The following is a 144,179-nucleotide window of genomic DNA, read 5'->3' on the forward strand; positions in this document are numbered from 1 at the left end:
ATTCTTTGGCTTGGTCGTATGGCTCAGTTGTTAGGTCAAAGACCATCACTTCCTGCTCTGGCCACACCTTCTCAGGTAACATCACCTGTAGATAAAGGATAGATGAGTGGCCCCTTTGGCCACAAGAGGGAGACAGAAATGGGCTTGCACAACACAAAAGAAAAAGAAAAGAGATATCAGAAAAAACTCAAATGTGGGTTTTGGCTCCTACAAATCCGGCCCCTAATTGTTTTAGGATTAACATAAAACAAATACCAATTCTTTATAAGGAGCCAATAAATTAAACAATAAAGAAAGACATACTTTACATGTTCTGATTTGGTCACTAGGTCCCGTCTTCCAAGAGCAGGCACAGTTTAGTAATTGGCCTCTCTAGAACGCCAGTTTTTGTTTTGAGTTTCACTGACCGGACCAATCCTTCTGCATCAGGCTTTGTCTCAAGGATTCTTGCAAGAGGCCATGAAGATCTTGGGGAGGTAGGGTCAACAATCACCACAACATCTCCTGTCCTGAGGTTTTCTCTTTCTTTGGACCATTTTTCTCTTTTTTGCATCAGTGCCAAGTATTCGTGCGTCCATCGTTTCCAAAACAAGTCTGCCAGATACTGCACTTGTTTCCACCGGCGCCTGGTGTACAAGTCAGTACTAGAGAACTCACCGGGAGGGAGCACAGGCTGAGGGTTGATTAAGAGGATGTGATTTGGGGTAAGTGGCTCTAAGTCAAAAGGGTCAGAGGAGGCTGTTGTGATTGGGCGGTTGTTGAGGATAGCCTCGACCTCACAAAACAACGTCTGGAGACCTTCATCCGTCAGGGTTTGATGGTGTGTGAGGGCGTTCAGTACCCGTCTCACTGACCTGATCAGTCTCTCCCACACCCCACCATGGTGAGATGCTCCTGGGGGGTTGAAGGTCCAGCTTATGCCTCTCTTCAGCAGGGTACCTTGGATCTTCTTGTCATTGAGACTGGACAAAGCCTGTTTCATTTCTTTGTTAGCACCAACTAGATTGGTGCCGTTGTCTGACCAGATGTGCTGTACCTGGCCTCGTCTGCATACAAATCGTCTTATCGCATGGATGCAGGAATCCGTGTCGAGAGTGTATGCTATTTCAAGATGGATGGCTCTGCAAGACAAACAGGTGAATATCACACCGTATCTTTTCACTAAACTTCTGCCTCTCCTGGTTACTATTGGACCAAAATAATCCATACCAACATTGGTGAATGGGGGAAGGTTAGGCTTGGTTCTCTCATGTGGCAAATTTGCCATCTTTTGTTCAGCTGTTTTGGTTTCTAAGCGTCTGCAGGTCACACATTTTGTGATTACCTTTCTCGCCTCACTGTTTGCACTAAGAATCCAGTACTTTCGTCTCATTTGGCTGAGGATGTAGTTTCTGCCACAGTGTCCATACCTTTCATGTATATGTTTGAGTAGGAGACTGGAGATGTGAGACTGATTTGGTAGAATGATGGGATGCTTCATTGTGTCTGACATGGCTGCTCTGGACAATCGTCCTCCTACTCTGAGCAGCCCGTCTTTCAGGATAGGGTCTAGTCTGTAAAGTTTGCTCCGTTTTGGAACACAAGGGGACATTGTTGCCAACTTTTCCAATTCAACTGGGAATGCTTGTCTTTGAGTGAATGATAACACTGCTCTCTCAGCCCTTTCCATGTCATCTAGTGATATTATTTGACTACCTAGCTTTAATCTGAGGGCTTGCAACTGAGATGTTGTATTCTGTTGGCGAGAACGGGTGATTACAGCAGTGGCCAATTGTCGTCTTTTTGCAGCCAATGCCAGCTGACTATCTCCGAATTTCTGGTACCAGGCAATAGCTTTCATTAGCCTGCTCCAATCTGAGAAGTAAGAGAGAAGCTTGTTAGATGGATTTGATTGATCTTGAATGACTGCACTGCATACAATGGAACGCTTGACCTCTGGATCGTCGTGTGATAAAGGTTCTGAGTCAATGTTCATTGTGGGCCAGGTGTGATTCTGTTCCCAGAGAAATTGAGGACCTCTAAGCCAACGCTTATTGTCCAAGAATTTCTTTGCACTGAGCCCCCTGGAGGCATCATCCGCTGGGTTGTGTTTACTCTCAATGAACTTCCATTGCTGAATGTTGGTGTTCACTCTGATGAAGGCAACTCTGTTTGCAACAAAGGTGTGGAACCTGGCACTGTCGCTGCCTATGTACTTCAGTACAGCTTGACTGTCAACCCAAAACATGGAAGTTTGTAGGGGGAGATGTAATTCAGCTCTCAGTAGCCTGTCCACCTTAACAGACAATACTGCTGCTGCTAATTCTAGTCTTGGGATTGTGAGCTGCTTTAAGGGAGCAACCCTTGCCTTTCCCATCAGGAAACATACATGTATCCCTCCCTGTTTATTGGTCATCCTTAAATAACTCACCACCCCATACCCAAGCTCGCTGGCATCAGCAAAGTGGTGTAGTTGGATGCTTGCAGGTTTTCCAAAGCAGGGTGGTTTGATACAGCGTGGGACATTGAAGCCAGCTAGTTTTGGGAGATATTCAACCCAGTCAGTCCACTGTTTTGACTGACCTGGGGAAATTGGCTCATCCCATCCATAGCCCTGCTTACAGAGCTGTTGTAACAGTTGCTTGGCTGGGAGAGTGAGAGGTGCCAGGATACCCAGCGGGTCGTACACGGAACTCACCATTGACAGAATCCCTCTCCGTGTTTGTGGCTTCTGAGGAACTACAATGTTGAATCTGAAGTCATCACCTTCCACACTCCATTGTAGTCCAAGCGCCCGGTCCGCTGGTACTTGGTCTTTGACGAGATCCAAGGATCTGATGTCTTTTCCTCTTTCCTTTGTTTTTATGCTTGACAGCACAGTTCTGTTATTGCTCACCCATTTCGTAAGCTGGAATCCTCCTTTGCTGCATAGTTCCACCAGGTCTGTTGCTAACTGCACAGCATCCTGTACTGTGGGCAGAGAAGTCAAGCAGTCGTCAACATAAAAATTATGCATTATTGTGTTTGTCACCTGTGGTTTCATGTGGCGATTCTCCTCTGCCGTTCTTCGCAGGGCAAAGCTGGCACAGCTTGGGGAGGAAGTGGCCCCAAACAAGTGTACCAGCATGCGATGATCTACTGGGTCTTGTTCAATGTTCCCATCTCTCCACCACAAGAATCGCAGAAAATCTGTGTCTGACTTGGTTACCCTGACTTGATGGAACATAGATTTAATGTCTGCCATTAAAGCAATGGGCTCTTGTCTGAATCTGAGCAGAACACCAATTAGTGAATTGGTCAAATCGGGGCCTTGCAAAAGTTCTGAGTTTAGGGACCTACCCTGGTACACCGCACCACAATCAAACACCACCCTGAGTGTATTTTTCTTGGGGTGGTATACTCCATGATGCGGTATATACCAGGTTCGTCCTTTTATTCCTTCCAGCTCTTTCTTCGGGACCACTTCAGCATATCCTTGAGCTATGACATCGTTCAGGAATGTGGTGTACTCATCACGGAACACTTCATTTTTCTTTAGTTTCCTTTTCAGGCTTTGGAGGCGCTGTAGGGCAATGGGACGATTATTGGGCAGTTTGACATTATCGTCCTTAAAGGGTAAATCTAGTGTATAGTGGCCATCTATGAGTGACACAGAGTTGTTTGCAATATCAAGAAACCTTTTGTCCTCAATGGAGTGCTCACGCTTTTCGTCAACAGTCCTTTCATTAAATTCATGATTATATTGACTTATTAACAACTTCTCCAAATTTGCAACAGAGATCCTGTTTACTGCTGCAGATTGGTAATCATCATCAATAGAGGACTTGCCATGTCTTAAGGGCCCATTGACAACCCATCCCACTAGGGTCTTTATGGCATAGGGTCCCTCTCCCTGACTGTTTACTATGTCCCAGGGCTCTATTAACTTTGAAGCATTGGTTCCTAACAGCAATTCAATACTGCTGTCTATCACTGGAATGTTGACCTTTTCCAGGTATGGCCATCTAGAGAGATCTTGCTTTGTGGGGATATGTTCAGAGGTTACAGGCATCTCTTTTTGTGTGAACACATCAGGTAATGGAATGAAATTGTTTTCTTCAAGACCAGAAATTTCTAAGCCTGAAATCACATAAGTAGGCACAGATGTCTCGTGACTCATTGTTTGTAGCAATATGTTTGTTTTCCTTCCCTGAATATTCAGCCGTGTCATGAGTCTTTCGGTACAAAAAGTAGCTGTGCTACCTGGGTCAATGAATGCATACGCTGTTATGACCTTGTCCCCTCTACCTGCTTTTACCTTCACAGGGAGCACAGGGAGCACTGAGAGCACGTTACCGGCCCCTGTACCGGCCCCAATGTGCCCACACTCCTTAGGCTGCGCATCAGCAGGATGTACGTCTTCAGACGTGTCAGACCTTTGTTGTTGTTGTGGCTTTTGTTTTGTGTCAATGTGCAGGACACTTGGGTGCTGTTTGGAACATACTGTGCAGGTAAGTCTTTGTTTACAGTGTTTGCTGAGGTGACCTTGGTGTAGACAGCCAAAGCAGATCCCTTTTGTCTTTAAGAGGTCTATCTTCTCTCTGTGTCTCTTTTTCATGAGTGCATCACAGCAGTCCAGTGTATGATTAGAGCTACACATAGGGCAAGACCCTTGCATGGCATTAGCTTTGAAATTTGGGCTGGGTTGGGGGGAGGAGGCAGTGATAGTAGTGGCACCACTGACAAAAGTGGCACCGGTGGACTTGGACGGCTTAGAGGTATTGGGAAATTTACTTGTCGCCCTTGTAGGCCTATCCTGAATGTCTCCATACACTGGATCAGTAATCACTCTCAATTGCCTTTCAAGAAATGTGACAAGATCAGGGAATTGTGGTCTGTTGTTTTGCTTCTCCTGGAATTCACACACATAAGAGCGCCAGCGCTCTCTGAATTTATATGGGAGCTTCATGATTAAGACCCTCAGGTTGGAGGACAAGTTAATTTCCTGTGAATATTTCATTTCTAGCATTGCATTACAATAACTCCTCAAAAATAACACAAAGGCTTGTAGTGCCTGTGTGTCCTCAGTTTTAATGACAGGCCAGTCTAGTGCCTTTTTTAAGTAGGCAGAGCAAATCTTGAATTCGTCCCCATAGTGTTCCTGCAGCAAAGCCTTTGCCCTTTCATAGCCTGTGTTTGAGCTCATGTGAAGACAACTCCTCACAAGGTCTCGAGGGTACCCACTTGTGTACTGATCAAGAAAGTACAGCCTATCTGCACTATTGTCAGTTTTAAGCTCGATCATATGCTCAAAAGCCCTGATGAATGGCCTATACAGCAGAACATCTCCATTGAAGACTGGGACTTCTCTTTGAGGAAGTTTTGACTGTTGTTGTTGCTTTACAAGAATAGATGTTATGTCATTTTGACGCTGTAGAATATTTGCAAGTCCATTATCACCATCATGCCGTGGAGGCGCTATGGGTTGGTTAGATGTGCTTGTCGATTTGGAGAGGTTGCTCTTTCTTGACTCAAGAGGACTTGAGGTGGTCTTTCTACTCTCTAAACTCTCTCCCTCTCCTACCAAGACAGACTGAAAGTGAACCCCATCCTTTGGGCGAATGCTTGGGGTTTGTATTATTGAAAGAGCTTGGGCAACTTTATCTAATGACAGGAACTCACTCTCTTCTGTAGCACTTTTCATTGTCATTTCAGCAAGGTAAGCATTCATTAGATCTTTACCTTCACTCTGAAGTGTTTCCTCTGGTAGCTTCACATGCGTGCCTGTTGCTGGTGTGACTGTGATTGGACTCCTTGGCAGCTCCTCACTGGGTGGTTTCACTGTTGGACTGGACACCAAGACTCCTTGTTGTTGCTCAGCAGACTTGAGAACTGCCAGTTTGGATGTTGAGACGGCCAACTGTGTTCTCAGCTCAAGAGCATCACGTTTCTGCTTTAATGCTCGCATTTCTCTCTGTAGTGCACTCTCCCGTTCCTCCAATTCATGCATTTCCTTCAATGCTGCAGCCTTGGCCATGAGTCCAGCTCTCTCAGCTTCCGCAACTATTCTTGCTGATGCCACTGTAGATGTCCTGGACCCACGGGACCTTTGAGAGACTTGTGAAATGCTGTCCTTGGCCGTTACCTCTACTTCCTCCTCCTTCTCCTCTTCTGGTTCAGATTTGGCAGTCTTGGAGGCACCAGCGAGCCACTCATGCACAAGAGAAAGAAAATGATCAATTTCTGCCATTTTAGGTTCAAACCATTCACATTCATCTTTGCTAATTTCATCTTCACTCAGTTGCCCCTGATAACCTCTATGGACAGACTTAAACTCTGCAAGAAGTTGTGTGTACTTCTGAAGATTTTCTTTTACTTCCTCTATGTCAGTTACATCTTCCATTAGTTCAAGCATTATATTCTTCCTTTTAGTTAACTGACTAAGTTTTCCTTTTCTAACATTTTTCAATTTAGGTACATGTTCACCCTCTTCCGTGTCCTTTCCTGAGTTTGAGGCACTATCAGCTACTCCTTCCATCTCATTTGTTTCCATTTGATCAGCCATGTTTGTTTCAGTCCTTATTTCATCCAGTCATCCAAACAATATAGAAACACGTCTTCTTAAATGTAGTAGAGGGAGTACATACCATGCTCTCAAACATTCAGCAACTTGTGCTCCATAACTTCCATCCATATCTCTTTCCCATCCTGAATCCACAGGTTGTTTTTTCGAGTTGGCTCAGCTCACTGGATGGCATCCATGAGTTTGGAAGAGGTCTTTGACTTTTTGTAATGGCTATTTTGTGATCCTATTGTTTTCCTATTGATAACCACTGGTGGCCAGAGCAGGAAGTGATGGTCTTTGACTTTTTGTAATGGCTATTTTGTGATCCTATTGTTTTCCTATTGATAACCACTGGTGGCCAAGCTGGAGAGGTTGACTCAAACATCCAAGTAAATAGGGTCCAGATAAATGTTGTCCAAAAATATTGAGAGATTTAATGAAAGTAAAATATGATACAAAACTCTGAAGTTATATAAAGTCCATATAAAGCAGGATTGCTAAGATAAATAAAGATTCTTTGGCTTGGTCGTATGGCTCAGTTGTTAGGTCAAAGACCATCACCTCCAGCTTGGCCACCAGTGGTTATCAATAGGAAAACAATAGGATCACAAAATAGCCATTACACTTATATAATCAGAAAAGTAGGACCACAGGGACCCACACCATTCCCTTTACTGTACTTTTCCTCTCAGAATAAAGTATATGTATTTCTAGATCATCTCTACATCTGTACACACACATTTATTCAGTGCATAAAAATACTTATTTATGTTCCCAGATAAGAATAGATGACTTTAAGAATTAAAAAACACCAATAGCTCCATATCATTATAATTTGTACACATCAGAATAACAGGGATGTTCACTTTGAGTCATGGGGACAATTATACACCCATTAATATTATGCAAAATAAGTACAAACCTATTATATTTTATATATTCACAAACTCAATAGCATTTCAACAACCGTGTATGACATAAGATAGGTGGCAGCAAACACACACACCATTTAAAATAGGGATACAGTGCCGATTCTACTGTATATTACATTTTACATATTTTAAAAATCAATATACAGTAGAATTAACACTGTATCCGAATTTTAAATGGTGTGTGTGTTTGCTGCCACCTAGCTGTGTCATACACACTTGTTTTTACTGTTCTGTATAATGTGGTTTAAATGCTAGAATATAGCAGAAGCAAAATATATATAAATTAAAGTGTTTTATCTAATCTCTGATGCCTTGAAACAATTTTGTTTTCTCAGAATGGTCAGAACTGATCCTTTTTTTAGTCTATTAAAAGGGCATTTGATGAACTCACTGTTTTATTTCTGTTTCTCCACAGATAAACACTCTCTGTTATATCTCTACACCATGCAGTCTAAAACCTCTGATTCTCATCTCTACGACTGCACTGCTGTAACTCTGCTGAACTACAGACAGATAGATTTCTATAACAGTGCAGACGAATCCAGAACTGCTAAACAGAACTGGATGAAGAACATTCCAGAATCTGACTGGAAAACCAGCACTGAGAAACTGCTGTACGACAGACAACTGCTAAATAAACTCCGCGACATTCAGATGAATGAGTTCAGACACAACCAGTCAGGTGAGAAACACTGTTTTTGTTTTTACTTTATGTTGTCTTAAATATCTGAATACAGAGATTGTGTAAATCGATTGTTACAACCTACGTACTGGATTGCTCTTTACTATATTCACATTAATGAATACACACAGGGCCTGGTGCCGCATCCTCCTCCAGCTCTTTAGTGATTCTTTAGTGCTATAATTTTCAACCTCTTCAATCTCTTACAACCAGGACTTGTTTCTTCACTGTAAAAAAAAGCTCCGGCTTCTCCCCCAAACATCTCTTTGGTGTTAGGTAATGGAAGTTTAAACTGAAAAATAAAAAATATTTTTATAAAAACACATCGTCCTTATCTGTAAATTTGAATTCATTAATAAAATCAGTTTATCATACTGGTCCTACCTCTGATACTTGAAAAGTTTGGTTAGAATTCATTAAGAAGGGTGGCTGCCGAGATGGTGTGTCCATTAAAACACAGGAGGATGAACAGACTTCAACTGATGCAGTTTATTCACAGTGTCTTTCACAATGATGCAGAGCAGATATCAGATGCATGGATGGACAGTAGTTAATAAATGGTTGGATGAATGGACGGATGGACAAACGGACAAAAGGAGGAAGGTATTAGATGAATGGATGAAGGTAGTGGATGGATAAAAGAAGATATTTGATGGATGGTTTATCTACAAACACAAAAATAAGGATCAGTAAAACAATACAAACAGTGCAACAAAGGAACTATGCACCAAGTGAGCAAAACAAAGGAAACTATCAAAATTGGATATTGGATATAAAATGGAAAAAGTAAAAGATTAAAAACGTACACAAACACACATCCAAGTGAAGCACAGTCCTCAATCCAAAAGAGTACAAATCCTCAGACCGTGGCAAACAGAGAAAATAAAAATATCCGAAAGTGACTTTTTGAACTCTAGGCCCCATCTTATCCTGCTGCAATGGATTATGGTCTCTGTAGTTTTTACCTGCTCCCAGGGAATTTCCAACAGTACTCAATAAGTGAAACCCATCTGTTCTTCTGTTCTTCAGGTGTTCATGTTCTTCAGTGGAGGCACGGCTGTGAGGGTGAACAGAGTTCTGATGGATCTCTGACTGTATTAAAGCTCACCTTCCGCGAAAATCCGATTTTTCTTGTTTTTTGTGGAATACAGTAGGTCTCTCCGAGTTGAATGTGTACACCTGCACATTAAACTGTTTTGCAGCCCCCATTGTCTGCAGGAGCTAAGCAAAGAAATCCCCCCTCCCCCCCTCCGAAAAACGGGTGAATTTTGAATTATCTTTCTGCCTACGTAGGCAGAAACTCACAGACCAGCCCACCTTGGCTCGAGAAACTCCCAGAGGCGGAGCTGAAGCGACGCAACATCACCGCTCATCAGTTAGGAGGTGGGAGGCAGTGAGCGGCAGAGCGGTGGAGGGGCGTCGCAGTGCTCCTAGCCAATCAGAGGAGAGATATTTGCATGCTGTTTGCATGTATGAATATTCATGAGCAAAGCTGGAATCCGGTCATTTTGGACACACCCCTAAAACAGTCCATTAAAAAAGAGCTATACAGAGACACCTGAGCACTTTTTTTTTACAAAAACGGCTCACATGTCATTCATTCATACTAGAGACCACAACTAGACATTTTAAAATGAAAGAAAAAACGATGGAATGACACCTTTAAACAGTATTAATGAATTCGGTTATGATGGAGAAGATCTGATTCAGTTTAACTGCACCTCTAAAACCTGGATAACCCCGGAGGAGAAGAAGAACAGAGAGAGGGAGGAGAAGAAGAACAGAGAAAGAGAGGAGAAGAAGAACAGAGAGAGGGAGGAGAAGAACAGAGAGATGGAGGAGAAGAACAGAGAGATGGAGGAGGAGAAGAACAGAGAGAGGGAGGAGAAGAAGAACAGAGAAAGAGAGGAGAAGAAGAACAGAGAGAGGGAGGAGAAGAACAGAGAGATGGAGGAGAAGAAGAACAGAGAGAGGGAGGAGGAGAAGAACAGAGAGATGGAGGAGGAGAAGAACAGAGAGAGGGAGGAGGAGAAGAACAGAGAGAGGGAGGAGAAGTGGAGTAAAGCCTTTAATGCTGATAAGAAATCTGAGCAGTGTGAGGAGATACTGAAGATGTACTTAAAGTACAATATTACTGACATCACACCAAGTCACAGTGAGTATCTGGGTGGTAAAATAGCTCCACTATTCAGACTCTGAGACTGTGTATATGATTACACTTCATAATATCAATAATATGATTAAATCATTCAATTCAATTGAACAATGTCATTGTATTGATCCTGATCCTGAGTCGTATCAGTGTGATCACTATGGTGAGGTATTGTGTAAAGAGGTAGTATTACATCATGTAAACAAAGTGAACAGTGCAATTAATCAGCATAATAATAATAATAATAATAATAATAATAATAATAATAAGAAGAAGAAGAAGAAGAAGAAGTGTGTTTAAGTAAGAATTTAAACTACATGAATATTGGCTAAAACGCACACAGATTACTGTGATGTGCCGCACAGTTCTAATAAGAAAATACTGGCTGAAGCTCGATTTTTCTTGTTTTTTGTGGAATACAGTAGGTCTCTCCGAGTTGAATGTGTACACCTGCACATTAAACTGTTTTGCAGCCCCCATTGTCTGCAGGAGCTAAGCAAAGAAATCCCCCCTCCCCCCCTCCGAAAAACGGGTGAATTTTGAATTATCTTTCTGCCTACGTAGGCAGAAACTCACAGACCAGCCCACCTTGGCTCGAGAAACTCCCAGAGGCGGAGCTGAAGCGACGCAACATCACCGCTCATCAGTTAGGAGGTGGGAGGCAGTGAGCGGCAGAGCGGTGGAGGGGCGTCGCAGTGCTCCTAGCCAATCAGAGGAGAGATATTTGCATGCTGTTTGCATGTATGAATATTCATGAGCAAAGCTGGAATCCGGTCATTTTGGACACACCCCTAAAACAGTCCATTAAAAAAGAGCTATACAGAGACACCTGAGCACTTTTTTTTTACAAAAACGGCTCACATGTCATTCATTCATACTAGAGACCACAACTAGACATTTTAAAATGAAAGAAAAAACGATGGAATGACACCTTTAAACAGTATTAATGAATTCGGTTATGATGGAGAAGATCTGATTCAGTTTAACTGCACCTCTAAAACCTGGATAACCCCGGAGGAGAAGAAGAACAGAGAGAGGGAGGAGAAGAAGAACAGAGAAAGAGAGGAGAAGAAGAACAGAGAGAGGGAGGAGAAGAACAGAGAGATGGAGGAGAAGAACAGAGAGATGGAGGAGGAGAAGAACAGAGAGAGGGAGGAGAAGAAGAACAGAGAAAGAGAGGAGAAGAAGAACAGAGAGAGGGAGGAGAAGAACAGAGAGATGGAGGAGGAGAAGAACAGAGAGAGGGAGGAGAAGAAGAACAGAGAGAGGGAGGAGAAGAAGAACAGAGAGAGGGAGGAGAAGAAGAACAGAGAGAGGGAGGAGAAGAACAGAGAGAGGGAGGAGAAGAAGAACAGAGAGAGGGAGGAGAAGAAGAACAGAGAGAGGGAGGAGAAGAAGAACAGAGAGAGGGAGGAGGAGAAGAACAGAGAGAGGGAGGAGGAGAAGAACAGAGAGAGGGAGGAGGAGGAGAACAGAGAGAGGGAGGAGAAGAAGAACAGAGAGAGGGAGGAGAAGTGGAGTAAAGCCTTTAATGCTGATAAGAAATCTGAGCATTGTGAGGAGATACTGAAGATGTACTTAAAGTACAATATTACTGACATCACACCAAGTCACAGTGAGTATCTGGGTGGTAAAATAGCTCCACTATTCAGACTCTGAGACTGTGTATATGATTACACTTCATAATATCAATAATATGATTAAATCATTCAATTCAATTGAACAATGTCATTGTATTGATCCTGATCCTGAGTCGTATCAGTGTGATCACTATGGTGAGGTATTGTGTAAAGAGGTAGTATTACATCATGTAAACAAAGTGAACAGTGCAATTAATCAGCATAATAATAATAATAATAATAATAATAATAATAATAATAATAATAATAATAATAATAATAATAAGAAGAAGAAGAAGAAGAAGAAGAAGTGTGTTTAAGTAAGAATTTAAACTACATGAATATTGGCTAAAACGCACACAGATTACTGTGATGTGCCGCACAGTTCTAATAAGAAAATACTGGCTGAAGCTCTGCTGACAAGACCTGCAAGAGCTTCAACTCACCATGTTTCCTTATTATCTGATGATGATACATCCTGATAATTTACTTACAGTTACTACAGAAAATATAATATTTAATGCTACTTAAAAGTACACAATGAGTGAAGGAAAGCAAACGGACATAAAATATAATTTACTTTTATTCAGACATTAAAAAAATACTATAGTTTCTGCTAAAATCATGAACACATTACTGTATGAGTCCAGATCAGATCATAACATGCTATGAGCTGCCAGTCAGTCATGTTTATTCTGTGTTCTGAAAACTGAATTGTTTAAACTGTTTTCTGTCTTTAGCTCCACCTGCTGTTTTTATATTTGCAAAGAAATCAAAAAATGACTTGAAAAAGCTGACCCTGACCTGCCTGATCACGGGATTCTACAATAGAGACGTGAAGATGAGTCTGAGGAAGTTCACCACTGAAATTCCTGATCATCTGATCACATCTTCTGAAATCAGACCCAATCACAATGGAACCTACCAGCTGAGGAAGAGTGTGGAGATACAGGAAGATGATCCAGCAGATTTCAACTGTTACGTGAATCACAGCTCCCTCACAGAACCAGTGATTAAACAATGGGGTAAATATAATCATACATTATTGATATTTACTCTACTCAGCAGATTTTTCTATCTAGGGTTCAACTTACACAACATTAATAACATGGTGTAATTCAGGGGATAGCAATTAATTTTCGAGAAATTGAAACGGTTTTAAAGGGCAAGACTATTATACTTAACTTCGTTCTGCCCAATACTATATATACTGTAGGCCTATGCAGCATTTATAATAACCCTTTTTTATATAAAATAAAATAAATGAAACATTACGATGACACAATATAATGTGGTAGCTCATGTAATTATTAAATAAACATGTTTTTACTAGCTTACTTTAGTTTACTTTAGTTAACCATAAAGACACATTCTGTAGGAAAAGAGAGCGAGCCTGTAAAATAGCTGGAGCGGTCCAATTTCAAAACATCACAGAGAGTAGTCTGCTCCGCCCACCCCTCCCCAGACACGAGGCTACCTCGGGTTGCCAAGTTGGGCCAGGCTGAATCTACACAATCCAGTGAAAAGAGTGTTCATTAACTTCTATCCGCATATAGAGCTGGAGTTACTACTTTACAGGTCCTAGTAATATAACTACTGCTTAGCTTAGCAAAGCCAGTTTAGACTGGTAGATGAGACAGAGAGCAGAAAGGGACTCTTCTAAAACCTGTATATAACAGCGTTATATTGACTGTATGTTCCACGACAGACATATAAATAAACAGCTAAATAGTTAGATAGTTGCTAGGGATGGCTAAAAGTAACGTTTACCATTAAATCACTCAATATATAAACACATTCAGAGCTAAACTGAGTCACTACAGAGACTAACTATCGGTTTGTGGCGTATATTTTGGAGTAGTTACTCATCACTGCTGAGGTATTAATCAGATGTGACACGGCTGCTCCTTCGTTGTGACTGATTGCAGTTCAGGTTAGAATGTGTAGCATGACTGTGTTACCCAGTATATTCAGATCACTGTTGCTAACTTTGCTAAGCTAACTATATCTCTCAGATACCCTCTGCCTTTTAATCCCAGCTGCACACAGATGATATAAACAGATGTGAACACTCAGTTTTTTAAATTAATGTAAACATCAGTCCCTAGTAAGCACATCTAGTAGTGATGATAAATTACCTGAGTGAATTAGCTATAGCCACTTAGCTTAACATTACCTGTAGTCTTTTTGAGCTCTAAGTCTCCAACTTTAAAACTCACTGCCAATATTCACTCTTGTTATATTCCTTTTTTAGTCACTGAGGCTTGTTAAGCTGTGTAGCAGCTGAGGTTTAACTAAACCAGCTCTACTAGCTTCCATGCTGCAGCACCGATCGCTGTAGTGTAGTGTTACATGCTGGCAAGCTCGGGGGCGGAGTTAGTGTTGGGGAACGAGCAGCAGGAGGAGTCAGAGAACAAAACAAACACAAAACCCCGGACGGAGTGAAAACTTAAAATAGCCCTGCTGACAAGAGCTGCCAGTACTTTCACTCAACATGTTTCCTTATTATCTGATGATACATCCTGATCATTTTATCATTTACCACTGAAAATTAGTTACATATTGGTCCTTTAAAATCAGCGAGATGTTAAATGTCGAAGTTGACCCGTGACTTCAAGGCCTCGCCCACCTCAGCTCAGGACCGCCCACAGGCGGAGCTTACAGCTTCTGTTTACAGAGCTAGTTAGCGTTAGCTATCTTGAGTAAATAACTGTGAATTTAATCAGATCTCTGTATGATTCCACGTTTTACCAAGACCTTGGTCAATGCCCAGGTCTGGTGTAGTTGGACACGTCCAGGTAGCTGCACCGTTAAAATAGTGTGGAAGATTATAAAATAACAAGCTTAGCTTAAAATAATCATGATAGCCAATGTCTTAAGTCAGAGCTCACCTGATCTACTCTTAAAGAGAATGATGAGCAAGCGACACTCTGATTGGTTTATTTCACGTTACGCCCAAAATTAACCACACCCATGATTAATTAAGAGAATTAGTACATGACTTTTGTGCATTTCGAGTCATGCAAAGTGTAATTTGTACTTTTACTCATGCTTTGTGTTTCTGTTTGTTTGTGTTGTTTTAGTGGGAAGATGCACTGACTGCCCAGACAACGCCTATCAGAGTTTAATAATTGGAGTTGTGGTCTTATGGGGCTTGGCAGCAATTTATTTTCTGATCCTCGGTGTTCTGATGATGATAATAAAGCGTGAGTAGATCTGTTTTATTACACATCCTCTGTTTCCTCTTCAGTAGATTAGTACTGTTATAATCTGCTGTATCTTTTAGGAAGATGACCTTATACTCTACACAGTTCAGAGAAATCAGGAGAACAGTCAGCACGCTTAATTTAATTACCTTAAAATATATGTTCGTTATTTTTTCAGAAAATTAAATCATTTCTCACAGTTAAAGTGAAGTTTTGTTAAAAATATTGTATAATATGATCATGCACTGAAACAGACCAGAAATATAGCTGTAACATACCTGATATATACCTGAAACTTAACACAATTATACCTGAAATGTGCCTGAAATATACCTGAAACATACCTAAAATATACCTGAAATATTCCTGAAAAGTTTTTTTAAATGCATTTCTCCTTTCTTGGATTAGACGGTTGCAGACTCCACTAGTTGGGTTAGAAAAACATATGAATATATATACTACAAATATATGTAGTAGAGCAAAGTTTTTAACTCAAAATGAACTGAAATCGATTATATATTATTATATTATAAAGTGTTATTTTTGTATGTCTTTGTGTAAATACTGTAATATTTTGTGGGTTTAACAGGTTTTGGTAAATTACCTCTGTGGAACATTGGAGTTTCAGGTAGGTGGGATTACTATATTTGGATTACTACTGGAAGTTAATTATGAATTTCAGAAAAGTATTGGCTATTTTTTTGCCTATTATTTATTAATTAAATAATTTAAAGTTATTGTTAGGGGGGTTTGGGTTTGTGTGTGTGGGGGGGGGGCAGTTTATCACGTTAAATTCTAGACTTTTACTCATGCTGTGTTTTTTGTTTGTGTTGTTTTAGTTGGAAGAGGCACAGACAGCATCTACTTGGGTTTAATAATTGGAGTTTTGGTCTCAGGGGTTTTGGCAGTCCTGTTTTTTCTGATCCTCTGTATTCTGATGATAATACTAAAGAGTAAGTAGATCTGTTTTATTACACATCCTCTGTTTTCTCTTCAGTATATTAGTACTGTTATAATCCGCTGTATCTTTTAGGAAGATGACCGTGTGCTCTACACAGTTCGAAGAAATCTTATTTTTCAGAAAATGCTAAATCATTTCTAACACTTAAAGTAATATTTTGTACAAATATTGAATGAAATGATCATGCGTTGGCTCCTAACAGAACAATAATTAATTAGGATAATTGTTACACAGCTTTCGGTGTTCCGAACCACGTGCACTTTTCCCGTTGTTACGATAGCAAAAACTCTCCACCCGTTTTACCAAGCTCGGCATGCTGCTTTGTTTTACACTCGTTTTCAGGCACCACCCCTTTTCTACTCTTCTTCCCTTTCTTTTATAAGTTTTCCTGCTTTGATATCTACTGGTCTGGGGCTGGATCTGCCAATGGATCCAGCAAACCAAGTGGATCTCAAGCAGGTAAAGACTGCTCTACTAAATCCGGGAGCAGCTATTGGAAGGCATGAGCAGCAGATAGATTATTTCTTAGTTGGAGGGTCTGTCAAGTTAAATAAATCAAGTCCCCACACAACCAGTTCCTCTGCAGCCATACTGGCCCCTCGTGCAGAGCCAGAGAGTTATAGAGGCGAACCAGGGGGATGCAGGGGTTTCTGCAGTGTTCGCTCGCCTTTGAGAAGCAACCATCCCGCTTTCCATCAGAGCGTGCATTAGCGACATACATCATTTTTCTTCTTACCAGCAGGGTCTTAGCCTGGCCCACCTCTGAGTGGGAAAGCCACCCTGATGTAGCATCAGGGAAGGAGGTCGGTGGCGGATTTAAAGCATTGAGTTTCACACTCTCTCGGCTGAAAGTGGGTGGAATGTTAGTGCACTGGTCTCTGCCTTCCAACATGGGATTAGTGAGGAGCTCAAGGATGAGCTGGCCTACCGCGATCCATTAGACCTCAAGACCTCAGCCGGACCATGATCTCCAGCCCATGCAGTTGGAGCATGCATGCCCTCTATTGTGGCCAGCCTCCCCCAAACTCTCAGGAAACGCCAATGCCTATCAAAGGCAGGGGAACCTTTGACGGACATTTTAACCAGCCAGTGACTGCACCCATGTGCCTACTTCTCTCATTGCCTCACCCCGGCCAAGCGAAACTATGACGAGGGTGATTGTGTGTTGTTGGAGGTAAAACTCGCTAGAGTAGCTGTGCTCACTTTCTCTCTTTCCTTCCCCTCTCTCGAGTGTTGTCCCTGCTTTTATCTGCGGGAGAGCAGACAGACTATTTGCTCTCTATGATGTTTTCATTTTTCAGCGTTCTTTATTTTTTGTCTTCCCAGAGTTTGTTTTCCCATAAGCATGTGGCCACACCTCTGCTTCCTTGCCGTCCGAGTTACCCAAAGCAGCTCTTTTTAGTTCTCTTAGGAAGTGTTTTACGTTCCTCATCCCAGTCATAATGGAAACCAGTCGTCCCTGGTGTCCTTAGATTGTTTTCACTGCCTGTTTTTCCACACTCAGCATGCTGCTTGGTTTTCCCCCCGTTTTGGTCACCGCCCTTTTCTGCATTCCTTCCTCCAACACTGAAGAACTTCTCCACTGATCTTCAGTTCTATCTGAACAGCTGCTTTATTTAATCTTCTTCTTACTCTGCTGCACAGCTGTGTTAGTTCAGTTTATCACTTTCAATTCTACACTTTACACCACAGTTTTATCTACATCATATTATCACTTTTACTGGTGCTTTGTTTTTGTTTGTGTTCCTTTAGTTGGAAGTTGCACTGACTGCCCAAAAAACAGCTCTCTTGTATTAATTGTTGGAGTTGTGGTCTCAGGGTTGGTGGCGCTCCTGTGGCCTGTGATTTTCTATGTTCTGATCAGGAGAATGAAGTGTAAGCAAAGCTGTTTTCCTCTATACAGTGTTATAGAAACTACATCATTTCTCACAGTTAAAGTGATGTTTTGTAAAAAACTACTGTAAGAAAATGGCTTTGCACTGCCTCCTAGCAGTACAACCATGCAATGTCAGGTGACCATCGCCCACAGTGTAGGAGCCAGATAAGGGTTCATTTAGTTGTAGAATAATGCAGCTAAAAAGGTTAAAATATGGCGAGAATAATTCACATAAATAATTCAATAAAACAATAAGAATTAGTAATGATTGTATTTTCTAAAATGCAAAATTTAGTAATTTATAACTTTTAAAGAACATTTCTTTATTTTTGGCTTTTAACAATAATACATCATTTTCACTGCTTGCAAGTTAGTGGGCAGATTGTTGTTAAAGACATGGGAAGAAACAGAGTTTTTTAACCAAGTCATATCAAGTTTAAAAAAGACCCATTCTCACTCACATTTTCAAATACTATAAAATGATGCAAGATACGGAGTGTTGTAAATAATGCAACTAAATAGTGATACAGGTAAGACCAGCTGAATGCTGATTAAACTGCTGTAGATCTGTTACTACCAAACACAGCATCTCATCAGCAGTTTACACTGTGCTAATATTTAATGATAATCATCTAAGATCACCTAAACTCAAGGTAAAATGACAGCATAGAAATAACGTTTAAACAAAAAAAAATAAATAAAGAGATTTTAGTAATTTAAGTCTCAATTTAAAACTTATATAATATACAGTATAAGTTAAACAAATATATACAGTGCTGTGAAAGAGTATTTTCCCCTTAAATATCTCTGTTTTTGCTTTTTTATCATACTTACATTTTTCAGATTAACAAACAAACTTTAATATTAGATAAAAATAACTTAAGTACATATAAACAGCACTTTTTAAATAAAAAATGTATTAATGCCCCCTAAATCTAGTTACTTGGTTGAATAAGTGTAATCTATCTTTACTGATAACTAGCAATGAGTCTTTCACGTCTCTGTGGAGGAATTTTAGTTCACTCTTCTTTACAGAATTGTTTTAATTCAGACACATTCATGGCAACCAGGCCAGGCTTTACTGTTCTTCAGTTAATCTGAATAACAACTTATTATAAATATCTACAGTAGTGCTTGTGTGTGATTTTCATCACATCTTAAGTAAAATATAAATGTAATGAATTCTAAAACTGGTGATGAGTAATTATCTTTCACTCTTCTTCTCTTTTCTAGTGGACAACAAGGAACCACTTCCTCATTGTAAAGGTAAAATGTTTTTCCTTACATTCAGAATAGTTTAATCAATCTCCATATTTTAATGTTAAAAGTTTGATTAAACAAGTGCCACAATTTATGCATATACAAACGTATTGATTTTTTTAATCATAACTCCAGAAACTCCATCATAATTCCAGTTTTCATGGTTGAAATATTTTGCTTTATTTTTTATTAAATATTGAACAGTGCTGATGTATAGAAGTGTGTGTGTGTTTAGAACAGGATGAATGAGTGTAAATATAAAATGTATTGCTGTTATATTGTGTGGATTTGGCAGGTGCTAAAAGTGCAGGTGTATCAAGTCTAAACTACAGTGGTGATGCTGAAGCTTCTACAGGTAGGTAGCATTATATTTACAATGTAATGATGCCTTTTTTAAGCAATACACATATACATACAAATATACATACATACAACACAGAGAATACGGAAAAACACAAAAACAGTAAAGAAAAACACAAACAGTCAGCTCTCAATGTATTGTAAGAAAAGTGACCAGGCTTCCTCAAATATATATATATAGATTTTTTTAAAGATTTGTTTTGAGTTTCTCCAAGTTGCAGTGATCTGTAAGGAGATTAATCCAATGTTTCATTGAGATTTGAGTTCTATCTTTTTAAGTGTGTTTTATGCTAATAGGGTTGTTTTACCCCATGCGTGGTGTGACTTCTTACCTTCAAGTGACCAATTTTACCATTTTATTTAAAAAACGTTTTTAAAAAAGCAGCAACACTGAAAAAGGGTGTAACGGAGCAACAGCATGGCTTCACAGAAGAAGAGTCTGGGTTTGAATTGTTCTGTCTGCAGTCCAGAACTTTTAACTACCACTACTTACTATTTACTATTGTAAATGTTCTTTTTATGGCAATATATATCGCAATATTAAACAATGCAGGGTCCATAACTTCACTAGCCCCGCCCCCGCCCGCACACTGTCTTGCATCTGAACCAATCAAGAGCTGAATCAGCGCCGAGCACTCAAAACCCGAGGAAAACAGCAAAACAACAGTAATCTGCCCTTTAATCAGGCATTTAAATGGCTTTTTAAAAGGTAAATAAGAGTGTTTGTTTTTCTGGGATTAGAAGCGTGAATTCAGCTGTAACTATAAATAAAATATCTGCACTGCTAAACTGTGCTGGACTGAGGTGCACAGCTTTACGCATGTGCTCACGTTTACAAGCACGTGCCCAACCATGTGGATGATGGAGGCCATGCATGTGGTTACCTCGTGTTTAATCCCCCTCCCCCTCGCGCTTCTCAGGCAGCAGCAGCCTGTCACTCACACAGACACAGAGACAGCGCTGTGTATCTACTTCTTGTGTCAAGAATCAAACCACTGCAACATGACATGTTTGATTTAATTGCTTTATGTGACATCACTGACACATCATTGAAACATCGTGATTATGATGCTCAAACGATATATCGTGCAACCCTACTTTCAACAATAGGAAATCTGGAGAATATTGATACCTGATGATCAGACAAGACTCAGACAGCATTTACAGACCACTGATAAAAGAAGAGGAGATGCTACACAATGGTAGACATGACCCCATAACAACTTTTTTTTTAGATGTATTGCTGCGTTCACTCTAAACAAATTAATGTTTTTCATGAAATGGTAAAATGTATTTTGTGTTTTATATTCTACTGTAAATAAAATGTGCCCACGTGATTTAGAAACCTGTTTTTATTTAGATTTATTTAGAGTCCCAATTTTCTAAGAATGTATTAATAATCTGCTCTGAGCACAACCTGCACACTTGATGCTGTTCCCACAAAATTATTAAAACAGGTACTGCCAGATATAATTAAACCTCTGTTAATGATAGTAAACTCATCGCTCGCCCTGGGCCATGTACCCAAAGCCTTTAAAACAGCTGTAATTAAACCTCTGATCAAGAAACCAAATCTTGATCCTAGTGTACTGTCTAACTATAGACCTATTTCAAACTTACCCTTTATTTCTAAGATTTTAGAAAAAGCTGTAGCCCAACAACTTTGCTCTTACCTGCAAAGAAACCAGATCTATGAAAAATTTCAATCTGGATTTAGGCCTTATCATAGCACTGAGACAGCTTTAGTTAGAATAACAAACGATCTACTTATAGCCGCCGACCAAGGCTGTGTTTCCTTACTCGTACTTCTCGATCTGAGCGCAGCCTTTGATACAATAGATCATACTATCCTTTTAGAGAGACTAGAGAACATGGTCGGTGTAACTGGAACTGCCTTAGCATGGTTTAAATCATACTTAACCGATCGCTATCAGTTTGTGAGGATAAATGATATGTCTTCCAGTTATACCAAGGTAAGATATGGAATTCCACAAGGCTCTATATTAGGACCGTTATTATTTACATTATATATGCTCCCACTGGGCAAAGTTATTAGAAAACACAATGTGAATTTTCATTGTTATGCGGATGACACGCAGCTCTTCATATCAGCCAAACCTGATGACAGAGTGAGATTAAAGAAAATCGAGGATTGTGTAGAAGATGTAAAATCATGGATGTCGCACAACTTCCTACTATTAAATAGTGATAAAACAGAAGTTCTCCTATTAGGCCCCAAAGCTGCTAGAAATAAATTATCAGACTTAATGCTAAATCTGGCTGACTTCTCAGCCACCCCTGGTTCAGCAGCTAAAAACCTTGGAGTTATCATAGATTCAGATCTAGCATTCGATAAACACATATCTAATGTTACTAGAACAGCTTTTCTACACCTCCGTAATATTGCCAAGCTAAGAAATGCCCTATCACTGCATGACGCAGAAAAATTAGTACATGCCTTTATTACCTCAAGGCTAGATTATTGTAATGCGCTACTGTCTGGATGTTCCGGCAGTAACTTAAATAAACTTCAGCTAGTTCAAAATGCTGCAGCCAGGGTCCTTACTAAAACTAGAAAATTTGACCATATTAGTCCAGTACTATCAGCACTGCATTGGCTTCCAGTCAAATTCCGCATAGACTATAAAATTCTCCTGTTAACGTATAAAGCCCTACACGGGCTCGCTCCTGAGTATTTACAAGACCTCATCTCCTGTTATGAACCACCGCGATTACTCAGATCTCAGGGTGCTGGTTTATTAGTAGTGCCTAAAATTCAGAGGAGCTCTGCAGGAGGAAGAGCTTTCTCTTATAAAGCGCCTCAACTCTGGAATAATCTCCCCGAATATGTTCGGGACTCAGACACAGTCTCAATCTTTAAGTCTAGACTGAAAACGTACTTGTTTAGTTTAGCTTTTGGTAATTAATGTTTTTCCCTTTAGATAAGGCTGCAGATTCAGGGGTTCATGGACAGAGGAAATTGTGGTAAACTGAGATGCTGGTGCTGTTGTTCTCCCACTGCACACGGTCACTCAGGTTTGTGGACGGTGGAGTGGGTGGATGCTGGTGTTTCAGGGTGCCTCCATGTCTATGTTACCTTCTGGCTCTCTGCCTTTAGTTAGGCTGTTTTATTCAGTTCTGCCGGAGTCATTTGCCACACTCTGATAATGTTTTAATATTCTCAGTTTTGCATAAATCCAGTCAAAACTAATTCCATCTCTCTGCCTTCCTCCGAGTTACTGACTGCCCACCTGTCTGACCCGATACCGATGTTGGACCCTCAGGCTCTCGCGTCTCCTGTCCGGCCAGACTGATGGAAGTTTCTGAAGTCAGCTCTTCTCCACCACCACCACAGATCAGCTGCTCATCGACCATCTTACTCTCCACTACAGATTACATCCAAGCCATTAGTGGCGCTATTACACTCCTGAGTACATAAAACCTATATAGATGTATAAAAGACTTTTTAAATTTCTATTTAAAAGCCGTTTGACCAGTGGTAGGATGGTCCCCCCTTTAATGTGAGTCTTGGTCCTCCCAAGGTTTCTTCCTCCTCCTGCAGCTCTGAGGGAGTTTTTCCTTGCCTCCGCGCTCACTGGGGGTTCTGTATTCTGTATTTTCTATGTGTAATGTTTTGCCTGATTCTTTGTCCTGTAATCATGTTTCTGTAAAGCTGCTTTGTGCCAACACCAGTTGTAAAAAGCGCTATACAAATAAATTTGATTTGATTTGATTTGATTTGCTCTGCTGTGTTACAGATGATGAAGTTAGTAATGCTTCTGCAAATCCATCTGAAGATCCTGCTCCCAATAAACAGCCATCCAATGGATGAGATGCACTATTAAGCCATGCGGTACAAGCTGTGCTTAACCCTCCCAGCATCCCACACCACTACTGAAATACTGTACTTTTTAAAGCTGAAACTGGGCGGTAGTGGCTCAGTGTTGGAGCACTTTGTAATTAAAGACAGTGTTGTGGGTTTGATACCTAGGTTTACTAAGATGCCAGTTTTGAGCCTTACATTTTTTACATTGTAAATGTTCTTTTTATGGCGATTTATATCGCAATATTAAACAATGCAGGGTCCATGACTTCACTAGCCCCGCCCCCGCCCGCACACTGTCTCGCATCTGAACCAATCAAGAGCTGAATCAGTGCCGAGCACTCAAAACCCGAGGAAAACAGCAAAACAGTAATCTGCCCTTTAATCAGGCATTTAAATGGCTTTTTAAAAGGTAAATAAGAGCGTTTGTTTTTCTGGGATTAAAAGTGTGAATTCAGCTGTAACTGGAAATATCTGCACTGCTAAACTGAAATTTACTTAAGCACTGAGATTTCTGGTGTTGTTAATCAGAAACCTGCAGTTTTGAGTTTGAGTATGAAGGTCTCGTGCTGAGCTCTTCCATCCTGCCTTGCTGTGGAGCGACACACTGCCCCTGTAAACTGCTGGACTGATGATCTGAAGAGGATCTCATACAGTTACAGCCGGTTACCGTTAGTAATTATATATAGAACACTAACAGCTCAGCGAATTATGCACATAACGCACGTCTTACATTTTGAATTGTGTAAATTCTAATTTTTTTTTATAATAACATGCAAAAGCATAGATGGTCTATTTTATATTCTGGATTAAGAAAGCAGCCTATACTGCCAGTCTCCAGCAGAGGGTCTGGGCAGCAAAGTGGCAGAACTGGTTTGTCTAGGACAAAAGACTCCAATCCCCAGAATGCCCAGCTGTAATCAGCACTAACCAGGTTCAGCTATGTGATACAGTATAAATGACCCATTGAAACCTCAGTTCTCTGTCGCACCTTTGTAGAGGAGTGAGTGACCAGAAACAGTGAGTGACAAGACAAGAAAAAGAGAACAGTAAAGAAGAAAAGGGACAAAAAGAAAAAAAATGGCAAGCCCAACAAAGCAAAAGAGTCCAAGAAAGACAGAGTGATGTCATCAGAGCATGATGGGATAGGTCATGAGTAACTAACGTGCTCCAGTCGAGCAACAAACAATGCATTATTTACCTACAACGATTTTCCACGACTTGGCTTAAACTTTTATCACTCTGGCAAGCTAGAACATCTGTGTCGACAAGACAGACGATGGCTGCGTCTGTTTATCCAACTTTCAGGATTTTGCTAGAGATATTATCTACACCCACAGTGTGGGAATTTTTCCTTTTTATAGCAATTTTATATACTTCATCATTATCAGTTGCTATTGTCTAAAAGTGATATTATGTGGTTGACTAATGTTTGTAAAATATAAATAAATAATTCCAACAAGGACAAAAAATGATCATTGAATTAGTTGGCAAGGTTTTCCTTTACAGTGACATTTTCCATTTTTGTTTCTCTTGCTATTTAAATCAGGAAGCACACTACTCTATCAACCATGAAATCTTTGTCTTTTTTGTGACTGACATGATTTTATGCCACTTCTGATCCACTTTTCTATCGATTAGGCCTTGTGAAAAATTACTGAGATCAATATTTTGATATTTTGCATAGTGCTTTTACCATGTATTCTTAATTATAGACTTTATTCTTTCGATCTATTGCCCCCTCACACGTTTATCAGACCAGGAAAAAGCATCATGGGGAAAAAAAACAGAAAATCAAATGCACTAGCTTTAGTGTAGTTTGTAAAAGTCTGCAGGTTTAACACAATATTTATATATATATTTACAAATTTTAAAAATATACAACTATAAGACTTAGATCCAACTTTACACTGTAAAAATGAGGCAATAAAGATTATATAAAAATGTATATAATGCAGTGTGTGAATGTTGTATACGAATGGGTCATATAAGAACTGCTTTAAATCTGTAACATATAAAATCAAAATAGCTGGTCTGAAATAATATTAATGTAGTGTTTTAAGATGTTTATATGAATGGGCAGTTTATATAATAGTTTGAATCAATTTTATAATTTATTTCAAAATTATTACTACAAATGTGTTTTAGAAGTGACCAAATGTAATTGTAAGATATAGGACATTCATATTAAGAAATTACACTAAAGACAATTATCCTGTTCATACAACTAATTTGTATATCTATTCTAAATTACACCTGTATGCAAATTAAATGTGAATTAAACCATTTGATCATACTATTTTCTAATGCATCACGAATACATACATTACAAATCAAAACTATACACTATATAAACTATATATTCTCATATGGTCACCCTTCACAGGTATATAATGATGGAAACACAGAATTGCATTTCTTGTATAACATATGCTGTTTCTATATCTGATACAATAGACTAAAAAAAAGAAAGTAAAATCAGTAAAAAGTGTTTGTTTATTTATTTTGCCTGGCCACCTGACAGTAGCATATAAACACACCCTCTCCAGAAGTGACGCAGTGAGGGTATTAATCTCTACAGTGATTCAGTGAACCGAAGGAGTCGATTCTTTCAGCTGGCTGCAAACGACTCCTTTTTCAGTAGCGTATCCTTGTTTTTTCAATCATCAAAATCATTAATATTGAACTGTGGTAGTTTATATTGTGTTAAGAACTATTTATAATAAATATACATGACTGTCTACATCATAAGATTAGATAATTGATGGTAATGATCAGGGTGATAGAATACTGAACAATAGCTTGGTAAGATTATATTTTAATAATCAAAACCAATCTCTAATTTACCGCTTATAAATAAATATATATTTATTTATCCCCTGCTAAAAATATTTAAACTATATAAAGCTAGTTTTGGGTGGTAAAGGTGGTGAAAGAAGGCGGATTGATGGTTTAGATATTGTTAATCATGTTGGTTGACCAGTTTGGACTGGTCTGTTTATGGGAGAAGACCAATAATAACATGTATTGTATACATATATATGTACGCAGTGTTTATTCTTCATCCACTGAGTTTTTTTTCAACACAAGAATCGTTTGTTCAGATAAATGAGTCGGTTCACTGTCCACTTAAAAGAGCCGAATCATAGATTCGATTTTTTTTCTCATTTTTCCGGCTCTCGGAGTTCAGGGAACTTTTTCCGACTAGTATTATTTCTATTATAAATGGTTTATTTCTGTGTTTATAATAATGCGAGGAGATGATGATGAGATCTATCACAGCTCTTCTGCTGTTCAGCTTTCTCCTGATCGTGACTGGAGGTAAATTTTAATCTGTTTCAGAGTTTAATAAATACTTTCACTTTTACCGATTTTGTTTTTTAACGTACATGTAGATATTTAACAGAGTTACATACTGCAGTTATAGTCCTGATACAGAGCTTTACTGTGAGATTGTGTTCATTTAATACAACTTTTATTGAACTTTGAGTTTATTGAACTTGAATTAAAAAGGTTTAAGTCGGAAATGAAGAAAGCGAAAGTAATCTAGTCGGTCGGTGTCGAATTTCTTTAGCGGAAACTGCAGGTAAATACGTTTATATTTGGTAAAATTCTTGATGTACTCTATTGGAACTCTAATATAAAAACCTAGATCATAGATCTGAAGCGTCTAAATACCGAAACTCAGACAGCAAGAACAGAAATGCATTGCCGACACGTCGTGTAGTGGCATTTTGGATTGTGATGGATCGTTATAGCCAAAGGCGGCGTTGGATCGGGTTTAACAATGGGGGGTGGGGGGGTGGGGGGGGGGGGGGGTCACTATAGTCACTATATAGTGACTTAGAACAACATTTGCGGAATTACAGTTAATCACACTTAGCTGGGTAAAATTGAGAGAACGTTTTCTGTCATTGGGATCACAGAGATGAATATACACTATGAAGGCCTTCTGAAGGCCTAACGAGGAACTAAGCACACTGTTTTATTCACATTTACTCTGTTCTTTATCTATTTATCTATTTTTTAAAATTATTTATTCAATTCAAATCAATCATGAGTCAATTTTAAAATGTCGCCTCACACCCTGTAGCTCGACCTGCTTCTCCTGCTTTGTCTTCTATTTGACTTTCCTTATTGTTCTTTGGATAAAATTTAAATATATATTTTATATATGTACAGAGATGTGGGTTTGTTAGGTGATCAGTTATTACACTTAATATCTTAAATAAATAACAACAGAATTGGTTATTTATTTATTTATTTATTTATTTATTTATTTAATTATGTATTTATTTATTGGATCCTGCTCCTGCTTCAGTCCTGCTAAATGTGCTTTCAAATTCTTTTTTTTTAACAATTTCTGCTTTTTCTGCCTTAATAATATAATTTTAGGGGGGACATATCTACCCAAATCCACCCATTACAAGCAATATACATTAAAAGCAAGTAGAAGCATACTATATTCAAGATTCAAAGAGAGTATTGTCATGTGCACAGTAAGAAACAAGTTTCCACGTACAATGAAATTCTTTCTTTGCTCCTCGCCAAGTATACCACATAAAGATAAAAGTAGAAAATATAGTTATTATAGTTATATGTATATATACTTTCCTACAGTGGTGTTCAGTGGTGTTCAGAGAAAGAGTGGCAATAAGTGCATGAAAATAATTACATACTTTTTAATCAGTGCTGTACTTGTTAATCATTCATTAAAATTAATTAATTCTCATTTATCAACACATATTCAAATGTAAAAAAATTAACCAGACACAAGTTGCTCATATCAAAATATAAAATATAAAATGAATATTTGTGGTTTAACAGTCAGCTGATGGCACTGTCATTGTTTTATTTTTGTTTTTATATCATTATTATAGTCGTTTTTACCTGAAGAAGAACTAAACAGTGAATATTTATAAAGAATACACGAGCTAAAAACATCCAGTTAATCTTTATTGTCAAATAGAGCAGATAAAAGAGAAAGAAAGCAATATCACTAAATGTTCAACACAGCACTAATTTAAATGACTAAAAGTTCAAACTAACTACATGTGTAGAACAGTGTGATCCACAGAGCTTTTAAAGAGTGGAATTACTTACCTGACTTAAAATGGTGTAAAAATAATACAGCAAAATATACAGTTAAAAAAATGAAAAAAAAAAAAAATTAAGTCCTTAAAATAATATGTAAGATCACCAGTGGCGCTAAGATAAGATAAGATAAGATAAGACTTTATTGATCCCCCAAAGGGGAAATTGACTTGTTACAGCAGCAAGACAAAATCAATGTGCATAATCAGTAACTAAAAAAGTATACTTCTATTTAAATAAAAAGTAAAAGGGCAAATTGTGCAACAAAGGGCAACATAACAATAACTAACATAATTTAAAACACAATCAGAATACTAATATACATAAGAACCAGAGAAAATATAGAATTTTATATATTACTGTAGGCTATTATTGTACAGTCTCACTGCTGATGGGAGGAAGGACCTTCTGAAGCGTTCCTTCCTGCACTGTGGCAGCCGTAGCCTGCTGCTGAAGGAGCTGCTTAGAGAGCTCACTGTATCATAGAGAGGGTGAGATGTGTTGTTCAAAATGGATGTCAGTTTAGCCAACATCTTCCTCTCTCCCACCTTAGCAACAGAGTCCAGACTGCAGGACACTACTGAACTGGCCCTCCTGACCAACCTTTCCAGTTTACTCCTGTCTCGAGCTGTGCAGCCGCTCTCCCAGCAGACCACAGCGTAAAACACTGCAGAGGCCACCACAGTGTCATAAAAAGTCTTAAGCAGAGCCCTAGACACATTAAAGGACCTTAGACTCCTCAGAAGATGGAGTCGACTCTGGCCCTTCTTGTACAGGGCATTGGTGTGTGTGGACCAGTCCAGTTTATTATTAAGGTGAACTCCCAGGTACTTATACTCCTCCACGGTCTCAGTGTCCAAACCCAGGATGTTCACTGGTAATGTGGGTGTGGCCTTCCTACGGAAGTCAATCACCATCTCCTTTGTCTTGCTGGCATTTATGCGTAGATTGTTCCTTGTGCACCAGTCAACAAAGTCTGTGATGATCTCCCTGTACTCCAGATCGCTGCCCTCAGACACACAGCCAACAATGGCTGTGTCATCAGAGAACTTCTGGAGATGACAGCTGGCAGAGTTGTGTCTGAAGTCTGAGGTATAAAGAGCAAAGAGGAACAGAGAGAGGACAGTTCCTTGAGGAGCACCTGTACTGCAGACTACCACGTCTGACACACAGTCGCTTAGCCTCACATACTGTGGTCTGTTGGTCAGGTAGTCGATGGTCCAAGCAGTGAGAGAGCTGTCCACTCCGGCGTTCAGCAATTTCTCTCTCAGCAGTGTTGGCTGGATGGTGTTAAAAGCACTGGTTAAAGATGAATTGCAATACATCACAAAGTTGGTCCGCGCAATCCCTGAGCAATCTAGGGCAGATACCGTCAGGGCCAGCCACCTTATGAGCCTTGGTCTTCCTCAGCTCACACTTCACCTGTTCAGATGTAATGAGAAGAGCAGGAGTAATGAGACTTGCAGGAATGGAGGTGGGTGGTGCCGCCTTAGTAGGGAGGGGAGTAGTTTTAGGGAAAAGCACTGAAGATGTCACGACACAAGAGGGAGAAGTGTGATGCAGTAGGTCAGTATTCTGAGGTGAGAAAGAGACGGGTGCAGGAGAGGTGTCAAATCTGTTGAAAAACAGATTCAACTCATTTGCCCACTCCCTATCTCCTGACTTAGGCCCCCTCCCACTTTCCTTGCTGTGGCCAGAGATGGTCTTTAGGCCTCTCCACAGCTCTCTGGCATTGTTCTGTTGAAGGCGCTCCTCCAGCTTCCTCCTGTAGCAGTCCTTGCCCCTCCTAATTTCCACCCTAAGTTCCCTCTGAACCTTTTTTCAGTTCATCTCTGTCACCTGATTTAAAAGCTTGCTTCTTTTTGTTCAGCAGAGCTTTAAGATCGGGGGTAACCCAGGGCTTATTATTGGAAAAACACCGTACCCTCCTTGTTGGCACAGTGTTCTCTACACAGAAATTAATATATTCTGTAACACAGTCAGTGATATTGTCAATGTCCCCCTCATGAGAGCCACACAGCAGTTCCCAGTCTGTAGACTCGAAACAGTGATTTAGAGCCAGACTGGCCTCATCAGACCATTTCTTTACATATCTCACAGTAGGTGGTTGTTTATTCACCATGGGTATGTAGTCAGAATCAAGATAGACCAGGTTGTGATCAGAGCGGCCGAGCGGAGGGAGAGGGGTGGAACTGTATGCGTCCTTGATGTTTGGTTAAAATCTTCTTTTTTCCCTGTTTCTCCACAGAGAAATTATCGCTGAATTATTGCTACACCATGCAGTACACAAACTCTGAATCTAATCTCTACGACTGCACTGTTGTAACTCTGCTGAACGACACACAGATATACTTCTACAACAGTGCAGATCCTAATAAAACTCCTAAACCACACTGGCTGAAGATTTCAGAGACTGACTGGATTAAAAGCACTACGTGGTCGGACGGTGACAGACAATGGATGAACAAGGTCATCAATATACAGAGCAGTGTTAATAAATCAGGTAAGAAAACAGTGTTTACTTATTTATATTTTTGGAATTCACATCCTGTGATGCCGTTGCTTGTATTTAACAGAAAACGATTGTAAGAAAATAGTTTGACAGTTGTAGTTGGATTTGCAGAAAGGCTTAAACAGCTTGATGTAGATTGTTTAAAGGGTCAACAGGTAGGATTTTGTTGATTATTCATAATTTTTAACAGTGCAAAAATCCCTTTGGGGGGGGGGGGGTTACCTATCTAACTGGACATTAGACAAATGCACTTGTCAAATGACATTGCTTCCAGTAATCACTACAATATCAGTATTTATATTAGTGCTGGGAGGGGAAATTAAAACCAGTATGCATTTTTCTACATACTGCCATACCATTTGCACAAGTGAGATCTCATCCTTAGTTAAAAAAAAACTGATAGGTGCATATGTTCGCTGTCCAACAAAAAACACTTAATTCTTGTGGATTTTTGGTTTACTACATAATTTTAACAGACAAACTGTCCCTTACACTGTGCCAAAATTTCTTGATGAACGGACCAATAGAAACTCTTCAAAATGACCTGAAATAAACTCTTTTTACATTGAATTTCATTGAAAGTTTACAAGGTTTTTTCTCTCTCCTGTAAAGTTGCTATTTTGGAGATAAGTGTATTTCAATGGACAGCGCCGATTTGTTTTTTCTTGCATTGACGACTGCACTGCACTACAAACAGGACTTCCTAAAGCTACAATAAATAAACTCCAGCTGGGGCAAAATACAGCAGCAATAATATTAACACAAACTAAAAAACACGACCATATTACACCAATTTTAGCTGCCCTCCACTGGTTACCTGTTTCTTTTAGAATTAAGTTTAAGATTTTATTACTAGATTTTCATACATCTCTGAAATGCTGATTGAATATGTTCTTGAGTATGTGTCTTAAGATCATCAACTGATAAACTCCTCCAGATTCCCGGTATTAAAAAAAAAATAGTGGAGAAGCGTTTTTTCTGTTTTTATGCGCCAAAAATCTGGAACACATTACCAATAAATATTCATCAAGCACTCTCTGTTACTTGAGCTTTTTAAGAAAAAAAACATATCTTTTTTACATTAGCTTTTAATAAGACCTTATTTTTTATTTTTCTAGCGTTTATTTAGATCCTTCTTATTATTTATTTATTATTATAACTTTTATTATTTTATTTTATTTTGACTCTATTATTATCTTATTTTTTTCTAGCTTTTAATTAATTCGTATTTTTACCTGTCTGGTTTTGACTGTATTTTTATTCTATTATAATTTTCATTCATCTCTTTTTGAGTATTATATTTTATTAATGTTCATTTTAATTTTTTTTTATGTCTTGCTTTCTTGTGCACTATTTTTTACTCTCTTTCTCTGTGTAAAATGTTAAGCACTTTGAGCTGCGTTTTTATATATGAAAGGTGCTATATAAATAAAGTTAATTATTATTATACCACTAGAGACACTGTGGGGTGATGTGTAGAACAGCATCGCCAAAGAAGCACACTGTCACAGCTAGCCAGTTAGCATAACAAGCTTTTATAATAATGTTATTAGGAACAAGAAATTTATTAAGAATGTGCGTACAAATATGTTTTCAATAACAAAATAAAAGAACTGCTAAATAAAATCTTTCATAGGTGCTACCCGGTTAATGCTATTTTGTGTAGTTTTTTTAAATATAAGTGATGTGTGTGTTTTCTGTAAAGGAGCCATTGAATACTTATTTTTTATTGTGTGTTTTCTTGCTCTTTTTGGATTGCTTAAAGAGGAGGTTGATTTAAAACAATCCTCTCAAAGTTCAATATATATTGTATATTTTTAAAGACCCTTTATTTGACCACAAGGAGAGATTTATAGTAAAGATAATTATAATTTTAGGTAAATTCTATATACACAAAAATTCCCCTTATTCCATACGTTAGTTTATTCAGACTTATATATAATTATATGCACTAAATTGACTTCTTTTTAACAAACTAAAACTAAAAAAAGTCGTAAATGCATCGATCTTTTGAAGCTTTTAAATTTTATTTGAATCCTGCTTTTCTTTTTTTCTGTGTGTTTATTTAGGTTTGTTGTTTGTTTGTGATGTTGGTTGTATATGCTGCAAATCTGACCAATTATTGTTTCTATTTCATGCTGTTTGATTGTAGTATATTCTTAAACATTGAATATTTTAGTTTTTTTATAGTGTTTATGGATCTATGTTAAATATTTAGTTCTGTAAAGGAAATTGTGTTAAATTTTGCTGAAGTATCTCTTCCTAAGGTCTATTGTTTACATTCTTCAGCTGTTTTTCTGATAATAAAGTCTGATTTCTTCACATATTGTGTATATATTTTGTGGGACAAAGTAAACCCAATACTAATCAAAGCCTTAATATAAAGCATTCATGTTTTATATTATATGTACTATTAACAATAGAGTAACTCACAAACCTATACTAAAACCCAGTGTTGCAAAAAATAATAAGACAGTACAAATAATAATAATAAAAATCTGAATCTTGAAAAATAAAGTGATATGCATTTTCGTCATACCACCCAGCACTACACAGCAATAACAGTATTTTATATTATCTAAAATCTACATACTGTACAGTATTAGCGGACTGTAATATCCAGGAGTTGATTTTATTTAAGTGCCTTCTAGAACAAAGCGATTATTTTGTTTTTGTCAATTCTTCGTTTAAGCTCTGTCATTGTACTTAATGAAGATTTTTTTAATCTTTGATGGAATTATTATTATTATTATTTATTTAAGTAGGAACCCAGGAATAAGCTATTGGGGATCCAATAAATAAATAAATAAATAATTTTGGTTCTACAGCATCTGAACGATCCACTGTGCTCACGAATAACGCAACCTTATTTCTCTTCTTCTGTTTCAGTTGGTCATGTTCTTCAGTGGAACCTCAGCTGTGAGGGTGAAAGACATGCTCCCGTTTTTAGCAGTAATGAATTCGGTTTTGATGGTGAAAACTTGATTTATTTTAACTGCACTTCTAAAACGTGGTTAACACCAGAGAATAAGAAGAATCCAGAGATGGAGCAGCTATGGAATCAACAATATCGCCAACTTGCTGTTGAGAAATGTGTGCAGTGTGAGGAGATGCTGAAGATGTATTTAAATTACAATACTACTGACCTCACACCCAGTCACTGTGAGTATCTGGAGGCTTTTTGTTATGTGCAAATAATTATTATTATTTAAAATATCAATTACTATATGTCCCTAAATATATTTCCTCTTTACTATAATGCATTTGGTTAAACTCCACTTAAAACTGGGCCTAATGATGAGATACTTTTAGTTTTACATGTGGACGTGGGGTAGTAAAATTAAGTAAAATTCACACTGGAGAAAAATCTGAGCATACATCACAGATTGTCACCTCCAAAAAAACACACTATAAAAACAATTTTGCAACCACATAAAATTAGCAGGATCAATAAATGATATATATTTAAACTGATATTTAGGGTAATATTAGACGTCTCAGCATGTAGAGAGTATCATCCAAATAAATAGACTACTAAGAAGTACACTTTTAGTTTAATATAATTCAATATACTTCTAAAATACTTATTTCCAGATATATACTTTTGTACATTTTTATCAAAGTGTTAAAAACCACTGTTACAGTAGTTCACTTAAAGTACTTAATGTATCATACACCTTTTTAGTTCAATTAAATTACTACAACTAATTTTTAAAAATGAAAGTAATCATGTAACACGCTAAAAATTGTAGTACAGTATATTAAAATACGTTTTTATACCCAACAAAGTATACTAGATGTGTGCTACTTACAAACGACAGGAACAAGAAGTATATTTGTACTCATATATTTAACAACATCAATTCTTAGTACAGTGTTAATATATCTGGTGTATAATAAATAGTGATACTCATTATTAAATGTATTATAGTATTTTAGTGTAAGCATATTTAAAATATGGGGTTATATACATGAAGTAGTTTAAATGTTACTTAAGTATATTTAAAATAGATCCATTTTAGTACAGTTAAGTACACTTGGCACAATTTCAGTAAGACATTTATACTATTTTTATACTGTAATTAAAGTATTATAAGTACAAAAAAAAGTTGTTTCACTTTATCACTCTTTAAATATATTGATTAATAATAATGAGGCTACAAGATCATAGTGCACTATTGCATAATAATAATGCTTAGTATACTTTAATCTAATTTTTTCACTAGGGATAGTTCGTTTATTATTAAAATTTATATTTTATTATAAAAAACATGCAGGCATTAATGTATCAAAATGTGATGTAAAATGATCTATGTTATCTATGTTTTTATAGATATCTGAAATCTGACAGAGATTTAAATTGAATACTTGCTCCTTGTGTTTTCTGTCCTTAGCTCCTACTGTTTACATATTTCAAAATAAATCAGTAAGTGATTCGAGTGAACTGATCCTGACCTGCATGGCCACTGGATTCTACCCCAAAGACGTGAAGATGAGTCTGATGAAGTTCACCACTGAAATTCCTGATCATCTGATCACATCTTCTGGAGTCAGACCCAATCACAATGGAACCTACCAGCTGAGGAAGAGTGTGGAGATACTGGAAGATGAGAAAGACCAGTACGAGTGTTACGTGTCTCACAGCTCCCTTACAGAACCAAAAATTGAAAAATGGGGTAAATATATGTATACTTTACTAATATTTTAGTACATGCTCTTATTAAGATGTAAACTTACAAAACATTAGCATCACCATGCATAGTTTATAGTTATCAGATCACTTATCAGGTTTAAATTCAACGTCTTGAAAATCAGTACAATATGATGCAGTAAAATAAACAGTGGTAGAAAATATGTATTTAATTAAAATGTTACAAAAACTGTATATGCTTTATAGTATTTTAACCCTAAGCTGTGTACTTGGTGCAAACTTGCATGTTACGTGAACAGAATATTTTAGAATTTGAGTCACAATTTAAAATGTATTAAGATGTTTTACTGTACATTTCACATCCCTCAGACTCTCTGTACTGTTAGTAGATATTACACAATCACTACAGTTTGTCAGTAGTAGTATATATCAGTATATCATATTTTATAGAGAGTATTTGAGTTTAACTAATGCTTTACTTTGGTTTGTGTTCTCAGAAGATAAAGTCTCAGTGGGGTTCATTGTTGGAGTTGCAGTGGCTGTGGTGGCTGTGGTGATCCTATTTTGTGGTCTTGTGCTCTTCTGTGCTCTAAAAAACAGAAAAAAAAAACGTGAGTAGGTCTGATTTATTACACACCCTCTATCTCCTCTCATTGTTAGTTCTAAAGTATTGTAATCTGCCTTTTCTTTAAATAAAAATAAATAATAATAATTAATTAATAATTTCTTAACTGATTAAAAATTATATAATTGGATTAATCACAACATTTTTCTGTGAAATCACAATTAATCACAGAATAAGATTTAAGATTTTGATAGATTCAGATTCAAAAGGTCAGACGGTAGTGAAATTCAAAAAGGAACAAAAATGTATTCATTTACAGTGTATATATTTATCTGTCTCGGAAATTATTGTAATATTGTGTGCAATTCACACATAGGAGAAATAACCATCAATTAAATAAAACCAGCAGGGGAAAGTCTGAAACTACTAATGGTAGGTGGGATTGATTCCAACTTCATGATGAACATCTAAGAAATATTTTGAGAAGCAGTGCAGTGTTCAATAAACCTGTAAACACAGCCTCACTATAATCAGATCACAGATAACAAAGTAAGACAAGTTAGCCAGAAAACCAGAAAAATACACATAGTGACCTATAGATCCATCAATCACCATCATACACCATACATCATAGATTAATTGATGCTTAGAAGTGTAAATTAATTGTTAAAGGATAAATGAGTGTTAATATAAATTAGATTTTTTATACTGTAATATTGTTTTGGATTTAACAGGACGCAATATTTCTGGTGGACAAATCAGCAATGGTGGTGCTACAGGTAGGTCAGACTGTATTTAATGTTTCTGTGTCCTTTATTTAATAATAATCAAAGTAAAATACATATGTATATACAGTGTTGGGAGTAACGGCGTTAAAACTAATGGCGTTACTAACGCCGTTACTTTTTTTCAGTAACGAGTAATCTAACTAATTACTATGACTGTAACTATAACGCCGTTACCATTTCCGACACCCCGTTACTGCACGTTACTTTAGCCGCTCTATGAACTTTTTTTTTTTTTAACTTCGCTTTGCCCTGGTTAACCCCTCCTCTGTCCGGTGAACTTGAGCTTCTGGCCGCTGTGCCTGTGGTTTGGCGTGGTGAAGTGAGGCACAATTGTGACGATTTGCTGCTCTAATTAATTCAGTGATTGCCGTGGACAGGCCAAGTTCCGAATTAAGGACGTTAAGCTCTTTTTAGCTGCTCCGGTTTTTGTGGTGCTGCTGCTTTCTCTTTTAGAGCTCAGATTCTCTGCCCGAACCCGACCTGACCCGAGGACCGACCCGAAATCAGGCTCCTATTTTTATTTTATATAAAGCTCTGGTGTGATAATCACAATGTTGCTAAGTAACCAATTATTATTGTTCACTAAAGCGAACGAAATAGCGAAAATTGAAAGTGAAAAACATTTGTGTTAACTGAATCTAATAAAAACGGTAATTAAAAGGAAAAACATAACTATCTCGAACTGTATTTTGTGTTTATAAAACTAACTAAAACGAACTGAAATTACTGATAGAATACCCTCATTTTCGTGTTTAATTTATTTATAAGCGCTGTTGTACAGCGGAGTTGTACAGCGGGAGTTGTTGTGCCGAGCGCGCGGCACCTCGTGGTCCGTTAGTTCTTGTGTAAAGCGCTCGCGCTAGCAAGCCCACCCAAAAACTTACTGAGCAGAAAAAATAAAAACTAAATAAAATTTAACTATAATAAAAATGAAAAATATTTCGCTCATTCAATCAGCCCGAAAACAGCTAGTTTATGGGGCGGATCGGGTCGGGCTCATAATGACAGTTTATGGTTCGGGTTTGGTCGGGCTTGGGCAGAACGTGCACGGGCTCGGGCTGGGTCGGGTCAGATTTTTTGGGCCGATCTAACCTCTATTCTCTTTTAGTGAAGCTGTTATATTAATACCATTTTAACGGTCATTAGATTGTTGTTTTTGTCCATTATTTTGTTTTGTTTATATATACATATTTCCTTTGAGTGTGGCTTGGTTTGTTTAACTCCATCCCCAGACGCGTTTTTCCGCTTTTTTCAGTATTACAAGTTTTAGTAATTTTCTTTGGTTGTGTGGAGAATTTCGTTTGTTTTTTTTGAAATTCGTTAGATTATATTTTTGTCAACATTTTGGGTTCATTTTCGTTTGTTATTTTTTTTTTTTCTAATAATAATAGTAAATGCATAATTGATTTCCTTTTTTTGACGGGCGAATAATAAAAAGTAACGCATAGTTACTTTTACTGGTAACTAATTACTTTTATAGTGGAGTAACTCCGTTAGTAACTCAGTTACTTTTTTGGAGAAGTAACGAGTAACTATAACTAATTACTTTTTCAAAGTAACGTGCCCAACACTGTGTATATATGATTAACAGTTTGCAGAATATTTTAATGATAGCAGAGATACTGGTGTAATAAAGTCAGTAGTTATATCACCCACTGCCTGAGAGTTTTGGTGTATAGTTTTACTAGTATGTTTTTTTTGTGTTCTTTAATATGAAAGATGCAGTAAGGCCCAGGGCATGATGTTTAGAACAGAATGAATGTTAATAAAGGTTGGTGGATTACTGTAATATTGTCTGAATTTTACAGATAGGAGAAATTACGTTCAATACCATAAAACCAGCACGGAACAGGCTGAAGGATTTACTGGTAGGTGCGATTGTATTTCCAACTTTATGATGAGCTTAAAAACTCTGAGGTATTATAAATACCTACGGTATGGTTTGTGTGTGATTTTCATCACATCTGAAGAAAATCTTAAGTTTGATCTTACTGCAGTTATGTTCAATGTGTTTTGTGATTTAGAGACTGTAAACCTTTATACAAGTGTGTGTTGTTAAAAAACCTTGAAGAAGTATGTGTTTTTTAGAACAGATGAATTAAAGGAGAACTCTGATGTAAAATAGATGTTAGGTGTGGTAAAACATGATAACGAGTAATAACCTTTCTGAGATCCAGAAGTTTTTATTCTATTTGTCCAAACACCCTTCAGACCAGGTGATACTGGGCATAATTTACCCCTGCAGGTAAATCGCTTTTTTCATCATTATTCAGCTTAAAGTAGCTCCAAACCTCCTTGCTAGAATCTGGAGAGCCCTGACATTTAAAACGAGGCTTTAATTGTAACACCTTAGCCCATGTCTGTCATGTTTCTCCCACATTTGGTCTCTTGTGCTCCTGCCCCTCTGTTTCCCAGCCATGTGCTTCTGTTGTGTTTTGGTCCTGTCTCCGCCATAGCCCCACCCTGTCATTAGTTATTTGTAACCCCGCCCCCTCTTGATTGATCCTCAGGTGTTTCCAGTTTCCTGTTCCCTCCTCGTGTACATAAGCCCCTTTGTTTCAAGCCTTCTTTGTCTAGTCTTTTGTTAGTTTGTTTGCTGTCCGTGATCAGGTTTGTTTCATGTCTCTTGATGTTTGTTAGCTTCCTGTTTTCAAGTTTAGTGTTTTGTAGTTATGTATTCAGTGTAACTTTGGTTTATTTTGTTTGTTTGTTTGTTAATTTGTTTTAGTTTGTTAATTTAATAAATATTATTCTGCACTTACGTCCATCCCCTCACTTCTGTAACATAAGACTAGACCAAAATTATGAACGTAGCAGAATATATCCGCAGAGGTAGGGAGGATTTGGGAGAGGATTGCTGGACTTTTGTGGCACTCAAAGTACTTGAAGAGTACCTGCACAGTACCTCCCTTGTAGGTGATCCATCCTCCCCAGATCCAGCGCTGCCTGCGGCATCCGCCGCCTCTGCTTCAACGCTGCCCGCGGCTTCCGCCGCCTCTGCTTCAACGCTGCCCGCGGCTTCCGCCGCCTCTGCTTCAACGCTGCCCGCGGCTTCCGCCGCCTCTGCTTCAACGCTGCCCGCGGCTTCCGCCGCCTCTGCTTCAACGCTGCCCGCGGCTTCCGCCGCCTCTGCTTCAACGCTGCCCGCGGCTTCCGCCGCCTCTGCTTCAACGCTGCCCGCGGCTTCCGCCGCCTCTGCTTCAACGCTGCCCGTGGCTTCCACCGATTCTGCGCTGACCGCTGCACCCGCCGCGCCTGCCCAAGCTGCACCCGCCGCGCCTGCCCAAGCTGCACCCACCGCGCCTGCCCAAGCTGCACCCGCCGCGCCTGCCCAAGCTGCACCCGCCGCGCCGGCTCAAGCTGCACCCGCTATGCCTGCTCCAGCTCCAGCACCAGCAGCTCCCGCTGCTACAGCCTCAGCTCCAGCACCAGCAGCTCCCGCTGCCCCGGCTTTAGCTCCAGTACCAGCGATGCCCGCCGCCCCTGTTCCTGTGTCTGCAGTGCCTGCCGCCCATGTGGTACCCACTGTCTCTGACCCTGTGCCCGCGGCTCCGGCCACCTCTGACCCTGTGCCCGCGGCTCCGGCCGCCTCTGACCCTGTGCCCGCGGCTCCGGCCGCCTCTGACCCTGTGCCCGCGGCTCCGGCCGCCTCTGACCCTGTGCCCGCGGCTCCGGCCGCCTCTGAACCTGTGCCCGCGGCTCCGGCCGCCTCTGAACCTGTGCCCGCGGCTCCGGCCGCCTCTGACCCTGTGCCCGCGGCTCCGGCCGTCCCTGTGCCTGCTCCCAGAAATAAGCACACCCCCAGGTCGTGTGCTTCCAGACCTGCTCCAAGATCTCCTGCTTCAACCCCTCGAACTCTGCCCAGGCTGGTTCCGCAGACTTTGAACTTCACCAGTCCTGGGCTCCAGTCTATGTGTGTATTTGTACCCATGTCTCTCCCTGTCCTGGTCCCCGTGTCTGTGTTTGTTCCCGTTCCTGTCCCCAGTGGTTTTTCTATTCCCGTCCCTATCACCATATTCGTGTCAGTCCCAGTAAGTGTATTTGTCCCAGTTCCCCTGCCCAGTCTTGTCCAGTCCCAGTTCCCGGCCACTGTCCAGTCTGTGTTTCAACCCCCTGTCCAGTCTCCGTCCCTGTGTATGTCCAGCCCTCTGTCCAGTCTACTGTCCACTCCTCTGTCCAGTCTCAGCCCTTTGTCCAGTCTGTGTCCCCTGTCCAGTCTGTGTTTCAACCCCCTGTCCAGTCTCAGTCCCTGTCTAGTGTCCACTCCTCTGTCCAGTCTGTGTCCCCTGTCCAGTCTAAGCCCCGTGTCCAGTCTTTTGTCCAGTCCTTTGTCCAGTCCATGTCCCCTGTCCAGTCTCAGCCCCCTGTCCAGACCTTGTCACCTGTCCAGTCTCAGCCCCCTGTCCAGTCTTTTGTCCAGTCCTTGTCCCCTGTCCAGTCTCAGCCCCCTGTCCAGTCTTTTGTCCAGTCCTTGTCCCATCTTCAGTCTTTTGTCCAGTCCTTGTCCCCTGTCCAGTCTCAGCCCCTGTCCAGTCTTTTTTTCCATTCATAGTCCAGTCTCCTGTTTTGTCATGAGTTCCATCGTCTTGTCTTGTTCTCTGTTCCCTCTCCCGGCGCCTCTGGTAGTGGCGCCGCTGAGGGGGGGTGATGTAACACCTTAGCCCATGTCTGTGTTGCGTTTCTCCCTCATTTGGTCTCTTGTGCTCCTGCCCCTCTGTTTACCTGTCATGTTTCCCAGCCATGTGCTTCTGTTGTGTTTTGGTCCTGTCTCCGCCCTAGCCCCACCCTGTCATTAGTTATTTGTAACCCCGCCCCCTCTTGATTGATCCTCAGGTGTTTCCAGTTTCCTGTTCCCTCCTCATGTATATAAGCCCCTTTGTTTCAAGCCTTCTTTGTCTAGTCTTTTGTTAGTTTGTTTGCTGTCCGTGATCAGGTTTGTTTCATGTCTCTTGATGTTTGTTAGCTTCCTGTTTTCAAGTTTAGTGTTTTGTAGTTATGTATTCAGTTTAACTTTGGTTTATTTTGTTTGTTTGTTTGTTTGTTAATTTGTTTTAGTTTGTTAATTTAATAAATATTATTCTGCACTTACGTCCATCCCCTCACTTTTGTAACATTAATAACTTAAAAAGTGCCGAAGAAGCTCGATGGCGGCACCCAGAGATGTAGGTAATGCTACAGGTTGTAAACAGTGGTTTTAAATAAGCGTAATGTTCTTAATGTCTCGGTTTAAATGTCAGGGCTCTCCGGATTGGAGATACTTTGAGCTGGATAACAGTGTTAAATGCGATTTACCTGCAGAGGCAAAATATGCCCTGTATCACCCAGTCTGAAGGGTGTTTAGACAAACAAAATAAAATACTGGGCAAAATATTACATCTCTGAACGCTGTGGGAGAACGGAGTTGTGCTATTTCATTAAAGGTAAGAACTTTATATCATGTTTTACTACAACAAAACCTCATTTTACACCAGAGATCTCCTTTAACAGATTAATGTTATTTGGTGCATTACTGTAATATTGCGAGTATTTACCAGATGAGGGGACAGATGAAACATCATGTTTAACTGACAAAGTTTATGTTTCTACAGGTAAGTGGGAATGTGTGTGGGCATTAATTAGACATTATATACATAATTATACATAGTACTGTGTATCACACACCTGGAAGTGTGTTTGGTATTTCTGTGTGGTGTTTTTGTTTTTAAAGATGGAAGATAAAATGACTGCACTAACAGTGTTAATGTGTAGAAGTGTGTGATGTTTAGAACAGGATTAATAAGTGTTAATATAAGTCGGTGAATTACTGTATTATTGTGTGAAATTTACAGATGGGGGAAGAAATAGACCATCTCATCCAACCAGCAATGTACAGATTAATGATACTAACGGTAGGTGGGACTGAATTTATAACTTAATCATGAACTGAGGAATAAAAACTTATTATAAATATCTACAGTAGTGTTTGTGTGTGATTTTCATCACATCTAAAGTGAAATATAAATTTCTTGAGTTCTAAAACTGGGGATGAGTAATTATCTTCCACTCTTCTTCTTTTTTCCAGGACACATTACTAAACCACTTCTTCAACATGAAGGTAAAATGTTCTTCCTTACATCCAGAATAATTTACAGTGGCTTGCAAAAGTATTTATACCCTTTGAACATTTTTTAAAAACTATTTTGTCATCGTATATCCACAAACTTAAATGTAATGGATTTTAAGTGATAGATCAACACAAAGTAGCACATAGGGCTCTTTTTTAGCGATCTGTAGTGCACCAGTCTTTTGCGCATTGCATGGATTGATTAAGGGCGTGTTGGTGTGTCTTTGGTATTATGAGGGTGGAAAAAATATGTCTCGCACAGCTCCGAATGCGAAAAAAACGTGTACTAATTCTCTTAATTAATCATGGGTGTGTTTTGGGCGTAATGTGAAATAAACCAATCAGTGTGTCAGTTGTCATTCCCTTTAAGAGGCAGGTGAGCTCTGACTTTGGCGTGTTCGTATCTTAACATCGAGGCGCTTTTGTGCGTCTCCGTAGAGGAAACTGACCTGCAGGTTTATTCTGTGAAGATACACCAGCAGCTCATTCAAAGGAACAGTAATGTTTATTGGAGACTTTAATTAGTTATTTAATTAATTTCAATCATTTTCGTTCCACTTCACAACTATGTGATACTTTGTGTTGGTCCATCAATTGAAATCTCTATAAATTTAAATTTATTGAATTTATTCTCATTTCAATCTGTGGTTGTAACATAACAAAATATGAAAATGTTCAAGGGGTATCAATATTTTTGCAAGCCATTGTAAACAGTGTTAATATTTTTACTTTGAAGCTTTGATTGAAAAAGTGCCACAATTTATACATAAAAAGCATATCATTTATTTTTATCATAACTCCAGTTCTCATGGTTGAAATACAGTGGCGTAATAAAGTATTTGCCCCCTACAGATTTATTTATTTTGGCTTTTTTATATTTTTATATATTTTATATTTTTCATATTGATTTTTTCTGAATTAAATGCTGTAAAAAAGAGCAGAACTAAATTCCCCACAGAGATGTGAAAGATGGTTTTCTCTGTAAAACTTACAAAACTCCATTTATAATGGAGTAATCCAGATAAAATCCAGACCAATCACACGAATGTATTTAAACATTCGGTTCCTGTGGTTGAATAAAATCTGATCATCATTTAATCAGAAGAAAGGAGGGTCTTATTCCATCCTGTGAAAGATCTTCAAATACAGTATTAAAGATCTGTTCTGTTTCTGTTATTGTGGTGTTTTCTGTTCACATCCTGCTGCTCTGCTGTTTTACATATTAAAATATAATTTAATTATATTTCTGCCAATCCACCTAAAGGTCTTGCTACCCATCCTTCTAAAGGTCTTGCTGCCAGTCCACCTGAAAGTCCTGCTACCCATCCACGTAAAGGTCTTGCTGCCAGTCCACCTGAAAGTCCTGCTACCCATCCTTCTAAAGGTCTTGCTGCCAGTCCACCTGAAGGTCCTGCTACCAATGTACCTGAAGGTCCTACTGCCAGTCCACCTGAAAGTCCTGCTACCCATCCACCTGAAGGTCCTGCTACCAATGTACCTGAAGGTCCTACTGCCAGTCCACCTGAAAGTCCTGCTACCCATCCACCTGAAGGTCCTGCTACCCATCCTTCTAAAGGTCTTTCTGCTAGTCCACCTGATGGTCCTCCTACCCATCCTTCTAAAGGTCTTGCTGCCAGTTCACCTGAAGGTCCTGCTACCAATGTACCTGAAGGTCCTACTGCCAGTCCACCTGAAAGTCCTGCTACCCATCCACCTGAAGGTCCTGCTACCCATCCTTCTAAAGGTCTTGCTGCCAGTCCCCCTGAAGGTCCTACTGCCAGTCCGCCTGAAAGTCCTGCTACCCATCCACCTGAAGGTCCTGCTGCCAGTCCAACTGAAGGTGCTGCTATCAGTCAACCTCATGGTCCTGCTACCCATCCACCTGAAGGTTCTTCTGCCAGTCCACCTGAAAGTCCTGCTACCCATCCACCTGAAGGTCCTGCTACCAGTCCAACAGAAGGTCCTGCTTTCAGTCAACCTGATGGTCCTGCTACCCATCCACCTGAAGGTCCTGCTGCCAGTCCACCTGAAAGTTCTGTTACCAATTCGCCTAAAGATCCTCCTACCAATCCATCTAAAAAGTCCTGCTACCAATCCACCTGAAGGTCCTGTTACCAATCCATCTAAAAAGTCCTGCTACCAATCCACGTGAAGGTCCTGTTACCAATCCTTGGTGATGCAGAGAAGAGACATGTGACTCTCAGAATCTCTGTAGTTCTGGGACTGAGGCTGCTGGGAAATTGAGTCTTTTTGCTAAAAGGCTTCAGGAGCAGGCAGATTGACAGCGTCAGGCGTGACTCTAAGCTGCCAGTTTTGGGACTTGAGCACAGAAATTTCTGGTGTTGTGAATCAGAAATCTGGATTTATACAGACTGTTAAATTGTGTGTAAATTATGTAAATAGTATTTCATTTTTTTTAAATAATCACATGGAAAAGACTCTCATTCCCAGAATTCCCAGCTGATGAATGACCCGGAAAAAACTCAGTTCTCTGTCGCACCTTTGTAGAGGAGTGAGTGACCGGTAAAAGCTGGTGACAAGACAAGATAAATAGAACAGAAAAGTAAGTAAAACCAGGCAAAAAAGACCACAAAAGGGCTCTGAGTGGTCCAATGGACTAAGGTGCTGCCACTAAAACCAGGAGATTGCTCGAATCCAGCTTATGTAGCTTGCCATCAGCTACTAGAGACCTCAGAGAGCACATTTGGCCATGCTCTCTCTGGGTGGGTACAGTAGATGGTGCTCTTCTCTTTCCCCTCATCACTCCAAAGGGTGATGTGGATCAGCACAAGGCTGCGTCTGTGAGCTGATGTTTCCTCTGAGTGTTAGCGCTGTGATGCTACTCGGTAATGCTGCAACAGCAGCAGCTCAAAAAGAGGCAGAGTCTGACTTCATATGTATCAAAGTAGGCATGTGCTAGTCTTCACCCTCCTGGTGTCATGAGTGTGTTGGGTAATTGGTCGTGTAAATTTGAAGAAAATAAAAAAATAATATGATTAAAAAAGACAGACAAAGCACAAGAGTCAACCAAAGTCAAAGTTGTTTGACTTTGGTCAAACTGTTTATGTGCTGGTGTTCAGCTCCACGTTAAAGAACCTGTCTGTGAAAGCTCTGTTTTTTATTTTTTTCGTTACTTTTATCCTTTTTAGCCATTTTAAGGTGCCGTTTCAGTGCCCACTCACCCAGCTCTAGTGGTGCCTTGTATCAAACTGTCTCACAATCCCCTTGAGTGGGATTTCAACCTTGTGTGCATTTATTATATAAATTAATAAATTTATACATCTAAAAAACTATGCTTTTGAGTCCTCCTTTCCACAACACTGTAATAGGATGTTTCCTTAAGTTTTCTGGAATCAGTGTGAAAAAAGCTTAAATATACTACTCAAACTGTAATATAAATGCAGCATTGATGAGAAAAGACTTGTTGCAAGAGAGTTATATAAATTAGTATTAAAATGATATCCTTCAAGGTTGATTTTTTTGGTTAAATACTACTCTACTGTACTGTACACTCATTTATATCAGGCAAATGTTTAACCTTCGAAACACCACACTTGTCAACATAAAAGGAACAATAAGGATGATATTTTGTGAAAAATGATCAGGATTTGTGATCAGATGTTCAAGAATCATGCTAAAGTTAAAGCAGCGACAGCTCTTGTCAGCAGAGCTTCAGTCAGTATTTTCTTATTTGAATGGGGTTTAAGGCTACAAACCTGCCCATCACCATTCCCCAAGTCCCATTTCCTCACCCCAGGTTGCCAGGTATAGAACACCACAACTGGCAAATAGTTTGCTGCAGCCATTTAACAATTGTAGAATATTCATGAATTGGCACAATGTTACTTATCTAAAAGCATAGAAACTAGCTAACAACACAACTGGACACCTGTATTTACATTAAAGAACAATAATACTCTAATACAAACTGGAATAAAGTAATTGGCACACTGATACATCTTAACTACTGATAAATTATACATTTACTACCAATGTACATTCCGTATAATTTAAATTAGCAGTGAACACACTTAAAGATCGATGGATTTTTTTAAATGAATTTTTGTATACAATACAATACAGTCCAACAGCATAATATAGACACAATAATAGGTCGATTTCACAGCATATACAACCAACATCACAAACACATCAAAACAAAAACCCCAAACACACAACAAACCTAAACAAACTAAAAAAAGAAAAGTTGGATTTAAATAATAAAAAAAAGCTTCAGGACATTTTTTTTTTTGTCAAAAATATGTAAGTGTCTATACTAATATTAGTCTGAATAAACAAATGTTTGGAATAAGGATATCTTTTTAGCGAATTTTGTTATGTGTAATGTATAAATATAAAATATATATATATATATATATATATATATATATATATATATATATATATATATATATATATATATATATATATATATATATATATTGTGGTAGGCCCTGGGGTTAGGGGCGTGACCACTGTGACCCGGAAGGAGGAAGCACACAGAGAACACAGACACGGGGAGTAAATGAACTCAAAACGTACCTTTTATTTCGGCTTTGAACGCCCTCCACCACACCCAAAAACAACTTAAAACATAATTATGGCCCAAAGGGGCTCTAGAGTCTGTAGAATGAACTTTAGTCTTCTTTTTGAGGTCCGTGCAGCCTCAGCCCTCAGCTCCCCAGTCAAGAGTCCTCTTCTCAGTGAGCTGAGGCTGAGTTTTATACCTGTCCCAGCCGGCTGCTTAATCAGTCCTGAATGCACACCGGCTGGGACAGACATGGCTGTCAGTTCCGGCGTGGGGCGGACCCACGGTTCCCCCGCCTCCTCACGCCACAATATATATATATATATATAATGTACCTACAATTATAATTAAATTTACTTTACATCTTTCTTTGTGGTCAAATAAAGGGTCATGAAAAATATACTAAATATATTGGACTTGGAGGGGAATTTCCTTACACAACCTCCTCTTCAAGTTTAGAAAAAGATCATTGCAAACAGAGCAAGAAAATACACAATTAAAAAAAACAAATGTTCAATGGTCTCTTTACAGAAAACAACGGCAAAACATAAACGCAAAAACATATAGATCCCCTACAGCAACTGTCTGCTCCTACACTGCTTCCTATTGGTGTTGCAGGGGCCATAGCAACCTGTAGGTGGGGCTTCTTAAAGGGTTTGCTCGGGCCATAGCAACCTTCAAGCCCCTTCTTGTGGACATGTCAGAGCACGTCCCAGTAGCGGAGTCTTGTCCCAAATGGCCCTTTTAAGAGGATCTCTTTCTCCCAGAGTTATCTATCCCGGATAAATGGTTTATTTCTGTGTTTATAATAAAGCGAGAAGATGATGATGAGATCTATCACAGCTCTTCTGCTGTTCAGCTTTCTCCTGATCGTGACTGGAGTAAAATTTTAATCTGTTTCAGAGTTTAATAAACACTTTCATATACATATATATATATATAATGCAGCGTTAGAAAATCTCTTAACAGTGCAGATTTACCACTTAAAGATTCTAGGTGTGTCAGAAAATGTAATGAGTCTGAAATGAATCTGTTCGTATGGAACGACTGAGCGAAATCAGAGTTTAAAAACGTTTTAATAAATTTTACCCATTTTTTTTCTTATTTCATCAACACAACAATGATCTGGCTGTACTTACAGCATCAGCTCTCAAACTAATCAGATCACGGTAGCAGTAATGCTAGTGTCTGTACTACCTAAAACTCATTGTGAGCCTGGAATTATGATTATAATAAACTTTGATTATAAAGTCAAAGTTAATAAATGTTTAGTATTGTTTAGTATATATATATATTTAGGCCCCAAAGCTGCTAGAAATAAATGATCAGACTTAATGTTAAATCTGGATGACTTCTCCATCACCCCTGGTTCAGCAGCTAAAAACCTTGGAGTTATCATAGATTCAGATCTAGCATTCGATAAACACATATCTAATGTTACTAGAACAGCTTTTCTACACCTCTGAAATATTGCCAAGCTAAGAAATGCCCTATCACTGCATGATGCAGAACAATTAGTACATGCCTTTATTACCTCAAGGCTAGATTATTGTAATGCGCTACTGTCTGGATGTTCCGGCAGTAACTTAAATAAACTTCAGCTAGTTCAAAATGCTGCAGCCAGGGTCCTTACTAAAACTAGAAAATTAACTAAAACTAGAACATTTACTAAAACTAGAACATTCACTAAAACCAGAAAACTTACTAAAACTAGAACATTTACTAAAACTAAAAAAAATGTACTAAAACTAGAACATTTACTAAAACTAGAACATTTACTAAAACTAAAAAAACTGTACTAAAACTAGAACATTTACTAAAACTAGAACATTTACTAAAACTAGAACATTTACTAAAACTAGAGCATTAACTAAAACTAGAACATTTACTAAAACTAGAACATTTACTAAAACTGAAAAATTTACTAAAACTAGAACATTTACTAAAACTAGAACATTTACTAAAACTAAAGCATTTACTAAAACTAGAACATTTACTAAAACTAGAACATTCACTAAAACCAGAAAACTTACTAAAACTAGAACATTTACTAAAACTAAAAAAAATGTACTAAAACTAGAACATTTACTAAAACTAGAACATTTACTAAAACTAAAAAAACTGTACTAAAACTAGAACATTTACTAAAACTAGAACATTTACTAAAACTAGAACATTTACTAAAACTAGAGCATTAACTAAAACTAGAACATTTACTAAAACTAGAACATTTACTAAAACTGAAAAATTTACTAAAACTAGAACATTTACTAAAACTAGAACATTTACTAAAACTAAAGCATTTACTAAAACTAGAACATTTACTAAAACTAGAACATTTACTAAAACTAAAGCATTTACTAAAACTAGAACATTTACTAAAACTAGAACATTTACTAAAACTAAAGCATTTACTAAAACTACAACATTTACTAAAACTGAAAAATTTACTAAAACTAGAACATTTACTAAAACTGAAAAATTTACTAAAACTAGAACATTTACTAAAACTAGAACATTTACTAAAACTAGAACATTTACTAAAACTAGAACATTTACTAAAACTGAAAAATTTACTAAAACTAGAACATTTACTAAAACTAAAGCATTTACTAAAACCAGAAAATGTACTAAAACTAGAACATTTACTAAAACTAGAAACTTTACTGAAACTTGAAAATGTACTAAAACTAGAACATTTACTAAAACTAGAAACTTTACTGAAACTTGAAAATGTACTAAAACTAGAACATTTACTAAAACTAGAAACTTTACTGAAACTTGAAAATGTACTAAAACTAGAACATTTACTAAAACTAGAACATTTACTAAAACTAGAAAATGAGCATATTAGTCCAGTCCTATCAGCACTGTACTGGCTTCCAGTCAAATCCCGCATAGACTATAAAATTCTCCTGTTAACGTATAAAGCCCTACATTAAATTTTAATTTAAAAGCCGTTTGACCAGTGGTAGGATGGTCCCCCCTTTAATGTGAGTCTTGGTCCTCCCAAGGTTTCTTCCTCCTCCTGCAGCTCTGAGGGAGTTTTTCCTTGCCTCCGCGCTCACTGGGGGTTCTGTATTCTGTATTTTCTATGTTTAATGTTTTGCCTGATTCTTTGTCCTGTAATCATGTTTCTGTAAAGCTGCTTTGTGCCAACACCAGTTGTAAAAAGCGCTATACAAATAAATTTGATTTGATTTGAATTTGATTTAAGTTTAAACAGAACATTAATTTTATTTCCTCAACTCAGAACAACATCAAATGATTCACTGCTGCAGAAATTATTATTAAAAAAGCTTTTAAACTCCAGTTTTACAGCTTTTAAACATGATCTGTCTGTACCTTTATTCAGCATCAACTCACTACATGATCAGATTACAGTAGCAGAAATGCTAGCGTCTATAGTAAGTAAAACTCGTTTACTGTAGAAAAATAGAAATATACAGGTACGTTTTCTTTCATTTCTGAGTGAAATACTTTATTATACTTTCTAAAATTAAATAAATATTTTGGAAAAGTAGTTAGGTACTGTTTTAGCCGTTTTTAGCCGATTAGCTCCATTCACCGCCATTCATTTAGGACTCTTTAGCCGCAAGATTTAACACTATCAAAATTAATACCCTACCTAAATTATCTTATCTTTTTCTGGCATTACCTATTTTTTTAGGATTTTTAATCCTAAAAGTTTTTTTTTTTTTTAATTAGATACCCCATTTTTGGAATTCATTTTGAACAAAAGGCCCCCTCAATTACATAAATCATTATTACAACAAAAAAAACATTAGGCAGTATGGCACTTCCACATACGTGCACAGCAGTTCTGGACCTGTTACAATTCATTTCAAACTCCCCCAGAATGGCTACATTTGGAAACTGCCTCTTGTTATCCCTTTTCTTTGTATACAATTTTATATACCCCTTTAGACCACAAGGCTTCTAAAAATATTGTTGTTAAATCTTCAGTGTAAATTTGGAAACAGTTTAAAAACGTTTTTAATTTTTGAAATCTCCCCCTGTCTTGCCCACTTATCAAACCATGTTTTACTTCCATCAACTCTTGATAAAGGGTTCAACTATTGGGATAGAGCAGGAATTAAAACACTACATGATTTCTATGTTGAGGGCATTTTGTATCTTTTCAGTATTTAGCAGCAAAATTATCAATCCATAAAAATAACTTTTTTCTGTTACCTTCAGGTGCGTAGTTTTGCCAGCTCCATAAATCCTCAGTTTTCATCAGCCCCAAAACCTATGCCATTTGACGAGTTTCTAAAACCACTACCAACATTTAAGAAAATGATTTCTCAACTTTCTAACTTAATTAGTTCGGTTCAAGCTACATAATTGATGAATCTCAAAGAGCAATGGGAGAAGGATCTAGATATACTCTTGACTGAGGATGAGTGGCAACAAATATTGTACAGAATTGTTCATTTTGAAACATCGCTTTGATTTCGTAGCATTTGTTGGCAAGACAGTTAATTTTATTGAAGTGGAAACTTTCGGTTCCACCTATGTATTCTGAATGGATTAGGGATGTCCTTCGGTGTAGCACACTGGAACAAATTTGTTGCACTCTGAATGGTTCTCTTTCAAAATTTAAAAGATCATGGCAGCCTTTTTTTCACTTTTATGGAAAAACTTTTACTTTTACCAACACTGTCACTTTATACTGCACTGAGACACTTTATCTCACTTTTCACTTTCATTTCACTAATATCCAGTCAATCATCATACTGCTATAGCAATTTGCACTTTGTATTATTCTGTGTATCTTATTTATTTTATTATTGTGTTTTTTTATTCTATTTTATTTTGTCTTGTATGTATTTATTTTAATTGCTCTTTGGGTGTAAACTGGATCGTGAGAATGCAATTTTGTTCCACCACAAGTACCACATGTGATGTGACTGACAAAGTCTCTTTAAATCCTTGAATAATGGTAAAATATTTCTCCCAGTACTCAAAGTTTAGAATATTTTTCTTAGCCACAATTACAAAGACTGTATGCTGCGTGCTAAGCTATATATTTTTTTCCCTTCTCTCCCCCTACGTATTTATTCTTTCACTTATATAAAGATATAAACCTTGTTATGTCTAACGGTTAATTTGTTTATTTTTTGTTTATTCTTTTTTCTTTACAATTAACTTATTTACTTTTTGAACTGTATCTGTGTTTTATATTCTGTGAACCTGAGGAATGGAACTTATTGTAGTGTAATTATTCTGCTCCCCAATGTTCAATGTCAGTGCAAAACAGACAATAAAAAGAAAAATAAAGAAATAAAAAAGTATACAAATTCATCTATACATTTAATTACAGAGAGTTTAAAAATCATGTTAAAGTGAATGATGTGCAGCAAATATTTAATATAAATCACTGTACTATACATGAAGGAGTTTTTGAATAGGAGTTTTTGAGAATAAAAACACAATAAATACTGTGTATCACCACCCAACAGCTCTATCAGTGCTTAATATGTACACCAAGGGCAGTGCCTTTTATACCTTTTATATTCATATGTGTCAGATATCAAAACTGTATCTTATTGAACTAAATTAAGACATATCATGATATATTATTTGATATATTTTTGGCCATATCACCCAACCCTTATGAAAGAAAAAAGGGTTTCTGTTCATTCTGTTTAAATATAAATCTCTTTTGAACAAATGTACTTTGTCATGGATTTGAGGTGTGTAAAAGGGGATTTGTGAGCAGAGACATGCCGGCAGTAACATCTGTTAAATGCTCTTCTTGTTTGCAATACCTGAGTTAGTTTGTTAAATGTTGTCAGAACTTTTTTCCCCTTACCAAACACATGCTCTATTTTAGCTTAATTATATGTTAACCTGCTCTGTAAATTAAAACACTACTCATGGAAAGTTAAAAATGTAGCATTTATTTAGTTTTCACTTGGAAGCTGAGCTTTGTAAAGACTTACGTGTAGCAGCAATGTAGTCTGCTTTACAGTCATAAACGATCCGGTTCTAAGAGTCGGCTCTTTGAAATGAACGACGGAAGCCGCATGCTGAGAGTTTTTTGCAGCACGTGATTGGTGTGTGTATTCTGCGCGAGAGCGGAATGGGAAAGAGAGTGCTCTATTTTTGTTTGAGCGCTGGATAAGTTACAGTTATACAGTGTAAATCTTGTTCAGTTATAAAGTGTAATTATATATAAAGTGTAATTATCGGTTATCATTCTGTCAATTTTTTTTATTCATTTAATTTACATTTTTTATTTAAAGTTTCAAGATAAACTAGAGATTATACAATATGATGATACAATATCGTATCTGGGCGGATATTGACCTAATTTAACGAGTCGGGTGACGATCCACTTACCGATCCATATTCCAGTCCGAAGCTTCAGCTGGACAATAAACCCACTGTACATTTAACACAAAACACACCACTGATCCGGATTCCAGTTCCACAGTTTACCCTGAACCTCCAGCAGCTTCAGTCTGCGGCTGACTGAGTAACTGTTGTAGTCCAGACAGTCGAGAGGGACAAAGGGGTCCACGAGCACATAGTGGATTTTTTTTCGGCACCTGTTTTTTCTTAATCTTTGAAGTGTCTATTTTAAGGTTCTGACAGGTAACAGGATGAAATAATGTCCCATGACATTTATGTTTAACCCTTTAATGCATCTATGCTAATTCCCAACCGGAAAAAATTATGAAGTAAATGGAATAGCTCCTTGAGTTAACAACCTATACAGACAAATGAGCACACTTTTCCATACAATTCTGGGCCAAGAAATTCAATGGAATAGTCACATAGTTTCTGACACAATTTGACTCAATTTTGGGCCAAAATATTTAAAATTAGCTATTCTGGGCCAAGGAATTCAACACAGTGTTTATTTGTAATGTTTTGACACATTTTGACTCAATTCTGGGACAAAAAGTTAAAAAATGAGCAGAAAATGTTAAGGTCGTCTGTATGTTTTCACATTATACATTATATTCACATTATGAAAAGGTCTTAGATCCTGACAGGTACCATGAAGAAAAATATAATTAGCTGCAGAACTAATTGATGATAAAATCCAACAATGTTCTAAAAATAAAGTATTAGTATAGTGTGGTACTAATAATTTTAATCCTCATTATCACCATTGAAGAGATCATTAAAGTCTATCTTTTAAATTTCTGTCCCTTCCTCCTGATCATCTGTCCCCTCTCCAATCAATTCTTTCTCTTCTGCTCTTGCAAAAATGTCAACAAGAGAAGGAGGGAAGATGAAGCAAACTGACCAGACCGTCTCCAACACCCCCTCTTCCATTGTTTTTCTGGACATAAAATTATCTTCTGTTGGAGCTCATTGCTGACCTGCCACAATGTACCAAGCTTGCTGAAAGCCATCTGGAATCGTATGTTTTGCTGCAGCTTCTTCAATGGAGCTACTTTTCCCTTGCCCTTGAGAACACTGGTGCAGCATAGTATCCCAGAAGAGTGCTTCAGTTAATTTAGATCCCAGAGGTCCAGCTAGCTCAGAGACATTCACTAGCTCACTATGCAAGCCAGTTCCATGGTCAAGAAACATGGTAAGGTTAACACTGCTGACATGGTAAAGGTGGTTCAGTTTATTTTTAGTACATTGTTGGATTTTATCATCAATTAGTTCTGCAGCTAATTATATTTTTCTTCCTGGTACCTGTCAGGATCTAAGGCCTTTTCATAATGTGAATCTAATGTATAATGTGAAAACATACAGACGACCTTATTAACAAGAGGCCAGTGAAAGCTAATCATAAATTCTTAGAAGAAGATTCTTAAAAAAAAAAAAAAAAAGATATATATATATATGTATATATATATATGTATATATATATATATATATATATATATATATATATATATATATATATATATATATATATATATACATATATATATATATATATATATATATTTGATACTGATTCACCTTCTGATTGAAAAAAAGAGCATTCAGCATTTAATCTACCCCTGTCTTACATGTGATCTCACATAAACTGTGTATTGTAGCAACATCTGTCGCCTCTTCCAAAACAGGGCAGATCATAACAGAAAGAGAATCAACCCCTCAAATATCCCCTTTTTCTAATGCCAATCTTTGCTAAAGTTTGCAAAAAACATCACCTGGATGCTTGATTTCTTCTCGATTTGCGCATTGAGTGACACTTTGTTGTTATTTGGTGCGTTTTATTTCACTGTATAGAGTTGCAAATTTACAAAAAATATATACACATTTAGAGATTGGACCTATTTGTTTACTTGAGATGGGCCTTTATTTTTGTATTTCATAATTTATTTTGTACAAATAAAGCCATATAAATAATACATATTTCATATAATGTATATTTTTACACTAGTAATTCATCTACACATAATTTGGTAATAAACTGATTTAAGCAATCAAAAAAGAAGCCACATGGGAGCCGAAAGAGTCGGATCTTCTTAGTGAGCCGAGCCAGAAGAACCGATCGGTTTGAGTTACTTAGACTCGAGTCATGTGACCTCAGGTGTGCTTTCATCACAGGTCTTAACACAACAGCACAAATAGTTGTAGTCGACTTTGCAGAACAGTGTAATTTAATGTAATTATATCAGCGCGGGGAGGAGATGATGACTCCTGTTAAAGGATTAGTTTTATTTCTGATGATTGATTTTCTCCGGGCTGTGTTTGCAGGTGAGTTTAAGGATATTTGATCAGAGTATTGTTTGGAAAATTACTTTTATTTCAGCTCCATGGTAGGCATGTAGGTTATATTTAAGCAATAATTCTGCGATGAAGGTGAGGAGGAGGTGCTGTGATCAAGTGAAATCAGCTGATTAGGATCAGCTGGAGAGCATGGGGAGAGAGGGGATCGGTGGTTTTAAAAGGGGAGGGACGGGGAGATGGATGTGATCTGGAGCTGGGGGTTAATCTGGGGCTCCGGACGCAGGGGCAGGGGCGGTAGCTGGGGCGCTCACTGATGGATACGCTTTATAAACTAGGCGTCTACAGGCATTCCCCTCAGCGCTATTGCATGCCTGATAGCATTTTGTTAAAGCCGGTTTAAAATTTTGCTAGCTGCCCTTTTCAGCTGTTGCCAACCCACTATATATGTTTTGGGCTCTGCAAGTAAAAGAAGCAGTGACAAACTTAGGCTTAAGTATATCATTCCAGCAGTTCACCTCTGCTGCCAACTTAAACTGTACAGACAATTCAGACCAGTCACGTCTCGAACCTGTAAAGGTCTCTGGCACATACCTGTCACAAGTCTACCGTTTTGACCGTGCAACTACCGTATTTTACCCCTCTTTTTCTTGTCCCGTATATTTATAATTAAAAAACATTACTGCGCCTTTCCAAGCTGAAATGCCATGCACATCTCGCGAGAACTGCCACTTGCAGCAGCCTGGGGTGGCAGATCTCGCGAGATGTGCGGGAACAACGACTTTTTTAATAAGGAAACGTACAAATCAAGAAAGAGAACAAAAGTAAACATAAAATGTGAGAGCAATAACAATAACTCAGGGAAGCGTTCCAGTGTACGCTACCAGTACTTTACCAGCTAACGGAAAAAGAAATAAACAGAACAGACAATACTAACAGATAACAATACTAATTAAACAAGGAGACAATAATCGTCTTTTAGGCATGAAGAAAGCACAAGTTAAGGTTCACACCATTAGAAAAGCAAGGACTTTGATATTATAGAATGCATTTTTTAGTCTTTCTATTCAATCTCTTAAAGAGTTCTAGTGACTTGAGAAAAATGGCAAAATCCTGTATAAACAGAGTGAACGAGGGAATTATGGCTCTCCACTTACATGAGCGTATATGATATTTACCCAAAATGATAAAAAAAAAAGTTAACTAAATCTGAAATGTCTCTATTCAAGTTATCCATATGATAAATTATGTCATTATAAGTAAAATTAGGTATATCAGTCATTTTAATTGACAACCAATTACGGATGTCAGACCAAAATAGCTTACTATAATAACATTTATCAAACATTTATCAAATATTATCTCTCCAGAGCAAAAAGTACAGGGACCCGTTTGAATTTTAAATATTTTATATATAAGGTAATTTACAGGGTACACTGCTGTTACAATTTTATAGTGGTTTTTTTTAGCTTTCAGAATTACCACAGATAATGCAACAAACATGAAGAAAGCCTTTTCAGAGTTCCCTTGTGTCTGGCTCACTTGTTTCGGCCACAATTAAAATTTGGCCGTTAACAAAGTTTTGAAGATCCAAAGGGTGGAATCAGCTGTCAGAGCATGCAGACACTTGATTCAAGGTTTTTCTTGGAGTTGGAAGAAGAAAAGAGATTTCAAGAAAAAACAGGCAGATCTGGAACTCCCTGAGCATGCCCTAATTCATGATGTAACAACAAGATGGGGATCAACTTTTGAGATGATCTCCAGGTTCCTGGAGCAACAACAGGCTATCTGCGCAGTACTGGCAAATGAAAGGAGTACTTGGCATCTCATGCCAAAAGACAGTGACATAGCTGTACTTGAGAAGGTCAGCCAGCTTCTTCACCCCTTCTATGAGCTCACTGATGCTCTGGCCTCTGAGAAAAGGGTTACACTGTCCTCACTCTCACCAGTACTGGAGCACATCAGAAGTGAAATTCTCGCTGAGCAAGCTGAAGACAATGCACTCACCAAACAGATGAAGCAAGTAATGAGGGAAGACCTTGAAGTCAGATACACAGAGCGGCTAGAACGAGTGCTGAAAGTATCCTGCTTTGTTGATGCCCGGTTTAAGGGAAACTTCTCCAAAAACCTGGATGACACAGTTGAGGCCTGTGTTGAAGAAGCTGTAACCATTGCAACAGAAGTGTCTTCATGCCAAAAACAGCCTCAAGAGGAAAGGGAAGAAAATGAGGCAGGAGAGGGCAGCAGCAGCACCGCTACTGTTACTAAGAGAAAAGGGAAAGGTCTGTCTGCATTGCTACAAAAAATAAGTTCATCCAGGCAAAACAAGGCAACCTCAGGAAATCAAAACATCCATGAAAAGGTCATGTCTGAGGTCAAGATATACATGTCTCTTCCTACTATTGGCACTGATGCTGACCCTCTGGCTTGGTGGAAAATGCATGCCGAAGGAATGCCTTTTCTGGCAAATGTGGCAAGAAAATATCTTTGTATCCCTGCCACAAGCGTGCTATGTTCAGTGTTCTATCACCTGAGCGCTCAAGATTGAACCCTGAAAAACTTAACATGCTTACGTTTCTGCATCATAATCTGGCATAAATATTAAACACAAATGACTGCTGCACTAAAAGTCTGATCTCAGGAGAACTGTTCAAGAATTCTGCTGAACCTTTTTTTCACATTTATGTTTACAAAGAAGTATTTTTCTTTCTAAAGAGACATTGATTTTTATTTAAAGATTTAGGTTTCTGATTTTGCAGTATTTATATAAACAGGTGTACAGCTTATTTTTTTTAAAGGAGACATTTTGTATATAACAGTTCCAGGTTTCTACAATAAATAGTTAATTGAACAAAAACCTTTGTTGTAATTTCTTTAAGGGTCAGTGTATCTTTTAATAATATATGTAACAAACTGTGATACCGTGATAACCGTGATACCGCGGTATTTTCTGAGACGGTAATCATACCGTGAAAATCTCATACCGTTGCAACCCTATTGCAGGGTTGGAACTAACTGTGGTATATATTTTTTTCTTATAGGTTTTGATTTATTATAGGTAATAATGTGTATTAATATAAGTATTTTATTGCTTATATGCTTATATTAAGTAAATTAAATGTTTTGTGGTGATTTTAGTAGAATCTAAAACAGAGTTTGGTCTATAGTATAAATCGCTCCTGAAACAGAAGTAAACATTAAATAAGAATAAAATTAATGTGTTTGATCCGATCTCTGTTGAAAAAACGTTGATCTCCGATGTCAGAATTTTTTTCTTCACTTTAACAATATAGTTTTGTATTAATTGTTTGTATTAAACTTTACTTTTATACAATAAATACATTTATGATCCCTGAGTAGAGTTTTCTACAGTATGTTTACTTTTAGGCATTACTTATATATTTGATGTAATGCCTGAACAAGTCCAAAAGCATTTAAGAGAGAGAGAGAGTGATTTGTCATCACCAGTGCATTCTGAAGTGCTATTAAATTTATTTTAATTCCGAGTGGTCCAGCCGGCTAAGTGCCGTCAATATGATCAGGGGCCGTTTTTTACTTTTAATCCTGATTCAATTTTTCCACATAATAACATATTCAGACTGGATAGAACTGATTCAAGTATCACAGGATAAGGATTTCTAGATCTGGATTTTTTAAACCCATCTGGCCATCTGCTGGCAGTTTCTGTTGGTGGGAAAGAGATATATTTAATGAACCACTTTAAGAGTTTTTTATTTTAACACTTAATAATCACTAGGGGTGTCACGATTCTCTAAATCCTTGATTCGATTTTATTTCCGATTTTAGGGTCACGATTCGATTTCGATTTTCTTTTTTTTTTTTACAGCAGAGAGGCCTATGCTAGTTTTAGATTAGTCTATGGTCAGTCATTGGTTTGATTCATCAAATTTACAATATCTTATTTCAAAAGGTGGGCTTGATATAAGTGATGCAAAGTGATACAAGTGATCTGTAATACACCACATTAGGCACTAATGGTCAAATTTAAATAATTAAATAAGATATATATGTAATGCCATCTAGTGGCTTTTTTGGTAGCAGCAGTGTGCACTATTAAAACAGCAATGTGCAACATAAAATAAATAATAAAAAATACAGGAACAGTTATGCACAAAAAAATAGAACAATTAGAGCCTTAACAAACTGAACTCTATCCTACTATAACAGTTAAACATGAAAAATAAGACTCGGTCCCTGAGAATTACAAGTTTCTTTCTTTAACAAAAAGATGATGTTGCGTGCTTGCTTTGGCTCATTTAACCGTTCAATTGTCCCTCGTTCTGTCGCATGGGCCCAGTTAAAGCTCAACTCTGCATCTGTGTTCACTGTTGCAAAAGGTGCCATCCAGCATGGTAAGAGTGGGTAACCACTGTCACCAAATGTGATGGCACCACAAGGCTTTTTTGTCTAAAAAATTTCTTGAGAAAATTGCTCTCCTTAAGGATTTGTGCATCATGTACTGATCCTGGCCATCTCACAAAAAAATGTAATGATTAGGTCATCATCTCCTACAAGTTGAACATTAATGCTAAATTTAACATGAATTTAAAACTCCTTAAAAGCAAAATAAAAGTAAAGAAGCTGACTTTGTTATTTCAGATGAAGATTAAAGACCTCAAACTGACCTTTTGGCATTTCTTCTAAAATGTATTTTCAGTAAGTAAGTTTACTATTAGACCTTGCTGAACTGACTTTCTGTTAAACCCAAACAAATAAAATTTTGCACAATTGTTTCTTTTTTGCAAATATATTTAAATAAAGGTAATCAAACTGTTTTTTTTATATGGTAAAAATATGTTTTAAATGCTATAAAACATGTTTACCATGTCTAAGTGTGTTTTAAATCACATTTACAGAACACAGGTTTATTTTAAAGTAATATCTGTGCAAAGTGTGTCCCAAGATTTCTACTTAAAGTTTTGAAATACCGAGTTGAAACATTTAATCCTGCATGAAGGTTCGATTGGATTAGGAAATCCAGATCTTCAGGATGAAATAACCTATTTTTCAAGTGTAATCCAACTAGATTGATTTAATTCTGTCTGATACATTTTTAAAAAACTGGCCCCAGGAGATCACCGGTTGAATCAGGTTCATGTAGCTTGCTATTGGCCTTGCTCTCTCTGTGTGGGTAGAGTAGATGGTACTCTTTCTCCTCATCACTCCTAGGGTGATGTGGATCAGCACAAGGCTGTGTCTGTGAGCGGATGTATCAGAACCGTGTCGCTGTGTTTTCGCTGTTAGCGCTGTTAGTGTTAGCACTGTTGGCCTTGTAAATTGGGGAGAAAATGGGATAAAAATGATTTTAATCTCTTATAGTTTTCTCATAAAGCCACAGTAGTTCAGTATTTGTGTGAGAGAGGCAGTGCTTGGTTATCATCAAAAAACTTCATAGAATCATTGTTATTAATATCAGCAGGATAAAAGCTCTAGTCTGTTCTTGATTGTGGGTGAGTTTAGACACAGAACTGAAAAGGAATCTCAGGTCGTCTCTGTTTTTCTCAATAAGAGCTCAGATAATCTGAGATTTAGTTTTTTATTTTCAGACTTTGCTGTTATTAAGATGATATTTAATAAATCCACTGTTTTATTTCTGTTTCTCCACAGATAAACACTTTCTGTTATATCTCTACACCATGCAGTCTATAAACTCTAATGATCATCTCTACGACTGCACTGCTGTAACTCTGCTGAACTACACACAGATAGATTTCTACAACAGCAGCTCAGATAAACCCAGAACTGCTAAACAGAACTGGCTGAAGAACATTTCAGAATCTGACAGGATAATCAGCTCTGAGAAACTGCAGCACGACACACAACTGTTAAATATACTCATCGTCACGCAGATGAGTGAGTTTGGACACTCTCAGTCAGGTGAGTGTTTTTTTTTCTTAATTTTGTTTCTGTAATTTGAATGTTACCTGTATTGCTGTATTGCTCTTCATTTTTTGCTTTTTCAGTTTTGAACAACCAGTAATTGATATAGATGAATATAAACCTATAACCTCAATGTGTGCTGGTGCCGATATTATGTTATTTTAATGTATTATCCCCATATCAATAAAATAGAATTATCCTCTGATGGTGAACACAAGTTACTGCATCATAGACTTTACATCAGTAATTATTCTGGGTTCTACACATTAAGAAAAGAGATTAAGCTTATCAATGGACAAACAAGGTTTGATTGTCTCAGTTAATATGAATATACACTAAACTTTAGAATTAAATACTGTCTGCTTTGCTGTTTCCCTGTAATATATTGGCTTCTGTGTGCATAAGAAATGTAAATTTACGCATTTCCCTTCTATTAAATCTCGCTAACTAATGTTATTTTGTTCTCAACACATTCTACTATGTAATAAATAAAGATCTTCAACTGGAATAATTTTTTAATTGAGATTTAGGATGTGTTATTTTAGTTTTCCCTTTTTTGAGCATTGTATAATATATATATATAATATATATGTGTAAGTGTAGTATTGTATAAAGTAAGATGTGTTGGTACAATAATATTAATTAGTATAACATTATTAATAGACTAAAATATGGGGTAATGAATTGTGTAGTAAAAGTAAAAGTAAATTAGGGTGCCGAGTGGTCCAGCGGTCTAAAGCGCTGCCACTATGAGCGGGAGGTCGCAGGTTTGAACCCCCGCTCATGCAGCTTTACCATCAAGCTGCCGGCGCTCAGAGGGAGCACAATTGGCCCTGCTCCCTCCGGGTGGGTAGATGGCGCTCTCTCCCCACATCACTCCTAGGGTGATGTCTGCAGCACAGGGCGTCTGTGAGCTGATGTATCAGAACTGAGCCGCTGTGTTTTCCTCCAAGTGCGCTGTGATGCTGCGCGGTAATGCTGCATCAGCAAGAGGCGGAGTCTGACTTCACATGTATCAGAGGAAGCATGTGTTAGTCTTCACCCTCCTGGTGTGTTGGGACATTACTAGTGATAGGGGGAATCCTAATGAGTGGGTTGGGTAATTGGCCGTGTATTGGGGAGAAAATGGGAAATATTAAAAAATAAAATTATTAAAAAAAAAGTAAATTAGAGTTGTAATAAAAAAAACAATTAAAATACAATAGTATATGCAGTTTTAATTGAATAAAACAGTATAGTAAATACACAGTGAGTAGTGTTTATTAGTTTAAGTAGCACAATAATTTACCAGTATACTTTATATGAATCAGATACATTTAAACTCCTCATAGAGCAAATGCTCAAGTACAGCTATGCTTATAGTACTACTGTATTAGTCTGAATTAATGTCTTATGAACGGCGGATTAAAACTCGCAATACTAACAGGATAGGACACTGTCCCGAGACACAGCATGCCACTGCAGTAACTGGCCTGCCACTAGGGGGTGAATAGGACACTGTCCTGTGGCACTGTCACGTAAAACGTCACAGTACAGTATACTGAAGGCTGTAAGCCCCTCTCGGAAAACAGGGGTTTATACCGAGGTGTGAACCGAACCATGAATTTTCTGTACCATTACACCCCTATGTCCCTGGTACTGTAGGGCCATACTGTAGTGCATGGGACGCCGATCCCTATACACACTCCCAGCATCTTTAGTCCAACCTACATTATTATAAATGGTACTTCCTGCTACACCTGCGGTATACTTTTACAATGTGGAAAAAAAAAGATGTAACACATTTTTATGTTTTTGGCGTAATGGTGAATATATACTGAATATTTGAGTTGAATTGATGTTTGTGGTTTGACTGAGTGCTCTTTTTCACATGTATTCACATTCATTCCTTCCATTGATCTCACGAGAACTGTACTGGCTCACCTGTAGTTTACAAGTCATCCTTACCATCTCCATCATAATAATAATAATAATAATAATAATAATAATAATAATAACCCTCTGCCAGAACCTCACAAAACAACTATTAAAAAACAAACTGGATAAAACTGAAATAAGAGATACCAGAATACACAAACAACCTCCAACAGTAGAAAGCAGGATGTGGATGTGCAGTATAGATCTGAGCAGGATGATGTTTCAGGTCATCAAAGGAGAGGAGGTGAGAAAATATCTGTTGCAGGTCCAGCTTTTTTAGACTCTTTATAGAATGAAAATCGGGGTCATAACAGTTTCCTCTGGTTTATTCATCAACAATATAGAGTTGTATTATGAGCTCAGAGGACTGTTAGTCTAAAAAGTCAGCAGAGGTCACCGTGTCTTTCAGTGTTATTCTGTAACAGTTGTGATCCATAAATCATTGCCTATATTAAAAATACAAAATCAGTGCTCTGTTATTTATTTGGCATAGATGTTAAAAGATTAAATACTGATGATAAACATTAGATAAAACCCATCTGTTCTTCTGTTCTTCAGATGTTCATGTTCTTCAGTGGAGGCACGGCTGTGAGGGTGAACAGAGTTCTGATGGATCTCTGACTGTATTAAACAGTATTAATGAATTCGGTTATGATGGAGAAGATCTGATTCAGTTTAACTGCACCTCTAAAACCTGGATAATCCCGGAGGAGAAGAACAAAGAGAGGGAGGAGGAGAAGAACAGAGAGAGGGAGGAGGAGAAGAACAGAGAGAGGGAGGAGAAGAAGAACAGAGAGACGGAGGAGGAGGAGAACAGAGAGAAGGAGGAGAAGAAGAACAGAGAGAAGGAGGAGAAGTGGAGTAAAGCCTTTAATGCTGATAAGAAATGTCTGCAGTGTTTGGAGATGCTGAAGATGTACTTAAAGTACAAAACTGCTGACATCACACAGAGTCACAGTGAGTATCTGGGGGGTAATATGTTTGATATTAGTCAACACATTAGTTCCACAGGAAAACAAACAAGCTAATGTCACACCGTAGCTCGTGTCTGTCTTGTTTTTCCATTTTTTTAGTTCTTCCTGTCCTTGTCCTACTTCCCTTCTGTCTTGTTTTCCTCCTCATGTGCTCTACTAACACATGGCCCTGTGTTTCTGTCTTGTCTCCACCCTAGCCCCACCCAGTCATTAGTGTTTCTGTTTGTCTTTCTTGCCCCTCACTTTCTAATCCATTCCCAGTCTTCCAGTGTATGTATATATACAGTATTGTGCAAATTATTTGGCACCTGTGGGAATTTGAGTAAAGAAAAAGCTTCTTATCTGTGCAGTAAGTGTTTATTATCTCAGTAAAACACATTACAGCATTACAATAAATACAAACAGCAATTTTACACAAAGCAGAGCAGCTTCCACATCTCCTAAACTCTCCTCCTCGTCTGAGTTTAATAGAGTTTAATTTGTAGTTCTCATCATATTAATGAACACCTGGTTTGGTAAATTACTCCCCCCTGTGCTCTTTCCACCTCACACACACACACACACATCAGTGTTAACTCTGTCTCTTCTGCAGCAGCATGATCATTTCTCCTTTAACTATTGCGCCACATCAATGTCAAAAGTCGAGGGTGCAAAGATACAAGTCAAGGGCATCTCTATGGAGCTAAATTAGTGCCAAAACTACGCAAATAAAGAAAATGTATTCTGTAAATATGATACTACTTGCAAACAAACACAACACGTCTTACAAATACAAAACTCGACTCACTAACACACACACACATAATATATATATATATATATATATTAGTATGTATATTACTATGAATTATATAATATAACTCCTAAGTAGTATAACTAAGTTTGTTGAAAAAATGTGTTTTGGCAGACACGTTTAGTAATAGATTAATTCAAACTACATGAATGCAATATGAGTGTGGAAAGAAGCACCACATACACATATGATTTGAACAGATGCAATAAACTTAAATACTAAGTATGTTATATCCTGTGAGCCGAGCTGAAGAACACAGTGTAGAGATTCCAGATTTCTCCTGGATGCTCCTCAGACAGCATGTGTTTATTATTATGTTCAGTTCCGTCAGCAGCTCACCTGATTTACAACATTTACCAGTAATTTACCAAACCAGGTGTTGATTAATATGATGAAAACTAGAAATAACTCTATTAAACTCAGATTAAGAGGAGAGATTAGGAGATGTTTTAAGGAAAACAGGGCTGTAAAAGCTCTGCTTTTTGTACAATTGCTGTTTGTATTTATTGTATTTTTAGTGTTTTACTGAGCTAATAAACACTTACTGCACAGATAAAAAGCTTTTTCTTTACTGAAATTCCGACAGGTGCCTAAAACTTTTGCACAGTACTGTGTGTTTCGTTCAGAAATATGTTGTTTATAACAGAAATATTTTTGGCATAATAATATATTTAGAATAATATATGCTTTCCAATGAGCTTTGATATTGATGTGAATTCAATACCATATCAGCTTCTGGAGACGCCTGTTGCACAGGGGACCTCGACACTACTCCCTCTTCCTGTATTCTCCTCTCCGTGTATTCGCCTCTCACTGTTAGTGAGAGTGTTAATTGTGTTTAAATTAATTCTTGAGATTTGAGGTCTAATAGCTTTTTATATTTTTTGCCTATGCTTTGTGTATATATTTTTTGCAAATAAATGCTATTAATGACAATATGCTGAAATACTTTGTATTAATATCTATCTATCTGTATCAGGATCGCCAACATGGCGGAAGATGTTGGCTTCATTTTCATTAAATGAATGGGAACGGCGACACGGCCTTCATCTTTTTTTACAGTCTCTGGTTAAAAGTGTGCCAAAAGTCACGTGATTTACAAATAAGCTGTGCATGTTCATGAATCATGACACAGTAATGTTTGAAAATCATGTTTTACATGATTTTTATTGCCTTTTGCATTTGTAAAACGTGTTATTTTTGTTTTTTAAGAGCAATGTATTAGAAAACAGCCGTGTATTTATTTGAAGTTTACGTATATATTTACAACCATCAGGTTTTGTGTTTGTAAAACGCTGTGTGTTACATAGTCGAGTTTTGTATTTGTAAAACGTGTTGTGTTTGTTTGCAAGTAATATCATATTTACAGAATACGTTTTTTTTTATTTGCGTAGTTTTTTCACTAATTTAGCTCCATACATCTCTGTCTGCTTGGGTCAGTGCCTGGAGCGACCGGCTCGGGCAGACAGAGCCGGTCGCTCCAGGCACTAACCCAGGCGAGAGCCGGCCGAGCCAGAGAGCCGGTTGTTTGAATGTTAGCATAGCTAGCTAGCTAACTCTCCTGCTGTCCCTCTTTCTCTGCCCTCCTCTGGCTCGTGTCGGTAGGCAGTCTTGTGTTTTGTTTTATAGTCTTTGTTTTTGTGTCTTTGTGTTTAATAATTTTTGTTCTTTGTTTTGAAAATGTCTAATAAAACTGACTTGTTTTGCATCTTGCCTTAGAAGTGTTACAGCTAATCTCTAGTCAAGTGATTATAATTTGGTTACTGTGTGATTAATAATTATAATAATAATTAGATTGTGTTTGTTCTTACACTGTAAGCACATTATTGTATCAGAAGAGCTCAGCCCATTTAGCCCTGTTTATTCTGTTCTACTAAAAACTGATTTCTATAAATTGTTTTCTGCCTTTAGCTCCACCTGCTGTTTATATATTTGCAAAGAAATCAGTACGAGACTCGAGAAAGCTGATACTGACCTGCCTGATCACGGGATTCTACCCCAAACACGTGAAGATGAGTCTGAGGAAGTTCACCACTGAAATTCCTGATCATCTGATCACATCTTCTGGAATCAGACCCAATGATGATGGAACCTACCAGCTGAGGAAGAGTGTGAAGATCAGTGGTGATGATCCAGGAGATTATTACTGTTATGTGTCTCACAGCTCCCTCACAGAAGAAGTGATGAAGAAATGGGGTAATTATAACTGTGATTGGTGACACTTATTGCACACTGTAACCATTAATTCTATTTTATTAGATTTGTGGCAGTAGTTTCTCAGTACAAGTCAAGCACTGAGTTCACACTGGCATGCAACAATTCACTGGTGTTGCACCATATTTGGTGCTTGTGGGTGTGAACGTTTGTCGCTGTTGTGACTTATCAGCATCTCAGACCCCTGTGTCTGTGCCAAAGAATTTGTTCTACCAATCAGCATAGAATCGTGCTTTGCTGCTTCATAATAAATTTGCATAAAATTGAGAAAATCTCAAATCCATTGTGGCTTGCTGCTTGATGTCGTGTTGTAGAGACAAATCATACCCTCCCATAGAAAATGAATGGACGCTCTATCACCTACCAGCAGTTTTAATTGCGTTAACGAAAACTATGGCGAAAAATCTCGACCTATGTTTAATGACGAGCCAAAAGCTAAATAAAAATTAATACTTGAAAACAAAAACTATGATAAAATTTATTACGCTTTACATATATATAATAAAAAATTATATAATAAAAAATTAACAAAAATGTCAAAGGCTGACGAATTGGGAATTTATTTCTAATGATATTACTGAGCAGTGATTGGAACACAGTCGCTCCATAGAGCTTCCTTATAATCAGTCCTTATGTGCCGATTTCAGCACCCCGACCAGGAAAAGCACCCATAGTTATTTTTCTTCTTTTTATGAATCAACATAGCATTTTCTAAGTAAAATTAAGCCAAGAACATGATGTGTGCGGTGCTTTTTCTGGCGGGGGTGCTGAAGCACATAACCCTTGAGGCACTCACACTGAATCGCACACAGCGACTTACTGAACAAATATTATTTATAGGATAAGTTCAGTGAAAACTTAACTCTAAATATGAGGCATGCGTCTCTTCACAAGATATTTAGAAAGGTAAGCTTGTTTAGATTTCTGGATGCAGGTAACAGAGGTAACGCAGCTCCGTTAGGTAAGTTAGCTAGTGTCTCTGGTTTTAAATTTTATTGTGTAAAAGGGATCTGTGTAATCCATCATCATTAGCTAAGGTCTTTCAGTTGTATTAGACACAAACAAGAACAAAAAGCTTAGGCCACACCCATATAGTGCACTACCCCTCCCCCCACCCTCAAAACACATTTTTCTAAAAGCCATAATGACTATAATGTTAAAATATTAAAATGTAAATGTTAATAATATTATTTGGTACTAGGCTGTTCTCTAGTGTTTTAGCTGCATATATGCTGATTGTAGCGCTGTCCCTAACGATTATTTTTTAAACGATTATTCTAACGATTATTTTTTTCGATTAGTCGACTAATCTATTTATTGAGAAACATATTTAAATAACTATTATTTTACGTTTTAAAGCAAACGATAAATTACTATATTTATATATAACAACAACAACAACAACAACAACACAAGCCTACTAAACCAAACCCCACACTTATAATCACTTACATGTACAACACGTTGTTTAGATCTATTACGCTAAAAATGGATAAGCTCCCATACACCACAACCGTGTGTTGCACTGTTTTCTGTGACCGCTAGATTTTGTGACCACGGGCAAGTAGTTCTCAGCAGACCGGTGCACTGGCCGATTCGAAACGTGTTCGTTTCTAATGTTTACCCCGACTGGCCAAAACGGTTCAGTTTAGGGCTGAGGGTAAGGTGTAGGTATAGAAAGCTTCCGTTTTGCCAACGAACGCTCATAACCGTGAGCACTGGTCACAAAATTCCGACGGTGACAGAAAACGGTGTAACACCGCAGCGCCGACGGCTCTAGCTAAAATAACTTAAGGCAGCTAGCTTAGCTAAACACCTGAACTTATGAATAATGCTACTGTTTCTGGAAACTGCGAAATGCCATGCACAAATATAAACCAAAAATGTATAATTTCTGCCTGTGGCAGGTTTAAAACCTTTGGTAGACAGCCTTAAGTCTTTTTAAGGACACCCGCGGAGACCCTGATGTAAACGGTAGCTTACTGTGTGACTCTGTTGACATAGTGCTCCTGGATGTTTGCGCTTCAAGTGCTCCTGCATAGCAGTTGTGCTACTGTGATAGACCATCCCCATTTTGCACGTATGGCAGAGGACCACATTGTTGCCCTTTTGCATGAAATGCTCCCAAACTTTAGATGCCCGCTGGCGTTTTTTTGTAGCTGGAGATCGCTCTCCGGAGTCCATGCTCTCCACAGGCACCGGCATGTTTACGACGCGCCGACGCGCGTTATGCAAATCGATGTATTTTCGTAATCGATGACGTCGATTATGTCGACGCGTCGCCCCAGCCCTAGCTGATTGTAAATTAATGTATTTTAGTAGAATGTAAAAATATTAAAGAAGCTTAGTTGAACTGTATATATATATATATATATATATATATATATATATATATATATATATATATATATATATATATGTTGGGGGAACTGTTACAGAACCTGGTGGTCCTGAACCACATACTCCTGTATCTTTTTGCCCTGAATGGAGGACAGAGAATCCCAATGATTTTCTCCGCTGTCCTCACCACTCTCCTCATATTCTTTCAGTCAGAGGCGCAACAGCCACCACACCACACAGAGATGCAGCTCGTCAAAATGCTCTCTATGGTGCTTCTGTAGAATGTAATGAGGATGGGCGGGGGAAGGTGGGCTCTTTTTATCCTGCGCAGGAAGTGCAAACGCTGCTGGGCCCTCTTAACCAGTGACATGGTGTTTACAGACCAGGTGAGGTTGTCTGTGATGTGCACCCCTAGGAACTTTACGCTGCTGACCACCTCCACAGCCATGGTATTAATAAAGAGAGGAGTATGGCTGGGCTGGTTCTTCCTGAAGTCGATGATGATCTCCTTTGTTTTATCCACATTCAGGATCAAGTTGTTAGCACTGCACCAACCCACCAGCAGGTCGACTTCCTCTCTGTAGGCTAGGTCATTGTCATGCTTGATGAGTCCCACCACTGTAGTGTTGTCTGCGAACTTCACAATGTCATTAGTGGCAGACCTAGGGACGCAGTCATGAGTCATCAAAGTGAACAGCAGGGGACTTCTGTGTGTTGATTCTCCTTAGAGTTCTCCGTACATCAGCGATGTCAATGAAGAGTACTTCCTCTTCCTGATTGGGAACAGGCTTCACTGCAGGGGTGTTATTTAGTGCCTTAAATCGCCCAAATAATTGTTTAGTCTGTTTAAGTCTGTTTAAGTCTTTTTAATACCAAATGTGTGAAAATATCATGACAAAATTAATATTAGTATCATAAATCATAATATTTCATAATATTCAAGTCATAATACTTTCACACATATTTGGAAAAACAGTATTTGCAATTTAATTTATTTTTATTTTTGGCAGGATTTACAAAATTTAGGATTTATGAAATATATATTTACGTCTGTATAGTGCCACCCACTGCATGTGTTGTGTTATGCTTGTTTAAGTACATCAGCAGATGAATCAGGATCAGTAAATCAGTAGCTCTGTTCTACTGTGTGTTTCTGCAGAAATATAACTCTGTGATTGATGTTGAGATCTGTTCTCTTTACAGAAAACCCCAATAACAGCTCTGAACCAGGACTGAATGAAAGAGTAGCTGGAGTTGTGATCTTCATGATTTTACTGGGCATGGTCCTCATAGTTCTTATAAAGAAGGTGATCATTGGTGAGTGTAAGTGCGGCTGTACAGATTCTGTTTAAAGAAGAAAGAGTTAATATTAAAAACTGATCACCCCTCACACCACTGACTACACCCTCAGTCTCTTCAAACATAAACTCCAATACAGAAAATATATTTATTTTCTAATGACATCTAAAATAAAATCATGTAACACATGATAATATATATAAGCAGTATAAAAGTAAGATATTTGCAGGAGATTGTGTTTAAACCATGTATTATGTTAGTCGTGTGTACAGCAGAGCTGGGGAAGAAAGCTGCGCTCACTTCTTCTGCTGAGACTCAATAAACATCATTTAAACAGCTCTAATCAACACATATACACCAGAAACACATAAATCTGTAGAACAGTGGAGCATTCTGGAAATGCAGAACTTTCTCTAATTTAATATAAAATACTGTTTTCATCTGTTTTCAGGATAAATCCTCTATATATTGTAAACATTACGTTATATATAGACCACGTTTTTTTTTCATATGAGAGGGCGCGATTTTTGTGGCCTCGATTCGTTGAAAAGCTTTATCTGTATTTTAGCATCTAAATAAAGAAATGTTTTGTATGTTTTTATGATTTCAGGTGATAAAAACATTCCATTGCTGCCCGTTTCTCCTAATGGACAGGCGAATAGTGAGTATAAGTAATCTAATGCAAACATACCAATTTCTTCATCATTGTCAACCAGTGATCTACTGCTCTACATTTGACTGCTGCTGTATGAGGTAGATGTGAAGTAGATCTGAGAGTAGATATGTATAATTAAGAGATCTGAGAGTTAAATATGAGGTAGATGTTTGTAATTAAGAGATTTCAAGAGAGTTGAATACCAGCTTTTTGGTCTCTAACGTTTTTGTTAAATTTTTATTCAATGACAAAAAAGTGTAATGAATTAAGTCATAAGTCTTGTTTTTAAGTATTATCTTTTATTTGGTTCTTGTCTCATTTTTGTCATAAAAAAGGGTTGTCAACGAATATTTTCATCATAGTTTTTGTTAATAAAATTAACACTGTTTCTGTAAAGACACTGAGTGTGTGCACCTGTGTGTGCTCCTGCTCCAGCTGATGGCACATTTTCTATTTCCAAGTTTACTTGAGCAGGATTGAAAATTCTAATTTAAAAAACATCAAAACTACCCTGAGATATAAAACAGTAAAACGGCTCTAATCTGTTTACCATGAACAAATGAGACATTTTATTATTTCATGAAAAACATCAACTCATTTAGAACTTGATGCAGCAACACAACTCAAAATCAGTTGGGTCGGGAAAACAGCATGACTCAGTTCAGATCTTCCACCAATAGAAAACATTTGGTGAATCATGAAACAAAAACTTCAGTAAAGAAGATTCAGGACTGTTTATCAGCTTGAATCCTTCATCAGATAAGAACTGGAGAACATTCCTCTCCAAAACTCCAGCACTTTTAAACAGAGCTTGTGAATATATCTACACTGATGGGCGTGGTGTTCTGGAAATGAGGTGTTCAGGTACATTTCTGGAGTTTTACTTGTTTATCTTGGTAACAGAAAACACAGGAGCTCCACTGACTGAATACAACCTAGACAGACGCCAACAGTCAGATGTTCATCGCTATCTCGGTAACACAGGCGCTGTGCCGAGCCGAGCATACACCCCCACTTATTACACACACATGAACACACAGCAGCACAAACCCAACTTTTACATCAACAATAAACAGAATAGTAAATAAAATAGCATTGCTGTTCCCGTAAATGAGCTGCTGGAGCTCCTTCACAGCGTCAACCAGCAGCTCAGTTTCCTCTGCTGAGAAGAGTTTGTTGGACACGTCCAGGTAGCTGCACCCTTACAATAGCAATCCACCAAAGTCAGAGCTCACCTGACTCTTAAAGGGAATGATGAGCAAGAGACACTCTGATTGGTTTATTTCACGTTACGCCCAGAATTAACCACAACCATGATTAATTAAAGACAATTAGTACATGCATATAAGTTATTTAAATGTATTTATTATTTTTATTCTATTATTTATTTATTTTATTTGTATTTCAGGTGGTGCAGGATGTCAGCCAGTCAACAACGCTGTTCCTCAGAATTTCAATGCGCCGGGTCAGTGTAATTGTGGTTTTCTAATTTTAATTTAAATATTGTGTGTCATAATAGAGTTTGTAAGGTTATAAAAAGCACTGCATGTAGGTCACCAATTGAGAAGATCAGGCTCATGAAAAAACACCAGAATAATAGTAATCATAATAATGACGTTTAAAATAAAAACATGTAACACATGATATATATATATATAAGCAGTATAAAAGTAAAATATTTGCACACAGGAGCTCAACTGACTGATTTAAACCCTGACAGCAGTCAACATTCAGACGTTTATTGCTATCTCGGTAACACAGGCGCGCCAAGTCAAGCATACATCCCCACTTATTACACACACATGAACACACAGCAGCACAAACCCAACTTTTACATCAACAATAAACAGAATAGTAAATAAAATAACATTGCTGTTCCCGTAAATGAGCTGCTGGAGCTCCTTCACAGCGTCAACCAGCAGCTCAGTTTCCTCTGCTGAGAAGAGTTTGTTGAACACGTCCAGGTAGCTGCACCATTACAATAGCAATCCACCAAAGTCAGAGCTCACCTGATCTACTCTTAAAGAGAATGATGAGCAAGAGACACTCTGATTGGTTTATTTCACACTACACCAAAATCAACCACACCCTTGATTAATTAAGATAATAGACCACTGAAGTCGTGTTGTCATTTTGTAGTCGGCGTCATGTTGTTTATGCCCATATTTGGGTTCCTTTGGGGTTCCGTGTCTAAGCGGTTCAAGTCAATACAGGATTTGAATGGGCTTTTCAAAAACTGGCCTCTGTCACATTCTGTGGTAAATAAATCTGTTCAGAGCCCTGTATGTTTTATTCTGTGTACATTTACCTCCTAAATATCACTGGATCCTCTAAATTTCGAGATCATTTAAGGGGAGTAATCAGAAAAATGCTAACTTTAAGCTAATGTTTAACTGATGTCACAGCACAGCGGCTGGAAATGACTCCGGACTGGATTTTGCACAACACCAGTGAACTCCCATCAGAAAGCATTTGGGATTATTATGCTTCTTCACAGAGAATCATTAAAGCATTTAAACAGGTGAAAACTATTTCAGTAATGTTGAGCAGTGTGATGTTGAGCAGTGTGATGTTGAGCAGTGTGATGTTGAGCAGTGTGATGTTGAGCAGTGTGATGAGATGCTGTGTGATGTTGAGCAGTGTGATGTTGAGCAGTGTGATGTTGAGCAGTGTGATGAGATGCTGTGTGATGTTGAGCAGTGTGATGTTGAGCAGTGTGATGTTGAGCAGTGTGATGTTGAGCAGTGTGATGTTGAGCAGTGTGATGAGATGCTGTGTGATGTTGAGCAGTGTGATGTTGAGCAGTGTAATGTTGAGCAGTGTGATGTTGAGCAGTGTGATGTTGAGCAGTGTGATGAGATGCTGTGTGATGTTGAGCAGTGTGATGTTGAGCAGTGTGATGTTGAGCAGTGTGATGAGATGCTGTGTGATGTTGAGCAGTGTGATGTTGAGCAGTGTGATGTTGAGCAGTGTGATGTTGAGCAGTGTGATGTTGAGCAGTGTAATGTTGAGCAGTGTGATGAGATGCTGTGTGATGTTGAGCAGTGTGATGTTGAGCAGTGTGATGTTGAGCAGTGTGGTGTTGAGCAGTGTGGTGTTGAGCAGTGTGGTGTTGAGCAGTGTGGTGTTGAGCAGTGTAGTGTTGAGCAGTGTGGTGTTGAGCAGTGTGATGTTGAGCAGTGTGATGTTGAGCAGTGTGGTGTTGAGCAGTGTAGTGTCGAGCAGTGTGATGTCGAGCAGTGTGATGTCGAGCAGTGTGATGTCGAGCAGTGTAGTGTTGAGCAGTGTGATGTTGAGCAGTGTGGTGTTGAGCAGTGTACTGTCGAGCAGTGTGATGTCGAGCAGTGTGATGTTGAGCAGTGTGATGTTGAGCAGTGTAGTGTTGAGCAGTGTGATGTCGAGCAGTGTGATGTCGAGCAGTGTAGTGTTGAGCAGTGTAATGTTGAGCAGTGTAGTGTTGAGCAGTGTAGTGTTGGGCAGTGTGGTGTTGAGCAGTGTGATGTTGAGCAGTGTGGTGTTCAGCAGTGTAGTCTGTGTTAAGAGCTTTAAAGGCAGATAATAAGAGAAAGTCTCTCTCAGTTCAGGATCAGCGCTTCCCTGCAGGTTTAGTATTTAATTACAGTCATTAGTTTATACTAATTACAACACCTGACCCAAATCATCAACTAACATCTAACTAATCAACTAATCAACTAACTACCTGCCCTCACTGAGGCGACAACCAACCAGAAACACCCATTTATTTCACTGCATGATAAAGAGGGTAAATGTTAAATCGTGGTACAGCTGGTTCTGGAGTATCACTGTTCTGTTTTAGTGATTTTATGCTGTTTCACTCTCAGCTCTCCTCAGTAAGCGCAGTTAGTTCATTATTAGGCTCAGCTGTGTGTAAAATGCTCCTAATTTACGGCTGGAGTTCTCTGGAGTTGCGCCGAAAACAGTCACCTGCTGATCTCTGCAGCGGCACCGGGAGTTCAGTTCACTGCACTGTAGCATTAGCTTAAAGTTAGCATTTTTCTTATTACGACTCTTAAACAATCTTGTGATTCAGAGGATTCAGTGATGTTCAGGAGTAAAATGTACACAGAATAAAACATACAGAGATCTGAACAGATTTATTAACCACAGAATGTGACAGAGACGGGTTTTTAAAACCCCCATTAATTTTTCTCATAGGGAAAAACGCTTAGACACGGAAGCCGTACGAGCACTACAGAATGACGCACGACTTTAGTGGTCTATTAGTACAGGCCTCTTGCTTTCATTTTGAACCCTGCAAAGTGTACTTTTCCTGTAGCAAAAACACAATGACATGCTCCGTTAGCCTGATTTAAACTGTGTCCGTTATCTTCCAGCCTTTCTAACACTGTGTAGGAGTGAATGTCCTGGGCCCAGTCTCCTATAAGCATCATCATTATGTTGAGAAGCTTTTGGGAAACCTGGTCTTGTTTTGTAATTGTTATTCTGACATGTTTTAATCATTTTCTACTCATCTGCTCTTTTATAGATGATACCATCCCTAATGAGAGAGAGACCTGTCTCTGATCCTGCTGCCAATCATCCTGCAAATTTATCAAACTAGATGAATTTAAAGGGGACATGAAACATTTGAAAAGTTTTCTAAGGGATTAAATATAATGGAATTTATTTGGGGGAATTTTTTATATAAAATGTTTACACACTAAATTATAATATATTTATGTTTGTTACGTTTGAGCTAGGGTGCAGCACTGGTGACGTCACGAGGTTGGTTGGTTTAAGATCCCAGGCATATAGCTAGAGGAAAAGAGCTTATTGTTTGTGGAGATTATGGATGAAGACGAAGCTGAACTAGGCTAACATGGAGCATTTGCTCAGAGATCTTTCCTGTATAAACCTGAGCAGGACTTTTCAGATGCTTTTCTGAGAGCGAGGGGTTTTGGGAGTGTTTATTCTCTCTCTACGTGGAGCCGTGCAGAAACCCTGCAGCGCGACCACAGCAGGTACTACCATCCAGTTAACTAGCTTGTTTTTATACATTTAGCTATTTAACATGTAAAGTCCAGAGTTCATTAAGACTGAATGAAACGTACATGATTTAAGTGGATATTGAAACACCCAGGCACTGTTTTGTTGATAAACCGTTCAGTTTAGAAGTTTACTGGGTTAAGGCTTACTGGGTACTTAGGAATTAGATGTTCTTTCGGGGGATCAATCGCGCAATCTGTTTTTCTGTGGCCATGGGTGGATGGGGTGTACGATGGCAACGCGCCACGCTGTAACATAACAGGGGTGGGACTCCCAAAAGCTTTGTAATTCTAAGAACTTCGTTAACTCGTACTTAAGATTGATTGTTAATTAAAGAGTGTTTCCCCAAACCCTTACATAACTAAAGTACTACATAAACTCGCTCGCAGATTAACGAGTAACCCGACCCAGTTCTTATTCTAAAATAACTACTTTTAGTTGATTCTGCTTGTTTCAGCACCTTAAACACCAGAGATAACAATTCTGTTATTATTTCCGTGATTGATTCTATGCTGTGTAATGTTACAGTAATGACATCAGTTATCTGTATGTAGTCTAATTGGGCACTTATGAACTAACCAATCCAAGTCACGCATAAATCATTAAAATCCAGATTAATATATATATATATATATATATTTTTTTCATTTGTGTTGTGTATTTAAGAGTATGTTATCAATGCCTAATTACATGTTTAAAAATATCAATTTCAACATATTTCTACTTTTTTGTGCATAATAGTGAATATATACTGTTATTATTATTATTTTATATATATATTGTTAACATGTTAATCCAATGTTTGTGTTTTGATTGCGTTGTTTTGAGGGAGGAGCCAACAAAGACGTTCTTTGAATTTGTTTATTAATTTTTGCTTTGAGAAGCTGTTTGGGAAACTCTCTCAGAGCTGACTTATTCGTTATTTGCTGAGATTAATCGTTTTCAGGAAACCCACCCTTACGCTGTTATCCCTCATAAAATGCCCATCTAATCACAGCAGGTCTTTGTATTAAGAGACGTTTACACATCACTAATGACCGTGAGTGCTTTTTTAACCTGAAACTGGGCTCTGGTGCTTCAGTTAAGCTAAAATTGTTGTGCCTTTGAGGAAAAGCTCTTAACCCTCTCTGCCCAAACTCCTCCTCCGCTTGCCAAAAAACCCTCTGAGCCCTGATGTCCATTGTTTGTAAAATGTGTATATATGTATATTGATATATTTTCTTAGTAATTGTATATAATAAATGTTTTTTAAGATGTGTTGTGCAAATGTCAATATTTAATATTTCCCATTACGATACACATCAATCAGTTTATCTTCATTTTCACTCTGCAATACATTGAGGGTAACCCTCATTTTAAATGCAGCCGAGCATTTAAACTTAGACACTGGAAAATAAATGTCAAATAAGGAACTTCAGAAATAATACAATAACAATTAAATGGTAAAAACATTAGAAAAACAAACACAAACAATATAAGATTTAATTAAAAATAAATAAAATAATTCTGAATAAAAAGATAAGTGTACAGGATAGCACATTAAGCAAAACAAAATAAAGAGATAAATAAATAATTAGAATAATAAAAGATAAACACAAATAAAAATAACAGGGGACTAAAAAAGGAAGTAGCTTAAAATAACACTAAGATTATTAAGAAAGTAAATGATAGAAATATAATAAAAAGAAATTAAGAAATAAAATAAATAAAAGTATGAATTAAATGAAATAAATAAAAATGTAAAAGGCCAAAAATAAAATAAAATAAACAAAAGGACAAAATAAATAAAAGTATGAAATAAATAAATTAAATAAAAATCCCAAAAGGTAAAACAGAAAATAAAATAAAATAATGAAATAAATAAATAAAAATCCCGAAAGGTATGTGTGGAGGGTTATTTGTGACATACTACATAAATAAATGAATAAATATATTCTTGCTTAAAACGTTCAATAAATATTTAAAATGAGATTTATTTAATTAAGTTATTGATTTAATTATTTAAATATGAAAACGATGCACAAATTATTTAATGTAGTTATTTTTTCATTAATTGGTTGTGACATTTATATTTAATTAATTGTTTAACTTAAATAAAATAATTGAATTAAGAATTTAATTATTTATTTAATTATATCATGTGCGCAGGTGCACTAAGAAATAATTAAATCTGTCAACATCAGCCATCAAACTCAGTGGGCGGGGCTAACTGCAGCTGTAACGCGCGTTCACTCTTTTCTGACTGCGGTAAAACCAGCCTCCACAGATCCCGCATACACTAAAGATTACAGCAATACATTTCAAAATAAAAGCCCCCTCTTCTCAATATCAAGTCATTCTGCTGTGGTGTGGTATTAAAAGGAATCCACATGTTATCACAGATCATTTTCACTTAGTTCTGATAGTAGACCCCGTGTAGGTGTCACTCACTTAATAATAATTATCATTGTGATGTGTAATTTCAAAATAAAGGCCCTTTACATTATAACAATTATTTAACTCTTGGTTAAGACCTGTATTATAATCTCTCTGTTATCACAGATCAACTTCACTTAGTTCTTATAAACCCCTTGTGGGTTTCATTTACATGATATTATTATGTGTACATTTAAAATAAATTACAACAAAAATACTTCTTTACTCTGGGTTTAAACTGTTACTAAAATGAATACACACGTTATCACATATCTTTTTCACTTAGTCCTGACAGTACACCACTTGTTTGTGTCACTCACTTAATAATAGGAAAAAATGTGTGTAATTTTAAAATAAAGGCCTTTTTAAAATTATAACAATTATTATATACCATTATGCCTTGTTATAACCAGGGGGCACTGTGAGATTATATATTATCATGAGGAATTGACAGAAGTTGAGAGATAAATAATAAAAGTTTAAAATTTAAATTGTCTTTATTTTATAAAAATAGACATCATAATGCCCTGTTCTTAAGTGAGATATAGTGTTATATAGTGCTTTCGAGCATCTATAATCTCTCTATTATCACTTACTGTGCAATCTAACCAATCAGTCTGAAACGATCGGAGTTAGCCCCGCCCACTGAGTTTGATGGTTGATGTTGACAGATTTAATTATTTCACAGTGCACCGGCATGCATGAAATAATTAAATAAATATTTAATTTAATTACTTAATTACACAATTAATTAAATATTTAATTAAATTCGTTTTCATATTTGAAAAATAAAATTAATAATTTAATTAAATAAATCTCATTTTAAATATTTACCGTTAATATTAATTTTTCTTTATTCATTTATTTATAGAATATTGTCACAAATAACCCTCCATAATAACCCTCCATAGCTGCTGCTTAGTTCAGTAAAATTCTCAGAACCTGACTTAGCCAGTGTGCAGAAAAAAATACAGCTCTGTGAGCTGATGTATCAGAACCGAGTCGCTGAGCTTTTCTCCGAGTGTTAGCGCTGTGATGCTACTCGGTAATGCTACAGCATCAGCAGCAGTTCAAAAAGAGGTTGAGTCTGACTTCACATGTGTCGGAGGAGGCGTGTGCTAGTCTTCACACTCCTGGTGGGGGGTCCTAATTAAGGCAGAAAAAAAAGAAATGTAGAAATAAAATTATATTTAAAAAGCTTTATAATGAGGAAGTTGAAGCTTTAAAATTATGAAACATGAGACATTATTCTGTGTTGAGAAAATGAGCTAAATATTTTAGTATAAAATTATTTAAATGTAATAAACTATGATTTTGATCAATTTCTCCATATGAACCCTTTTATTCTGGACTTATTCTGGAGCGCCCTCTAGTGGTGTAATAATGAACCCTGAACACAGTGCATTCTGGGTATTCCCCTTACAAACCTACAGCTCCAGCAGAGTCCCAGGCTGCTCTGGGTCTGAGGGAAGAAGAGATGCAGAAATGTGTAATTTAATGTAATTTTATCAGCGCGAGGAGGAGATGATGACTCCTCTTACAGGATTTATTTTATTTCTGCTGATTTATTTTCTCTGGGCTGTGTTTGCAGGTGAGTTTAAGCATAATCATTAATCAGGGTTTTGTTTGTTTTGTAGATTATATATTTATTTTTATATGATTTTAATATTTTTTTTTTATTATAGGTAATAATTTGTATTAATGCGAGTAATATAAAACAGAATGATGATGAAACAATAACGTTATATGGCCTAGTGAAAATCCTCCTGCGACGCTGATGACTCTGAGTGCGCGTCTAAACCGTGTTTACGGTAGCCGCATGCGCACGCGCTTCTACTGCAGAGACTGTAAATAGAACATAAACTATTTGTTTTGCAGCTTAATAAACATAATTTACCAGTTTTAATCAACACATGTACACCAGAAACACACAAATACCCATCTGTAGAACAGTGTAACATTTTATAAATGTTTGGAGTGCTCTAAAATAAACAAATCAAATGGTTATCTAATGAAGTCTGGAATAACACTTCCAATTCCAAATTCATTATGTATATTTCCAGTTATAATATTATAAGATAATATCACACCACTAAATTCTTAAAGACCTGTTTTGTGACATTACTGTATCATTTTGGAGTAAATGGATACCAAACCTAGGAGAAATTGTCTGTTTGGTTTTGTATAAAACAGATTTTGGAGTCCCATAAAATCAGTAAATTATACTGTTATAAAGACCATATACTATGTCATTAATAGTATAAGTATCAAGTCATATTACTGTATCATTTTGAAGTAGTTGGATACCAAACTTAGGAGAAGTGGCCATTTGGTTTTACATAAAAGAGATTTAGGAGTCCTATAAAACCAAAAATTCAACTGTTATCCAATGACTCCACGAAATCCTTGAAGAACATATACCATGGCATTAATAATATAAGTATCAAGTCATATTCCTGTAACATTTTGGACTAATTGGATACCAAACTTAAGAAAAATGTCATTTTTTTTTGCTTAAACTAGATTTTGGAGTCCTGTAAAACCAGAAAATCGAAGATTTCTCAAATACTACCACAAAATCTTTAAAGAACATTAATAATATAAGTATCAAGTGTCAAATGGGATACCAAACTTGAGTCCTATGCATAAAACAGAGTCCTATAATATTGAAAAATCAAAAATTTATCAAATACCACCACAAAATCATTAAAGAGCACATTCCATCCTGTTAATAATTTAAGTATTAAGTGATAGTACTGTATCATTTTGTCTGTTGAGTTGTGCATAAACCACATTTCAGAGTCCTATAAAACCAGCAAATCAAATTCTTATCCAATGACACCATGAAATCCTTAAAGAACACATTCCATACTAATAATGATATATGCAACAAAATATTTTACTGTATCAATTTGAATTTTATCAATGGATACCAAACTTAAGAAATATCGATGAACCCACTGTTTTATTTCTGTTTCTCCACAGATAAACACTCTCTGTTATATCTCTACACCATGCAGTCCAAAACCTCTACTATCTACGACTGCACTGCTGTAACTCTGCTGAATGACAGACAGATAGATTTCTACAACAGCAGCTCAGATAAACCCAGAACTGCTAAACAGAACTGGCTGAAGATCATTTCAGAATCTGACTGGATAATCAGCACTGAGAAACTGCAGTACGACACACAGCTGTTAAATATGCTCATCGTCACGCAGATCAATGAGTTCAGAAACTCTCACTCAGGTGAAAAACTCGGTTTTTACCTTATTTTGTCTTAAATATCTAAATTCAACTGTTCTGCCCAACTTCTTGTTAGAGTACTTTTGCGTCAGTGTATCTTATTAAAAAAAGGTGTTGAAGTTTTCCTGAAACTCTTCCTCAGCCTCCATTGTCTGCAGCATCTAGTAAAAGAAAATATTCAGAAAAACGAGTCGATCAAGAAAAGCATCGTGTCTACATCAACCCGTAAATTAGTATTCATGGCCCCGCCCACCTCGGTTCGGTCCTCTGTGTGTAACTATAGGTTTAAATAGGATCTCCAGGGAATTTTGCGTTTTACAGAGACTCTAAGACTAGGTCAGTATAGGCTGAACTGCACTTAGCAGGACATTATTACACATGTTGTAAAGTAACATATAACATTGTAAAAACTGTAATTAGTGTAAAAATGTCTTTATTTTAAAACATTTCTAACTGTTGTCCGACTCACTGCCTCCTGGTGTCGCAGTGCTGTTAGCCAATCAGAAGCGATATGTTTGCATGTATGAATATTCAAAAGAAAGCGCAGAAATCCTATCTTTTCTCCCCGCCCCCACTCCTCCACCAGACTAAAGCAGTGTTATAAAGGATCACCGGAGCACTTTTTTCACAAAATACAGCTCATATGGTATTCATTTATACTAGAGACACAACTAGACATTAATTTTTATTAAACAAATAAAAACAATGGAATGAGACTTTTAAAGGAGTCATATCTGTTCATCAGCTTAAAGCAATGTTATTCTAAATATCAATTAGAGGTCACTGTGTCTTTCAGTGTTATGCTGTTACTGCTGTGATCCATAAATAACAGCACACGTGTGGATTAATAGGATTAATAGGACTTTAAAACATTTTCATTCGTTTTTTTGCTTGAAAAACATACATACAAGTTGTATAAAAATGTTGCTCTAAATTAAAAAGGTTAAATACTGATTAGTCTGTGTCTAAAAATCTGTAAGTGAATTCTGACTGAATGTGTTCTTCTGTTTAAGACCGTCATGTTCTTCAGTGGAGGCACGGCTGTGAGGGTGAACAGAGTTCTGATGGATCTCTGACTGTATTAAACAGTATTAATGAATTTGGTTATGATGGAGAAGATCTGATTCAGTTTAACTGCACCTCTAAAACCTGGATAACCCCGGAGGAGAAGAAGAACAGAGAGAGGGAGGAGGAGAAGAACAGAGAGATGGAGGAGAAGAAGAACAGAGAGATGGAGGAGGAGAAGAACAGAGAGAGGGAGGAGAAGAAGAACAGAGAGTGGGAGGAGAAGAACAGAGAGAGGGAGGAGAAGAACAGAGAGAGGGAGGAGAAGAAGCACAGAGAGACGGAGGAGAAGAAGCACAGAGAGAGGGAGGAGAAGAACAGAGAGAGGGAGAAGGAGAACAGAGAGAGGGAGGAGGAGAAGAACAGAGAGAGGGAGGAGAAGAAGAACAGAGAGAGGGAGGAGAAGTGGAGTAAAGCCTTTAATGCTGTTAGGAAATGTGATCAGTGTGAGGAGATACTGAAGATGTATTTACAATACAGAACTACTGACATCACACAGAGTCACAGTGAGTATCTGGGGGTGGTAATATGGGTGATATTAGTATGATAACTACATAATAACAATAATATACTGTATTCCTGCACTATAAGATTAAAATCTTAAAATCCTTTAAATTTCCCAAAAATCATCAGAGCTCCTTATAATCCGGTGCTCCTTATGTATGAATTCTACTAGTCAGGTATTAAGGTGCAGTAAAGTACAGAGATATACAGGAATTTCAGTAAAGTTTCTCCAGCACCAGGACTGGAGCATTATTAGCATTAGCTTACTAGCTCTAGCAACGGCTAGTGCTAGCAGTTAGCTGCTAATGCTAATGCTGCTGCACCCAGCCTTAGTGGAAAAGGTTAACATCCAGCACTCTTTTGACTTGAATGAATGAAGAAAATTATCTTTTTTTACATTTACAGTTTTGTTTACTTAGCTTAGCTTTACCAGTCTCACCCTGGCGATACCCCTGTTCCTTACTAGTGTCATATAAAATGCACCATATAATCCGTTGCGGCTTATGTATGAATAAAGACAAGAAAATAGACGTTCATTGATAGTGCACCTTATAGTGCAAAAAATACAGTAATTAAATAATAACTTCATTTAGTTCGACTAAGCCATTTTACTGATACTAAGGAAAAAACACAAAATGTAGAGACAATAATTACATCAGACAATACATACAGTATTTACACGCAACACAATCTGCATGTGATGAAGGTGCAGATGTTATTTAACTGACAGTAAACGGTAGATAATGTTTAGTTCAGTGATTATAATTAAGAGATTGTATAAACAGAAGAAAATTAAGAGGATAAAAGGTGAAAAAAAACGTTTTAGTTATTATAGTTTTGCTTAAACTGTGAACACATTACATCTAAAAACTGCTTTTAGCTACCAGTTAGTCATTTTTTATTCTGTGTTTTATTAAATACTGATTACTGCAATTACATTGCTTTCTCCCTTTAGCGCCACCTGTTGTTCATATATTTGCAAAGAAATCAGTAAGAGACTCGAGAAAGCTGATACTGACCTGCATGGCCACGGGATTCTACCCCAAACACGTGAAGATGAGTCTGAGGAAGTTCACCACTGAAATTCCTGATCATCTGATCACATCTTCTGGAGTCAGACCCAATGATGATGGAACCTACCAGCTGAGGAAGAGTGTGGAGATACAGGAAGATGATTCAGCAGATTTCAACTGTTACGTGACTCACATCTCCCTCACAGAACCAGTGATTAAACAATGGGGTAAAAGAGAATGATGCGCAGGAGACACTCTGATTATGTAATGATTTTAGTAGATCTATTTGGTACCGGACAGTTTAATTAACGTAAAAGGGCTCCAAGTAGTGGATAGTTACTAAATTATATTTATTTCAGGGGTGAATTCTTCCATTTTCAAAAATTCTATAATCAACTCCAGAAAAAGAACACTTAGATCAAGGTTTATTTGAAGACACACGAGTACAGTAGCAAATATAGTTGATTTATAAACCATAAATATAGACATTAGATATAAAATTGTAGCGTATAAATGATAAAAGAAGGCATGCTAATATTACTCAACTTCTGAGATGAATGAAATTATGTATGAATTCTATCAGTTAGGTCATAAGGAGCAGTAAAGATACTCTGATGAATAAAAGTATAATGACGTTAACGCTGCTAACCTCGGCTGAGTAGCGCTGATAATTGAGGCTGGCTAGCGCTGCTAATGGGCTGAGTAGCGCTGCTAACCATGGCTGAGTAGCATTGATAACCATGGCTGAGTAGCATTGCTAACTGGAGCTATGTATCACTGCTAACCAAGGCTGAGTATCACTGCTAACCAGGGCTGAGTAGCGCTGCTAACCAAGGCTGAGTAGCGCTGCTAACCATGGCTGAGTAGCGCTGCTAACTGGGGCTGAGTATCACTGCTAACTGGGGCTGAGTATCACTGCTAACCAAGGCTGAGTATCACTGCTAACCAGGGCTGAGTAGCGCTGCTAACTGGGGCTGAGTATCACTGCTAACCAAGGCTGAGTATCACTGCTAACCAGGGCTGAGTAGCATTGCTAACTGGGGCTGGGTAGTGCTGCTAACCGTGGCTGAGTAGCATTGCTAACTGTGGCTGAGTAGAGCTGCTTACCATGGCTGAGTAGCATTGCTAACTGGGGCTGGGTAGCGCTGCTAACTGGGGCTGAGTATCACTGCTAACCATGGCTGAGTAGCATTGCTAACCATGGCTGAGTAGCGCTGCTAAACATGGTTGAACAGCATTAATAACCAAGGCTGAGTAGCGCTGCTAACTGGGGCTGAGTATCACTGCTAACCAAGGCTGAGTATCACTGCTAACCAGGGCTGAGTAGCATTGCTAACCAAGGCTGAGTATCACTGCTAACCAGGGCTGAGTAGCGCTGCTAACCAAGGCTGAGTATCACTGCTAACCAAGGCTGAGTAGCGCTGCTAACCAGGGCTCAGTAGCATTGCTAACCAAGGCTGAGTATCACTGCTAACCAGGGCTGAGTAGCGCTGCTAACCATGGCTGAGTAGCATTGCTAACCAAGGCTGAGTATCACTGCTAACCAAGGCTGTGTAGCGCTGCTAACCGGGGCTGGGTAGCTCTGCTAACCAAGGTTGAGTAGCGCTGCTAACCGGGGCTGGGTAGCTCTGCTAACTGGGACTGGGTAGTGCTGCTAACCATGGCTGAGTAGCATTGCTAACTGGGGCTGAGTAGAGCTGCTTACCATGGCTGAGTAGCATTGCTAACTGGGGCTGGGTAGCACTGCTAACTGGGGCTCAGTATCACTGCTAACCATGGCTGAGTAGCATTGCTAACTGGGGCTTGGTAGCGCTGCTAACTGGGGCTGAGTATCACTGCTAACCATGGCTGAGTAGCATTGCTAACTGGGGCTGGGTAGCTCTACTAACTGGGGCTGGGTAGTGCTGCTAACCATGGCTGAGTAGCATTGCTAACTGGGGCTGTGTAGCTCTACTAACTGCGGCTGGGTAGTGCTGCTAACCATGGCTGAGTAGCATTGCTTACCAAGGCTGAGTAGCGCTGCTAACTGGGGCTGAGTATCACTGCTAACCAAGGCAGAGTAGCGCTGCTAACCATGGCTGGGTAGCTCTGCTAACTGGGGCTGGGTAGTGCTGCTAACCGTGGCTGAGTAGCATTGCTAACTGGGGCTGAGTAGCGCTGCTAACCGTGGCTGAGTAGCATTGCTAACTGGGGCTGGGTAGCGCTGCTAACTGGGGCTGGGTAGCGCTGCTAACTGGGGCTGGGTAGCGCTGCTAACTGGGGCTGAGTATCACTGCTAACCATGGCAGAGTAGCATTGCTAACCATGGCTGAGTAGCGCTGCTAAACATGGTTGAACAGCATTAATAACCAAGGCTGAGTAGCATTGCTAACTGGGGCTGTGTAGTTCTACTAACTGAGGCTGAGTATCACTGCTAACCGTGGCTGGCTAGCACTGCTAATCGTAGCAGGACAGGAATAGTTATCTTTACAAAAAATAACTAAAATAAGGCATACCTAAAATATATATATATTTTTAGGTTTAAAATTTCTGGCTAAGCAAAGCTAAATGTTACGCTAAAGCAAATGCTAATGCTGACCGTTACTAAAGCTAATGCTAATCTCTCATGATAACGGCACATGAAGAACTTCTCCATTGATCTTCGGTTCTATCTGAACTCTGCTGCACAGCTGTGTTAGTTCAGTTTATCACTTTAAATTCTACACTTTATACCATATTTTTATCTGCATCATATTATCACTTTTACTGATGCTCTGTGTTTTTGTTTGTGTTATTTTAGATGGAAGATGCACAGACTGCCCAGACAACGTTTCTCATGGTTTATTTATTAGAGTTGTTGTCTCAGGGTTGGTGGTGCTCTTGTGGTCTGTGATGCTCTGTTTTCTGATTGTAAAAAAGCGTGAGTAGATCTGTTTTATTACACATCCTCTATTTCCTATTCAGTAGATCAGTATAGTTACGGTTTTCCTCAAAAATAAAAAAAATAATACACCCTTTATCTGCCACTGTTGTTATTAGTTATTTATGTAGAGTACTACCGGCACAGTTTTGATGATTCAGAATAGAAACATATGAAATATATGATCTAGAATTTAGATCATATATCTTACACTCACTTTCTTTATTAGAACAGAATGAATGAGTGTAAATGTAAGTTGTGTATTTATACTGTGATGTGTGTTTAACAGGTGCGAGAAGAAGAGAAACAGATCTACACAAAGTATATGAACAAATCTCTCTTTCAGGTAGGTCATTTTAAAGAACAAAATAAAGAGCATGCTGCAAAACAACACACAAAACACACTCAATTCTGCACAGCAATATTAGCAATATATACCAGATTTTTTGCATTATAAGACACATTATGCTAGGGGTGTTGCTATGTTTTCCTTCTCATTCAGCAGGTGTGAAGCTAAGCTAAGCTAAGTAAACAAAAACTGTAATTCTTTATAAAAATATAGATTTTAAAGAGAAACGAGCGCTGGATGTTAATCTACACAGATTTCTCTCATGAAACTGTTTATTGGGTGAGTAACGCTTAAGCTTCCCAAATTTTCTCTAAGGCTGGGTGCAGCAATATTATCTTTAGCAGCTAACTGCTAGCGCTAGCTGCAGTTAGCGGCTAATGCCGCCTGACCGTACTACACTGAGGAACCCTGAGTGTTCTGGTAAGCCAGGGTGATATTAGCTAGCGGTTCATCCCACGTAGCTTGTTTTAACACAGTAAACATGCAGACTACAGTCTGATATAATTACCTCTGAACGGTGAAAGAGCTAGCGCTTAGCACGGTTAGCGGCTAATGCTAATACTGCTCCAGTCTCGGTGTTGGAGAACTAAACTGAAATTCCTATATAACTCTGTACTTCAGTGGAGTGTCTTTACTGCTCCTTTATACCTGACTGATAGAATTCATACATAAGGAGCACCGGATTATAAGGAGCTCTGATGATTTTTAGGAAAATTAAAGGATTTTAAGTGCTCCTTATCCACGATTTTACCTGAACTTTAACCTTTCCCATGATTCGTAGCTGAAGCCGATTTTTGGTTTCCGGTCAGAGTGTTTACATCATGTTTACTTTGCTGCTTTAATAAAAAACATGGACTGTAATACTCGGTGATTGCACAGTACAGGTGTTTTATTAAGTTGTGGAGACTGTGTTTAACAGTGCCTGACCCTTCCATGCTTTCAGAGTGAGTAAATTAGACAACATGAAGCTAAGTATTGAAGTTATCTATCTATATTGATATAGTTGATATTCCTCTTTTCCGAGGGCGTAGATGGCGAAGAGCTACAGGATTTATCTTTTTAGTTTTTCTTTTAGTTTTTTATTTCCTTTTTATTATTATTATTATTATTATTATTATTATTATTATTATTATTATTATTATTATTTTAAATAGTTTTGTATTTTTGCTATTTAACATATTTGGATTTTCTTTTACTGTTATTTTTATTATTATTATTGCTTTTATTTTTGTAGTTCATTTATTTATTTGTATTTTATTGTATTATGTAAAAGTTAGTTTTAGCTCATTTTAACTCATTTTTGTTGTATTCATCTTATTTTTTTATCTTAATTTTTTATCAATTAATTTTTTTTTCTAATTCTATTTTTATTTTTTATTTTTTATTATATCTATGAAGTAGAGCTGAGTCAGACGTGGGTTGGGGAAATCCTGAAAGCGAACGGAGCCGGACGCGGACAGTGTTTATGAAGCTGCTGGTGTTCAAATTTAAGTATGAACTTTTCAAAAACAACTTAAACTTTTTTGAGTTGTTGTGGCACCCGACAACGGCACACGTCCTGAGCTCATATTATATGAGCCTAAGATCATATAGCTGAAACATTAACGTATGTAGGACTTTAATTAAATTGCATTTAAATTTAACCTTGAATTTTTAAAAGTACGGTTTTATTTAATCTTCTTCTTACTCTGCTGCACAGCTGTGTTAGTTTAATTTATCACTTTAAATTCTACACTTTACACCACATTTTTCTCTATATGATTTTATCACTTTTACTGATGCTTTGTGTTTTTGTGTGTGTTGTTTTAGATGGAATATGCACTAATTTCCCAGACAATGTCTATCTGGGTTTAATAATTGGAGTTTCGGTCTCGGGGGTTTTGGCAGCGCTTGTTTTTTTGATGCTCTGTGTTCTGGTGGTGATAATAAACAGTAAGTAGATCTGTTACACATCTTCTATTTTTTTTCTTTAATAAATTATTACTGTTATAATTTCATGTATCTTTTAGGAAGATGGCCGTGTGCTCTAGACCAGCGTTTCTCAACCTTTTTTCTATCACGGCACCCTTTAAATATATGCGAGATGTCAAGGCACCCCAGTTTACTGACGGGGGGGGGGGGGGGGGGTGGGGGGGGGAGAGGTGCTGGCGCAGTACTTCAGGTGAGAACGAGGGGTGTTGCTGGCGGAATATGAAATAAAATAGCGCGTGCATCGCGTGGGGGGACAAAAACTTTACAGTGTGTCCCAATTTAAGGGCTGCATCCTTCAGAGGCTGTATTCGAAGACAGATTGCGTCACAGCTGCGCAGTAATACACCGCCTCTGTGGGTCGCTTCAGAGTATGCTGCCTGTGAATTGGGACACACCCCGACACGAGCTGACTCTGGAAAGGAAATATGCACGTGAGGCGCAATATTTTGACGGCACCCCCGATGAAGCCAGACGGCACCCCAGGGTGCCGCGGCACCCTGGTTGAGAAACACTGCTCTAGACAGTTCAGAGAAATCAGGAGAAAATACTAAATCATTTTTCACAGTTAAAGTGATTTTTTGTAAAAACAAATATTGTATAAAATGACCATGTGCTGACTCCTAGCAGTATAATGATTAATTAAGATAATTAAAAGAGGTTACAGTACATTTTTTCTGTACATTATATTATCAGTTTTACTGATGCTTAGTGTTTGTTTTTGTTTATTTTATTTTAGCTGCAAGATGCCCTGACTGCACAGACCACATCTCTCAGGGTTTAATGATTGGAGGTGTGGCCTCAGGGATGTTGGTGCTCCTGTGTCCTGTGATCCTCCGTGTGCTAATAAAGAGAATAATGAAGTGTAAGTAGAGCTGTTTTATTACACAGGTGGGATTTTATTTAAATTGCATTTAAATGTATTTATTTGTGAATTTTAGAGAAGTACTGCTTTATTTAACCTTCTTCTTACTCTGCTGCACAGCTGTGTTAGTTCAGTTTATTACTTTAAATTCTACACTTTACACCACATTTCTATCTAGATCATATTATCACTTTTACTGATGCTCTGTTTTTGTTTCTGTTCTTTTAGATGAAAGATGGACTGACTTGCTTTATAACATCTACTGGGATTTAATAGTTGGAGTTGTGGGGCTTGTGCTGATCCTGTATTCTGTGACCCTTTGTGTTCTGATATGGAGAATAAAAAAGAGTAAGTAGATCTGTTTTATTTACATCCTCTGTTTCCTCTTCAGTAGATTAGTACTGTTATAATCCTCTGTATCTGGGATTTACCTGCATCTCAGGTGAACAGATCAGAAGCGCTCAGTTTTAAGGTAGGAGTGTAAAAGAGGTTGATAGAGCTGAGAGATGTGCTGTGAGGTGATCAGATGATCATATCTGATATATCTCAGTGTGGTCAGAACTTCTCCACTGATGTACTAATTCTACTAATTAATCATGGGTGTGGATAATTTTGGGTGTAATGTGAAATTAACCAATCATAGTGTCTGTTGTCATTCCCTTTAAGAGGCAGGTGAGCTCTGACTTTGGCACATTCGTATTTTAACAGTGCAGCGTTTTTGCGCGTCTCAGCAGAGGAAACTGACCTGCATGTTCACGATGTGAAGATACACCAGCAGCTCAATTAAGGGAACAGCAATGATATTTTATTCTTTATTCTATTTACTGTTGATGTAAAAGCAGGATTTTCACTGCAGCGTGTTTATTTGAGGGCACCCAATGCGCACAACGCTCCTGCATGGCTAAGATAGAATTGGACGGGTGACTGTTGACTGTTGTCGGGGGTGGCATGGTGGCTTAGTGGCTAGCACATCTAGGGTCTTGGGTTCTGCATGGATTTTCTCTGGGGACTCTGGTTTCTACCCACAGTCTGAAAACATGAAAATGAGATAAATGAGATACTCTAAAAGATACTAAAAAAAAAATAATATTCTAAATTAATCTGGTGTGTATGTGTGAAGTGAGTGGCATGCATGTAAGTGTGTGTGTGTGTGTGTGTGTGTGTGTAAATGTATGTATGACTGTGTGGCCAGATATGTATTTGCACTCTGTTCTGGGTAAATGCTCTAGTGGATGCAGTCCTTCAGGTGGAAGTTTGTTTCCGGTTGAGAGTACGCTGTGTGCTATTGGCTGCCGCTTCTCGCCGGTGTGTGGATGACTGCTGAGTATGAATAGTTCTGTGTAAAATGTGTAAATTGCAAAGTGTCCTTGGGTCTCAAGAAATGCACAATATCAATGTAACTTCATTAATTCATTCTTTCTTTAATTTAATCAGTCAGTGGAGCTCCTGTATTTCCCGCCGCCAAAATAGAAACACGGCAGATATTTACCTGAACACACCTCACTTTCAGACCATCACGCCCATCAGTGTAGATACATTTCTAAACTCCAATCCGATTTTAAAAGGTGTGAAATACGATATCAGTTTTACTGATGGTTGTTTTTTTGTATTTATGTTCTTTAAGATGGAAGAAGGACTAACCAGCTTAACCACATCTATTGGGGTTTAATGATTGGAGTTGTGGTGGTTGCGCTGATCATATATTTTGTGATCCTCTGTGTTCTGATGATAAAAAAGAGTAAGTAGATCTGTTTTATTACACATCCTCTATTTCCTCTTCAATAAATTAGTACTGTTATAATCCACAAAACTTCACAAGCTACAACAGATTTATTTTTTAGAAAATACTAAATCATTTCTCACAGTTAAAGCAAAGTTTTGTAAAAATATTGTATAAAATAACCAAGCGTTGCCTTCTAGCAGTACAGCATGTGTTGTCAGGTTAAAACCTGTAGTAATACATGGTACAACTAAATCGTGATACATGTAAGACCAGCTGAATCCTGATTAATCTGTAGTAGATCTGTTACTATGAAACTCTGCATCTCATCAGCAGTTTACACTGTGCTCATAAATCTTATTAAAGGAACCGTTTTACTCAAAAAAATAGAATTCATCCTTTATTCTACAGTGTTGTTCATAGTTACTCATGTACAGTACAAATAGCACTGTTTTATTGATAATTAGCTAAAATCAAGATAAAATGACAGCATAGAATAAAAGTTGAAAATTAAAATATGAAGGACTTTTTGTAATTTATGTAAATTCTTTATGAAAATAACATTTATAAGATATAGTGCTGTGAAAAAGTATTTTCCCACTACAGATTTCTTTTAGTTTTGTTTTTTATTATATTTTAATATCAGAAAAAGAAACCTGAGTAAATATAAAAATCACTTTTAGAATGAAAATGTAATTTATCAAGGGAGAAAATATATACAAATGAATCGCACTGTGTGAAAAAAGTATTTGCCCCCTAAATCTAATAACTTGGTTGTATAACTGCAACTTAATTCAGACACACTCCTGGCAACCACCAAACCCAGACCATCGGGTTGCCAGATAGAGATGCGTGATTCGATAGTCTACTGTTCTTGAGCTAATCTGAATTAAAAATGTATTATAAATATCTACAGTAGTGTTTGTGTGTGATTTTCATCATATTTTAAGTGAAATATAAATTTCATGAATTCTAAAACTGGGGATACGTGATTATCTTCCACTCTTCTTCTCTTTTCTAGGGGACAGTAATGAACCACTTCCTCAACAAGCAGGTAAGGTGTCTTTCTTTACATCCGGAATAATTAAATCAATGTCCATATTTTCATGATAAAGCTTTTGTTGTAGTAAAACATGATAAAAAAAAGTTCTCATCTTTGATGAATAGCACACCTCTGTTCTCCCACAGCGTTCAGAGATCCAGAAATTTTAACAGTTTATCCAAAACACCCTTCAGACTGGGAGATACGGGGCATAATTTCCCCTGATAAATTACTTTTTACACCGTTATCCAGCTCAAAGAAGGTCCACACCTCCTTACTAGAATACGAAGAGCTCTGACATTTAAAACGAGGCATTAATAACTTAAAAAGTGCTCAAGAAGCTTATAAAACACTTTTATGTAAACACTGTTTACATCCCATAATGCTACTAGCTTCAGCTCCGAGCACCGCCATTGCTGTACTGATAATAACATAGACATATATACATAGACTCCTCATAGTCTCCTGGCACCGGCTGATGCTATGCGTATTCTATGCATATATATGTCTATGTTATTATCAGTACAGTGATGGTGGTGCTCGGAGCTGAAGCTAGTGTTATGGGATGTAAACAGTGGTTTTTAATAAGCTTCTTGTGCTTTTTTAAGTTATTAATGCCTCGTTTTACATGTCAGTGCTCTCCGGATACTAGTAAGGAGGTGTGGAGCTACTTTGAGCTGGATAACGGTGTAAAAAGTGATTTATCAGGGTAAATTATGCTCCGTATCACCCAGTCTGAAGGGTGTTTGGACAAACTGGTAAAATTTGCTTTGTTTTATTTAAATATTGATCAGTACTGATGTATAAAATGTGTGTGTGTAGAACAGGATGAATGAGTGTAAATATAAAATGCATTGCTGTTATATCGTGTGGATTTGGCAGGTGCTGAAATTGCTGGTGATGCTGAAGATTCTGCAGGTAGGTGGAATATTATATTTATTCCAGAGAAATATTACGGTATTACTGTATGTACAGCTGCAGTGGAAATGTGTTTAATGCTAATATGGTTACATTCAGGTGTTCAGATTTATACTTTTAATTTTCCTCTTAAGCTCCAGTCAGTGCAGTGCTCCATAGTCCTGCTCTAATCACATATTTATCACTGATATTTTCACCCTCAATTCCAAAAGACATTGGTAAAGAATGTTCATCATGTGTTTTCTATTATATTGTGAATAAAATGTGTGTCTATGCAATTTGGAACCACTGCAGTCTGTTTTTATTTACATTCACTTACATTTTTACACAGTGTCCCAACTTTTTAAAGAACTCTTGTTGTAATATCACACAAAAGATCAGCTGACCACTGATCTAAAACTATCAGTTTCTGAATCAGTTTCTCTGATTTTGCTATTTATAGGTTTATGTTTGAGTTGTTTTATTCTATAAACTACAGACAACATTTCTCCCAAATTCCAAATAGAAATATTCTCATTTAGAGCATTTATTTACAGAAAATGAGTAATGACTGAAATAACAAAAAAAGATGCAGAACTTTCAGACCTCAAATAATGCAAAGAAAACAAGTTCATATTCATAAAGTTTTAAGAGCTCAGAAATCAATAATTGGTGACAAAACCCTGTTTTTTAATCACAGTTTTTATGCATCTTGGCATCATGTTCTCCTCCTCCACCAGTCTTACACACTGCTTTTGGATAACTTTATGCTGCTTTACTCCTGGTGTAAAAATTCAAGCAGTTCAGTTTGGTGGTTTGATGGTTTGTGATCATCCATCTTCCTCTTGATTATATTTTAGAGGTTTTTAATTTGGTGAATTCAAAGAAACTCATCATTTTTAATCCAGATCAAATTAGTGATTTATCTAAACATTGTTCATATGCTTGGATAATATCTGAATCATTATTTAATCAACAGAAAGGAGGAGCTTCTTCCATCCTATGGAAGATCTCTAAATACAGTATTAAAGATCTGTTCTGTTTCTGTTATTGTGGTGTTTTCTGTTCACCTTCTGCTGCTCTGCTGTTTTACAGATGAAATAGAACTTAATTATCCTTCTGCCAATCCAGCTAAAGGTCCTGCTACCCATCTACCTGAAGGTCCTGCTACCCATCTACCTGAAGGTCCTGCTACCCATCTACCTGAAGGTCCTGCTACCCATCTACCTGAAGGTCCTGCTACCCATCTACCTGAAGGTCCCGCTACCCATCTACCTGAAGATCCTGCCATCTACCAGATCCTACTGCCAATAAACAGCCATCCAATGGATAAGATGTACTATTAACCATACAGTCCACACTGTGGTTTACTCTTACAGACTGTTCCACGCCTCATTTTTCCTGCTTTTACGGTTATTTTTCTTCTTCTGCTGCTGTTGTTGAGGAACGGCTGCTCAGCTTCCTGTAATTGGTCTGAAAGTTCGAACCATCCAGAAAAGCGCTTTCACACTGCAGGAGAACCGGACCATGGTTCAGAAGATCCGGACACAGACCACCTCTCTTGGTCGGACCAATATCTGGTCCCTCTGGTCCATTTCTTGTGTTGTGAATCAGAAGCCTGCATTTATACGGAGTGGAATCCAGTAAAGAGGTCTAGGATTGAGCTCTTTGATCTTGCCTTGCCGTAAAATTGTGTTAATTGTATTATTTTTGTGTAATGTGTGTTTTTTTTGTTGTGTATTTTGCTGTGCAATATGAATGTGTAAGAAGGCAACCTATACCGCCAGTCTCCAGCAAAGTGGCAGAGCTGGTTGGTCTGGGACAAAAGACTCAGTATGCCCTGCTGACTAGGCTCAGCTGTGTGACACAGTATAAAGACCCAGTGAAACCTCAGTTCTCTGTCGCACCTTTGTAGAGGAGTGAGGACCAGTAACAGCTGGTGACAAGACACTGTTTTTCACTTTTTTGGGGCAAGTTTTCTTTGCTCTTATTTTAAGGTGCGCTTTTAAAGTGTCATTTCAGTGCCCAACTCACCCAGCTCCATTGGTGCCTTGGTATCAAACTGGCTCACAATCCCTGTGGGTGGGAGTTCAACCTTGTGTGCCTTTATTATATACATTAATAAATTTATACATCTAAAAAAAACCTATGCTTTTGAGTCCTCCTTTCCACAACAGGGTAACAGATTGTTTCTCTACACTTTCTGGAATCAGTGTGAAAGAAGCTTTAATATACTACTCAAACTGTAATATAAATGCAGCATTGATACAGTAATAATAGCAGCTATACTACACAAAAGAACTAATTGTGAGTGTGGAATTATGATTATCATAAACTTTGATTGTAAAATAAACAAAAACAAAATGATTCTTATTTCCTCAAAACAGAACAACATTAAATGCTTCACTACTGTAGAAATTATTTTTAAAAACTCTTAAACTCCAGTTAAACAGCTTTTAAACATGATCTGGCTGTACTTTAATTCAGCATCAGCATCATCTCACTACATGATCAGATTACAGTAGCAGCAATGCTAGCGTCTATAGCATACCTGTCAAGTTTTAGATTTAAGAATAAGGGATATTTTACTCTGTACGCTTAAAGCCGTCCCACCAGCCCAACGAAGGTTCAGTATCCCTTACATTTTAAGACAGGTTTACAAAAAATCTAAAATAACCACAAGTGAACCACTTACACACTACAATTAGATTATCAGAATCTGAAATGTTGTGCACATTCCTACATATGTCATTCTTTTAATACAGCCAAATTAAAAACCCTTTTCTATATATTTTTTTAAAAATTAAGATTTCATGTCTTTTTTGTAATAAATGCACTCTTTTATATGATATATTTTTTATTTATTTAATGGCTTCCCCACACTGACCCTCCTTTGCAAGCTGATTGGCTGTTTCTCCTGAAAGGCGGGACTTTCTCCTTGAATCGGCTCCACGATTGGTTAAGAGACACAGAGCGGTCAGTGCCCTGTCTCCTCAATAATATAATTTTTTTTTATTTAATAGAATACGGGAAATTTACGGGAAAATACTTATACGGGAGGACGGCGGGAAGGAGGAGTAAAATACGGTAGTTTCCCGGCCAAAACGGGAGACTTGACAGGTATGGTCTATAGTAAGTAAAACTCGTTTACTGTAGAAAAATATAAATATACAGGTACGTTTTCTTTCATTTCTGAGTGAAATACTTTATTATACTTTCTAAAACTAAAAAAATATATATTGGATAAATAGTTAGGTACTATTTTTAATTTGAGTTTTTAGCCGATTAGCTCCATTCACTCCTATTCATTTAGGACTCACTCGCGGGCTCCCTCTAGCGGTTAGCGGTGGATTTGCGGTATAATGGGTCAGATATGGAGTGGGGAGTCTTTTTATACTCTACTATCATAGACTGTATATAGCTGGACAGAGCATCGTCTCTCAAAAGTGAAGCCACCACAGGTCGGGCGCCCCCTGCTGTTCGGCTGCAGAAAGCCGTGTAACTCCACCCATCCCCATAGGTTTCAATGGCAAAACAGACAAATTTCAATCACGTTTTTTTCTAATATACTGTAATTCTACCTCCATTATTTAAATGCAGCAGCTAGTGTAACCTCTGCTTATATTGTCACATTTTTATACCCCCACAGTATTCGGTTTTTAAAACGTTATTCAGCTCTATTAAAAAAAGGTGTGGTTATGGTAAAAGGGCTGGTTATGGGCGGGACCAATAACAGACCGTCAGCTCAGCTCCGCCCCGCTCTGCAGCCTGTGACCGCGAGGCAGCCCTCAGGGGCGGAGTTATTTAAATGAGTAGGCTGCTCTCCACAGTCTTTCTCCCTCCTCTGGTCTCTACTGCGCAGAATCAGGTGGCAGGATCTCCAACATGGAGGAAGATTTTGGCTTCATTTTCATTGAATGAATGGGAACGGAGACATGGCGTTCATCTTTTTTACAGTCTCTGTCTACTATAAATAAAAAGGTAATTCTATCCCATAATATGTTAGAAATTAGCTAAATCACTGTAACTAAGGTAATAACTCCCTGTATGTATTACAGTGACTTATAATAACATTTGTGGAATTACAGTAAACCACAAATAATTTAACTTTTTCTATTTTACATTTTATGTTCTTCTGTTTATTATTAGATAAATCCATTTAAAGCTTAATTTACACACTAAATATATGATATATAATACTTTATATATTACTGGGTAGTGATTTTATCTGTGGTTTGGCTGTGAGATTGAGAAATACTTTAATGTTGAAAAACTGTTGCATCAGTTTCAACCAGTTGCAATGAAATGAATCAGTTCACTCCAGTTCAACCGACTCCTGCTCACTTAAAAGAACCGAATCATAGAATCGACTCGTTTCTGTGTTCGAGGCTAGAGGATCTCTTTCTCCCAGAGTTATCTATCCCGGATAAATGGTTTATTTCTGTGTTTATAATAAAGCGAGAAGATGATGATGAGATCTATCACAGCTCTTCTGCTGTTCAGCTTTCTCCTGATCGTGACTGGAGGTGAGTTTTAATCTGTTTTAGAGTTTATTTAACTTTTAACTTTCAGAGAGAGAAAGAGAGTTTACTTTACACAGACTGCAGCAGAGTTTCACATGACATCATGATAAATAAATACGTATATATATATATATATGCTTATTTATTTATTATTTATATATATTTGCACTGTTAGAATCACCAACAGTGCAGAAATACCACTAGAGGATTTTGGGTGTGTCAGACACTAGAAAGCGCTCTACAGTGAGTCTGAAAAGAATCGGTTCATATGGAGAAACTGAGCAAAATCAGAGTTTTTAAACGTTTGATCGAATTTTACACTTAAATTTAATCTTATTTCCTCAACACAGAACAACACCAGCTGCTTCACTGCTGTAAAAATAATTTATAAAGCTTTATATTTATATATAGTATGTAATGCACTGCACTCAAAAGTGAAGATTCAATTAATAAATAAAATTAATATGTATTGTATTGCCCCCCCCACACAGTAAATTTTGCAGCTCTAAAAATGACAAAATGTTTTCAGAGATAAAGCCTTAGTTATAAAGATACAGCACTGAGTACTAGATAAAATTAACCCTTAAATTTCACTTAACGTCAACTTTAGCTTAGCCACAACTACCATTCCATTTAATGGCGTTAGCTTAGCATAGCTTGCATAGGTTCCAATTACATTCAATAGGGTTAGCTTAGCCTCGGCTACCGTTAAATTACATGGTGTTAGCCTAGAATAGTTTCCCGTTACATTCAATCAGAGACTGTAAAAAAAGATGAACGCCATGTCGCCGTTCCCATTCATTCAATGAAAATGAAGCCAAAATCTTCCTCCATGTTGGCGATTCAGAGACCAGAGTCTGCGCAGTAGAGACCAGAGGAGGGAGAAAGACTGTGGAGAGACAGCCTACTCATTTAAATAACCCCGCCCCTGAGGGCTGCCTCGAGGTCACAGGCTGCAGAGCGGGGCGGAGCGGAGCTGACGGTCTGTTATTGGTCCCGCCCATAACCAGCTCTTTTACAATAACCACACCTTTTTTTTAATAGAGCTGAATAACATTTTAAAAACCGAATTCTGTGGGAATATAAAAATTTGACAATATAAGCAGAGGTTACACTAGCTGCTGCATTTAAATAATGGAGGTAGAATTACAGTATATTAGAAAAAAACGTGATTGAAAGTTGTCTGTTTCTCCATTGAAACCTATGGGGATGGGTGGGGTTACACAGCTTTCTGAAACCGAACAGCAGGGGGCGCCCGACCTGTGGTGACTTCACTTCTGAGAGACGATGCTCTGTCCAGCTATATACAGTCTATGCCCTTTACAATCAAAGGCGTTAGCTTAGCCTCGGCTCACCTTACATTCAATAGAGTTAGCTTAGCCTCGGCTACCTTTAAATTACATAGCGTTAGCTTAGGATAGTTTCCCTTTACATTCAATGGCGTTAGCTTAGCTTTGGTTCCCATTACATTAAATAGCGTTAGCTTAGCCTCGGCCCAATTTACATTTAAAAGCCTTAGCTTAGCATAGGTTCCCATTACCTTTAATAGAGTTATCTCTGGAAGACACTCAAAACACTAAGTAAACAGAAAATAATTAAGTGAAACAGTAATGTAAACTAAAAAAATGCTAACATGCTAACGTGGAGAATATGAACAAACTATTTAGTAACAAAATTATCGGGTGTAAAAGTTGAGACCTATAGTATTATACAAAGAACAAGAAAAAGTGGATTTTGTTGGAATGAGACCTTTAACGTCTTTTTATTCTGTATAACTATATAATTACATTCTATTCTATATAAGTTCTTGTATTACATAAAGTTTAATAATGTTTAAACAGAAAATTAATCTTATTTCCTCAATACAGAACAACATCAGATGATTCACTGCTGCAGAAATTATTTAAAAAAAGCTTTTAAAATCCAGTTTTACAGCTTTTAAATATGATCTGGCTGTACCTTTATTCAGCATCAGCTCTCTACATGATCAGATTACAGTAGCAGAAATGCTAGCATCTATATTACATAAAACCTGTTTAATGTAGGTAATATTTTTAATATGATTTTTTAGCCGATTAGCTCCATTCACCCTGTTCATTTAGGACTCACTCTCAGTCTCTCTACAGTCTTTTTAACGGGAAGTTCTAGCACAAGGGACTTTTGTTCCAGTTTAACATTCGTAAGTCATGAGTAACTCAGTATCGTGGGAAGAATAAGGGAGGATGGTGGAAACACATTTGCTATGAAGAAAAAACTCATTCTATCCCCAAACATCTTTCACTCTGATTCACTGTAGCTAAAGTAATGAATCCCTGCATGTATTATAGTGATTTACTATAAGATTTGTGGATTTACAGTAAACCACAAATAATTACATTTGTTTTATTTAAAATTTTCTGTACTCTGTTTATTATTAGAAAAATCCAACAATCCTACTGGTACGTTATATTACATGGTACTGATTTATGTTGTGAGGAAAATACATAAAGAAAAAAACAATATTTTTGAATGACATCCATCTCTTCATTATAATTATAATCATTATTATTATTATTATTATTATTATTATTGTTATTATTATTATTATTATTATTATTATTATTATTATTATTATTATTATTATTATTATTAAAGCTAGGTTTGTGTTTTCAGTAGACAGTGGTCTACAGTGGTCTAGAAAGGCCAAACATTTTTAAACTTACAGTCTAAAAGGGAATTTCAGTAAAGAAAAAGCTTCTTATCTGTGCAGTAAGTGTTTATTAGCTCAGTAAAACACATTACAGCATTACAATAAATACTAACAGCAATTTTACAAAAAGCCGTTACAGCTTTTACAGCCCTGTTTTCCTTAAAACAACAAAACATCTCCTAATCTCTCCTCCTAATCTGAGTTTAATAGTGTTTCATTTCTAGTTCTTATCATATAAATCAACACCCGGTTTGGTACATTTTGGTGAATTTGAACATAATATACACATGCTGGCTGAGGAGCATCCAGGAGAAATCTGGAATCTCTACACTACACTGTTCTTCAGCTTCAGGCTCACAGGATAGAACATACTTACAGTTAAAAATAAGAAATTCCTTGTATCGTTTTACTGTATTAATGTTTATTTGCATCTGTTTAAATTATAAGTGTATTATATATTTGCTTAGGTGTCTAAAACTTTTGCACAGTACTGTATACTGCTGAGTGTTTCAGAGTGTTTTCTAACAACAGTTCATATATGAACATTAGCTATCCTAAACCCTGCTGGTATGATCCCATAATAAACTGATTGTACAGCAGTACAGTTAATGTTATCATTGCTATTCGCTCTGCTCTCATCTCTGAGCTCGAGTTTAAATCTGGCACAAACTAACCGGACATTCCAGCGAGACCAGATCTGAAGCTGCAGGACATTTCTGAACAGTGTTTTAACACCAACACAAGTACCAGAGCTACATAACAAACATAACTTAAATTCACCTTTAAACACACCTGCATGTACAATATCATAATGCACATATGGTTCATATCAATCACTGTAGTTGGTTTATTTCAAAATCCTAATCCGGAACAATCTCTCATGTGAACTAGAGTATGTGATATATAAAATGATGAGTTTCTTTGATTTTACCAAATTAAAAACCTCTGGAATATAATCAAGAGAAATAGAGAGAATCACAAACCATCAAACCACCAAACTGAACTGCTTGAATTTTTGCACCAGGAGTAAAGCAGCATAAAGTTATCCAAAAGCAGTGTGTAAGACTGGTGGAGGAGAACATGCCAAGATGCATGAAAAAAACTGTGATTAAAAACCAGGATTAATCCACGAAATATTGATTTCTGAACTCTTAAAACTTTATGAATATGAACTTGTTTTCTTTGCATTATTTGAGGTCTGAAAGCTCTGCATCTTTTTTTGTTATTTCAGCCATTTCTCATTTTCTGCAAATAAAATGGAATTTGGGAGAAATGTTGTCTGTAGTTTATAGAATAAAACATTGTTAATTTTACTCAAACATAAACCTATAAATAGCAAACTGAGTACTTCAGGTGTTGAATAATGTTGGTCTTTTTACACTGTGGTTGTTTTTTTATCAAATAATTTAATCTGAAACAAATGAAAGCTTTATTTAATTGTTTATTTAAGTTACTATCCTTTATATATTGGACATTCCTCAACACCCTGTCTTTTTCTTCTGATTTCTACAGATAAACACTCTCTGTTATATCTCTACACCATTCAGTCTAAAAACTCTGATTCTCATCTCTACGACTGCACTGCTGTAACTCTGCTGAACTACAGACAGATAGATTTCTACAGCAGCAGCTCAGATAAACCCAGAACTGCTAAACAGAACTGGCAGAAGAACATTTCAGAATCTGACTGGAAAACCAGCACTAAGAAACTGCAGTATGATACACTACTGTTAAATAGACTCATCAACATACAGATGAATGAGTCTGGACACAATCAGTCAGGTAAGAAACACTGTTTTTGCTTATTTTCCGCTTAAATATTGTGTAATAACACAAAGTAGCACATATTTGAGAAGTGAAATAAAAATAATACATGGTTTTCACAATTTTTATGTGCAAAAGTATTTACTCTGAACCCCCTAAATAAAATCCAGTAAAATTATTTCACAGCCTTCAGAAATCTAAACTTAATGAGTTAATAGAGTTAATCCAGCTGTGTGTAATTTAGTCTAAGTATAAATACAGCTGTTCTGTGAAGACCTCAGTGGTTTATTAGTGAACACTAGTGAACAAACAGCATCATGAAGACCAAGAAGAAACTCAGCAGACAGGTCAGAGATTAAGTTGTGGAGAAGAAGATTAATCAATCCATCATCCTATAACGAACCTGAAAAGGTTATTCTACAACTGTTTCTATAAACCTACCAAGATATGGCCATGATCCACCCAAACTGACAGATATAGTATTACTTTTATTCCACTTCACAACCATGTGCTACTTTGTGTTGGTTTATCATTTAAAATCTCAATAAAACACATTTATGTTAGTGGTCTTAATTTTCTATTTGTTTCAGGTGTTCATGTTCTTCAGTGGAGGCACGGCTGTGAGGGTGAACAGAGTTCTGATGGATCTCTGACTGTATTAAACAGTATTAATGAATTCGGTTATGATGGAGAAGATCTGATTCAGTTTAACTGCACCTCTAAAACCTGGATAACCCCGGAGGAGAAGAACAGAGAGAGGGAGGAGAAGAAGAACAGAGAGAGGGAGGAGAAGAAGAACAGAGAGAGGGAGGAGGAGAAGAAGAACAGAGAGAGGGAGGAGAAGAAGAACAGAGAGAGGGAGGAGAAGAACAGAGAGAGGGAGGAGGAGAAGAACAGAGAGAGGGAGGAGAAGAAGAACAGAGAGAGGGAGGAGAAGAAGAACAGAGAGAGGGAGGAGAAGAACAGAGAGAGGGAGGAGAAGAAGAACAGAGAGAGGGAGGAGAAGAACAGAGAGAGGGAGGAGGAGAAGAACAGAGAGAGGGAGGAGAAGAAGAACAGAGAGAGGGAGGAGAAGAAGAACAGAGAGAGGGAGGAGAAGAACAGAGAGAGGGAGGAGAAGAAGAACAGAGAGAGGGAGGAGGAGAAGAACAGAGAGAGGGAGGAGAAGTGGAGTAGAATATTTAATGCTGTTAGGAAATGTGAGCAGTGTGAGGAGATACTGAAGATGTATTTACACTACAAAACTACTGACATCACACAGAGTAACAGTGAGTATCTGAATGCTTTCATAATGTTAGTGGTACAGTTTTTCCCAAATGTTTAAATGCATTTCTAGAAACTTGGCTCAGTTTCAGAAAACTCTAAACACAAACTGAAAATGATGAACTGCTTTGTTGAAACTCTACAAATCTCCAGAAAAACTGATTCCTTCCAGCAAAACAACAAATACAGATATTTATATACTTATTACTCTCTCACAGAGCATCAAATAAACACTGACAAGATCAATTCAGAGCTCTGTTATCAGAAGTATTTAGTTGTGATTTTGACTTCATTAGGCCAAGGTACAATTTCAAATGCATACAAGTCTGTGGAAATATGTTGTCTTTCTGTTCTTTATATTTATTTGGTGTGGTGTAGGACCCCCCCCCCCCCCATATAGCATTGCAGTACTACATGTATATGCAACTCAAATGTGAGCTGTGCAATGAGAAACATGACGAGGAAAATCAGTTCACACACAAAGAGGAAACAAAAATGTATTTATAATGTATGTATTGGTGATGTAGCTGTACTAAATGATGCAGTTTGTGTTTAGTGATTTGTAAAGCTGTGATTTAGAATGATATTTGAGTGAGAACATGTGGAATTGTGTTTAGAGTTTAGCAGTTTGGAGACACAATGTTGATACGTGAGCTTCATGTTTTTGGATCTGTGTGCAGAGTTCCACATTTTGTGAGTATACAATATGGAAAAACTGTAACACCACTCAATTAGTATTAGTTTTAAAAACATCCAGCTTTATAATCACCAATAAAGTACAAATACAATCCAAGGAAATGCATTTTTATTTTCATCTTATTTTTATTACTACACTGGCTAAGATAAGATAAAATAAGAAAAGATAATCCTTTATTTGTTTTATTCTTTATTTTGAGAGGCAATTATATCTCAGCCTATACACATCAGCCAAAAAATTGGCTTTTACATAAGTAACCCATTTCGACCATGTCTTGACCAATCTTTTCATTTGTAAATGGAGTAAAAAGTTAATATATTCCTTAATATATATATTTCATTTACTAGATCAATCCCCAATTGTTTGTTAAAGGAGGTCCAGGAGTACATAATAAGTCTTCATTAATTCCACAGCAAGGCAATTTGCAATATTACAGCAGTGGAGAGGACTGAAGTGTCAGGATATAAACAACAATATAATATAGAAAATCTGTTCATACACACACATATCATACGCATGCACATAGGCTGACAGTAATAAATAACAAATAAATAGTAAATAAGTGGTGACATTGCACATATTGCACTACTACTAATAATAAAAATGGTTACTTATATTGGTATAACACCATAATATAGAGTAGCACTATATAGTAATAATAATAATAATAATAATAATAATAATAATAATTATTATTATTATTATTATTATTATTATTATTATTATATAGCAATAATACTAATTCCTTGTTTTAAAAGTGCTCATCATTTTCACATGGCTACAATATTAAGTAATATTTACTAAATCACAAATTCTGTTTAGAGTGCACATGTTTTAATTTAAAAACATTAATATTAAGCAGTTTAAAATAAAGGTAAAAATTAATAAAAAGTAGTAATTGTGAAAGAGGTTAGAAAAACCTCTTTATTATTGTTAATACAGTGCAGGCATTATTTTTTCATATTGTGGTGTAATTATAGTGATATGAACTGTTATATTTTTATCTGTTTGAAGTCTAAACTGAAATGTTGCTCCATTTCTCTCTTCAGCTCCACCTGCTGTTCGTATATTTGCAAATAAATCTGTAAAAGACTCAGGAAACCTGACCCTGACCTGCATGGCCACGGGATTCTACCCCAAATACGAGAAGATGAGTCTGAGGAAGTTCACCACTGAAATTCCTGATCATCTGATCACATCTTCTGGAGTCAGACCCAATGATGATGGAACCTACCAGCTGAGGAAGAGTGTGGAGATACAGGAAGATGATCCAGCAGTTTATGACTGTTACGTGTCTCACAGAACCCTCCCAGAACCAGTGATTAAACAATGGGGTAAATATAATCATACATTACTGTCATCTTATGCTTTAATAGGATAAATATACTGAGATTCTGTACGTTACAATGCAGCAAAATAAGCAGTGTTAGATGTCCTATGTTGATGACGAGGACCCTTCTAAAAAATTCATACTTTAAGTTCCTCCTATAATTGTAACACATTCCAGTCACCTTTCTGCAACCATCACCCCTGTCTGCCAATCCAGGGGGGCTGTCCCCGATGTCCACGCGATGTTGCAGATGTGTTAGCCAGGACAGTCCCACAACATCTAGAGCCTTGAGAAACTCAAGGTAACTGGTTTCCCTTCTTATGCCGCCTGACAGTTGACGGGAATCCTTTAGAAGCAGAACAATAATCATTTTCCATGGCCTCGCCGAACTCCTCCCACGCCCATATTTTTGCCTCAGCAACAGCCCCTGAGGTGTCCCAGGCCTGATAGGACCCTTTCTTTAGCCTGATGGCATCCCTTACCCATGGTGTTCACCATCAGGTTTGAGGATTGCCACCACAATGGGCATCGACAACCTTGTGTCCACAGCTCTGATCAGCCGCTTCAACAATGGAGGCACAGAACAAGGTCCTCTTAGACTCAATGTCCCCCCTTTGGGATGCAGTCAAAGCTCTGTCAGATGTGGGAGTTGAACCTCCTGGACAGGTTCCTCTGCCGGACGTTTCCATCATACCCTCACTACACACTTGGGTCTGCCAAGTCTGTCCGGCATTTTCACAAGGTGGTGATCAGTTGACAGCTCAGCTCCTCTCTTCACCCAAGTGTCCAAGAAATACGGTTGCAAGTTCGATGACACAACTACAAAGTCAGTCATTAAAATGTGACCTAGGGTGTCCTGATGCCACATGCATTTGTGGACATCCTTGTGCTCGAACGTGGTGTTCGGTGTGGATAAACTCTGACAAGCACAGAAATCCAATAACAAAACACGACTCAGATCGGAGAGACCGTTCCTCCCAATCACAGCCCTCCAGGTCGACTCCAGAGTAGGATAATGTCCAGCCCCTCTCGAGAAGTCAGGTTCCAGAGCCCACATTGTGTGCTGAGGTTGATATATCTAGTTGGTACCCACGCATGTAATCTGCACTTTTCAAAAGCCAGTTTTGGTCCCCTGCAGTTTTTACGGCTAAAAACCAATGTCACGCTATATTAAATAAAGACGGATCCAGTGCTAGGACCAAGCAGAAAACGACCGCTCAAGCGGAAGCATGTTTCCCTTTAGGCCACCCACAAGCTCATCAACTTGCTCTGCCGTTTCTTGCTAACGTGTCATTGGCCTGTCTCCACCCAAGGTGCCCCCCCCTGGTGCCCCCCCCACCATTGAAATCGAAATTAATATACTGTATCATAATGTGATGTAATTATAGAGATATAAACTGCTATATTTTATCTGTTTAAAGGCTAAGCTGAAATATTGCTCCATTTATTTTCTGTTTTTAGCTCCACCTGCTGTTCATATATTTGCTAATAAATCTGTAAATCACCCGAGTAAACTGAACCTGACCTGCCTGATCACGGGATTCTACCTCAAAGACGTGAAGATGAGTCTGAGGAAGTTCACCACTGAAATTCCTGATCATCTGATCACATCTTCTGGAGTCAGACCCAATCATGATGGAACCTACCAGCTGAGGAAGAGTGTGGAGATACAGGAAGATGAGAAAGACCAGTATGAGTGTTACGTGTCTCACAGAACCCTCAAAGAACCAATTAAACAACGATTAAACAACTGGGTAAATATAATCATACATTACTGATATTTTATGCTTTAATATTATACATATACTGAGATTCTGTACATTACAGTGCAGTAAAATAAACAGATGATTATAGATGTAGAACAACAGCGCTATAGAACTAAGAGATATGTTGTTTAACAGTGAAAGTAAGAGCTTTACCACACTCACTCACACTGCAGTGAAGGGAACTAAAGGGATTAAAGAGACTAAACAGCTGTGATTAGTGCCTTTTAAGAAAAGCTCTTATCAGTGAGAATAACCAGCTTTAAAAACAGCTTCAGTTTAATAAAGAGAGTAAAGATCAGACTCTGGATCAGTGGAAGAAGATCATGTGAAGATCTGATGAGTCGAGATTTATCCTGTTCCAGAGTGATGGAGCATCAGGGTGACTAGTCTAAAGTCACCAGTGTTTATGAGTAGAAGATCAGTTTATGATATCATCAGTCAGTTTTACTGCTGCTTTCTTTTTTGTGTGTGTGTGTTTTTTTTTTTTAGAAAGAAGCCCTGTGGCCCTTATTATTGGAGCAGTTTTGGTCTCGGTGCTTATAATGGTGGTCCTGTGTTCTATGATTGTCTATGCTCTGATAAAGAAAATACGAAATTGTAAGTAGTTCTGCTTTATTGTAAGCCTGATCCACTACTTCCTGTGCTTCCTGTGATGTTAGTTAATGTTTAGTACAGAATACATGACTGTAATTATGAGGCAGTGGATTAATACTGGAATATCGTCTGGTTTAACAGGTACAGGGAGTGATAGTGTGTCACCTTCAGCCAGCAGTGACAGTGACAGTGTGCTCAAAGGTAGGTGGGATTGTATTTCAGGATTCTGTGAAATACACATTTTATACATGACCACTATACAGTATCTCACAAAAGAACAAGATTACACCCCTCAAATTTCTGCAAATATGTGATTTTATCGTTTCATAGGAAATACCATAGAAATTAAACTTAAGGTTGTCAGTGTGCAACTTGAATAGAATTTACTGATTTACTGTCCTCCATTAATATCTAAATATCTGCAACACAAGTGAGCACACCTCTGCAGCGTGTGCACACCGTCTTCCTGATAAAAGCAGAAATATTTGCTTTAGCTAACTTTAATTAGAAACACGCTTCTGAGAGGAGGTGCTTTTCATGGCGGGGGTGCAGATTTAAAATAAAAGTTTATTTTAAGACAATTTTTGCTTTTTCTGCGTTCACATTTTTTTTGGGGACAAATCCACCTATTTCTGTTCCACCCACCCCCCCGGTTCCTATACCAGTGAATTTGTGTGTTGTTTAAAACAGGATGAATGAGTGTAAATGTGAGTTGGTGTATTTATTCTGTAATATTCTGCAGATTCAGCAGATGCTGGAAGTCCTGCTTTAAGTCCACTCTGCAATGGAGATATTATACTAGTGAACTATACTAGTCCTGGTCCTGACTCCACCCTGCCCTGCCAACGCACACCTGATCTACCTATCAATCAGCCATGTCCTGTTAAACCTGTTCACATGATCGTCAAGTTTCTCAGTGGGTTTATTAAAGCAGGCATTTCTCTAGAATCTACTGTACAGGACAGCGATCAGGACCAGGACTGATGAAGACGGTGATAAACTCTCTACAGGTAGGTGGGAATTTATTTACCACTTCATGATACATCTCAGAGAAGCATTATGTATTATTATATAATTATATTATATTTCTGTTATTATCACTGTATTTTTTGGACTATAAGGTGCATAAAGCGACACTAGAAAGGATGCCTACATCGAAGTGAACAGGGGCGTCGCCATGTTTCCCTTCTAACCCTGCGTTCACACTTTAATGCAACGAGTCGCCCATCATTTGTCGCTTGTGGGCAGTGTTGGGCACGTTCATTTAAAAAAGTAATTAGTTATAGTTACTAGTTACTTCTCCAAAGAAGAGTTACTAACTGAGTTACTCCACTATAAAAGTAACTAGTTACCAGTAAAAGTAACTTTTGCGTTATTTTTGTGTTGCTCCCCCTCGTGTTTTTTTCCCATTTTCTCACCAATATTGCTCAGCCAATTACCCATCACACTCACTAGGACTCTCCTCATCACTAGTGATGCCCCAACACCAGGAGGCCTCCTCCGATACACGTGAAGTCAGACTCCGCCTCCTTATGAACTGCTGCTGATGCTGTAGCATTTCCGAGTAGCATCACAGCGCTAACGCTCGGAGGAAAGTGCAGCGACTCGGTTCTGACACATCAGCTCACAGACGCAGCCTTGTGCTGATCCACATCACCCTAGGAGTGATGAGGGAAAAGAGCGCAAATGAGCTGTCCTCCACAGTCACAGGACCTGAACCCAATCCAGATGGTTTAGGTGAGCTGGAGCACAGAGTGAAGAAGGCAAAGGAGGAACAATTTCTAAACACCTCTGGGAACTCCTCGCTTCAAGACTGTTGTAAAACCATTTCAGGTGGCCACCTCTTGAAGCTCATTGAGAGAATGATGCCAAGAGTGTGCAAAGCAGTAATCAGAGCAAAGGGTGGCTATTCTGAAGAAACTAGAATATTTTTTTTGTTAAGTCTATAAAACTCCACATGTGTTCATTCATAGTTTTGATGCTTCAGTGAGAATCTACAATGTAAATAGTCATGAAAAAAATGCATTGAAAAAGAGAAGGTGTGTCCAAACTTTTGGCCTGTACTGTATAAAACCTTCACCATCCAGTCGTTAACATTAGCTGCTAACCGCAGCGCTAGCAGCTAATCCCACCAAGTAGCGCTTCACTGAGGAACCCTGAGTGTTCTGGTAAACCAGGTTGTTATCAGCTACACTCGCCTCTGAACGGTGAAAGCTAGCGCTGCGTTTAGAGGCTAATGCTAATACTGCTGCTGCACCAACCTTAGTGCTGGAGAAACTTCACTGAAAACTGACTGGTAGAATTCATACATAAGAAGCACCAGATTATAAGGAGCTCTGATAATTTTTAAGAAAATGTAAGAATTTCAGGAGCCTTATAGTCTGAAAAATATGGTATATTATCATAAAGTATCATATTATTGCTCCACAGTCCTGCTCTTTTTTGCTATTTGCAAATATCATAGACCCATTTTTTATTCATAATAGGACATAGAACACACATCAGGTGTTGAAAGTTGGGACAGGTAACAGCATGGCGTTCCATAAGAAGAGTCTTGGGCTGAATTGGGAAATATTTGGCATTCATAAAAGGAAAAATCTAGTAAAGAACAGGACTTTTGATCAGATAGAATCCTCCATCAGACACCAATGTAAAACTCCAGCACTGCTCTCCTCACTTCTTTTACACACATTTACACACTGCTGCTAACAGAAGAGGAGATGCTGCACCATGGTAAACATGGCCCTGTCCCAACTTTTGCTTCATTGATTTCTAGATGTTTAACATGAAGTGGTAAATCTGATATGTGTTCTATATGTTCTATTGTCACATAATTATGGGTCAACATAATTTGCTAGTCATTGCATTCTGTTTTTATTTACACTTTTACACATTTTACACAACCTCTTAATTTTATGGTAATTAATTAAACCACAGATATTCAGTTCAGTTTCTGTGCTGAGGCTGTATTGGATGTTTTACAGTGAGTAAAGGGATTAACTGGACAGTGACCGCTGCCAATCACCCCAAGAGATGCATCAATCAAGACAAACTGAAGGAAGATGTGTGGAAGTGTCTTTACAGTATTTATCACCTGAGAGATTACAGTGAGGCCTACATTACAGTTTAGTTATATTATATTTCAGTTACACTGCATTTCTGTGACACTGTGTTTCTGTTACATTACGTTTCAGTTACACTGCATTTCTGTTACACTACAGTTCTGTTATATTATATGTTTGTTTCTCTGCATTTTGTTTAATTATCTTGCTGTTACACTGCATTTCTGTTTAATTACATTTTTGTTAAACTACGTTTCAGTGACACTGCATTTCTGTTACACTGCATTTCTGTTTAATTACATTTTTGTTAAACTACGTTTCAGTGACACTGCATTTCTGTTACACTGCATTTCTGTTACACTGCATTTCTGTTACACTGCATTTCTGTTACACTGCGTTTCAGTTACACTGCATTTCTATTACACTACATTTCTGTTATATTATCTTTTAGTTACAATGCATCTCTGTTCCATTACTTTTTTGTTACACTGCATTTCCGTTACACTACAGTTCTCTTACACTACATTTCTTATACACTGTGTTTCTGTTATACTGCAGTTCTTTTATATTATAGTTCTGTTAGATAACGTTTCAGTTACACTGCATTTCTGTTACACTACAGTTCTCTTACACTACATTTCTTATACACTACATTTCTTATACACTGTTTCCATTATACTGCAATTCTTTTATATTATAGTTCTGTTAGATAACGTTTCAGTGACACTGCATTTCTGTTACACTGCATTTACATTACACTGCATTTCTGTTACACTACAGTTCTCTTACACTGCATTTCAGTTACACTGCATTTCTGTTACACTGCATTTACGTTACACTGCGTTTCAGTTACACTGCATTTCTGTTACACTGCATTTCTGTTACACTGCATTTGGTTACATTACAGTTCTGTTATTATGCTTCAGTTACACTGCATTTCTGTTACACAGCATTTCTGTTACACTGCACTTCTGTTACACTACAGTTCTGTTACACTGCATTTCTGTTACACAGCATTTCTGTTACACAGCATTTCGGTTACACTACAGTTCTGTTACACTGCATTTCTGTTACACTACAGTTCTGTTACACTGCATTTCTGTTACACAGCATTTCTGTTACACAGCATTTCGGTTACACTACAGTTCTGTTACACTGCATTTCTGTTACACTACAGTTCTGTTATTATGCTTCAGTTACACTGCATTTCAGTTACACAGCATTTCTGTTACACTACAGTTCTGTTACATTATATTTCAGTTACACTGCATTTCTCTTACATTAAATCTGGTACTTCTGCGTTGAGACAATGCAGCACTGCATTGCTCTGAAGTTTTAATCGTGATGGTAGAAATGTGGCTTATTTTATTTTTTATTTCAGTTTGATCATTAAAATTGCTGTATAAATAAAACGATAAGACTCCTAAATCTGCAGTTTTCATCAGGATTATTAGGTAGCTGTACTTCTCTTTAGTTATAAATAAATGTAACTGTAAATGAATAAATAAAAACATCTGTGCTTTAGGTTGTAAAATGTTGGAGATGATTAAACACACACTTTTATTCTGCCTTTATCCCTTTTCTCCACACACAGCCATTAGGGGAAAAACAGATAAAATTGTTTTAAAAAAAGCACTGACCTGTTTTTTGCAAATAAATGTATCATTCTTAATCAAAAATAATCCTACTGAAAAAGCCACGGACTGATCAATACAAGAATCTGATTATTAAAAACTGATTTCTAATATATTGGTCTTTACTGTTGTCTCATCTTATAGTTCTGTTATATTGATATCAGTTGGCAGCCAATCAGATGCACTCATTCAGTCTATCCAATCACAGCAGGGCTTTAAATGAACACACATTTCCATGACATGTTTAGGTACTTTTTGAAACTCTAAACACTGCTGTTCATTGTTTTTGTGTGCTTTATATGAATATGTTGTTGTTTTTGTGTAAATATGAATTTAATGTAAATAATAAATATTTAAAGATATTGTGCAATTGTAACGTGTTTTCATTTAACTAACCCCAGTTGATATTGATTATATACAGATAATTATGTTTAAAAATGTATTTTACTATTAACTTATTTTAAATATTCCTTATCCTGTGTGCAAATTACACTAATTATTAAAGAAATAGCTCCACCAGAAGGAAATGTGGGATTTAAAGATCACCAAAAACAGGGCTCCAAGTGGTACAGCTGACTAAGGCGCTGCCACTATGATCCAGTTAAAATCCCTGTTATGCAGCTTGCCATCAGCTGCCAGAGCCCTGAAAGAGCACAGTTAGGGTGAATCCCATTTCTCCCCTTGGCCCTACCCCTTACCCCTACCCCTCTGTTTTGCGCGTGCACGTCAAGGGGTAGGGGTGTCCCGATTCCTGTTAGGATGAAGTGGTAGGGGTAAGGGGTAGGGCTAGTTAGCCCTTCAAACGGAGATTTTCCAGACCCACACTTCGTACCGAGGGGTATGAGAATGACTGGCAAGATGGCGGAACAAGCGACCAAAGAAAGTATTTTCCATGTTAAAAATTACGATTAGCACTGTATTACCTTAGTTTATTGTGTAGTTTTGATGTTTTATGGCTGAATTCTTCGTAACAAGCATAAAAAGTTCGCTAGTAGTTCGTTTCGGTAGCTAGCTAGCTAGCTAACTTTCCCGTTCCACCTTAAATGGTGCAACAGACGGCAGGCGCTACCGCATTTAAGGCGGAACGGAAAAAATTAATCAAATAAAAAATAATCAGAGCTAATTTCAGCTCCCCATCACAGAGGAATTAAGGAATGGACAATATTAATTAATTTCTGCACCTCCTGCCCCCTTTCTGTACACATACCATGCCCTAAAGTTAACTAGTTAACCAGCAGCTAGGCTACTGAACTTTAGCGCTCCACTGCTATCATCACATCAGCCCAGCAGGGTCACCTACACACCACCGCTAGTAGCCTGGTCATAAATCAGTGCTATTTATTTATGTATTTATTGTTCATTGACAAACGTCATTGTGATATCCCAGTGATTCCTCTGTCACTGAGGACCCATATTCGTGCACATTTTATTGTTTTTGTAACACATTACCTGCTCCAGGACCAGTGTTGGGAACCAGTGTGATATACAATTTCTAGTATATTATGGAGGCTATTTTCAATAAAATTCACCTTTCACCGGGTGCTTGAAGGGTTGTCCCAATTCCTAGGGGTAGGATTTTACCCCTTCCCCTTGTAACTCCGTTCCAAGGGGAAGGATTACACTCGAAAAGAAGGGGTAGGGGTAAGGGGTAGGGCCAAGGGGAGAAATGGGATTCACCCTTAGTCTTGCCCTTTCTCTCTGGGTGGGTACAGTAGATGGCGCCCTTTTCCCTCATCACTACTAGGGTGATGTGGATCAGCCTTTATCCATTAGCTTGTTATTGTAGCTCAGCTAACCCACCTGAGCAGTAGATGGTGGGGTATCACAATTATTACATACAGTGAGTTGCAAAAGTGTTCATACCCCTTGAACTTTTTCACATTTTGTCAGCTTACAACCACAAACTTAAATGTATTTTAAGTGATAAACCAACACGGAGTAGCACATAAAAAAAGTAATTGAAATCTGAAAAGTATGACGTGCAAAATTATTCAGCCCCCTTTACTCTGAAACCCCTAATTAAAATCCTTTAGAAGTCTCTTATTGCTTTGTGTAATTTAGTCTCAGTATAAATACAGCTGCTCTGTGAAGGCCTCAGTGGTTTGTTAGTGAACACTAGTGAACAAACAGCATCATGAAGAACAAGGAACTCACCAGACAGCTTTATTTATTATTCTTTATTTTCACTCAAGAGTACATTGAGGGTGACCCTTATTTACAATGCATCCGAGCATTAACAGTATAAAAGGGATTTTAAACAATAGATAAGAAATTATAAATAATATATTTTATATATATTAATTTAATTTAGGTTAAAAAATATATCCCAAGCTTTGAGCATCCCGAAAAGCTGAGTGAACTCCAGTGAGTTACCGTGATAGGATGCAGCACCTGTGCAACAAGTCCAGTCGTGAAATTTCCTCACTAGTGATGCAGAGCAGAGGATACTTTTATAGGTAAGATAGTATATACTGTTTCATGCCAAATCCAGTAGGGGGCACCATTTGTTTAGTCATTAATAGTGTTGGCCAAATTACTGTGGTGCTGTAGGAGCCAAAATTGTCATTTTTAAGTTTGTGTTTTCTAATTTTTTGTGTATTTTTTGAGTTTACTTCATCTATTGGCTGCTATGGTTGGGCCATTGTCAATAAGGACAGGTGCTGCTACCTGGAGGGCGTGGCCAGAGCAGGAAGACAGACTTTGACCTCACTTCCACAAGCCCAGGCTGCCACAGAGCTTGCACCTTTTTTGTTTTAGTTAATGCTTGGTTTATCTTTGCAATCCTTGTTTTTATCTTTGTTTAAAGTTCCTAAAAACCTTTTGTTTATTATTTGACATCATTATTAAGCAGATCCTCCTTTTACAGAAGTATAAGGCTCTAAACTCTTCCTATAGCTTCCAATGAGAGTCTGGCTTCTGGTTGAAGGTATTTTGGATCATTCTTCTTTATAAATCATCTCCAGTTCAGTCAGGTTTGATGGTTTCTGATCATGAACAGCCTTTACGCTTTAAATCACACCACAGATTTACAATAATATTCAAATCTGGGGACCTGAATATTCATTGTGTATGAATTCATGTTCTCTGATCATCACAAAGCTGTGAGTTTAAGCCATTTAAACTTTATATGAGGAAATACAGACCAAAATATATCTGTACCACTGAGTACCTTATTTTTCATACTTTGCATGAAAACATGCGTGCGCTCAGCGAGGTAAACGAGTCGGAGTTATTTAAAGTCTGACTCATCTGATTCATCAGATTTACGAGCTGCAATTCCAGAAGCCAGTCAAGATGATGACTGCTTCTGTCAAGTTAAGCTAAAGGACAAGATAATAGATTAATAGATAAGAGGCTAAGATGAGCAGATATGGAGAGTTTCTTCCAGCATCATCTGGACAGAAAGAGAGAGAGAGAGAGAGAGAGAGAGAGAGAGAGAGAGATGTCATTAGTTGAGAGATAGAGGAGGGATCAATTACAGGTCAATTCAAAGCTATAACATACATGCAGATATAAAGCACACAGTGGGGAAAAAAGTATTTAGTCAGTCCCCAATTGTGCAAGTTCTCCCACTTAAAAAGACAAGAGAGGTTTGTAACTGACATCATAGGTAAACCTCAACTAAGAGAGACACCATTATTTTTTACAAATAATGGTGGGAAATTAGTATTTGGTCAATAACAACCAGCAAGATTTCTGTCTGTCACAAACATCTATATGATCCAATGTCCATGTGGAAAAGTATATGTGGGAGAGACGTCTAGACCACTAAAAGACAGAATTACAGAACATAGAAGCTCGATTTCAAGGAATGATTTAACCAACCCTGTAGCAAGACACCTTAAAGAAAAAGGCCATTCTATTTCTTCTTTTTCTTTTTTGGGTATTGAACAAATACAAACTACACAAAGAGGAGGTAATACAGAGCAAAAAAGAAAAAAGAGGGAAGCCTTCTGGATTTTTTATCTTAAAAGTTATTTCCTGAAGGTATGAATGAGGATTTTACAATAAAATAGTTTCTTTAGGTGATTTGGGGAAATGTGTGTCTGTATCGTCAGTTTGGTTGTTTTTACCTTTTTACCTCTGTATGTGTGTTTGTGTTCTTGAGCAAAAGTATTTTTCCCTAAAATGGATTAACTGTGTTTATGAATTTCAGAAGGACTTTTAAGAAGTTTTGGGTGGAAGTGGAATTGAGCTGCCAGCCTCTTATTGGCTGATCATGTGACCTTTAGTATTTGGAGTGTTCTCATTGGTTGTTTTGTAATCATGTGTGTTTTAAAAGCAGGGATGCTATTAACTTTCGTCTTTTAACCCTGATGAAGGCCTGAGCGCCAAAACGCGTTGGTTATTTTTGTATTGTCAATAAATCTGAAATTCTCCAGTCAACAAGTGCTGCTGGTTTTTACCATTTTTTGTCACAAACATGTAACAACTTCTTCTTTCATTACCTGTATTAATGGCACCTGTTTGACCTCGTTACCTGTATAAAACACACCTCAAACTCAACCTCATACAGTCACACTCCAAACTCCACTATGGTAAAGAGCAAAGAACTGTGGAAGGACACCAGAAACTAAACTGTAGACCTGCTGCACCAGGCTGGAAGACTGAATCTGCAATAGGCAGCAGTTCAGTGCTAAGAAATCTACTGTGGGAGAAAAAATCAGAAAATGAAAGAAAAACCTTCAAGACAACGGCTCATCTCCCTCCATCAGGGCTCCACGCAAGATCTCAGAACAAGAAGAGTGAGCAAAAATCCCAGAACCACACGAGGGGACCCAGTGAACGACCTGCAGAAAGCTGGGACCAACTTTACAAAGGCTACCATCAGTAACACACTACACCCCCAGGGACGTAGCCGTGTCCCCCTGCTTAAGCCAGTACATATCATAAGACGCATTTGAAGGTCCTGCAGTGGCATAGCCAGTTTCCAAATCTCAACCCCATAAAAAACCTTTGGAAGGAAAGGTAGAAAATCCATGTTTCCTGCCGACAGCCCCAAAACATCACTGCTCTAGAGGAAATCTGCATGGAGGAATGGGCCAACATACAATCAACAGTGTGTAAAAACGTTATAAACACTTACAGAAAACATTTGATCTCTGTCATCGCCAACAAACGATATATATACCTATTTTCCACCATTATTTGCATATCAATTCTTTACAAATCAGACAATGTGATTTTCTGTCTACCTATGATGTCAATTACAGGCCTCTCTGTTCTTTTTAAGTGGGAGAACTTGCACAAATGGTTACTGACTAAATACTTTTTTTCCCCCCACTGTACTAGCACAGGTTTGTTCACACCTGGCATTAATGAGTCCTGAATGATCTGATCACAAATGTTATCCAAACCCCAAAACGCACCAATTCACATCTGCTATTTCTGGTCACTTCATTTACACTGGAGGCATGGCTAGTTACATTTAGTCCTCAGTTCAAATGAGCAGCTAGTTTGGCTTGTGCTGCAGCTAAAAGGATCACCATTATCTTTTATCATTAGCTTGTTATTGGAGCGTGCTCAGCTAACCCGCGTGGACGGTGGATGGTATAGTATTGTGGTTATTTCATATGTGAGCCCGGGAGGTGCCTCCGCTACCGGGACGCCACTACTACGGCAAAATCTGCACATGTAAATGTAAAACTAGAGCATTAACTGATGATAATCACAGCAGCCCTGTAACAGATCATGAGTGGGAAATGCTTCTTTCCCTCTGAGCATCTTGTCTTCGTGCACATAAAAATCATTCACTTGAATTAAAGAAAAAGTGAGCATGAACTGCTATATCATTCATTTGATTTATTCATTTTTTTGATCCACAGCCCCTCCTGGGCTCTGTTCACACTTTATACTGCACTTCATACTAATCAATCAGATCCCCCAGGAACCATCATAATACTAGGTTACACACAAAGGAACGACTGTGACTTTTACTTTATTTACTTGTATTTTCCAAGAGCATTTCTATTGGTCCATTCATCATAAAACTCTGACTCAACATAAAGTACTGCCCCATTCATGTTAATGAGTAAAAGTAGTAAAAATGGAGGTGAAACATTTTTGACATGATGAAATATGATAATCAGTAGTGTTAGATTCAGTGTTCACTCACCTGCTACAGGATTTTCTTCCTGAAATTTGTCTTCAGGTGTCTCTTTGGGGGAAAATAAAAAGAAAGGATAGTTTAGATTGTATTTACTTTAGAGACAGATATACTTTAAGCATTTAACTAAAATAAATATATCTAGTTTGATCTAGTATGGATTACCCATATCCTGCCCAGTTTTTCAGCTTGATGGATCTCAAGTACTTTCTTTCTCATTTGTTCCTGAATTTATTTGGATATTAGCATGATGTCTAGATTTTGAGGATATTTTGGTTTACTTCTCTTTGTCAGACAGGTTTTATTTAAGTGATTTATTGATTGAGAACAGGTGTGGCTACATACAGGAGTTGGACAATGAAACTGAAACACCTGTCATCATTTTAGTGTGGGAGGATTCATGGCTAAATTGTAGCAGCCTGGTGTTCAATCTTCATTAATTGCACATTATTGCACCAGTAAGAGCAGAGTGTGAAGGTTCAATTAGCAGGGTAAGAGCACAGTTCTGCTCTAAATATAGCAATGCACACAACATTATGGGAGACATACCAGAGTTCAAAAGAGGACAAATTGTTGGTGCCCGTCTTGCTGGAGCATCTGTGATCAAGACAGCAAGTCTTTGTGATGTATCAAGAGCCACGGTATCCAGGGTAATGTCAGCATACCACCAAGAAGGACCAACCACATCCAACAGGATTAACTGTGGACGCTGTAAGAGGAAGCTGTCTGAAAGGGATGTTCGGGTGCTAACCCGGATTGTATCCAAAAAACTGATCAAATCACGGCAGAATTCAATGTGCACCTCAACTCTCCTGTTTCCACCAGAACTGTCCGTCACCACAATAAATTATTGTGCTCTAAAACCAGGTGTTTCAGTTTCATTGTCCAGTCCCTATATATATATATATATATATATATATATATATATATATATATATATATATATATATATATATATACATATACATACAGTGGATTTATGCTTACCATCTACTGAGAGCTCCACCCTCTGGATGGGAACTCGTTTGGACTGTAGAGATCTCTTCTTTCGATTCATCAGCAGGTAACTCTCATAAACTCCAGCGTCTTCAGGTTTGACGTTTTTCAGCACCAGGGAACAATCACCACTGACCAGTTTTTCTTCAGGAACGTCCACCCGACCTTCATACCCCTCACCCGCATACTGCTCTGTACCCCTTCGCTCAAAAATCGTCCCAGCAAACGACCTCCATTCAACGTGAGGAATTTGGCTGGACGGCTGAATGGTGGAGACTGCTGTCCAATCACACGGCAGAACAGCCGAGGAGCCGGCTTTCACCGTCATTACGATCCGAGACTCTGCTGAAACAGAACCAGTGGTGGAAGCATCGAAAAATTAGAACCCATTTAGAATGTTTTTGGGACATATTAGGAGATATTATATACGCAGTAATCTACTGTTCAGAGAACACCGTCTAGTTGATATGTCTGAGTCACTGCTGTGAGGATTTGACTGCATTCAGCCGCTCATTCACCTAAAAGTATTGGATGAAGCTCCATTTTTCCAGAGAACACAGTTCTACTGCTCCAGTCCCACTACTGGAGGCTTTATACCCCTCTATAGCCCACGGTTTAATATATTAAACCAGGGATAATTCATGGACAAGACCAGCTGTTTTGGTGCATTTGCACATCTGTATCAGCAAAGGATGCAACTTAAAGAGACACCCTGTAAGTTTTTAGGATTTGGAGATTTTAGGTGAGAATTGTAATTGCACAGATCATTTGTTTGAGTATAAAATTGTTTAATTAATTTAGTTTATTTATGAAATCCTTTTTAGAATGAATATATGACATGCTGCAGGGCTGTGATATCAGTCATTACAACACTCTGTCGCTTCCCATCTCAGGAATTTAAAACAGCTTTAAAACGGCTGATTTCAGCAAAAAAAGAAGAAGAAGTGTTTAATTGTTTACTCACCTATACAGAGCATAAGCCTTGAAACAGCTATAGTGTACAGGAGTGAGATCATGGTCTTCATACTCGTCTATTAAGACGTAGCTTTCTAAAATAAAGATGAGAAATAACACATTATAGCAGACTGTGATGGGGTTAGTGAGGACTGTGAAAGGACACTGGGATTTAACCCATAGAACCCTACCTGACGGGTTTTACATCTCAGCTTAATTACTCAGGAATCCCTTCACACATAAACATAATCCATATATGGTTAGAAAGGGCGGAGCTTACTCTTTCTAATAATAGTGATGAATCACATCCCAGTGCAGTAAAGCTAAATCTACAAGAAACCCACTGAGAGAAAAACACCTAAAAAAGTGAAAAATCTCCTTCCCCAACCAATATTATTTACCTTTAGTGCTTCAAACATATTTATATGATGTTTCAAACCAAATAATATCAGTAAATAAAGACTCAAAAGTGTCCACAGAAAAAGTGTGAAACTACCTGCTTTACTCAAACTAAAGCTAGGTATGGTGTGCGCACTACTTTATATAGTTTTTATTTTACCTGCACATTTTTACTAAGTAGTTATTTTGCACTAAACATTTTTATTTATTTAGACTAAAAGTTTTAATTTTTGTTTATAGTTTTCTTTGTGTTTCCTGATTAAAATACTGAAAGGCATAGGCTGCTCTGAGTGTCAGGTTTTTAGTATCTACATGTATCCTAGAGGTGTGATTATTGATTATCAAGAAAAATTAAATAACTCCGCCTGATGCTGTTTCTCCATGTATTTTATCAAAGTAATAATTAATAAGCCATGTAATGAACTCAAATCATCAATATTCTTATGCTTTCTCATAACTTATAAACACTCTAGTCTAACCTATATTTTTGAAAATATATTTTAAGTGTGAATATATTTAAAGTCTATACATTTAAAAATAAGTAAATAAAAAAAACAGGCGCTTGGTAAAATTTTGAGCAAATCATGATCAGTTCCAGGAAAATATAACAATTCTGCTTCCTTTTACATTTTAAACGATGATATTTTTGAGCAGCCGTATGTCTTCTGGAGTAAAAGAGATCAGGGCATGTGTCTGTCTGATATAATTACTGTGTTATAAGACCTGAAAGAGAGAGAACTGACAAAAACGAAGAATAAAAAACACACCAAAACAGACTAGAGTTTAAAGGGTTAAAGTATAGTAAAGTATAGTAAAATGCCTAGATAACAGGAATGTAATGGTAAGTGGTGCACATGTGTTACTTGTGTTACCTGTGGGGCTGAACTTTGTGCTGATCCTATGGGGAAGTGCTGATGCTGGATGCCTTCTTCCTCTAATACTGTCTGGAAGAGCCCACGGGAGAGGTAAAGTCTGGGAACTTGTGGAGAAAAAGAGGAGAAGTATTAGAACTGAAAAAAAAACTAATTGTATATACTTGCCGGTACATGAAATAGTGTACTGTATGTTTTATGTGTTTATTGCGTATCGTGTTAAGGTTTTGTTTGTTTATTTCTTTTCTATGTAGCCCTACCAGCCAGAAGATTGGTCTGGGCTGACTGGTTGGGGCAGGGAGTGGTGTTTAACCCCCCTGTTATGTTCTTTTGTCAGAAACAGCAATGGGGTTCCTGGGTTAATTTTAACTGCTGCATGTTTAATTAAACAAAATCCCAAAAAACAGTGTAAATATTTCTTTATTTGCTCCATTACTAATTATTCTATCAATATTTAGTGCAATGGTGTTCCTCACCCCTAACAGGTAATGCTTCAATTAGGATAATTCACTCATTTTTCATTAAAAAAATACATGTTCAAACTTTTTTTATATATTTTAACATTACAATTTTGTTTTAGTTTTAGCAAAGGCTGGTTGTGAATTTGTAAGATGAACCATTTTCATATTATATGTTGATTACACTGATTAAGGTCAGCAGAAAAAGTTTCATACTGAAATAAAATACTTTTAACTATTTTTTCCTAAATCTTTAAACTTTAAAACGTCAGTTTGACCCGTAACATAATAGGAGGGTTAAATAGGCAGAGAAACAGACTGAGAAATCATGGCAATCATGTCTTTGTGTATTTTTTGCTTTTTTTACGGTTTTTCTCTTTTTCCCCTCTTATCCCTTAATATGTGAAATTGACATGTGATGTCACCCCCGATCCTTACAGGGTAAAGACTACCCTCCTTTTTGATTTGCAAACCTGATCATCACTCCATCACACTTTCACACAGACGGTGAGAGCAGATCACATGTTGTATGTTCTTATTTAATTCATCCACAGCAGTTTTTGTTCAATAGCACAGCCTCAGCACTAGAGATTGATCATAGCATTGTGATAATTTCTGAAACAATAAAGAAAATAATATGATGATAATAACAGTATTTTTTATTAAAAGCAGTCTATGAAGCTATGTATCATTTTTGTTCATGTTTGATGTTTACATGCATTCTCTAAATATTCTGCATCCTCATATCGTGGTACGTGTTTAGTTACATTTCTGCATTTTTATGTTACATTACATTTTTATTACATTATTATTTTATACAAAAATCATATTATTAACTGAATACTGAATGGAACAGCGCCTATATCGGACCTCACGTTTCCATGAGGTGAATGTGTGGGTGTCAAGTTATCTTAGGGCGTTTTCGCACCAGCACTGTTTGATCTGGGTAAAATGAACTCTGGTCCATTTGTAACGTTAGTGCGGTTTGATTGAGCAGGTGTGAAAACAGTAATCGCACTTACTCAATTTCCCCACAACAGACGAAACTTTGTCTCCTTTTAGGATCTTTATTACTTCCAGGATTCAGTTAACATGTTGATAACCTAAAATATACACCAAATACACACCATACATGTACTATTTCACTAACAATTGCAAATTATATCAATACTTAAACTTCTACAGGTGGCACGTTAGATCCTACCAGTTCCTCTCTGCAGTCAAACACGAGCTGAAACACCTCTCTGCACAACTCAGCTTCTCCTCTCTCCTCCGTGTGGGCGCCTGTCCAACAGTCTCCTTCTCCAATCCTGCACTGGTGTCTGGCCCGCGGGCCACAACCGACCCTCTGACTATTTATGAGACGCGTGAGACTTTTGGTAAATTTATTAGAAGGGAAAAGTAAAACTGTAAGTTGCGCTATCCGCACCAAAAACCGGTGTGCGCGTCTAAACGGTGTATTACAGTGGCCGCGTGCACAGCGGTGCTGGAGGAGCAGAGGCTCGCGCTTCTCCTGCAGACATGCAAACATGATTTACCAGATATAATCAACTAATGTACACCAGAAATACAACTACCTATCTGTAAAATGATAATGATAGCCCAAAAGTCAGTTATTAACAGTTAACACTGCCAACTGTATTCATAATGTATGTTTCCAGTAATATTACTGAAAAATGAGACAAGAGTTTGGAGTCAAATAAAACAGGAACATCAAAGGGTTATTATATCACATCACTAAATTCTTAAAGATTTCTTTCTCATGTATTCAAAATATATGTTTCAAGTGATATATCTGTATCATTTTGGAATAATGGGATAAGTTACCAAACTTAGGAAAAATCTATATTCAGTTGTTCATAAAATAGATTTGATCACAATTTTGTGCTGTCCTCCACATTTCCACATCAGGTTTTCAGCCTGGTTTTCAGCCTGACTAATGCTCTTGTTCAAGCCCAAAACATGCTAGATTTCTTTTACTGAAGACAAAAAAAATAACTGATGTAGAACAAACATACAAAAGCATTTATTGCAATTTTTTGTATGAAATGATGCTGGTCTTTTGAAAAGTATTTTTGTTTGTGTAAAGTTGTGTAGCGGATAGTGAAGCTACACTATATATATATATATATATGTATGTATTAAGCAGAGTCGAGCTAAGTGTGTTAGTCTGCCCCTCTAAAACTGTTACAATTTCTCATGTGGCCGCTTGTGAAAATTAATTGCCCACCCCTGCCATAGACTGTATATAGCTGGACAGAGCATAGTCTCTCAAGTGTGAAGCCACCACAGGTCGGGCGCCCCCTGCTGTTCGGCTGCAGAAAGCTGTGTAACCCCACCCATCCCCATAGGTTTCAATGGCAAAACAGAACATATTTCTATCACGTTTTTTTCTAATATACTGTAATTCTACCTCCATTATTTTTAATTGAATTTCATTGTACGAGGAAACTTGTTTCTTACTGTGCACATGACAATAAACTCTTTGAATCTTGAATTATTTAAATGCAGCAGCTAGTGTAACCTCTGCTTATATTGTCAAATTTTTATATCCCTACAGAATTTGTTATTTAAATGTTATTCAGCTCAATTAAAAAAGGTGTGTTTATTGTAAAAGGGTGGGGTTACACCTAGCCGGGGCGGGACCAATGACTGTTTGGGCGGGACTATAGACTGTGTGAGCTCTGTGGAGGCAGCCCTCAGGGGCGGGGTTATTTAAATGAGTAGGCGGTCTCTCCACAGCCTTTCTCCCTCCTCTGGTCTCTACTGCGCTCTACAGACTCGGGTTTCAGGAGCGCCAACATGGTGGAAGATTTTGGCTTCATTTTCATTGAATGAATGGGAGCGGCGACACGGCGTCCATCTTTTTTACAGTCTCTGGGTCAGAATATCAGTGTGTCCCAATTCAGGGGCTGCATCCTTCGAAGGACGCGGCCTACGAAGGTGTGTTCTTCTAAAGATGGGTAGGCTGCGATGGCAATATTTAAACGGGACAGTCCTACGGAGTAGAGGTCTGCATGGGACTGCTTTTTTAAACCCGCTCCTGCCCACTCCCACCAAAAATTGCTTTTTTTAATCCCGCACCCGCCCGCCACATACACATTTCTGCCGCTCCCGCCCCGCGGTCCGTATAGGAATGGAATGAATCACATTTAATGCTTCAAATGTACTGCTGGGGGAATTATTCAGGTGAGAACGACCCAAATGGGCAGGTGCTCAAGCAACCTCCGCCACCCCCCTCTGCACGTGCCTGTTGGACATGCTGAAAATCTCCCATTGGTGTGTGTGTGTGTGTGTGTGTGCGTGAGTGTGTGTCTGTGTGTGTCAGTCCACCCTCTGAGAGAGTTTTCTTGAGGGTTTTTATTGTTGCTCGCATGGGAATCATAGTGTGATTATTATAATTTTCTTAACTATTTATTAATTTGCGGTAGCGGGACTACATGTTAATGTGCGTCCGCTCCCACATCGCCTGGATTGACTAAACTCCCGCTCCCGCCAATAACAATTCAGTTCTGTACTGCACCGCAACATATTCTGACGGGTCCCGCGAGTCCTTCAGGACTCCCCGCAGGGGCGGATCTAGCCATTTTGGGGCCCTAGGCAAAATATAAACAAGGGGCATTCTTGAAACACACACAAACCAAATAACTAGAGATAGAACGATCGATCGGCAGTGTATCGGTATCGGCCGATTTTCAGCCAAAATACGGTATCGTCGATCGGCAGATATTCTTCTGATTTTAGCCGATCTGATTCAGGAGTTTAGGGTTAAGCAGTTAATCATTATGTTATCAGTTTTCTTAAGTTCATCTGTGTAGGAAATAAAGGTTTTAACCCCACTAACCGGATAATACAGCTCTCTACAGTTCATCTTTGCAGCTAACAGCAGCAGTTTAGAGCAGCGTCACGGAGTCACTGCTGGGATTACATTATAAACAGGTCAGTTAGCGCGCTGCTAACCTCAGGATGTTTATAACTACGGAGTTTAATGGACACACCACGGCTGCAAGGTTAGACTGTAGAAGGCTACTGAAGACTATTAAATTCTATTGGAGGTTATTGAAAGGGTTATTGAGGGCAGAAATCAGTAAAGACTGGTTAGATAAGTGATTCACCTCCTCGTCCTTTACTGCGGTGAAACTGCGACTAGCGCTGTCACAGTGATGTTTATTAACGTCATTAAAACTGATTTTGTCAGGTATTGTCTTATAAATATTTACACAGAACTTATATCTCTCCTAAAAAGCGTTTATTTTGGTCAGTAACACTCGTGTTTATTTACTAGCACCGTAAATTACCAGTGTTTGATTTGGCGTGGATGTAATTAGGGGAATCTGTACCAGGTTTGTCAGGCACCTGTGTGGCATTAATGTGGCATTTGGCCCCGCCCAATATCGGCATCGACGATCGGCCGATCGTGGTGAAAGACGATGGTAATCGGCCCCAAAAACACTGATCGGTCCAGGAGGTGTAGAAAAAGGAGGTGAATTTTGCTCTCTGCCCGTTTCTTTCGTTTAGCAGAATCACTTTCATAACTCCGCTTCATTTTCACTGTGACAGCTCTCACTCTAGTCGTGTACAGTTCCCGCTGTTTTGGTTTGAAGTCACGTCGTGTGGCACATTGCTACGTCATCATATTATGGACTATGTTTTTTCTTTACTTTACATAAGTAACAAATTAACATTGTTTTTGGTGTATTTACTGTAGCTGGGATGGTCAGATTTGGGGGCCCCTATGAGGGACAGATTTGGTTGAGGCCCTAGGCAAATGCCTAGGTTTGCCTAATTAAAGAACCGCCTCTGCTCCCGCAGGAGTGCAGACCTCTAGTTTACACTGAGCAAGAGCGGAAAGGGAAGTGCTCTTTTTATGAGCGCTGGATAAACATGGTTTATTACTTACAGTTATACAGTGTGAATCTCGTTCAATTAAGAGGTGTAGTTATATATAAGGTGTTTCCTTAATGTATATTTTTATGCTGTCTTTTATTGTTGTTTATATGTATCATCTTGAAACTTTAAATAAGTTTAAAAAAGAGATAAAAATAGAGAAATATTAACGAGGGGCCAGTGAAAGCTCATCATAAATTCTTACAGTTTTTAGCCATTTCTTATTCTTATTCTTAGCAATTCTAAAGGATTTCAAAAGGTGAGTAAAGTCCAGTATGCAGATATCAACTATTTACGGTGAATGTAAAATTTTATCAATAAAATAATAAAATTAGTAATATACTCTATATCAAGATCAGTGTATGAAAAAATAACATTATATCACCAAGGTTCATATTCAGCAACATTTTCAACAGTTTCCTTTAAAAACAAAGAAGAAAAATCTTTCCAGAATTTAGATACTATGGAACATGTGATGTGATACTGTTTCACATTCTGACTGACAAAAAAAAACATTCATCATTAAAGGGGAATGCTCAATCTACCCACGTCTCTCACATGTAATGTCACATAAACTTTGTATTGTAGCAACACCTGAAAAAAAAAAACATCAATTAATTTTTAACTAAACAGAACATATTCAGTTTCAGAAACTGGCTTTTGGTGCAGTGCTAAGTTTCACTTTTACTCACACTGAGCTTGGCCTTCTCATTTTTTCCATTATTATTTTTTTTATTGATTAATTTATCTTTTTACATTATGACTTGACAGGGGGTACACCTGAAACTTGGGGCAGGGCGTGGTTATGTTATGTTCATTTGTCAAAAACAGCAATGGTGTTCCTGGGTTAATTTTAACTGCTGCATGTTTAATTATCCAAAAGATGTCTGAAACCAAAAAAATCTCAAAAAACAGTGTGAATATTTCTTTATTTGCTCCATTACTAATTATTCTATCAATATTTAGTGCAATGGTGTTCCTTACCTCCAGCAGGTAATACTTTAATTAGGATAATTCACTCGTTTTTCATAAAAAAAAAACATGTTCAAACTTTTTTTTTAGATTTTACTACTTTATTACCTTTAAAAGACCTATAGATCTATAAAACACAATAGTTTTACACAACATTCACACGTAACATTACAATTTAGTTTTAGTTTTAGCAAAGGCTGGTTGTGAATTTGTAAGATGAACCATTTTCATATTATATGTTGATTACACTGATTAAGGTCAGCAGAAGAAGTTTCATACTGAAATAAAATACTTTTAACTATTTTTTCCTAGATCTTCAAACTTTAAAACGTCAGTTTGACCCGTAATATAATAGGAGGGTTAAATAGGCAGAGAAACAGACTGAGAAATCATGGAAAGAATGCATGTTAGTTCCTGATCAATGATAATGTCTTTGTGTATTTTTTGCTTTTTTTCACAGTTTTTCTTTTCTCTTTTTTCCCCTCATCCCTTAATATGTGAAATTGACATGTGATGTCACCCCCGATCCTTACAGGGTAAAGACTACCCTCCTTTTTAAATTGCAAACCTGATCATCACTCCATCACTCTTTCACACAGACGGTGAGAGCAGATCACATGTTGTATGTTCTTATTTAATTAATCCACAGCAGTTTTTGTTCAATAGCACAGCCTCAGCACTAGAGATTGAACATAGCATTGTGATAATTTCTGAAACAATAAAGAAAATAATATGATGATAATAACAGTATTTTGTATTAAAAGCAGTCTATGAAGCTATGAATCATTTTTGTTCATGTTTGAAGTTTATATGCATTCTCTAAATATTCTGCATCCTCATATCGTGGTACGTGTTTAGTTACATTGCTGTATTTTTATGTTACATTACATTTTTAGTACATTATTATTTTATTAAAAAATCATATTATTAACTGAATACTGAATGGAACAGCGCCTATATCGGACCTCACGTTTCTGTGAGTGTAAAAATCCTGTTAAAGTGAATGATGTGCAGCAAATATGTAATATAAATCATCCGAAAAGGTTTTTTTTCATTCTGTTTAAATATAAATCTCTGCTATCTCTCTTGCACAAATGTACCTCATAATGAACTTGTGATGATCATGTTACTCATCATAAATAACATATTTAATATTTTATTAAATCTCTAAAATTGTACATTTATTAACTACATTAAGAAAAAACATTTAACAGTGCTGTTAATAAACCAGCCCTTCAGTTCTGCACTTCTATAGTACTACTACAGTTAGTTCAGGTGCAGTGTTGAGGTTCTTACCTGTGGAGAGCAGAAGCTGTAGAGCTGTGTGTGTGTAGTGTCTCTCACTACAGAGCAGCTCAGCTGAAATGAACTTCAGCCTCTTTATATACCGGGCTTCCTTTCACACATGCTCAACGGTAAATCCCTCACCACGCATGAGTCATAGTGTCACACACTACATAAAACACAAACTGTGAACTTCCTCTGAAAGGAACACAGCAGACACACGAAAAAATGTATCATGTAAATATTATTCAAAGACAACACAATAAACACAAGTTTATTATTAAGGGAGAGAAATGTATTACTTTTCTTTTTTACATTAAAATATCCATTATTAAAAAGCTTTAGGAAAAGAAAAGTTGTGATTAATCAGATTATATTTTTAATCCGTTGACACCACTAATCGTACTGCATATATTTTTGTTCTCATTATATTAACACCTGGTTTGGTAAATCAGAGCTTACTGATGTTAAATCAGGTGAGCTGCTGATGGAACTGAACTGGAACTAACATACACATGCTGGCTGAGGAGCATCCAGGAGAAATCTGGAACCTCTACACTTTATTCTTCAGCTCGGCTCACAGGATATTATATACTTATAGTTAAAAACAGAAATTACTGTTACTTTTTACTGTATGTATGTTCATTTGCATCTGTTTAAATCATATGCTGTGTTTTGTTTTTAGGAAAAACACTCATACTATATACAGGGGCGTAGCAGCAAGTTCTGTGCCCTGTACAATCTCAATGTCAGTGGGCCCGAATCCATGCCAGTACACAAGAAACATGAGCAAAAAAACAAATATGGATTTTCATGGGCCCCTGTCACTACTCGGGCCCTGGATAGTCCCCCCACTACCACGCCCATGACTATATATATATAACTCATAACTTATTTTCTACTTTATAACTTATAATTTATTTTCTAATGCTAACTACTTTAGGGATAGATACAAAAAATGTGTTTATTTCATATTATTTACATTTTATTTAAATATAATTGCAATTGATGATAGGAACCAAATTAACTGAACAGCAGCTAATAATAATGAGATAATACATATTACCTGTTATAGATATATCTATAGCAGCAGCCAATCCTCCTGTAAAAACTAAATACATATTTTATCATAAGTATTTAGTGAATACTAAAAACTTTTTTTTTTTTATTGCTGTTTATAATCATTACAGCTTGGTGATTTATGAGACCAAAATTCTAATATAGGGTAAAGTTTAAGAGAAAGGTGATATGCAGTACGATTAGTTGTGTCAATGCATTATAAATATAATCTGACAACTTTTCTTTTCCTAAAGCTTTTTAATAATGGATATTTTAATGTAAAAAAGAAAAGTAATACATTTCTCTCCCTTAATAATGAACTTGTGTTTATTGTGTTGTCTTTGAATAATATTCACGGTAAAGTTTTTCATGGGTTTGCTGTGATCCTGTTAGAGGAAGTTCACAGTTTTGTTTTATGTGGTTTGTGCACTTGCACAAACCACATAAAACAAGATGGGGGAGATACGTTTTAAAATCGGCAGAGGGGGGGTGTGGGGAGAGAGATACGTTTTAAAATCGTCAGCGTTCTGTCATTACTTTCCCACCGTGCTCCGCAAACCAGCAAGCGGATTGGCTGTTTCTCAGGAGAGGAAATTTATTTGGGGCTTGGATTTGGCGCCCCCTCTAGTGCAGCGCCCCTATGCGTCGCATACGCTGCATACCCCCTTTTTGCGCCACTGACCTGAACGAACTGTAGTAGTAGAGCACTATAGAAGTGCAGAACTAAAGGGCTGGTTTATTAACAGCACTGTTAAATGTGTGTGTGTGTGTGAAGGGGGTGGGGAGGACAAAGACTTCTTAAATCAGACAATCTTCACCTGCAGACCACCTGCAGTAAAAATCCCTCTAATGTTGCTTAAAACTGCAGGGATATGATGGACAGCTAGGTTACTACTACTACTACTACCAACAACATGTTTTCTTTATGTAGTTAATAAATGTACAATATTAGAGATTTAATAAAATATTAAATATGTTATATATGATGAGTAACATGATCATCACAAGTTCATTATGAGGTACATTTGTGCAAGAGAGATAGCAGAGATTTATATTTAAACAGAATGAAAAAATGATGATGAATGATGATTTATATTACATATTTGCTGCACATCATTCACTTTAACAGGATTTTTACACTCACAGAAATGTGAGGTGCGATATAGGCGCTGTTCCATTCAGTATTCAGCTAATAATATGATTTTTCTATGAAGTAATAATGTACTAAAAATTTAATGTAACATAAAAATACAGAAATGTAACTTACAGTATCTCACAAAAGAACAAGATTACACCCCTCAAATTTCTGCAAATATTTGATTTTATCGTTTCATGGGAAATACTGTAGAAATTAAACTTAACATCTAAATATCTGCAACACAAGTGAGTGAACCTCACAGTGAACATGCACAAATTGTGCCCAAAGTCTCAATATTTTGTGTGGCCACCATTATTATCTAGTATTATCTGCCTTAAACCTACATGGGCCTGGAGTTTACCAAAGCTGCACAGGTTGGTATTGGATTCCACTATTGGATTCCTCTTAAACGCTTTTATGTTGACATTAAAGAGCTGGTGGATGTTAGACATCATGCGTTCCGCCACCTTCCGCTTCAGGATGCCCCACAGGTGCTCAAATGGATTTAGTTCTAGAGATACTGTAGTCTGTACTTGGCCAGTCCATCACCTTTACCTTCAGCTTCCTTTTTATTTATACTTTACTTTCCAAAAGATTTTACTTTCCAAGATTTTACAAAGTAAATTAAAAAAAATTACGAAGTTCAATTTTTGTCCATTGTGTTTGTTAATGTCCAGAGTCTTTTTTTTTCAGTTTAATCATTATTTGTTTAAAAACACATTCACTCTTAAAGTTACAATTGTCCATGGCAATCGCACACTGAGTTTTCCACAGACTACATTTAACAACACAAATAACCATCCATACAATCTCCCTTCGAGAGGTTTTCATAAAAAAATCCATATTTTATGGTCTTGTAATTTTAAATAATAAAAGAAAACAAAACGTATTTTTTTTGTTTATTTGTTTTATTTGTTCCACACCTCTGTGGATCTGTAACACTCAAATAAAAGGTGATCAGGAGTTTCTGTTAAAAAAAAGAATCTGACAGGGAGTCTGTCTATTAAAATAAGCCACAAAATGTCTCTCATCTTTTCAGATAAAATTTTGTTTGTAATATTTTTAATTGCCTGTTTTGATTCGGTTTCTGAAAGGCCTTTAAAATTACACAGAGCACCATACAGAGAATTACTTATTTTTTATTTAAGTAAAACACCCAATTAATATTTTGATCTTTAAATCTATTTATAAAGTCTGATCAGTTTAATAGAAAAGAACCTTTTTTTTTATTACTTTTAACCAATTTGTTATGTCACCTATTCATTCTACTATAATCTATGAATATAGTGTATAAATAGCACTCGCAATGATTTTACATTTACAATTCTGAATGTATTGCACCTAATCCTCCTTGTTTTTTCTCTTTAAATAACAGTTCCCTTTTATCAGTTTCTGTATAAGAACCCCATACGAATAAGCAGCATTTCTTATTTAATCTTTGAAAGCACTTTTTGTTGGTGGAAAGATACATGATGAAAATAAAATTTTAGATAATATAAATGTATTGATTATATTAATACATGTTTTATATATTTGTTATCACATCATTTCATTTTCCTTTTTTCCCAATTTGTTTCAGCACAGTTTTCATTATTAAAATATACACCCAATATTTTTAGTTTGTCACATTCTTGAACATTGATAGTAAATTTGTTATTATTATTATTATTACCTATCTAAATATACTCAGATTTGTCTTTATTTAATTCTGCACCAGAGACTTTCATACAAATTAAAATGTTCAAAAATGTCTGTTCTAGCTCAAAAGGGTGCTTTTACTCAATACTGAGCAAAAGTGGCTAAATACTTATGACCATGTGATATTTCAGTTTTTCTTTTTTTAATACATTTTAGTGTACATTAATGATAAATAAAATGTACTTTTTATATTATCAAATGGCTGCAATTAAACAAAAAGTGAAACATTTTAGGGGTATAAATACTTTCCATACTTTCCTGTGATGACTGGGGAATGGGTGTGGCTCATACCAGACAATTCAAACATCCCCCTAATATCTGATCCAGCATCCTCTTCATTTACTGGGTTTAGTACAGAAAGTGTAGTTTGTGTGTGTTTAAAACAGGATGAATGAGTGTAAATGTGAGTTGGTGTATTTATTCTGTAATATTCTGCAGATTCAGCAGATGCTGGAAGTCCTGCTTTAAGTCCACTCTGCAATGGAGATATTACACTAGTGCACTATACTAGTCCTGGTCCTGACTCCACCCTGCCCTGTAACACACCTGATCTACCTATCAATCAGCCATGTCCTGTTAAACCTGTTCACATGATCGTCAAGTTTCTCAGTGGGTTTATTAAAGCAGGCATTTCTCTAGACTGTACTGTACAGGACGGTGATCAGGACCAGGACTGATGAAGACGGTGATAAACTCTCTAGGTGGAAATTTATTTACCACTTCATGATACATCTCAGAGAAGTATTATGTATTATTATATAATTATATTATAATTCTGTTATTATTACTGTACTGTATGTAGCCAATTTAGTTTGAACCTGCAACCTCCCGCTCATAGTGGCAGCGCTTTAGACCGCTGGACCACTACTGTATATTTTTTATATATATATATATATATATATATATATATACAGTACAGGCCAGAAGTTTGGACACACCTTCTCATTCAATGCATTTTCTTTATTTTCATGACTATTTACATTGTAGATTTTCACTGAAGCATCAAAACTATGAATGAACACATGTGGAGTTTTATGTACTTAACAAAAAATGAGCTGAACCTCCACAGTCACCGGACCTGAACCCAATCCAGATGGTTTGGGGTGAGCTGGAGCACAGAGTGAAGAAGGCAAAGGGGCAACAAGTGCTAATAAACACCTCTGGGAACTCCTTCCTTCAAGACTGTTGGACTGTTGTTTCATTTCAGGTGGCCACCTCTTGAAGCTCATTGAGAGAATGATGCCAAGAGTGCAAAAAAGTAGTAATCAGAGCAAAGGGGGGCTATTTTGAAGAAACTAGAATATAAAACATGTTTTCAGTTATTTCATTTGTTAAGTATATAAAACTCCACATGTTCATTCATAGTTTTGATGCTTCAGTGAGAATCTACAATGTAAATAGTCATGAAAATAAAAAAAAAACGCATTGAAAAAGAGAAGGTGTGTCCAAACTTTTGGCCTGTACTGTATAAAACCTTCACCATCCAGTCGTTAGCATTAGCTGCTAACCGCAGCTCTAGCAGGACGTAAATCCCACCCAATAGCGCTTCACTGAGGAACCCTGAGTGTTCTGGTAAACCAGGTTGTTATCAGCTACACTCACCTCTGAACGGTGAAAGAGCTAGCACTGCGGTTAGAGCAGGGGTGTCAAACTCATTTTGGCATATTGGCTGTCCTCTGAGGGCCAGATGTAACTTATAAACGTAATAAAATGTAACCAGATGTAATATAAAATGAATGTAATTACTCCTTAATGTTAAATAACTCTCAATATATTATTTATTCAATCAAATATTACAGTTGCATGGAAAAAATGTTTGCTTGTTGCTCTATTAACATAAATCCTTTTCATTTGTCATGTTATGAAATCCAAAAACTCCATCAATCAAGAACCAAACTATTCAAGTGAATAGAAATGACATCAAATACAAGTTATATTAACTTTGATCAAAGCATTTGATACTGAAAAGAGGCTTAATAAATATATAATCAAAAATTGTGAGCTGTTAAGAACATTTAGCATTTAGTGACAGATTTAGCGTTTCCTCAGATTTAGCAGTTCCTCATCCAACCACTAGTAGGAGCTGCAGCAGCACAAGCCCGCAGTCTTTACTGAGTCAGAGCTACAGTCCAGCCACGGGCTACAGGGCTCAGCTGAGTCAGTCTGGAGCGTTTTTAAAAATTTTAAGTTCTTCTGTGTATGAAATAAAGGTTTTAACCCCACTAACGGATAATACAGCTCTCTACAGTTCATCTTTCAGCCTAAGCAGCTAACAGCAGCAGTTTAGAGCAGCCGTCACGGAGGCACTGCTCGGATTACATTATAAACAGGTCAGTTAGCGCGCTGATAACCTCAGGATGTTTATAACTACGGAGTTTAGTGGACACACCACGGCTGCAAGGTTAGACTGTTGAAGGATACTGAAGACTATTAAAGGCTATTGGAGGTTATTGAAAGGGTTATTGGGGGCAGAAATCAGTACAGGCTGGTTAGATAAGTGATTCACGTCCTCGTCCTTTGCTGTGGTGAAACTGCGACTAGCGCTGTCACAGTGATGTTTATTAACATCATTAAAACAGATTTTGTCAGGTATTGTCTTATAAATATTTACACAGAACTTATATCTCTCCTAAAAAGCGTTTATTTTGGTCAGTAACACTCTTCGTAACACAAAAGGCATACCGGTCTTTCGCCTTGAAGCACAGCCGTCCGTCTGCATCAACTTCTCTTTTTCTGGACATTATGGGATAAACATTTGTATGTCTCAATTACACCCGCGAAGTTACGCCTTCCCTCCGGCAGGGTTTCCACATCAATGACTACACTGCCCAGTAGTGGCAGTAAGCCGTAACTTCGCGGGTAATACAATCGACAAGCATTGTGGGAAATGTAGTTTTTGGTCAAAGAATGCTTCTGACCTATTTATTATAGACACTAAGATTTTACAAGCTCTCGCTTTGTGGCCTTGTGTTTGACACATGTGGGTTACAGGCTAATGCTAATACTGCTGCTGCTCCAACCTTAGTGCTGGAGAAACTTAACTGAAAACTCATCCTTATAACTCTGTACTTCAGGAGAGTGTCTTTACTTCTTTACTTTACTGCTCCTTAATACCTGACTTGTAGAATTCATACATAAGGAGCACCGGATTATAAGGATCATATTATTGCTCCACAGTCCTGCTCTTTTTTGCTATTTGCATATATTATAGACCCATATTTTATTCATAACAGGACGTAGAACACACATCAGATGTTGAAAGTTGGGACAGGATAACAGCATTGCATTCATATAAGAAGAGGCTTGGGCTGAATTGGGAAATATTTGGCATTCATAAAAGGAAAAATTTGGTAAAGAAGAGCCAGGACTTTTGATCAGATAGAATCAGACACCAATGTAAAACTCCAGCACTGCTCTCCTCAGTTCTTTTACACACATTTACACACTGCTGCTAACAGAAGAGGAGATGCTGCACCATGGTAAACATGGCCCTGTCCCAACTTTACTGAGACGTGTTGCTGCTGCATTAAGTTCTATCTGATTTATATGAAATAGTAAATCTGATATGTGTTCTATAAGTTCTATTGTGAAATATTTATGGGTCCACACAATTTACTAGTCATTGCATTCTGTTTTTATTTACACGTTTACACATTTTGCACAACCTCTTAATTTTATGGGAATTTCTGATCAAATTTCTGAATTAATTAAACCACATTCAGTTAAGTTTCTGTGCTGAGGCTGTATTGGATGTTTTACAGTGAGTAAAGGGATTAACTGGACAGTGACCGCTGCCAATCACCACAAGAGATGCATCAATCAAGACAAACTGAAGAAAGATGTGGGGAAGTGTCTTTACTGTATTCCTCACCTGAGAGATTACAGTGAGGCCTACATTACAGTTTAGTTATATTATATTTCTGTTACACTGCATTTCTGTGACACTGTGTTTCTGTTACATTACGTTACAGTTACACTGCATCTCTGTTACACTACAGTTGTGTAATATTATATTTTTGTTTCTCTGCATTTTGTTTAATTATATTTTTGTTAAACTACGTTTCAGTAACACTGCATTTCAGTTACACTACATTACTATTACACTACATTTCTGTTATATTATCTTTTAGCTACAATGCATCTCTGTTCCATTACTTTTTTGTTACACTGCATTTCCGTTACACTACAGTTCTCTTACACTACATTTCTTATACACTGTGTTTCTGTTATACTGCAGTTCTTTTATATTATCGTTCTGTTAGATAACGTTTCAGTTACACTGCATTTCTGTTACACTGCATTTCAGTTACACTGCGTTTCAGTTACACTACATTTCTGTTACACTGCATTTATGTTACACTACAGTTCTGTTACACTGCATTTCTGTTACACTACAGTTCTGTTACACTACAGTTCTGTTACACTGCATTTCTGTTACACTACAGTTCTGTTACACTACAGTTCTGTTACACTGCATTTCTGTTACACTACAGTTCTGTTACACTACAGTTCTGTTACACTGCATTTCTCTTACATTACATCTGGTACTTCTGCGTTGCTCTGAAGTTTTAATCGTGATGGTAGAAATGTGGCTCATTTTATTTTTTATTTCAGTTTGATCATTAAAATTGCTGTATAAATAAAACGATAAGACTCCTAAATCTGCAGTTTTCATCAGGATTATTAGGTAGCCGTACTTCTCTTTAGTTATAAATAAATGTAACTGTAAATGAATAAATAAAAACATCTGTGCTTTAGGTTGTAAAATGTTGAAGATGATTAAACACATGCTTTTATTCTGCCTCAATCTTCCTTTTCCACACACAGCCATTAGGGGAAAACCAGATAAAATTGTTTTAAAAAAAAGCACTGACCTGTTTTTTGCAAATAAATGTATCATTCTTAATCAAAAATAATCCTACTGAAAAAAGCCACGGACTGATCAATAGAAATAGAAATCTTTAAACTGATTTCTAATATATTGGTCTTTACTGTTGATATCAGTTGGCAGCCAATCAGATGCACTCATTCAGTCTATCCAATCACAGCAGGGCTTTAAATGAATACACATTCCCATGACATGTTTAGGTACTTTTTGAAAATCTAAACGCTGCTGTTCATTGTAATAATAAATATTTAAAGATATTGTGCAATTGTAATGTGTTTTCATTTAACTAACCCCAGTTGATATTGAATATATACAGATAATTATGTTTAAAATGTATTTTACTATTAACTTATTTTAAATATTCCTTATCCTGTGTGCAAATTACACGAATTATTAAAGAAATAGCTCCACCCAGAAGGAAATGTGGGATTTAAAAAACAGGGCTCCAAGTGGTACAGCTGACACTATGATCCAGTTCAAATCCCTGTTATGCAGCTTGCCATCAGCTGCCAGAGCCCTGAAAGAGCACAGTTAGTCTTGCCCTTTCTCTCTGGGTGGGTACAGTACAGTAGATGGCGCCCTTTTCCCTCATCACTACTAGGGTGATGTGGATCAGCCTTTATCCATTAGCTTGTTATTGTAGCTCAGCTAACCCACCTGAGCAGTAGATGATGGGGTATCACAATTATTACATACAGTGAGTTGCAAAAGTATTCATACCCCTTGAACTTTTTCACATTTTGTCAGCTTACAACCACAAACTTAAATGTATTTTAAGTGATAAACCAACACGGAGTAGCACATAAAAAAAAAGTAATTGAAATCTGAAAAGTATGACGTGCAAAATTATTCAGCCCCCTTTACTCTGAAACCCCTAATTAAAATCCTTTAGAAGTCTCTTATTGCTTTGTGTAATTTAGTCTCAGTATAAATACAGCTGTTCTGTGAAGGCCTCAGTGGTGTGTTAGTGAACACTAGTGAACAAACAGCATCATGAAGACCAAGGAACTCACCAGACAGCTTTATTTATTATTCTTTATTTTCACTCGAGAGTACATCGAGGGTGACCCTTATTTACAATGCATCCGAGCATTAACAGTATAAAAGGGATTTTAAACAATAGATAAGAAATTATAAATAATATATTTTATATATATTAATTTAATTTAGGTTACAAAAATATATCCCAAGCTTTGAGCATCCCGAAAAGCTGAGTGAACTCCAGTGAGTTACCGTGATAGGATGCAGCACCTGTGCAACAAGTCCAGTCCAGTAGGGGGCACCATTTGTTTAGTCATTAATAGTGTTGGCCAAATTACTGTGGTGCTGTAGGAGCCAAAATTGTCATTTTTAAGTTTGTGTTTTCTAATTTTTTGTGTATTTTCTCAGTTTACTTCATCTATTGGCTGCTATGGTTGGGCCATTGTCAATAAGCACAGGTGCTGCTACCAGGAGGGCGTGGCCAGAGCAGGAAGACAGACTTTGACCTCACTTCCACAAGCCCAGGCTCCCACAGAGCTTGCACCTTTTTTGTTTTAGTTAATCCTTGGTTTATCTTTGCAATCCTTGTTTTTATCTTTGTTTAAAGTTCCTAAAAACCTTTTGTTTATTATTTGACATTAATATTTAGCAGATCCTCCTTTTACAGAAGTATAAGGCTCTAAACTCTTCCTATAGCTTCCAATGAGAGTCTGGCTTCTGGTTGAAGGTATTTTGGATCATTCTTCTTTATAAATCATCTCCAGTTCTGTCAGGTTTGATGGTTTCTGATCATGAACAGCCTTTACGCTTTAAATCACACCACAGATTTACAATAATATTCAAATCTGGGGACCTGAATATTCATTGTGTATGAATTCATGTTCTCTGATCATCACAAAGCTGTGAGTTTAAACCATTTAAACTTTATATGAGGAAATACAGACCAAAATATATCTGTACCACTGAGTACCTTATTTTTCATACTTGCATGAAAACATGCGTGCGCTCAGCGAGGTAAACGAGTCGGAGTTATTTAAAGTCTGACTCATCTGATTCATCAGATTTACGAGCTGCAATTCCAGAAGCCAGTCAAGATGATGACTGCTTCTGTCAAGTTTAGCTAAAGGAGGGGCTGGACAAGATAATAGATTAATAGATAAGAGGCTAAGATGAGCAGATATGGAGAGTTTCTTCCAGCATCATCTGGACAGAAAGAGAGAGAGAGAGAGAGAGAGAGAGAGAGAGAGATGTCATTAGTTGAGATAGAGGAGGGATCAATTACAGGTCAATTCAAAGCTATAACATACATGCAGCTATAAAGCACACAGTGGGGAGAAAAGTATTTAGTCAGTCCCCAATTGTGCAAGTTCTCCCACTTAAAAAGACAAGAGAGGTTTGTAACTGACATCATAGGTAAACCTCAACTAAGAGAGACACCATTATTTTTTACAAATAATGGTGGAAAATTAGTATTTGGTCAATAACAACCAGCAAGATTTCTGTCTGTCACAAACATCTATATGATCCAATGTCCATGTGGAAAAGTATATGTGGGAGAGACGTCTAGACCACTAAAAGACAGAATTACAGAACATAGAAGCTCGATTTCAAGGAATGATTTAACCAACCCTGTAGCAAGACACCTTAAAAAAAGGCCATTCTATTTCTTCTTTTTCTTTTTTGGGTATTGAACAAATACAAACTACACAAAGAGGAGGTAATACAGAGCAAAAAAGAAAAAAGAGGGAAGCCTTCTGGATTTTTTATCTTAAAAGTTATTTCCTGAAGGTATGAACGAGGATTTTACAATAAAAGAGTTTCTTTAGGTAATTTGGGGAAATGTGTGTCTGTATCGTCAGTTTGGTTGTTTTTACCTTTTTACCTCTGTATGTGTGTTTGTGTTCTTGAGCAAAAGTATTTTTCCCTAAAATGGATGATTAACTGTGTTTATGAATTTCAGAAGGACTTTTAAGAAGTTCTGGGTGGAAGTGGTTCCTCTGTGGAATTGAGCTGCCAGCCTCTTATTGGCTGATCATGTGACCTTTAGTATTTGGAGTGTTCTCATTGGTTGTTTTGTAATCATGTGTGTTTTAAAAGCAGGAATGCTATTAACTTTCGTCTTTTAACCCTGATGAAGGCCTGAGCGCCGAAACGCGTTGGTTATTTTTGTATTGTCAATAAATCTGAAATTCTCCAGTCAAGTGCTGCTGGTTTTTACCATTTTTTGTCACAAACATGTAACAACTTCTTCTTTCATTACCTGTATTAATGGCACCTGTTTGACCTCGTTACCTGTATAAAACACACCTCAAACTCAACCTCAAACAGTCACACTCCAAACTCCACTATGGTAAAGACCAAAGAACTGTGGAAGGACACCAGAAACTAAACTGTAGACCTGCTGCACCAGGCTGGAAGACTGAATCTGCAATAGGTAAGCAGTTCAGTGCTAAGAAATCTACTGTGGGAGAAAAAATCAGAAAATGAAAGAAAAACCTTCAAGACAACTGCTAATCTCCCTCCATCAGGGGCTCCACGCAAGATCTCAGAACAAGAAGAGTGAGCAAAAATCCCAGAACCACACGAGGGACCCAGTGAACGACCTGCAGAAAGCTGGGACCAACTTTACAAAGGCTACCATCAGTAACACACTACACCCCCAGGGACGTAGCCGTGTCCCCCTGCTTAAGCCAGTACATATCATAAGACGCATTTGAAGGTCCTGCAGTGGCCTAGCCAGTTTCCAGATCTCAACCCCATACAAAACCTTTGGAAGGAAAGGTAGAAAATACGTG

General features: G+C 37.5%; 4 protein-coding genes and 2 long non-coding RNA genes across 13 annotated transcripts; 5 read left to right on the forward strand and 1 right to left on the reverse strand.

The window, feature by feature from the left end:
- Positions 1–12,293: 12,293 nt before the first annotated feature.
- Positions 12,294–85,822, reverse strand: LOC125788897 (uncharacterized). The gene is made up of 3 exons (XR_007429869.1): positions 85,754–85,822; positions 67,848–67,964; positions 12,294–12,712 (listed from the first exon to the last, which is right to left on the reverse strand). It is a non-coding gene; the product is annotated as an uncharacterized LOC125788897 (long non-coding RNA).
- LOC111189485 (uncharacterized) lies at positions 12,706–24,580 on the forward strand. Its single transcript, XM_049472823.1, has 8 exons — positions 12,706–12,933; positions 14,992–15,114; positions 15,704–15,742; positions 15,954–16,067; positions 17,828–17,950; positions 19,185–19,217; positions 19,507–19,566; positions 23,330–24,580. The coding sequence occupies exons 1-8, from the start codon at positions 12,750–12,752 to the stop codon at positions 23,401–23,403; spliced, it is 750 nt and encodes a 249-aa protein (XP_049328780.1). The 5' UTR covers positions 12,706–12,749; the 3' UTR covers positions 23,404–24,580.
- Positions 26,530–46,391, forward strand: LOC125788866 (arp2/3 complex-activating protein rickA-like). Of its 4 annotated transcripts, XM_049472800.1 has the most exons (11): positions 26,530–26,715; positions 30,737–30,991; positions 33,890–34,162; positions 35,395–35,676; positions 36,149–36,262; positions 36,951–36,995; positions 38,813–38,872; positions 42,833–42,892; positions 43,066–43,098; positions 44,372–45,212; positions 45,262–46,391. In XM_049472800.1, the coding sequence occupies exons 1-10, from the start codon at positions 26,655–26,657 to the stop codon at positions 45,208–45,210; spliced, it is 2,022 nt and encodes a 673-aa protein (XP_049328757.1). In that variant the 5' UTR covers positions 26,530–26,654; the 3' UTR covers positions 45,211–45,212; positions 45,262–46,391. The 4 variants fall into 4 exon arrangements, with proteins under 4 accessions (XP_049328757.1, XP_049328756.1, XP_049328758.1 ...); XM_049472799.1 differs by having other exon boundaries at positions 44,372–46,391; XM_049472801.1 differs by having other exon boundaries at positions 44,396–46,391.
- Positions 38,886–41,995, forward strand: LOC125788869 (uncharacterized). Its single transcript, XM_049472810.1, has one exon. The coding sequence runs from the start codon at positions 39,809–39,811 to the stop codon at positions 41,663–41,665; it is 1,857 nt and encodes a 618-aa protein (XP_049328767.1). The 5' UTR covers positions 38,886–39,808; the 3' UTR covers positions 41,666–41,995.
- On the forward strand, positions 56,203–97,058 carry LOC103042049 (uncharacterized). 5 transcript variants are annotated; one of them, XM_049472795.1, is made up of 14 exons: positions 56,203–56,317; positions 82,788–83,051; positions 84,062–84,619; positions 85,573–85,857; positions 88,410–88,529; positions 88,819–88,875; positions 90,688–90,810; positions 91,586–91,711; positions 91,940–92,059; positions 93,336–93,449; positions 94,453–94,485; positions 95,356–95,391; positions 96,466–96,627; positions 96,669–97,057. In XM_049472795.1, exons 1-14 carry the CDS (start codon positions 56,251–56,253, stop codon positions 96,701–96,703), a joined length of 2,100 nt encoding a protein of 699 aa, XP_049328752.1. In that variant the 5' UTR covers positions 56,203–56,250; the 3' UTR covers positions 96,704–97,057. The 5 variants fall into 5 exon arrangements, with proteins under 5 accessions (XP_049328752.1, XP_049328754.1, XP_049328755.1 ...); XM_049472797.1 differs by lacking the exon at positions 56,203–56,317 and adding an exon at positions 81,203–81,393 and having other exon boundaries at positions 96,466–96,579; positions 96,669–97,058; XM_049472798.1 differs by lacking the exon at positions 56,203–56,317 and adding an exon at positions 81,203–81,393 and having other exon boundaries at positions 96,466–96,555; positions 96,669–97,058.
- Positions 97,059–110,142: 13,084 nt separating this feature from the next.
- On the forward strand, positions 110,143–113,152 carry LOC125788903 (uncharacterized). Its single transcript, XR_007429874.1, has 3 exons — positions 110,143–110,197; positions 110,739–111,006; positions 112,981–113,152. It is a non-coding gene; the product is annotated as an uncharacterized LOC125788903 (long non-coding RNA).
- Positions 113,153–144,179: the final 31,027 nt, after the last annotated feature.

The sequence above is a fragment of the Astyanax mexicanus genome, unplaced genomic scaffold (genome assembly GCF_023375975.1).
Source record: "Astyanax mexicanus isolate ESR-SI-001 unplaced genomic scaffold, AstMex3_surface scaffold_31, whole genome shotgun sequence".
NCBI lineage: Eukaryota > Metazoa > Chordata > Actinopteri > Characiformes > Acestrorhamphidae > Astyanax > Astyanax mexicanus.

What these genes read in the sequence shown, in the direction of transcription:
- LOC111189485 (XM_049472823.1), top strand. Translation starts at nt 12,750, where the DNA reads ATGAGTCTGAGGAAGTTCACCACTGAAATTCCTGATCATCTGATCACA. An exon ending in TCTGATGATAATACTAAAGA is followed by an intron (nt 16,068 to 17,827) that starts GTAAGTAGATCT and finishes GTGTTCCTTTAG; the next exon opens with TTGGAAGTTGCACTGACTGC. An exon ending in TCTGATCAGGAGAATGAAGT is followed by an intron (nt 17,951 to 19,184) that starts GTAAGCAAAGCT and finishes TCTCTTTTCTAG; the next exon opens with TGGACAACAAGGAACCACTT.
- LOC125788869 (XM_049472810.1), top strand. Translation starts at nt 39,809, where the DNA reads ATGAACGTAGCAGAATATATCCGCAGAGGTAGGGAGGATTTGGGAGAG.
- LOC103042049 (XM_049472795.1), top strand. Translation starts at nt 56,251, where the DNA reads ATGATGACTCCTGTTAAAGGATTAGTTTTATTTCTGATGATTGATTTT. An exon ending in TCTGGTGGTGATAATAAACA is followed by an intron (nt 90,811 to 91,585) that starts GTAAGTAGATCT and finishes ATTTTATTTTAG; the next exon opens with CTGCAAGATGCCCTGACTGC. An exon ending in GATATGGAGAATAAAAAAGA is followed by an intron (nt 92,060 to 93,335) that starts GTAAGTAGATCT and finishes ATGTTCTTTAAG; the next exon opens with ATGGAAGAAGGACTAACCAG.
- LOC125788866 (XM_049472799.1), top strand. Translation starts at nt 26,655, where the DNA reads ATGATGATGAGATCTATCACAGCTCTTCTGCTGTTCAGCTTTCTCCTG. An exon ending in ACCAAAAATTGAAAAATGGG is followed by an intron (nt 35,677 to 36,148) that starts GTAAATATATGT and finishes TTGTGTTCTCAG; the next exon opens with AAGATAAAGTCTCAGTGGGG. An exon ending in ACCACTTCTTCAACATGAAG is followed by an intron (nt 43,099 to 44,371) that starts GTAAAATGTTCT and finishes ATCCACCTAAAG; the next exon opens with GTCTTGCTACCCATCCTTCT.